The sequence below is a fragment of the Plecotus auritus genome (genome assembly GCF_963455305.1).
Source record: "Plecotus auritus genome assembly, chromosome: 3".
Classification (NCBI taxonomy): Eukaryota; Metazoa; Chordata; class Mammalia; order Chiroptera; family Vespertilionidae; genus Plecotus; species Plecotus auritus.
In genome coordinates this window covers 202197468-202321661 of record NC_137772.1, presented here as the reverse complement: position 1 = coordinate 202321661, position 124194 = coordinate 202197468, and the positions used below count along the sequence as shown (strand labels likewise).

General features: G+C 44.6%; 4 protein-coding genes across 5 annotated transcripts; all 4 read left to right on the top strand.

The window, feature by feature from the left end:
• Nucleotides 1-32691: 32691 nt before the first annotated feature.
• CDKN1B (cyclin dependent kinase inhibitor 1B) lies at nt 32692-38484 on the top strand. The gene is made up of 3 exons (XM_080661361.1): nt 32692-34104; nt 34660-34790; nt 37121-38484. Exons 1-2 carry the CDS (start codon nt 33630-33632, stop codon nt 34779-34781), a joined length of 597 nt encoding a protein of 198 aa, XP_080517487.1. The 5' UTR covers nt 32692-33629; the 3' UTR covers nt 34782-34790; nt 37121-38484.
• A 3429-nt stretch (nt 38485-41913) lies between these two features.
• On the top strand, nt 41914-115040 carry DDX47 (DEAD-box helicase 47). 2 transcript variants are annotated; one of them, XM_080661435.1, is made up of 14 exons: nt 41914-42013; nt 46404-46484; nt 99610-99845; nt 100437-100530; nt 103375-103563; nt 103806-103877; nt 104790-104908; nt 105504-105575; nt 105707-105823; nt 106797-106943; nt 109311-109448; nt 111380-111450; nt 112132-112261; nt 113637-115040. In XM_080661435.1, exons 2-14 carry the CDS (start codon nt 46463-46465, stop codon nt 113766-113768), a joined length of 1539 nt encoding a protein of 512 aa, XP_080517561.1. In that variant the 5' UTR covers nt 41914-42013; nt 46404-46462; the 3' UTR covers nt 113769-115040. The 2 variants fall into 2 exon arrangements, with proteins under 2 accessions (XP_080517561.1, XP_080517562.1); XM_080661436.1 differs by lacking the exon at nt 46404-46484 and having other exon boundaries at nt 41928-42013.
• On the top strand, nt 41971-87501 carry LOC308244978 (TERF1-interacting nuclear factor 2-like). Its single transcript, XM_080661437.1, is given in 4 exon segments — nt 41971-42013; nt 86107-87036; nt 87039-87180; nt 87182-87501. Coding segments are annotated over 3 exon segments (1299 nt in total). The 5' UTR covers nt 41971-42013; nt 86107-86195; the 3' UTR covers nt 87498-87501.
• On the top strand, nt 91517-98043 carry APOLD1 (apolipoprotein L domain containing 1). The gene is made up of 2 exons (XM_080661438.1): nt 91517-91540; nt 93046-98043. The coding sequence occupies exons 1-2, from the start codon at nt 91538-91540 to the stop codon at nt 93787-93789; spliced, it is 747 nt and encodes a 248-aa protein (XP_080517564.1). The 5' UTR covers nt 91517-91537; the 3' UTR covers nt 93790-98043.
• Nucleotides 115041-124194: the final 9154 nt, after the last annotated feature.

Below are 124194 nucleotides of genomic sequence, written 5' to 3'. Positions count from 1 at the left end.
AGGTCTTCAGACTGGGCCAAGTAAAAACTTCCAAGGGGTCCTAGAGCAGTGGTTCTCAACCTTTCTAATGCCGCGACCCTTTAATACAGTTCCTCATGTTGTGGTGACCCCCAACCATAAAATTATTTTCGTTGCTACTTCATAACTGGAATTTTGCTACTGTTATGAATCATAATGTAAATATCTGTGTTTTCCGATGGTCTTAGGCGACCCTGCTAGTGGTTCTCAACCTGTGGGTCGCGACAGGTTGAGAACCACTGCTGTAGAGCCTAAGACCATCGGAAAACACAGATATTTACATTACAATTCATTAACAGTAGCAAAATTCCAGTTATGAAGTAGCAACGAAAATAATTTTATGGTTGGGGGTCACCACAACATGAGGAACTGTATTAAAGGGTCGCGGCATTAGAAAGGTTGAGAACCACTGTCCTAGAGCATGCAGACAGTTTTATGGGAGCTAATTTCTTGATCCTCAACTTCCACAAGCAACTTACCTTCAAATACTTCAACAACAAATGCACACACACACACACACACACACACACACACACACACGGAAAGGAAATATGACAACACATTAACAAATAGTGAATCTAGGTAAAGAGCATATGAGTTTATTGTACTTTAATGTCTAAATGAAGATGAAAAAGTAAAAAATACTGCTCTCTGATGGAGCAGGACATGGAAAGCGTGTCTGTCCTCTGGCTTTCAGGTTTAGTGACAAAGAGAGAGAGAGATAAAGGAGAACCCAGACAAAGCAGTCTGTCACTGGGCCTGACTCTCTAGGCCAAAGTTGGATACGAGTGTATTCATTTTCTATTGTGGCTGGAACAAATTACCGCAAATGCAGTGGCTTAAAACAACATAAATGTACTACCTCACAGTTCTGCAGGTTTGAACTGTGTGTTACTGGGCTACAATGATGGTGACGGTAGGGCTGTGTTCATTTCTAGAGGCTATCGAGAGAAAATCTATTTCCTTGCCTTTCCAGCCACCCACTTTCCTTGGCTCATAGCCCCCTTACTCCATCCTCACGACCAACTCTGTGTCTCTCTAACCATTATTCCATAGTCACATCTCCCTTTGACTTGGACCGCAGAAAGCTTCTTTTAAGAACCCATGTCATTAGATTAGACCCACCCAGATAATCCAGGTTACTCTCCCTTCTCAAGGCCCTTAATTTAATCATATCTACAAAATCCCTTTTGCCCTGGAAGGTAACAAATTCACAAGTTCCAGAGACTAGGACTGGGTCGTTAGGGGGCTTACATACCATACTGAATTGCCCCCATGTTGAGAGGAGCACTCGGGGCAAGGGATCTCTGCCTCTGCTTTCCTTCTGAGACCACTGTCCAGGCCCCTCACCTCATTCTTTGCACCTGCCATGGCTGTTCTGGCCAGTGGTAAGTCCCCAACAGCACCATCAGGCAGAGATAGAGCAGTTAAGTATCCCAAGCCTTCCCTGTTCCCTTGAAGCATTGCTGAACTAACAGCCAGGGGGCCTGCCACGGCCAGGCAAGGTGACTCCATAGCAAGGGCCACGGGGAAGTTGAGTGTGCAAGGGGAGCTGACCAATACTCCCTAGGAGACTGAAGCCAAAAATGGGCCCTGACTTCACCAGCTGCAGGCTTTAGCATCACAGGATAACAGACTCCCCAGAGATCAGCTGACAAGAGATATCATGCTGGAAACCTGCCAGGTCCTGAACGAAGTCAGGAGATGCCCTTTCTCTCACTCATGCCACAAGGATGTGCACATTAGCCCTCCTATCCCCCAAACAAATGGATGTTATCTTCAGAGAGGACAGGACCTCCCTGGGAGGCATTACGAAAGATAAAACATTTTTATCTAAAGCAGCCTTGGGCAAACTACAGCCCGCGGGCCGGATCCGGCTGTTCTATCCGGTCCTCTTGCTCTCCCCTCCGTTCCTTTACTTTGAATTTATATTAGTTCACACAAACACTCCATCCATGCTTTTGTTCCGGCCCTCCGGTCCAGTTTAAGAACCCATTGTGGCCCTCGAGTCAAAAAGTTTGCCCACCCCTGATCTAAAGGAACCATTTATTTATTTTTATTTTTTTTTTAAGGAACCATTTAAATAATGAAATTAAATTGAACTATGTATATTTAAAATGGGATTGGGTGCTTTCCCCCCCAATTCCATGTAACCTAATAGTTGTGGTGGTTTCAAAATATGTCCACAAAGTATTTGATATGTGTCCCTTTAATAGCCCTCCCCTTGAATATGGGCCAGACATAGTAACCTGTTTCTGATAAAAAGAACGGGGCAGAAGTGGGTCTCTGTAACTTCTTTTTTTTTCCAAAAAATATATTTTTATTGATTTCAGAGAGGAAAGAAGAGGGAGAGAGAGACAGAAACACCAATGATGAGAGAGAATCATTTATCAGCTGCTTCCTGCATGCCCCACACTGGGGATCAAGCCCGCAACCGGGCCTGTGCCCTGACCGGGAATGAAACTGTGGTCTCCAGGTTCATAGGTCAATGCTCAACCACTGAGCCATGCCAGCTGGGCTCTGTAACTTCTGACACTAGATCCTAAGAAGGATTGTTTCTTCCTGTTGGATTACTCATTCTGGGAGAAGCCGGCCACCACATCGTAAGGACACTCAAGCCATCATCCTGTGAAGGGGCCCACGTGCGGAAAACTAAAGTCTCTCGCCAACCGGTACCAACTGGCCACCAAGGTGAGTGAGCCGCCCTGGCAGCAGATCCTCCAGCCCTAGGCTACTGACTGGCTACCATCCCAGAACTTCCCGGCTAAGCTGCTCCCAAATTCTTGACGCACAGAAATTATGAGATAATGTTTATTATTGTTTTAAGTGACTAAGTTTTTGGGCATTTTATTATGCAGTAATAGAAAACTAATACACAGGTGAAAGTCTAGAAAAAAATAAGAAACCTCCTTTTTCTGGGCTTATTTGAGCTGTAGTGTATTAAATAAGTGTCTCTGGTATATATGTGTGTGTTCCAGATGTGGAAGGTGTGTGGTTTTATTAAGCTGAGAATCTGAGGAAGGGGAGAAAAGAATTAAGCACGTTGATGGTTACCAGGGGTTTGGGGAGATACTGGTTAAAGAATACAAACTTTCAGTTATAAGTTGAATAAGGTCTGGAGACCTAATGTACAACATGGTGACTATCTACATATATAAAAGCCTAAGCGACCAGTATGAGGAAAAAAGGAAAGGAAGAAAGGATTTATTATAAAGACTCAGAAGAACTGCAGGGAACTCAAGAACAGGAAGTGGTAAGTGGACTGAAATAAGGAATCAGAAAGCTGTCAGCACCGAGATAGCCACTGACTCCCTCTCTTTCTCTCTGGCCTTCAAGGTCTATTGTCTCCCATTCTCTCTGCTTCTCTTAGACATCAGCTCATTCTGCTTTACACTGCATTGTTGCCCCCAAATGGAAGCCCCAAATGGCGACTTTGGCTCTGAAATTTACATGACCTTATAAGTTCAACACTTCTATCTAAATGAGTCAGTCTCAATTAAAAATAGAACTACCATATGATCCAGCAACCCCCTCTGGGTCTATATCCAAAGGAACTGAAATCTATCTCAAAGAGACATCTCACTCCCATGTTCATTGCAGCATCATTCATAGTAGCTAGGATATGGAAACAACCTAAGTTTCTGTCAATGGACAGATAGATAAAGAAAATGTGATACACACACACACACACACACACACACACACACACACACTGGAATATTATGCAGCTTTAACAAAGAAGGAAATCCTGCCATTTGTGACAACATGGATGAACCTGTAGGACATTATACTAAGTGAAATAAACCAGACACAGGAAGATAAATACTGCATGATCTCACCTACAAGTGGAATCTAAAAAAAAATCAAATTCATAGTAACATAGAATGGTGATTACCAAGGGCTTAGGGAAAAAATGGGGAGAAACTGGTTAAAGAATACGAACTTTCACTTATAAGTTGAATAAGGTCTGGAGACCTAATGTACAACATGGTGACTATCTACATATATATAAGCCTAAGCGACCAAAAAACCGAATGACCAGAACAACGGGAAGGACCAGAATGACCGGTCACTATGCACACTGACCACCAGGGGGAAGATGCTCAACGCAGGAGCTGCCCCCTGGTGGTCAGCGCTCCCACAGCGGGAGCGCTGCTCAGCTGACCAACCCGACCCGGTGGCCCACCAGCCCAGGTGCAGCCACTCACTCCCTCAGTAGTCTTGCAGGTCCAATCTCCAGAGAATGGGCCAGCACGATCCAACAGCCAGCCGCCAGCCTCCTGGAAGTCGGCCTCAAGCACCACAGCCGCTTCCCCTCCCTAGACGCTCTGGAAGGAAGAAACAATATAAGAGCAGCTGCCAGGTGGGTCCCGACAACCTATGCAAATGTCAGCAGGATGGATCCGAATCCTGGGCTGGCAAGGACATCCCACCACCTGGCCAGAGGGCCAATCACGTCCCGGCCCCCGCCCCCACGCCCTCGGGACCCCACCCATGCATGAACTCATGCACCAGGCCTCTAGTAGTTAATAATAATGTATTGTGTACTTGAATTTGCTAAGAGAGTAGATTTTAAGTGTTGTCCCCCCACAACACACAAGAAAATGGTAACTATGTGATACGACTATGATTATGGTAATCATTTCACAATGTATAGGTCTATCCAAACATAACATTGTATACCTTAAATATATATAATTTTTATTTGTTAATTATATTTCAATAAAGATGGGGGGGGCGGAATATGACCTAGTCTCTCCATGTTCTGAGCTAAATTCTTAGGAGGCAGATTGACTCAGCTTAAGTCAGAATAGAGCCAGATCCAATAAGCTGTGGGCGCTGAGTTAGAAGAGTTCATGTACTACCCTCTTAGCACTCCCTAACAAATTAGCAAATTTTATAAAAGGGAAGGGTAAGGAGTGGAAGGAAATGACTGATGGAGGAAATGACTGGTATTTGTGTGTGTGTGTGTGTTTAAAATTCCATTCCATTAACTTGGCCTGGCCGGTGTGGCTCAGTGGTTGGGCATCAGCCTAATAACCAGGAGGTCATGGTTGGTTCCCGGTCAGGCCATATGCCCTGGTTGTAGGCTTGATTCCCAGTGTGGGGTGTGCAGGAGGCAGCCAATCAATGATTCTCTCTAATCTTGTTTCTATCTCTCCCTCCCTCTCTGAAATCAATAAAAATATTTTTTAAAAAATAAAATAAAATTCTATTAACTTTCCACTGGTGTGACTGCCAACAGCCCCACTGGAACCGCCACAATACCTATGGCCTCCATTTCACCTCCATTTTAATCACCCACCTGGATATGCAGGCCCTTTCCACTGAAGGTTACCCACATATACACCATGCTGTTTCATGCCTCCACAGCTTAGATTTGACACATGGTTTCCTCTGCCTTGTCCACCTTGGGAACATCTATTTCTCTCTTAAAGCCAGGTGGGTTTCATCTTTTCTGTGGTTCTATGTCCCTCTTCACCCTACTGCCCTGGCTGGTGTGGCTCATTGGTTGGGCATCATCCCGTGTCCCAAAAGGTTGCCAGTTCGATTCCTGGGCAGGGTACATGCCTGGGTCATGGGCTGGATCCCCAGTGGGGTGTGCAGGAGGCAGCCGATCCATGTCCCACTCTCACATCGCTGTTTCTCAATCTCTCTCCTTCTCCCTTCCTCTATCTCTAAATATCAATTAAAAAAAACTTTTAAGAATCAACCAATGAATGCATTAATAAGTGGAACAAGTCGATGTTTCTCTCTCTCTCTCTTTCCTTTCTCTCTCTCAAAATCAATAAATAAAAATTTAAAGAAAGAGATGTAATTAAAATATTCAGTCCTGTATAGTAGTCAAAAGCTACCACCTGACTTAAAGTTAAGGCTTTTCTTCCTTCTCCTAGTTTGTGCCTGCTGTAGATAGGGAAGCTTAATTTAGGTAAAGAGTGTGGCCACTTCTCTCTTTCCCTGACTTATTTTCTAACATCGCTCCAATAACTCCATTCAAATGTCCTCTTCAAAACCCCTTCCCCAGTCATCACTTTGATACTTTATGCCCTGAATGTGAGTGAGAGTTTAAGAGTAGTCTAATCAGTTCTCACCCTCCTACATGTTGCAAAAGTCCTACAGAGTGGTCTGTCTCTGATTTCAGGCAGCACTCCTATTTTTTTTATTTATTTTTTTTTGCTAATCCTAACTGAGGATATTTCTCCATTGATTTTTAGAAAGAGTGAAAGGGAGGAGAGACAGAGAGAGAGAAAACCATCAATGTGAGAGAGACACATAGATTGGCTGCCTCCTGCATGTGCCTATAACCAAAGTATGTGCCCTTGACCGGCATCAAACCCAGGACCCTTCAGTCCACAGGCCGATGCTCTATCCACTGATCCAAACCAGCCAAGGCAGCGCTCCTATTTTAACATACTTTTATAACAGCTTAACTGAAGTGTCACCACTTGGGATTTTTCTATTTCTAACTTTCAGTTGCTTCCCTCCTCATCCCGAGTCTCCTATTCTTCTGCCTGACTCCATTCCTCATTTCTGCATGATCTAATATTCACCCACTTCATAACTTTAATTATTGACCCCACCACAGTCTCTGAATCCCTTGCCTCCTTACCAAGGAGACCATGTTTCGCCATTTAACCAATTCTCTTAATAAACAAACTAATGTGCTTCTCAGGAAGAGGAGTCCAAGTAAAGAAAAGTTACCCTATGTGGCAGATTTCCTGGCCATTACTGCCCCATATGGGTCTTGATATCCAATGACTGAAGGAGTAGGTGGTTTCAACTACTGAATCACTTATATTCCTAGAAACCAGAGTTGTTCTCCCAGAAAGTACCTTGTCCTTACAAGCTCAAACTCCATGCCATCCCTCTTACTCCAAATGATTCCCAATTCATTAAAAGGCTACAAAAACAGACTTGAACCTCACCTTTCTCGTGTTAGTACCAACAACACCACTTGGGTAGTTAGGGCAAGCTACATGAACCTGATAGGCTATGAGAAGGGGCTTCATCATCAATGGCCTGCTGCGCGTGCTTTCCCAAAGGCACGGACCCACTGGAGAAGAACATCCCCATGCATACACTTCAGTGATGCCTTGATGTTCCTCCCCAAACAATGGAGCAGAGCGAGCTGTAAAAGTTCACTCCACCCCTCCACTGCCTTTAGGCCTGCTGATAGCCCAAGATTCACCATGTGACAAAGCAATAAAGACATCATTACCTGTGTCGCCTGTGCTAGATCAAAGGACCAGCTTAGGAGGCTCAAATTCCCCAATTTTACAACAAATCCTATATATTCCTGGGACCTGTATTAATGACTTCATCACTGACCTTTCCAAAATTAGGATGCTCACCACATTCTTACCATAGTGGTCTGTTTTCTGAACATACTAGTAGCTTACTATTCGTCTGCCCATCTCAAACTCTAGCCTTTATTTCTCCAGAATTTTTCAAATACATAGCTATCCAGATCAGGTGGTCTTACAGCACAGGTCTAATTTCTTTCCTCCTTCTTCTAGAATCTAGAGGGAACTCTTAAAGCAGTGGTTTCTTAGTAGCAAAATGAAGAGCTTTAAGACATACTGATCAAAAACCAACCAAACAACAAACAAAAACCCATACTGATCTCTGGAATCCACTCCCAGAAATTCTTTTTTAATTGGTTTAGGGTGAAGCCTGGACATTAGGATTTTTAAAAGCTCTCCAGGTAATTCTAATATGCTAGCAAGGTCTAGAATTAACTTAAGGCTCTCTAAATATAGGTGGACCTCTGCTATATAAAGCATCCAATTTGATGGCATGCATAAATGTGGTGAGAGGCTCGGGGAAGAAACTCTCATTTGTTGATCATATACTATGTACCAAGTTCTATGCTACTAACTCACGTAGTCTTCTCAATAGCACCTCATTTCTTTTCAATCATCCTATGAGGTAGGCACTGTTATCTTTATTGTACAAAGAGGGAAACGGAGACTTCAGAGAGGTCACACAGAATGATTGGCAGACCCAAGAATCAAACCCCAGGTCTGATTCCCAATTCCACACACTTAATGTGACACCATACTGAGATGCCATGCCTCTTATAGCTGGATGATCCCACTCCCTAGAACAAGAAACGAAGTTAGCTTCAACCCCGAAATCCCATCCTATTGTATTCATGGATTTTTCCTGCAACATTTTCCCATGAACTCTACACAGATAGACCAGCTGCTAGGCTATACTGTAGGCTGCCAAAGTGAAATAAAGTGCTCCAGGGAGAACGTCTTGATAAGGGACTACCATGTCTGGGTCTTTACTGATGGATGTCCATGCTATACGTGCTACCTTAAGTCCTGAGGCTATAATGCTTACCTACAAGTCATTTATTTGCTGGTCTAGTAAAATGATATACTCCATCAGCATCCTCTGCCTTGTTCTCCAGACAGTACACAAAGAATCAAAATATACTGGCTAAACTGGCTAAGACTGCTGCCAATATCAACACGGACTAATAGCTAGTGACCTGGGAAGCTAGAGGCTAGAAGTACATACTTTTGTAATGTGCCAGTAGTACATCTAAGTAACTTGGTAGCCAAATTCCAACTATTTAACTCCCTATAATGCACATTTCATTCTGGGTGAGGTATGGGGTTTGTGGAAGGTGGTAGGGCCCAAGAGCCTCAGTGAGAGAGAACGCTCCAGGTGTTGGGTTGTACCTTTAAGATGTTGCAGGACAAAATCCAATGCTTGTGCAGCTGTCCCATGTTCCTGGGAGAGAAAGAGGTCAGATTAGTTAGTTCTCTCAAAACAGTTTCCAAGTTCCTGACTCCTGTTACCGTAACTCTTCTTCCTAATCTCAACCACAGAGCTGGCCCAAGACTATGGCTTCTAGAATCCTCTTTGCTTCACTCACTTAGGATTTCTCAATTTTCATTTTACACATCATGGGCTAAATGTGTGATAGGTTTACGCTGTTTTAAGAAAACCTCCTCTATGGCCAACAGTTTTATCTTTCTAGTCTCACCTCTTCGTTGTGCTGTATAGTTACTGCCTCTGAATTTTTCGCATCTCCTTCCCCCCTGCATTACATTAGTTCACACTGACATCCTTTCTTGTTCTCCAGAAAGAATATGTGTGTGTGTGTGTGTGTGTGTGTGTGTTGGTCCCTCAAATGTATTCCTTTGTCGCTTCCAGGTATCTTTCCAAGCACTCATACAACTCATCCCCCTTATTTTACAACCCTCTGATCGGCTCTGCCACTCCCACTCCTTTCCTGCCGGATCGCTGTAACTTCCTGCTCTCCCACCGCGTTCACGGCCAAATAAAAACGCGGAAAGCAGGGACGACCATACAGGCACGTAGAGTTGTGGCTGCAAAATCTCGGAGAATGTAGTGTTGTGTGCTTGCAGCCATCGGATCTACGTGACCCACCTTTCTCGAGGGCCAAATTTGGTTGGCCATAACCAAGCAGAAAGTTTTGAATTTTTTGGCGCCAAAGTGATTAGTCCAGCGCAGGCGCAAACGTACACTTAGGTGGGGTGGGATAATGCGCTGTTCGCGCTGGCAGATCTCGCGTGGTTTGGGGAAGCCGGAGAGTAGAAATGTTGTTTGGTGGCGTCGTGAGGCTTTTTTTTTTTTTTTTTTTTTTTTTAATGGAGCCGGGATGGATTAGTGCTGCAGTCATGTGTAAAAAAAAAAAAAAAAAAAGATCTAGAGTCGGCGGCGAGAACAAATGAGGGTAGTGTAACTAGCGGCAGTTTTCTGGGGCCGAGGACTTTCTCCGAGGCCCCCCGGGCCGCACAAGTTCTTCAGAGGCAAAAGCCAGGAGTATGCAAAAAAAAAAAAAAGCCAACCAGGCTATCACCTCAGGGCGCAGTGTTTTATTTTTGCACTTTTCACTACATGAAAAGTCCCGTTGGCTACCAACCAACCAGTTTAACCTGCTGCTGCCGTTGCGCCTGCGCAGGAGTTTGTTTACGAAACCGGCATTCGGCTCGGTCCGGCTCTCAGGGCTTCGGGCGTTCACTGTTCTGATGTGTAACTCGTGATGAAAATTATGTTTTCAGCCAAGAACACGTCTTGGAGGTTAAGAATAAGACAATTTCTGTGTAAAATCTGTAGCCAATGAAAATATGAACGGTAATGAAAGCTCAGAACTCTCAGAAATTGTTGCCCCGTCAGACCTGTCGTGCAAGATATTTGTAATGGATTTAACGAAGAGGATAGCACCACCCTCACCATTACGCAGAAGTGATAAGCAGCAAAGTAAACCCAGAAGCGGAGGCAGTATGTAGGGGCCTTCTTAAAACTTAGCCTCTGTGTTATGGAAAAGATGCAAATACGCCTCAACCTGAGGCCAACCTCGAGCAATAGCTGCCTGATTAAGACTGACTCTTGAAGGCACGTCAAAAAGGCAGCCATGCAAATTTTGAAACTAAAAAGAGATGACTCTAGAAACAATCGCCAGAAAAAGCATAAACCAAGAAGCAAATTTTTTAAAATGGTTTTAAGTTCCCTTCAAAGGCAGTTTCAGATGGCTTAGAAGGCTGTGATACAAAACAAGAAGATAGGTTGAAACTACCAGTATGTGTTACAGATATGACTGGATGCACTGGCAAATAAGAAAGGCAGGCAAGCTGGTTTTTAAAAAAGATCTTCATGGAAAAGTTTCTGATGGTTCATTTCAATGTTCTCAAAAAGAACCTTACGTAGGTTCAGCTAAACCTGGATCTTTATCTTAGAGTTAGGTGAACGTATAGATTTTAACAGTTTGGCAATTTTATCGGATTCTATTTGTCACGTTTTAAATGATGCATTTGAAGACTTTAATTTGCAACAGAAGGTGAGATGTTTAGGGAGCATGACGTTAAGTAGAGAAAATGTATAGTCCTGTGAGGTGGGGCCAAATTTCTTAGGCTCTGCACGCTTTCAGCATCATTCCCAGTGCACAGTGAGCTTTCATCTAAAAAAATATAGCCTCTGGATTTTTCTTACTATATTCAATAAGATAGTAAAATTTAGTAAATGTAGCAATTTGGATACTTACCTTTTAAGGCAAATTTGTACCAAAGTCAGAAGTGACTTTACTTGCTTCATTTTCTGGAGGTATATTCATTTGGTTGAGGTAAGGTGGTAACCAGTTTTCTAAGCCAAGGTTGAATTGACATTTTCTTTATGACTAGCCTTCTGGTCCATACATATTAAGCGCAATTAAGGTGAATTGACTCCTTGTTCACACTAATGATTAAGATTCACTCATAAAAAATGGCTCACTTTGTCAAGGCAATCAACAACTGAATACTTTTTTAACCCTCACCAGAGGACATACTGATTTTAGAGAGAGGGGAAGGGAAGGGAGGGTGTGGAGAGAGAAACATCAGCATCCTGATGGGATTGAACGGAAAACCTAAGTGTGTGACCTGACCAGGAACCGAACCCACAACCTTTCAGTGTATGGGAGGACTGGACAATGCCACAACCAACTGAGCCACACTGGCCAGAGCAACGGCTGAGTACTTTTAATGCATATGATGAGATGGCTCAATAAAAAATTAAGTAGGGGGATTGAATGATGAGTTGAGAGGATTGTGATGAGTGTGATGAAAATGATAATGTAAGACTGGTAAGTAGTCAAATAAAACTTCATCTTTGTTCACTGAAAAAAAAAGCAATTGTTTGATGAGTAAAACACTATTGTGTTGGTTTCCCATTGTTTGTCATATCACTCAGGAAATAATAGTTAGAAAAATGTCCACAATCAGTAGCTGAAAAAACTATCCATACCATTTCTTTAGCAGTGTTCCGGGCACGCTCTCTCATGATTACCCTGACATTGTAAAGCAATGAAAAACTGCTGCCATTTGTATCGACATATTTATGTCAGTCTGGGTTCTTGAGTTATTCTGAACCCAAGACAAATAACAATAAATCTGATATGTATTACCAACTACCTAAAAGTAGTTGAATCAACACAATATAATATTACTAAATAAATAATAGAAACCTTTTTTCATGACAGATAACTTTATTTCTAATAGATAATAGATCATTTTAATTTTAAAAAGTGTTAAACACATATATTAAGGCCAAATTGCTGCTTCTAGCTCTGCACTCTTTTAAGTGTTGGAAGTAACTCCAGCACTCTTGTTATGCCTTAAGAAGGAATGTTTCAATCAGATAGAAGGGAATCCTCAACAAGGGGTTGGGGGTGAGGGTAAGAGGAAAAAAAAAAGCATAGCCGAAACTGGTTTGGCTCAGTGGATAGAGCATCAGCCTGCGGACTGAAAGGTCCCAGACTCGATTCCGGTCAAGGGCATGTACCTTGGTTGCAGGCAAATCCCCAGTGGGGGTTGTGCAGGAGGCAGCTGATCGATGTTTCTCTCTCATCGATGTTTCTCTCTGTCCCTCTCTTTTCCTCTCTGTAAAATATCAATAAAATATATATTAAAAAAAAAAAGCATAAACTCTGGTTGTGAATGTTAATACCCACTGAGGGCATCTCTGCTGAAGCACTTTTCCTTGTGCTAACTCTGCCCCATCCCCACCCCTCCTCCCTCCCATCCCCACCTTTGTGTGGCTGGCTTTTCATTACAATTATATCTCTGACTAGAGGCCCGGTGCACAAAATTTGTGCCGGGGGAGGTGGGAGGGGGCGGCGGGGGAAGGTTCCCCTCAGCCCAGCCTGCATCCTCTCCAATCCAGGACCCCTCAAGGGATGTCCAACTGCCAGTTTAGGCCCGATCCCCGGGATCAGGCCTAAACCGGCTGTCAGACATTCCTCTCACAATCCTGGACCACTGGCTCCTAATGACTCACCTGCCTGATGGCCAGGTCACCCCCAACTGCCCCCTCCCTACCAGCCTGGTTGCTCCTAACTGACACCCCCCCCCCCCCGCTGGCCTGGTCACCCCTTACTGCCCACCCTGCTGGCCTGGTCACTCCCAACTCCCCCCCCCCCCCCTGCCGGCCTGGTTGCCCCAAAATGCCCCCTCTCCTGCCAGCCTGCTCACCTCTTCTGCCGCTCCTGCTGGCCTGGTCACCCCCAATTGTCCCCCTGCTGGCCTGGTCGCCCCTCATGGCCCCCCCCACCAGCCTGGTAGCCCCACACAGCCTGCTTGTTCAGTCGTTTGGTCGTCCCTTACTAACCCCCCTGCCAGCCTGGTTGTAGGCAGCCATCTTGTGAGGGTGAGGGTTAATTTGCATATTACCTCTTTATTATATAGGATAAGGAAAGGTGTGTTTTTGCTCTGCCATCCTCAGTGTATTGACGAGTCTTCTGTCATAGTCACGGGATGGCTGCCAAAGCTCCAAACATTATGTTCTCATATTAAATGTTCCAAACAGAAAGGAAGAAGAGGTATAGGTGAAGAGAAAGAAGAAAGCTTTTTCTTTGTGGCCTCTCTTATCATTCCATATAACATAACAGACTTCCCTTTACATCTCATTGTTCAAAACTATGTTGCTTGGCTACCCACAACTTTGAGGAAGTCTAGGAAAATATGTATAGGGAAAACAGATACATTCTTTAATGTGGTGCACTAAAAATAACAGGGATATGGGAAATACTGTATAGGGTTAGGAGCAGATCATTTGAAACCTATGCAACTTTGTTACTTGAGGACTATAAAAGTTACTATGCTAATTTAAAAACAAAACTACATAGTTAAATCTCCAAAGGCATTTTTACTCAACAACATCCTTTAGAGAGCCGTACTGTCTAATATGTTAGCCACTAGCTGTGTGTGGCTATTAAGCATTTAGATGTGCTAATCTAAATAGAGTGGTGCTGTAAGTATAAAACATACACTGGATTTCAAAGAGTTAGTGTGGTGCTGGCTGGGTGGCTCAGTTGGTTGGAGTGTTATTCTGTACACCAAAAAGATTTCGGGTTCAATTCCTGTCAGGGCACATACTTCGGTTAAGCGGATTGTGGCGCATAGGGAGGCAACTGATCGATGTTTCTCTCTCTCCCTTCCTCTCTCTCTAAAAGTCAATTTAAAAACAACATATCCTCCAGTGAGGATTAAAAAGAAAAGACTTAGTATGAAAAAGTAATGTAAAATATATATCATATATAGTTTTTATATTAATTACATCATTTCACCTGTTTCTTTTTTATTTTTTTAATGTGGCTACTAAAACACTTTAATTGGATATGGGTTTTATATTTCTGTTGGACAGTGCTGCTTTAGAACCTTTAATCCTGGAATATGTGCTTCCTCCTTGGACATATAGATCCTTGATAGCTTCTAATTAAAATCAGTTTCATCAAAATTGAAAATCTGGCAGAAACCGGTTTGGCTCAGTGGATAGAGCTTCGGCCTGCGGACTGAAGGGTCCCAGGTTCGATTCCGGTCAAGGGCATGTACCTTGGTTGCAGGCACATCCCCAGTGGGAGGTGTGCAGGAGGCAGCTGATCGATGTTTCTCTCTCATCGATGTTTCTAGCTCTCTATCCCTCTCTCTTCCTCTCTGTAAAATATCAATAAAATATATTTTTTTTAAAAAATTGAAAATCTGGCCCAGAATTTAGCCTCCTTTATCAGTTTCCTCCACCACACCAGGAAAATTATTTCACACTTTCATTTACATTGCAGCTTTACCATATAAGAAAAACTTAAAGGTTCTTGAAGCCACTAAACAAGACTTTATTTGCATTAAAGGAAAGCACTTCTAAAGAATTTATTTCCCCTCAAGGTCTTTATGTGCTAAACTGGAGGCCTGGTGCATGAAATTTGTGCACGGGGGTGTGTGTCCCTCAGCACAGCCTGCACTCTCTCCAATATGGGACCCTTGAGGGATGTCCGATTGCCTGTTTAGGCCCGATCCCAGTAGGATTGGGCCTAAACGGGCAGTCTGACATCCCTCTCACAATCCAGGACTGCTGGCTCCCAACTGCTTGCCTGCCTACCTTCCTGATTGCCCCTAACCACTTCTGCCTGCCAGCCTGATCAACCCCTAACCACTCCCCTGCCAGCCTGATTGCCCCTAACTGCCCTCCCCTGCAGGCCTGGTCACCCCTAACTGCCCTCACCTGCAGGCCTGGTCACCCCTAACTGCCCTCCCCTGCAGGCCTGGGTCCCCCCAACTGCTCTCCCCTGCAGGCCTGGGTCCCCCCTCAACTGCCCTTCCCTGCAGGCCTGGTCGCTCCCAACTTCCCTCCTCTGCAGGCCTAGTCGCCCCCAACTGCCCTCCCTTGCAGGCCTGGTCCCTCCCAACTGCCCTCCCCTGCTGGCCATCTTGTGGCGGCCATCTTGTGCCCACATGGGGGCAGGATCTTTGACCACATAGGGGCAGCCATCTTGTGTGTTGGAGTGATGGTCAATTTGCATATTACTCTTTTATTAGATAGTATAGAGGCCTGGTGCATGGGTGGGGGCCGGCTGGTTTGCCTGAGGGTGTCCCGGATCAGGGTGGGGGTTCCCTTGGGGCGTGGGGTGGCTTGGGCGAGGGGCCTGTGGTGGTTTGCAGGCCAGCCACACCCCCCGGCGACCCAAGTGGAGGCCCTGGGATCTGGTATTTATTTATCTTCTATAATTGAAACTTTTTAAGCCTTGAGCAGAGCCAAGCGTCCTGCTTGCTCCATGGCCACAGCCATTTTTGTTGGGATTTATTTATCTTCTATAATTGAAACTTTGTAGCCTTAAGCGGAGGCCAAGGCAGGCCAGAGCTGCGGAAAGCTTGGCTTCCTCCATCGCCGGGGGCAATTCAAGCCTTCTGCTCTCTCCAGCTCCATGGCTGCTGCCATTTTTGTTGGGATTTATTTATCTTCTATAATTGAAACTTTGTAGCCTTGAGTGGAGGCCTGGGCTGGCCAGAGTGTGCAGAAAGCTTGGTTTCCTCCATTGCCGGGGAAACCCAAGCCTCCTGCTCTTTCCGTGGCCACAGCCATCTTGGTTGGGTTAATTTGCATACTTGCTCCTGATTGGCTGGTAGGTGTGGCTTGTGAGTGTAGCAGAGTGATAGTTAATTTGCATATTACTCTTTTATTAGATAGGATTTTTCTATTTAATTGTGAGAAGGTTTGCCCCTGATTGCTCAAAATGTAAGTGTGCTGGGAAAAATAATGAGCAAATGTAATTTCTGAATTATTTTGACATATTTCTCCATTTCCCAATTACATATGAACTAATAATGACATTATCTGGCATAAAAAGCTTTTTATTATTGTGAGAGATAGGACTGCCAGTAGGCAAAAGGGAGAGAGAATTCCAATCCTATATTTTTAAAGGGTTTGAATATGATTTATGGCCTATGTTGGACATGGTCAGTGAATAATAACAGGGAAAAATATGCTTCTTTTAGTCACCACATTAACATTTAGTAATGTCTCATTGGATTAACTCAATCCCAGTTAAAATCTATTGAGCTCTTAAGACCCATTTCAAAAGCACCCTCTGTAGTCATGCCTTCTCTGATCTCTAGAACCTGCATAGCACTTTGATTATATTATCTTTTTATAGCACATATATTTGGCCTTGTATTAAAGTTATTGTCTCTGTTTAATTTGTATAAGTAGAATAAAGGTCCCTGCCCCATTGAAGACAGTGATTGCATTTTATTCATTTTACAAAATTCTTCTGGTGACTGGCCTTATGGTTCATACAAATTTGGCACACTTAAGTATTTGCCATATTTAATTGTGCTGAATGTATCCTAAAATGATTTAAGGTAAAAGTTGGTATTTGATTCAAATCTCTAGTGTAGGAGTGGAGAACCTTTTTTCTGCCTAGGGTGATTTTGGTATTTATAACATCTTTCTCCAGCCATACAAAATTATCAACTTAGGAGAAACCAAGATGGCGGCATAGGTAAACACCTAAACTGCTGCCTCGCACAACAATTTCAAAACTACAACTAAAAGACAGAACGGACACCATCCAGAACCAAAGGAAAGCTGACTGAGTGAAAATTCTACAACTAGAAGGAAAAAGAAAAGCTCACAGAGAATTGGAGGTACGGCAAAGGGGCTTTGTGCGCGCAGAGAGGAAGGGCGGCTGAGAGCCTGGCTGACTTTCTCTGGCGGAAGGGGGAAGGAAGCCTCCGACCGCACTGAACCCCAGTTCTGACTGCACTGAACCCCAGTTCTGGGCGAACCCCTGGGGACCCACGCTCTTACGGGGGGAGTCTGGACTCTCGGGCGGAGACTCGAGCTGGGAAAGGCAGAAGTCTGAAGGCGCGCGCGGGCCAGTGCGCACAAAGGCTGCGGAGGTTGCCACAGGCTTTCCCTAGTGGAAGGGAGTCAGAGGCTCCTGACGGCACTGAGCCCCAGTTCTGACTGCAGTGAACCCCAGTTCCAGGCGAGCCCCTGGGGACCCACGCTCTTGTGGGGGGAGTCTGGACTCTCAGGCGGAGACTCGAGCTGGGGAAGGCGGAGGACTGAAAGCGCACATGCGCGCAAGGGCAAGGCTGACAGGAAGCCAAGACTGAGACTCCACCCCATCCAAGCTGAGCACAGAGGCTATTGCAATTTGGCAAGTCTAATCCTGTAAGGCTGTCTCCAGCACCGAACTTCTCCCAGCATAGACACAGCTGATCCTTACAGCCAACTGGCCCGGAGGTCAATTCTTCCCAGTGATACCAACAACAATGAAGACTTAATTACAACAAGGCTGTACACACAGTCCACAAAGGGGTGCACCAAGAGTGTCCACCTCAGGTTAACTGGGGAAGCAGACCCACTGGGCCATATTGGAAACCTAGCACAAATATCTACCTTACCAACTCAGGGAATCAGTGAAAATGCGGGGTCAAAGAATCAGATCACAAACGAAAGAAATGGAGGAAAACAAACGATTGGATATAGAATTCAAAACCACCGTTATAAGACTTTTTAAGAATATCCTAGAAAAGGCCGATAAATATAACGAGACCCTCAAAGATATGAAAAAGGACCAACTAGAAATTAAACATACACTGACTGAAATAAAAAATATTATACAGAGACCCAAAAACAGACTAGAGGAACACAAGAATCAAGTCAAAGAATTGAAATACAAAGAAGCAAAAAACACTCAACCGAAAAAGCAAAAAGAAAAAAAAAAAATCCAAAAAGTTGAAGATAATGTAAGAAGACTCTGGGACAACTTCAAGCGTACCAACATCAGAATTATGGGGGTGCCAGAAGAAGAGAGAGAGCAAGATACTGAAAACCTATTTGAAGAAATAATGACCGAAAACTTCCCCCACCTGGTGAAAGAAATAGACTTACAAGTCCAGGAAGCCCACAGAACCCCAAACAAAAGGAATCCAAAGAGGACCACACCAAGACACATCATAATTAAAATGCCAAGAGCAAAAGACAAAGAGAGAATATTAAAAGCAGCAAGAGAAAAACAGTTAATTACCTACAAGGGAGCACCCATACGACTGTCAGCTGACTTCTCAACAGAAACTATGCAGGCCAGACGGGAGTGGCAAGAAATTTTCAATGTGATGAATAGCAAGAACCTACAACCAAGATTACTCTACCCAGCAAAGCTATCATTCAGAATTGAAGGGCAGATAAAGAGCTTCACAGATAAGAAAAAGCTGAAGGAGTTCATCACCACCAAACCAGTATTATATGAAATGCTGAAAGGTATTCTTAAAGAAGAGGAAGAAGAAAAAAGTAAAGAGAAAAATTATGAACAACAAATACATATCTATGAACAAGCGAACCTAAAAATCAAGTGAATTAAAAACCTGAGGAACAGAATAATCTGGTGAATATAATAGAATCAGGGGCATAGAAAGGGAGTGGACTGATAATTCTCAGGGGGAAAGGGGTATGGGGGGTTCATGAAGAGACTGGACAAAAATCATACACCTATGGATGAGGACAGTGGGGGGGAGGTAAGGGCAGAAGGTGGGGTGGGAAATGGGTGGAGGGGAGCTATGGGGGGAAAAAGAAATAATTGTAATAAACTGAATAAAGATTTATTTAAAAAAACAAAACAAAACAAACAAAAAAAAATTATCAACTTAAAAATTCCCCTGCCATATTTGGTCAGACATTTTTTTTTAACATACTTTATTGATTTTTCACAGAGAGGAAGGGATAGGGATAGAGAGTCAGAAACATTAATGAGAGAGAAACATGGATCAGCTGCCTCCTGCAGGCTCCCTACTGGGGATGTGCCCGCAACCAAGGTACATTCCCTTGACCGGAATCAAACCTGGGACCCTTCAGTCCATAGGCCGACATGGTATCCATTGAGCCATACTGGTTAGGGCTGGTCAGACATTTAATTAACTCACTCCTAATGCCTTGGCAGGATCAGACCAAATGATTTCAAGGGCCTTACGCTGGATGTTCCCCACCCCTGCTGTAGCACTTATAAAATGTATAACAGAACTCTCTGTGCAGAATAGTATTAGAAAATCTGTCTAAACATGTTAGAGTGTGTACTGGTGTTTTTTTTTTATTATTATTTTAAGTTACTATGACTAAATCCACAGTAAATACAGACCTATAATAAATCTGGATCCATATAATGATGACTCATGTTTTTTTGTTTTTTTTTTAAATATTTTATTGATTTTTTACAGAGAGGAAGGGAGAGGGATAGAGAGTTAGAAACATCAAAGAGAGAGAAACATCGATCAGCTGCCTCCTGAACACCCCCTAATGGGGATGTGCCCGCAACCAAGGTACATGCCCTTGACCGGAATCGAACCTGGGACCTTTCAGTCCGTAGGCCAACACTCTATCCACTGAGCCAAATCGGTCAGGGCAGATGACTCATGTTTTAAAAGACTCGTTTTCTGTGTCTCCCTCTTCTCCCTCCTTGCTCAGTGCCTTTCCCCTTTCCTCCTATGTTTTAAACTCCTTATGTTTTCTTTACTGCCCTGTTTTGATAATTGCTGAAAACAAGAGATCAGTAAGGGATGCCTAACTTTTAAAACATCGTAACCACATTTAAATCCTGGGAAGCCAGCATTCATGTTTAGTAATGTGATGAGCTTAGTAATTATTAACCCTGTCAATCTAATTATGTCATTCTTTGTCCCAATAAGCAAGGCACTCAAGAATGATTATTTAATTCTGTTCTGGTTTTTTCTCTTGGGTGTATAGTATACTGACACAAATCTCATGTTGACTGATAAACTGGACTTTGATGGAAGAACTCTGTTAGTATGGCAGAAGCAAAAGAGAACCTGCAATTTAGGCAATCAGTATACAGTTTTCCTAAATTTTCTATTATTTATTTCCATTCTCATATCATGTTTCTGTGCTTTTCTCACTGAGTTTGGAGATGGAGGCCCTCAAATACTTGTTTGTATGTACTTGACTCCAGCACAATGCCTGACACATTGTAGGGCGTCAACAGCTGCATGAGGGAGTGAAATGCAGATTTGATCGAACAATTACACATTGCATGTGATCTTGGTTGGGGTTAAATATGTGCTTATCCTATGTAATAAAAGAGTAATATGCAAATTAACAATCACACAAGCCACACCCACCAGCCAATCAGAAGCGAGTATGCAAATTAACCCAACCAAGATGTCTGCAGCCACGGAGCCAGCAGGAGGCTTGGGTTTCCCCAGCAATGGAGGAAGCCAAGCTTTCTGCACACCCTGGCAGGCCCAGGCCTCCACTCAAGGCTACAAAGTTTCAATTATAGAAGATAAATAAATCCCAACAAAAATGGCAGCAGCCATGGAGCTGGAGAGAGCAGAAGGCTTGGGTTGCCCCTGGCAATGGAGGAAGCCAAGCTCCCGCAGCCCTGGCCTGCTTTGGCCTGAGCTACAAAGTTTCAATTATAGAAGACAAATAAATCCCAGATACCAGAGCCTCTGCTTGAGTCGCCGGGGGGCGTGGCCAGCCTGAAAACCACCACAGGCCCCTCACCTAGGCCGCCCCATGCCCCAAGGGAACCCCGACCCTGATCCGGGACACCCTTGAGGGCAAACCCCCACCCGTGCACCAGGCCTCTATCCTATCTATAAAAGAGTAATATGCAAATTGACCATCACTCCAACACATAAGATGGCTGCCCCCATGTGGTCAAAGATGGCTGCCCCATGTGGACACAAGATGGCCACCACAAGATGGCCAGCAGGGAAGGGCAGTTGGGAGGGACCAGGCCTGCAGGGGAGGGCAGTTAGGGGTGACCAGGCCTGCAAGGGAGGGCAGTTGTGGGCAATCAGGCCAGCAGGGGAGGGCAGTTGGGAGGGACCAGGCCTGCAGGGGAGGGCAATTAAGGGCAAACAGGCTTGCAGGGGAGCAGATAGGCATCAATCAGGCTGGCAGGGGAGTGGTTAGGGGGTGATCAGGCTGGCAGGCAGAAGCGGTTAGGGGCAATCAGGAAGGCAGGCAGGCGAGCATTTGGGAGCCAGCAGTCCTGGATTGTGAGAGGGATGTCCGACTGCCCGTTTAGGCTGGATCCTACCAGGCTGGGCTGAGGGCCACCCCCCCCCCCATGCACAAATTTCGTGCACCAGGCCTCTAGTATTGGTTATAAAGTGTAGGTATTTCTCTCTTTCCGTGTCCAGTGCGGCTAGAGAGCGGGGCCACTTCCTGAGTAGGGGCGGCTGGGGATTGAGAAATAAAAGAAAGGAAGAGACAAGACACAAAATAGAAGGAAAAAGCTGGGAACCGGGTGGGACCACTGCCCTCTTCTGCTGGAGAGACAATGACCGAAAGCCCATGCAGCGTGTTTATTTTATACCCCCAAACACCAGGAAGTTTCACCAAAAGTCAAGACAAAGGAGGTTATTTGCATTCTTGAGTAGGCCCGAGCATTCCTGGTGCTTGACTGGATTTACATATCAAAAACACACTCCCTGACACCTGGGCAAAGGTAAGAGTCAGTGCTGATAACACATCTGCCTTTTTGGTAATGTGTATCCAAGACACGGCTTTGCCTGTCGCCTTGGGTTCAGCTGACAATAATTAAAGAAACGCCCATGTGCCTTCCCAGGGGCCCTCTACAATAGAGAGTATCTGTTACCTAATTTGAACCATTCTCTGATTGAGTGGTGGTTGAGGAAGATCTTTGGTTGTAAGAAACAATCTCATTGGTTACCTCAAGTAAGGTGTGAAATGTGTGCATGTTTGTGTTCAGATGTGTGACAGGAATCTTAGCCATACTGCCAAGTCCTCAGAAGATGGGAAACCAAACTACTGGGCCTTGAAAGGGTCTCATATAAATAGGAATCAAAAGTTCATTTGGCATGTTGGGAGTTCTAGCACCTTTGCCATGGAAGTCCATGGCCTATCATTCCAGCACATAGTGACTCTGACGGTCCCTACATGTCCTTTCTCGGCATCTGTCTATTCTCTTTTCACTATGACCCTCTGGTTCTTACTATACTTCCCAGTTTTAATTCTTGAGTGAGAATATAAGATTGAATTAGCTAATACCCATCTTCCTTCTTTTGGGCAGAGCTATCTGTATTGGGCCCCTCAGAAATCACAGCTCTTGGTCAAGAGCACATGCCATACATGGTATAGGGGTGGGGCACTTTCTCTTGAAAGGGTCTATAAATTTAGTGGTCCCCATGACTGTCATATCTAAGACCCCTAATAGAAAGCAGTGGCGGCTATCTCATTGATCTTCACTGAAAAGTGTGTATTTGCCAATATCTATTGGTCTCTACCTACTTTGCATTAATTTTGTTTAGAGGATTAAACTTGGCCTCATTGGATGGTACAAAAAAGGTTAAAGAATGTAGATTATTATCTGACGTGAAGGTGAACATGTCAAGAGGCAATATATGTATTTGTGTGTGGAAGGGTATCTTTCTGAAAGAGCTAGGTTTGGTAGAAAAGGATCATCAGGTTTAGGTTGTTATCTTGACTTTGCACCTACTTGTGAGTGACCATAGATAAGTCACCTTTTATCTCTATTTCTACTTCCTCACTTGTTAAGGGTTCTAACACTTTCCTTGACTGCACAGACGATTGTTAAAACACTCTGCTATGAATAGTACATGTTAAATTCAGATAATTATGTGAGTAATGTATGAAAATGATCTGAAATATTTAATAGGTAGAATTGATGCAAATTTAGAGTTTAATTACATTTGTTGGGGATTATAACTCCTGTGTATGCTTTTAGAAATGTAGTTTATAAATGTAGTTTGGAATATTTGCAGGATTAGGGCTGACAGCGCTGGCCTTGTGCTGCCCTCCTGTGCTGTTTACACAGCGCAGCAGGACAATTACATTTCTGCGGGGGAAATTCCACCTTCTGTTCTCAGGTGGTCACAGAGGGCCTAATTATTCTGAATGTTTCTGTGTTTCTTTAGTAAAGGAAGAGAAGGAAAACTGCTCTGGAACATTCTAGGTCAGAAGTATAAATCCAAATTAAGGAAAAAGGCAACAAATTGCAAATTGCATTTGACACTGTAGATATAATTGGCCCACTGATATGGGAAGATCCTAAGCAGATTAATGAGATTTGGAGAAGATACCATTACGATAGCATCAGGAAAGGCTTTGTGTCAAAAATACATAGAAATTTAACTGATTGCCCTTTTAATATGCAAGGATTTATAATGCAGTTTTACACTGTTTATTTGGTAAATAAGACAGTCTATTATGGTGGGAACAGAAGATGCTGTTCTACAATGATTTTCGAAGCAGACATTAGCCAGTCGAAATATGAGACTCACAAACAAAGCTAATTTTGTGCTAATTCTCAGCTCATTCTCCAAGTGATTCCTTTCAAAGAGGTTTGAGGTAAATTTGTTGACATGACAATTTTTAGAAATTTATTTTTGAAATGAGTTTAATAGTTTAAATTTATTATATATTTTGCAATTATTAAATTGTATAAATTTATGTTTAATCAGAGTAGGAATTAAGTAAATTGTTAAGAGAAGATACTGAAGGAAGCAGCATGAAACCACACAATAAAACAAGAAGAGAAGATAGTCATCTTTGTAGTGTGCTTACTCCTCCATCAGCGAATGCTCAGACTGCACCCTTGGCCTGCTTCCAGCCTGGTTTCCTGATATTAGGACCTAGATACTATCTTCTTAGATTCGTTGTTATGTGTGCACATTTTATTCTGTGGGTATACAGCATGCATATGCATGACTCTCTCTTTTAGTCCATCCCAGTCAAGCTTTCATATCCTCCACTCTTCCAAAACTATTTTTATCAAGATCACCAATGATCTCCATGGCCAAATCCAATGATTAGTTCTCAGTCTTCATCTTACTTAACTCTGTCAGCAGCATTTGAACCATGTGATCTCTCTCTCCTCCTTGAAACAATTTATTTTACTTGGTTTTTGAGTCACCTCTCTCTTGGCAATTCACTCCATTCATGGCTCCTTTCCAGTCTCCTTTGCCTGAATACTTCCCATCCTCTTGATGGGAAGCAGTAGTCCCCCAAGGCTTACTGCTCAGGGCTCTTCATTTCTCTGTCTCACTCCCTTAGAGATCTTATCCAGTCCTATCCTATATAATAAAAGCCTAATAGGCTAAGTGTCTGGTTCACCGGTCAGCCATTCAACCAATCAAAGTGTAATATGCTAATGATATGCTAAGGCTGCGCAACCGCTTGCTATGATATGCACTGACCACCAGGGGGCAGATGCTCCAACCAGAAGGTTAGCTTGCTGCTGGGGTCCGGCTGATCGGGAGTGAGTGAGACAGGCTGGACATGCCCTGGAGCCCTCCCGTGGTCCCTCCCTGGCCCCGATCATGCACCAGTGGGGTCCCTTAGCCTGGCCTATGCCCTCTCACAATCCGAGACCCCTCAGAGTATATCAGAGAGCCGGTTTTGGCTCAATCCCACAGGCCAGGTCGAGGGACCCCACAGGTGCATGAATTCGTGCACTGGACCTCTAGCCTATATAATAAAACTCTAAGCAACCGTTACAGAGGAATGACCAGAATGACTGGTCTCTATGATGCGCACTGACCATCAGGGGGCAGATGCTCAATGCAGGCGCTGCCCCCTGGTGGTCAGTGCGCCACTCAGCCAGAAGCCAGGCTCACAGCTGGCGAGCGCAGAGAGCACAGAGGGCATGGCAGGAGCCTCTCCCGACTCTGGGATCAGCACAAGCGGCACCTGGCCCCAATTCGGGCTCCTCCCTGGCCGCCTGCTGCTTGGCACACTGCTACATTCCCCGAGGGGTCCTGGACTGCGAGAGGGCGCAGGCTGGGCTGAGAGACACCCCCCGCCCAGTGCACGAATTTCGTGCACCGGGCCTCTGGTGTCTTTAATATCATCTAACTGCTGAAAATTTCCAAATTTGTATCTCCAACACAAACCTCTCTCTCCTGAATTCCAGACTCATATGTACAACTGTTTACTCAACATCTCCATTTCTATGTCCATGGATATCTCAAACTTAACACATTCAAAGCCAAATTTGTTCATCCCTCAGTCATCCCTATTTTAGTAAACAGCCATACCTTTCTTCAGTTGCTTAGGCCAAAAAGCCTTGGAGTCATTATAGACTCCTCTCTCTCTACACACACTCCATTTCCAACCCTTCAGCCAACCCTCTTGGCTGTATCTTTAAGAACACATCTATTAACTCTACCCTTCTTTCCACCTAAACTGCTACCACCCTGGTCTGAGCCAGCATGGCCTCTTTTGGGATTACTTCAGTGGTGTACTAACTGGTCTCCCTACTTCTTCTTGCCTCTTTGAATTACTTTCCATTCAGCAGTCAAAGTGATTAAAGTTAGTAAAAGTCAGATAAAAACTCTGCTCAAAGATGACTTACCTTACCCAGCCGGTGTGACTCCGTGGTTGAGTATTGAACCAGGAGGTCTAGGTTTGATTCCCAGTCAGGGCACATGCCCGGGTTCCAGGCTTGATTCCCAGTAGGGGGCATGCAGGAGGCAGCTGATCTATCTCTCTCTCCCTCTCCCTTCCTGTCTGAAATCAATAAAAATATATATCTTAAAGATGACTTGCCTTGATCAGAATAAAATTCAAAGTCTTTACTATGGCTTATAACATTTACATCATTTGGGCCCCTACTTCTTCTCTGATTTCATCTCCTAACTCTTCGTCCCTATTTATTCTATTTTTGGAACACAGAAAATTACATGGTCCATACCCTAATTTCATTCAGGTCTCTACTCAAATGTCCTTTATTAGAGAGTCGTTTCCTCTTAATTTAGCATTATTAAATTATTAATAATATAATAATGCCTTCATTATTCTCTGTACACTCAACTAGTTTATTTTTCTTTTTGGCACTTATAACAACATGACATACCACGGTTATTTATGTGTATGTGTGCCTTCCACACTGGAATGTAAGCTCTATTCCACAAAAGCAGGGACTTTGGCTATCTTTGTTTTCAACTGTGTCCCCAAAGATTTTGGCATCTGGTAAGGGCTCATTAAAAATTTAATGAATGAAAGAATTAACAAATATTCATGTGAACAATTATTCAGAGAGTGGTCAGGAGCAGAAAATGGGGGCAGTTTCTCGTTATTATTCTTTTAGGGGTAAGATTGCATAAACTGAAGGTTGAGATCAGAATCAGTGGAGGTTTTCTCCTTCATGTTTTTTTTCCAATGTAGAGAATAGAATGTAGTTTAAAATGGTGACTTGGTGGTGAATATGTTTATTGTTCCAAATTCCATATTCTAGTCACAGAAGTTATCCACTTATGTTTCAGTCATGGAAATTAAATCGTGTGTATGGGCATGAATCCAGGTTTTGCCACTTATTTCCTAACCTGCACATGCTTACTACATTTTACTTGAAAGTGAAGATTTTTCTCTAAGTGAAAATGCCTGAAACATTTTTTTTTCTTTACGCTCTGACCCCAGTAGATCCTTTGTAAACTGTTCTTGAATCCAGTTTCTTTCAAAGATGCTATTTTTGTTTCTAGGAAGTTGAATCTCATTTTCCCCGGAACATTCTTTTTATGAATAGTAGGTAAATTATACCAGTGAAGCCTCCAAATAATTTCCATCCCACCAAGTCATTGCATCTTCTACAAGAATCACCACAATGCGCTCTGGACTCAGCTTCCGAAGAGCAGGCACATGAATCCTAGTGCCTTTTCTAGTCTCTTTTGTGGCTTTGGAACACTCTGCCTTCTCTCTCCCAGGGCTTCCTAACAGCATTTGTCTCACAACTGAGGTCTTATGGGGATTAAAAGTGATGGCACCGGAAATGGTGCTTTCAAATATATAAAGTATTGTGTTCATCAGGGATGTCTTGGATTCAACTCACAGAAACAGAAACTCCATGGCTTGGAACAAAAGAGGGGGTAGATTGTTTTTTACGCACAGGGCTGTTCCATAGAACTTAAGTGCAGGGAATGAAACCTCCTGAGCTGCAAGATCCAGAAACTGGGCAGTCTTTGGTTGCTGAGTTATCTGTCTTTCTAAAACCCACGGTTTCTCTTCTCTGCCCCTCCTCGCATGTTCTTTCCTTTCTTCTGACCCTCTGCAGAGTCTTTATCCGCAATGCCAGCACATGACGGAAGATAGCTTTCTTAAAATGGCTCTTTCAGGCTCAAATCTGCTTACCTCATTCATCTCAAATTTACAGTTTACTAATTCAAGATTCTGAGACCTGGTTCCAAATTTTCAGCAGAGAGAATTTGGTTGGCCCAGTGTAGGTCTGATAAACACCTCTCTCCTCATCTTGTCCACTTCAGGAAGGGAATGGAAAGAGTGGCATATAGTCTGCTATTCTTGGCAGAAGAGGCAAAGGAAGCAGACTCTGAGAAGGGAGTATGGGACAGTGAAGACCTCAAGTATGATATAAAAGCACTAAGAACACCACATGCATTCTTATTCCCTTCCTTTTGTAATCTCTAATCTACTCAGCATCTGACCTGGCCATATGATAAATGGCACACTGTAAGTATGGATGGGCCTCAGAAGGCCACGCCAACCACAGCATCACTTCATGTTATGTGTCACATTCATGTCTTCAACATTGTCTCTGTTGTCCTCTTAAGGAACATAACCTCTTATTCATTCTTTTCTTGGGGACCCAATTAATTTCATTGCACATACTGGCTTAATGAAGCCAAATTCTTTAACTTTTCCTATTTCCTATCTCCCAAACTACCCTCTGTATTAGTTAAGATTGACTGTAAAATGCTATAACAAATAGACCGAAAATGTAATGGTTCAACAAAATAGTTTATTTTTTCTCAAATCAGTTCAGGGACCCCGGTTGAGGGTGGCTCTAATATCTTCAACATGTGGCTTCTGAGGTTGCACTAGCATTCCCCTTTACAGTCCACGGGAAAGGGGAAGAGAGGCAGAAGTGACAGGATCCTGTGACAGGTTTTCTGCATGGAAGACACAGACCTTATTATATTCTGTTGGAAAATACTTAATCACAAGGTCACATCTATCTGCAAAGGAAGCTGGAAAATTTAGTGTAGCTAGGCATCTGTATGCCCAGTTATAATTCTGATACCGGTCAAGAAGGTGAGAATGGGTTTGGGTGGACAGCTAGCAGTCTCTTACTCCTTCCCTCTGTGGTACTTCTCTAATTAATGGCATTATTCTGTAAAATAGTCAGGCTTGAGTCCTTACAATCATCCTCCAATCCTCCATCTCTCTCCTTATCTGTTATAACTACCTAAGCAATCCCATATTCATTCCTTGCTTTCTACTGCTTCCTCCACAGCACTGCTCAAGGCTGTTGTATCCCTTGGTTGAACAACTGTAATCAACCTCCAAAATTACCTCCCTGGGTCAGCCTTAGACTCATCTTTTACTCTGCTGTCAAGTGCTACTTCTTAACACAAAGATCCAACTGTCCAAGACAGTTTGAGCACCTTAACGCTTACATCTCTACTCACCATCAAGGCTGTGAGCACCACATACAGAGCACCTGCAGCTAGGCCTTTGTAGCTCAGGGGATCATTCCAGACTGCCTCCTACTCTCTGTTCCAAACCATCTCATCCCGGTCTCATGGCCCAAGCTTCTACCTTTTTGCCTCACACCAGGGCTCTGCCCAACTTTATCTTCCTTTGGATTAACACCATAATGGAACTGTCCACCCAGCTTTTCATTCAGCTATGTCCCAGAGATGGTCTCTCAGGACCCAGGCTTGCTCTTTGTTCAGCAGACAAGTTTGGACAGGGATCATGTTATTCTCTTCACCAAAAGCAACATGAGTTCCTATTGCTTATGAATAAACAGATTTTCTTTTAGCATGCCATCTATGGCCTGCCTCCATCTGATCCCATTCCACAATGACCACCCTTACCAATACACCCTTATAATCTTCTTGACATTTTTCTCATTCTTTAGTATCTGACTCATATATCACCCCCTCCAGAAAAGAAGCTTCCCTCTTCCTCCCTCTTTTGTACTCCATCTTTGTACCATGTTCTTCTATGTATTGCTTTCTACCTCTGTAGCTTTTGTGTACACAATGACCTCCCCATCGAGAGTGTATACACCCTAAAGATAGGGATTGTGACTTAGTCATCCTTTCAGTCCTCATGCTGCAGAGAATAAAGCCTCGGGGAATACTTTAGCTCATGGTATTCCACTGCTTAAGATCTCCTAATGCTCCAGTGGCTTCCTATATCACTCAGTCAATGACAGAAACCATACGTAGGACTACATGGTCTTATAATACGGAATGTTCCTGTTACCACTCTCCGCTTGCTCCTTGCTGTTCCTCGAACACATCAGACAAGATCCCACCTCAGAGCCTTTGCATTTGCTGTTCCTTTTATTGAGACACTCTTTCCCCAGATATCTGCATGGCTTGCTTTCTCAATTTCTCAGGGCTTCTCTCCAAGGCCACTTTCTCAATGAGGCCTTCCCCAATCACTGTATTCACACAGGGACTCTTGCAACACACTCTTTCCCTCTCCCCTGATTATTGTTTCTCCATAGCAGACATCACCTCCTTACATAATACATACTTGCCTCATTTATTGTGTTTCTCTCTCCCCTTGCTAGAAGGTAAGCTGCACCCTAGTTTAAATCTGTTTGTTTACTTCTGCACCCCCAGAACCTAGGATAATGCCTGGCATATGGAAGACACTCAATAGACATTTGTTGAAAGAAAGTAAGAATAATTATACTAATAGAAAGTGTTCAATAAATATTTGTTAAATTGAATGAAAAGTGTCAGGAACAGATGACTGAACTTTCCAAATTCTAAAAATATGTTGGCTTAGGAGAACTGTGAAATTGAGTGAAAGCTGCCTCATTATAAACATCCTTGAGAAAGAACAAATCGTGTCTTTGTGGTGGGAGGGGCAACCGAGCAAGGCAATGCAGACCTTGCGGACACATTAGGGGCTGCACCGCCCGCTAACCCCACAGCCTGCTTTACTTCCCCATTTGGACACGGTCTACCACGCAGGTGTTTCTCTTAAGTTGTCTCCTCAGCCTGTGAAGCACCCAGAAATCTTGAGTGGCTTACGTGTTACTTCTCAGGTGTAACTAGGAAAATACCAGGAGTGAAAATGACCAAAAAAAAAAAAACACACATCACCCACGACCAGATTTTGGGTCTTGGGGAAGCAAAGCCCATTGTAGAACCGTGCCGAGGGAAACTTTCTGTCTTCTCCCAAGGCTCCGCCTTGACGCTGTTTATCTGAAATCCTTGTCCGCCTCACTTTTGCAGCCGCCTACTTTCGCAGGAGGATGGCGCTCCTGATCTCTGCCTTCCCTCTCTCCTGGATCCATAGTATTTTTTTTTTTTTCTCACGCTTTGTTGCTGCTAGACGCCGGCCTTCTCTTTATTTGCTGTTCCGATTTCCGGTGCCTTGACTGTAAACAGAACACGTTAGCTCGTAGCAAGGTCGATGTAGGCACAGTTTTTCTGCTGCCAGCCAGACATCTTAAGGTTGTGTGATGGTGGCTCGTTTACTCCTCAAGATTAACAAAACAACAACATGGTGCTCCTACATATTAACTGAAGAAAGGTTCATTATATATAGAGGATAGAAGTATTACTTTTCTACTTTTATGTAGGATATTGAGTCCAAAAATAAAATGAAACTCTGTGGCAAGGGGTAATCCTCTCCATTTACATATTTGTGGTAGTTTGTGTATTAATGCATGTGAATGTATGCTGATATATCATGTAGAATTAATTCTTGGGTAGTCTAGCAATTATTTTAAAATTTCGACCACAATGATCTAATTTCAGGGATGGGGTATATGTTATGGCACTGAGGCCTACCCGAACTGGGCTGTCCCTCTCTTCCTCTTCTCCAGTCTAATAAAACTGGGGCCATTAAATGTAGACAAATGAAGATGAGGCCACCGACTTTGATCCCAGGTGAAATATTTTCTGTCTGGAAAGAAGTCTTGACTTGAAGCAAGTATTGGGCACTGCCTCCCTCACTGCTCCCTGAGTAGGGTATCACCCCTTTCCTTTGGGAATCAGCATTTTAGTTGAACTAGTGGATAGTGATACCAAAGGCCAGTGACAGCTACATTTAAATAGCAGTGACCACAGGCCACATCAAGGAAACATCCGCAGGCATCCCCTGGCATGTGAAGGAGCCATGTGAATTATTTGTAAGAGAGAAGGACCTGCAGATTACAGCACAGACAAGCACAAAAACACTGAACCAGTTGGGGCCAGCAGGTAGGAAAGAAACAAAATGAGCCAGCTTGAGAGAGGAGACCTCTGTCTAATCCTGTCTCTGCTGCCCACTGGACATGTGTCCCTGGACAGGAATCCTCCGAGTGTCATTCTTCTCAGTGGTAAAAAGATGGGGGTGAACCACAGGGCTGCGAAGGTCTCTCTGAGCTCTAACACTATGGTGTGTATGAGGTGAAGCAGGCACAGAGTCAACAAACAATAATGTGGTTAAGAAAAGTTAAAAATCAAACTCACCTGTAGCATAGATGCATAAGAAAACATTGCTGCTGTGGACTATTAGAATTGAAGGAGATTAGTTTCCAGTAAAATATATTAATTTGGGCTCAAACCAAGATTATATGTATGGGGGTTGGGGTGGCAGTTGAAGACCCAGTGAGATCCGAGATGTCACAGCTGTGCCCTGCTGTTTTACCTTCTACCTCCCTGCTCAAGACCACACTGACAGGGAAATTTCAGGTTGCCAAAGGGAGCGGAGAAATGCATGAACAATATCCGTTATAAAGACATGGTTGTGGTGGTTTTAGAAATCACTGCATAATCTGGACTTCCAGATTATGAAAAGTCCAAAAGCATTCACTTGGCACCTGCCTGTTGTTCTGGGTGGGAGAAGTGCATCTGGAGAGAAAGGTGGGAGAAGGAAGGGGCTGTTGTAGTTGGCGGCGGGACTCAGGTAGAGGAAACTACTACAACCGGGGAAAGAACTGAAAAATACAAAGAGACGAGTTCCTACACGCAGCCCACGTCCATCGCTTTAGTCGTGTTTGGGAGGCAAGAACCTGGGCCAGGGGTGTAACCTCGCTTTTGAACACTAAAGGTGTTTGAGACAGCTACAAAGTTCATGAGGGACTCAGGAGACCAGTTTGGGTTTTAGATCTTGAAATCTTATTGAGAGCTTGTGTTCAGAATATACACTATTATAAATGTCACGCCTACTCCAGGCTGCTTTGTAGAAAGACGTTCGCCTTGGCTTCTTCCCTAAGCCCCCTGTCTCCCCGAGAATAGCTGAGACTTACAGGTTAAGGGTGAGCTAACCACTGCTCACCCACAGCTAAGGCTCCCAGATCCTCAAGCCTAGTATTTGCCCGCCTCTCCCGCAGTGCTAGAAGTTGGGGCAGCAGGTAAAGCCCAGCCGCGGGCAGAGCCCCCAACGTCTGCCTCCCCCCTAGCTGCCCGCAGTGCGGGGAAAACAAGATCGCCGCCGAGGCGCACAAAGAGCAGCCAGCAGCCTTTGGGATCATCTGGTCCAGCCCTTCGCTTCCCCGCAGAGGAGCGGGAGACCCGGGCTCCGGGCGGGACGGCTGCGCGCCCGTCAGCGCAGCGCAAGGCCGCGCCGCCCCGGCCCCTCCCCACCTTCCCAGCCGTTTGGTTAGTTTGTTTGTCTCTTTTTTTTTTCATTTCTCCGAGGCCAGCCGGAGCAGGTTTGCTGGCAGCAGTACACCTCCAGCAATCACGGGACCAGCCAATCTCCGGGCGGCGCTTTCGGAGTCGGCGCGCTCGGGGAGGCGGGGAGGCGGCGGGATCGCTCCGGGGCCACCTTAAGGCCGCGCTCGCCAGCCTCGGCGGGGCGGCTCCCGGCGCCGCAACCAATGGATCTCCTCCTCTGTTTAAATAGACTTGCGGTGTCAATCATTTTCTTCTTCGTCAGCCTCCCTTCCACCGCCATATTGGGCAACTAAGAAAAGGGGGCTCGTCTTTTCGGGGTGTTCTTCTCCCCTTCCCCTGTTTCTCATCCCTCTGCGACTCTGACGCCGGCAAGGTTTGGAGAGCCGCTCGGTTCGCGGGACCCGCGGGCTTGCACCAGCCTGGACTCGGACGGGCTCTGCCGCCCCCGCCTCTCGCCTCTCCCCTCCCCTCCCCGCCCTCCCGCTCGCCCGTACACTTGATCGGCGGAGACTTTGGGCTGCCTGGCCGGGGCTTCCCCCTCACCCCTCCCTAGACCCAGCGCGCTCCTGACGTTCGCCAGTTACTTGTTGGGGTTTGTTTCTCTTGGCTCCCGGGGCAGTCGCAGGGCTTATAAGAGCAGTTCGGGCTGGGTCGGGGCGTTTTGTTTTGTTCGGTTTTGTTTTCCGAGAGCGCGCGCGCGAGAGGCGGTCGTAAAGACCTGGGAGGAAGATGTCAACCGTGAGAGTGTCTAACGGGAGCCCGAGCCTGGAGCGGATGGACGCCCGACAGGCCGAGTACCCCAAGCCCTCCGCCTGCAGGAACCTCTTCGGCCCCGTAGATCACGAAGAGTTAACCCGGGACTTGGAGAAGCACTGCCGAGACATGGAAGAGGCGAGCCAGCGCAAGTGGAATTTTGATTTTAAGAATCACAAGCCCCTGGAGGGCAGATATGAGTGGCAGGAGGTAGAAAAGGGCAGCTTGCCCGAGTTCTACTACCGAGCCCCACGGCCACCCAAAGGCGCCTGTAAGGTGCCAGCGCAGGAGAGCCAGGATGTCAGCGGGAGCCGCCCGGCGGTGCCTCTCGTCGGGTCCCAGGCAAACTCGGAGGACACACACTTGGTGGAGCAAAAGACTGATGCGTCGGACAGCCAGCCGGGCTTGGCGGAGCCGTGCGCCGGGATGAGGAAGCGACCTGCAGCAGATGGTAAGGACCCTCCCCAAGCCATAAAATGTCTCTGTCTGTCTGTCTGTCTGGGGCACCGCCTTGCCTGCTTTCGGGGCTTAACCCATCCCCTTTCTTTTCAGCCTACTCTGGTGTAGCTTCTTGGGAGGGAACTTTCGTCATCTTGGGCTGCGCGTGCTGTCTGACTGCTTGTCTGTGTTTATGATTTGTGAGTCAGGCGCCTGAGATTGTATTATCTGATAATTTTACTAACCGAAAGCATCGCAGGTCCTCCCGTCCAGCCGGCGGTGGGTAGGTGACAACGCTGGGGTGTTTATCAGCGGCCTCCCTCTGCACTTGGGAGAGAGCGTTTGGGGCGTAGCAAGCACTGTCTGTTCTGTGAAAACAACCTCAGTTTGTGCCCTGAAAGGCTCCTGGGTATGACGGGTGCAGGAATGGGGGGTGGGTGGAAGTGGTGGGTTTTTCATTCCCCGACTATTGAGCCAACTTCTGCCAGCCATTGTTTTTTCTAATAAAGATTGTGTGTGTTCTCTCTTTTTTTTTTTCTTTTTCTTTTAATCCCCTCTTTGTCCCTAGATGCCTCTTCTCAAAACAAAAGAACCAACAGAACAGATGAAAATGTTTCAGACGGTTCCCCGAACGCGGGCTCCGTGGAGCAGACGCCCAAGAAGCCGGGCCTCAGAAAACGTCAAACGTAAATTGCTCGGGTGGGTTAAAGACTAGGAGCAAGTAACTGACGCCCAAATCGGCCTGCACGAACTCTTTGAGCTTCCAAACCCCCAGATAACCTGATCTCAGTGATTGCCGGCAGATTTAGCTTGTGGGTTTTTCTTTTGTTTATATTTTGTTAAGTCCAAAAAGCAGGAATGGCGAAGGCTGGGGCATCACTGTGGGGATACTGTATTTCTTCTCAGTTTCCATGTCCTCGGGTCATTTTCCCTTGGAACACGAAATGACTAGAACAAGCGTCCCAGAGAAGTCCTTGTAATCAGGGCCTTGTGGGTAGCAACCCAAGTTCCCTGTGAGTCCCACCAAAACATGCTGGGAACAATAGGTTCTTTCCTCATCTGACCAAGACCAAGGGGTGTATGCCTCAGACCCACTTCAGGAGAATTCATTTTCTAGAGGTTCAAGTTCTGTGAATAACATATTCTGGGCCATACATGGAAAAATGCCCCCCCCCAAAAAAAAAAGATTAAATTTAAATTTTGAGGGAAATGTTAGGTACAAATGGCTCATATTTGGTTGATCAAACCGAAATGCAGAAAGAGAGGTGTGTTTATATCATTTATATAAACTGTCACTTTCCCTGTTTTCTGATAAGTTTGAGGTCAGAGAAGGAAGCTGCATATTTTTAAAAACCAAAATAGAAAGCTCAAACACCAGCAACACCGAAGGTTCCTACAGAAGTTCTGGTAACACTGAAGTTGCAAAGCAGAAGTTAAATTAACTCTGCCAGAGTAAGCAGTCCAGGAACACGTCAGCATGTGTATGCTAATCACGCTATAACAGGGTGATCTGGATATTTGTACGGGAAATAGATAGTAGATATCAGGGTTGTCGAGGGTGGGTCTACCCCCAAACAAGGGAAGTGGAGATTTTTCCATCTACTAAAATTGATCAACATAAATAATTTGAGTAGCTCACCTCCCCCAACTTTACATAGATTAGCTATTCATAATGATCAAAATATAGATATTAATAGTTTGTATACTTCTTACAGACAAGACTGTGACCTCTTCTCTTCCATCCCCCCCATACATGCTCATAGCCTAGCATATAAAGAGATCTTAATAGATGTTGGTACTAACTTTTAAAATCCTCATTTATAAAAATTTAAAAATAAGTTAACCGCCCCAACCGGTTTGGCTCAGTGGATAGAGCATTGGCCTGCAGACTCAAGGGTCCCAGGTTCGATTCCGGTCAAGGGCATGTACCCAGTAGGGAGTGTGCAGGAGGCAGCTGATGGATGTTTCTCTCTCATCGATGTTTCTAACTCTCTATCCCTCTCCCTCTCTGTAAAAAAATCAATAAAATATATTAAAAAAAAAATAAGTTAACCATAGGGATTGAGGTGGGATTCAAGAGTGTGGTGTTTTTAAATCATAATGTCATATATATGACTTCTTCAAATACATCTGATATTTTTCAGAGCTTATATAAAATGACACTATAGACCCTCTGTATTACAGCTGTATATGAAGGGGGAAAATTGGATGAAAAACTGTTCTGACACATCCTCATCACCTGCAGCTATTGTTGGTTTGTGACTTGTGGCCTACCTCATTAGATAAGCCACAGTAAAGCAGACCTACTGGATTTTGACCTGGTTCCATTCTGACATAGGCATTTGTTAGTAAATACTGCCCTTTCAGAGAATACTAGAAATAATAGTAAGGCCCTATTCAGGAGCATTCATAGGTATATCCTGTATATGACTAAGACACTAGGACATTTTGAAAAAAAAAGTTAATAGAATTTTCTTAGTAGACTAGAAGTTATATTTTCCATCATTTCTCAAATTTAGAAAATTTTGCAACTCTTAAGTGTTACAGTTTCTTAATTTTCCCCTCTCTGTTCTTTCTCACCATCTTTGACCCCGATTCTCTAGACCAGGGTTTCTCAACCTCTGCACTGTTGACATTTTGGGCCAAGTAAGTCTTTGTTGTGGGAGGTTGTCCTGTGCATTGTAGAATGTTTGGCAGCATCCCTGGTCTCTCCCACTAGATGCCAGTAGCACCCCCCCTTGTGACAACCAAAAATGTCTCCAAACATTGCCAAATGTCTCCTGGGGGACAAAATTGCCCACTGTTGAGAACTAGTGCTGTAGACAAAAGTACACAACACAGAGGAGAGCAAAAATTCAGTGAAGGGAAGAAACATTGGATAGAGATGACTATAGTCATTAACTTTTAGTACATACTTTCTTTTCCATCAGGTATTTCCCAACTAAGACAGTGACAAATAACTCCTGTACTTTATTGGTAATGTTATTCTAGTACTTTTCTACTAATTCTTCCCTCTGTTTCTCTTGCAGAATTGAGAGTATGTTTCCTTGTTTATCAGACACCTCACTGCTTGGCGAAGCAAGGAAGATATGAATTAAACATTTTAAATACATATCGCTGACTCCATGGAATGGATGTCCTGTATAAGCACTGAAAAAGAACAACACAATAACACTAAAATTTTAGGCACTCTTAAGTGATCTGCCTCTAAAAGCATTGGATGTAGCATCATGCAATTAGGTTTTTCCTTATTTGCTTCATTGTACTACCTGTGTATATAGTTTTTACCTTTTATGTAGCATATAAACTTTGGGGAAGGGAGGGGAGGGAGGGGAGGGTGGAGCTGGGGAATTGGCTTTGGGAGGTATGAAGAGCTTCCTTCGATTTAGAGCAAGGAGAAAATTATTTGACTTAACATGAAGAGAAGCAGTTTAAGGAAGGGGTTTGAATTGTTTTCTTTAAAGATGTAATGTCCCTTTCAGTGAAAACTGATACTTCGTTTTAAAAATCATCCAAATTTGAACACTGGCTACAAATAATTGCTATTCATTTTTTACATGAAGCTATTTTTTCATTTGGGAGCTCTGATGATTCCGTTATGTAGCAGTAAATGGCTTTTTTTTTTTTTAAACAACAACAAAAAACTGTCCTTCTCAGTGCTCCCCTTAAAATTGGAATTTACCAGTTAATTATTTAGCAGTTAGGTAATCACTCCAGGTAATTATAGGCAAAAAATTAAAAATAAATGGAGGGGGAGAGTCTGAATGCTCAGAATCAACCATCTAATTTTATCAGATTTGTTGAGAAAATTTCTGAATTTTCTTTTCACTTTGGGCTGTGTAGACACAGTCAAATAATTCTAAATCCTTGGATATTTTTAAAAGATCTGTAAGTAATTTCACATGAAAAATAATGAAATAATTTTAAATTTAAAGTTTCTTATTCTATTTGCTAATTTGCCCAAAGGAAAGTAGTGTTTTAAGAGGTAAGTGTGTATACAAAAAGCCCGTCTAGTAAAAGTGAAATGGATACTACATCTTTAAACAGTATTTTTCATTTCCTGTGTATGTGTATGAAACAAAACCATTTGAAGTGTACCTGTGTACATAACTCTGTAAAGACACTGAAAAATTATACTAACTTATTTATGTTAAAAAAGATTTTTTTTTTTAATCTAGACAGTATACAAGCCAAAGTGGCATGTTTTGTGCATTTGTAAATGCTGTATTGGGTAGAATAGATTTTTCCCCCTTCTGTTAAATAATATGGCTGTGCTTAAAAGGTTGCATACTGAGCCAAGTATAATTTTTTGTAATGTGTGAAAAGATGCCAATTATTGTTACATATCAAACAATCAATAAAGAAAGCTTCCATAGCTATTCATTGAGTTGAACTGTGTATATTGTGTTTTACTAAGCTTGAGGTAGTCAACCTGGCATTCTAGTCATATTTACACAAATATAGTAGGAAGTGGAAAATATCTAGACAATCCAGGCCCACAACTCATATGTTTATGTGGGTCCGAATGTAGTAGCAGCTATTTTCCACTTAGGTTCTACAAGGGTGGACAAAACTTTACAAGTAAAAAATGGAAAAGCCATATTTTCATATAAATAAGATTGTTAAATTTTCCATTAGTTCAAATATTTATGTCTTCTAGGATATGAATGTGTCAGAACTAAAAATTCTTACATAAGTGTACACTGATCACACATTTGCAGGATTGAAAATGAAAGTAACATTGGTGGCTTCTCTAAATTCTCTATTTACACATGCAAAGTGTTGTGGGGAATTAGGGCAATTGTTTAGACCGTCTAATCAACACCCCTTGTGCAAAATATTCAAATTTATAGGCCCTTTAGAAATTAGTGTGAATTCCACACTAATTTAGATAAAACCAGCATTCTTCAAATTTAACTGGTCATCATACACAAGTTCCTAAACTTACACATTTCCTGGTAATCACACAACCCAAAATCGGTTAAACACAAAAATCTGAGGGTTTTAGGTTCTCATATTCACAGCAGAGATAATTTTTACTTAAGAAAAAAAATTAAGACATTTTAAAGTCAGATTTACTAAAATAATTCCTGTAATTTTACATTCTCTTCAAAATGTAAAAGTAAATTATTTTTTTCTAGGAAACTGCGAATGGTTAAATTGCAAAAATCTGAATTTGAGTTAAATTGTTTTCCTCAAGTAGTTACATTTACATTGTTGCGCCCCCAAAGGGGGCTCTAAACAAGATAGTTTCAGCTTATTTTGACCCGAAGTTGTGTGTGTGTGTGTGTGTGTGTGTTAAAAATAGGATTGACTCTACAGCTGCGGGAAGGGAGAAGTAGGTCCTTTGCTGGCTGGGCTACATTTTCCAAGTAGGTATTATTTTAATGAAAGACTGAAAGGTATTTTTGTGATTCTATTCAAAACACGTATGGGTGTTTTTCAGGAAGACACTAAGAAAGCAAGAAAAACAATTCAAAATGGGGAGGAAGGAGTGGAGGGAGAATCAGGAAATAATGAAATAAAGTTTCTCTGAACCAAAAAGGGTACTTTAAAAATAAAAAGTGTTTCTAACATGAAAAAATTCATCTTAATGGTTGCATGTACCCCATTTTCCTTTCCTAAAGAGGCACCTTTAATGTGAATTTTTAGAGATTGCGTTTTAGGAGTGCTGGGCCAGGAGGCGGTGGATGCTCGCCGCGCTAGGCAGGTTCACATGAACGCAGTCCCCAGTCGTCGTGCTGATCCATTACACTTCTGTGTCAAGTCTCCAAATGCGTCCCCCGCGATTCGGAGCGTCCTCTCCCCAGGCCAGGACTGCGTCGCCCGCCGCGAGCGTCCCTCTGAGGGGACCGGGCCACCAGCACCAGCCACCTCCTGCCCGGCTACCCTGGCCACTGCGCCGTCGTCTCCCCGAACTGCCCCGCAGTTCCGCGTTCGCCCGCCGCGGTAGTTGCGGGGTCGGGCTGGCTGACGTTTTGGGACAAAAAGACCACGTCTAGTTCTGGGTCTTCAACTTGCCGCTCCCGCACCGCCGGGGTTCCTGCGCGCAGTACCCGCGCCCCGGGCGCCCGCAGGCCGCGAAGGGCGGCTGCGTCTCCGCCTGCGCAGCGGTGCTGAGCGGTTTCTCAGAAACTTGCCTCCCTCATCATCTCTCCTCTGGGCGAAGAGAGAAGCGAAAGCCCCCCATTCCGCTCGGCAAACAGACCCTCCCCATCATACTCTGCTAACTCCAGAGCGGTGGGGGGACCTGAGCGAAAGGGAGAACTTTTCCGAGTTCGTGTACCCTCCAGGGCAGTAGCACGCTCCCCCCCCCGCCCCACCACCCTGGGCTCCAATGACCCGCAGCCCCGCGCTTTTCGAAAGGCTTCCCGGCTCGCCGGCAGCCAGGAGGGCCGTAGTGGCGCACCGGAGGGCCGAGCGTCACCGCCGCTCGCGGGGGTCGCTTCCTCCCTTCCATCCGCTTGGCGAAGTCCTCTGTCGCATCCCCAGCTGCCTAGCAAGAGAGCTGGGGCAGGGAAGCACTAGCAGAGGTTACGATTGGGGGACGGAAGGGACCGAGGAAATAAAAAAGGGAGCGGGGCCGATGGCCTTTCTGGCCACGGTGCGCCCACCGCCCTGGCCGCGCGCAGCGACCTTTCCTGGCAGTCTTGGAACGCTGCCTTCGCCATTTCATCTTCATCATCATTAGCGTCGATACTTGCTCTTCATAAGCTTTTTTAGATTGAAAAGGATGTTTTAAAAGCTCGTCTAGGCTCTCCGATCTGTTTCTGAGTACTAACTTTTTAAAATTTGCCATCTCTTTCACCTGAGCCACACCCTACGCTCAGTCGCCCTTCCCTCCCGGGCAAATTGAAGGTAAAAATACTGCAAGCGAGGCGGGGGTGGGGGAGAAGAGTGCCCACGATCATGCTAGAACCACCACCCGGGGCGGGGGCAGAACTCGGGGACCTGGTCAACAACTGGGCTCTCGTGGGGGGGGGGGGGGTGTCAGCCTCAGAGCCCGCAGAACCGAAAGTGTATATTTACATGTAAACTCGTCTGTGTGTGTCCCCCACCCGCGTACCAGCTTCGTCTCGCGTGGGGGGGACACATCGTAGGGAGAAATCGGAAAGTAAAAGATACAAAAAGAACTCTGCGTGTTGGGCGCGAAACGTCGAGGCGCCTCGAAAGGAACGTGAAGGAAAAGCAGGGAGAAGGCGCGCAGCCGAGTCCGGTCCGGGGGATTGCATCACTGCAGCTCCCCCGCAAGAAAATGGGCTCCAAACCGCGGCCACCATCATGGCGCTCGGGCCGGGCCGCGCTTCCCGCGCGCATTCCCCGAGCGCTCGGGCCACGGGCACCGATCCTCCAGCCAGCTTTTTGCAAACATTTCCTCTCCCGCGCGCTCGCGCGCGCGCGCGCCTGTACCCCCACCCCCTCCTTCCTTTTGTGTGCTTGTGTGTGTGCTTGTGTGTGTGTGTATGTGTGTGCGTCGGTGTGACTGTGTGTGGACTGGAGAACTTGAAGATTGTTTTTTTCCTCTTTTTTTTCCCCCTCCCGTGCTGGTGGTTGTAAACTTGATTGGCATTGGCTGCGCCCACTGACCCCTGCGCGGAGTCCACTGAAGATTTAAGGTGGATCCGAGAGGCTGCAGCTACAGGCGGAGTCTCGCGCTCGAGCTGGTTTTGGAAGAAAAAAAAAAAAAACAACACAAAAAAAACCCAACCCCAAACCGGGCGCCCGCCGTGTTTTTACGCCTCCCCTGCGGTACCAGCCCCCGCGCGCCCCGCCCGCCTCGCGCTTCCTCCGCCCACCGCCCGCTTCTTCCCCATTGGCCACTGAGTGCAGTTTGAATTTTTTTTTTTTTTCTGGGATGCTTGTTTTCTTGTGAAAAATACAGGTCTCCAGATCGTGTGCCAAAACCGCTTCTGCGGCCCCAGGTGAGGTGTTTAGCTGGTTTTGTGGAGGCGGGAAGGAAGCGGATAGGTGGAGCTTCTGTTCCAAAAATTTCCCCCAAAGTGCGGTTGACAGTGTACAGACGGGTGGGGTGCGTGGGGCCGCGGTCAACAACCGGGAGACGCTTCGGCGGGGCCAGAGATGTAGTATAAACGTTAATGGATGTCCAGGGTGCGCCGTTTCGCTGGCCGCGGGCCAGAGGTACTAGGGAGGCGCCGGCAGGATCTCTGGCGAGGATGCACCTTCCCCTGCCCTGGAAAGGTAGAATTAGGGAAGGCGGGAGGGCGAAGGTGGCCCGGAAAAGACCACCTCACTACCAAGGGGAAAAAGAAAGAAAAGAAAAATAGAAGAAATGCAAATACAGGGGGAAAGTATTATTTCAGGAGCCGCCAAGTCAGGGATCACATAAGTCCGGCAGTCGGTGTCATTTTTACTGAATTTTTAAAAGAAAGTTGTCTGTCTCTTATTTCCAGAGTATTTTTATGGAAGGAGAAGACTAAAACCCAGAGAAGGGATGATTTTGAAAGTGCTTTGACTACTGGATCTGAAAGTTAATTCTTTAGGATAATGTTATTTGTAAAACAGGTCTACTACATATGATATTCTTCATTAATTATAAACCAACTATGTTTTACTTTATGGTGAAAAGTTTTAAAGTTTATCACAATTTAAATTATTCTCCAAATCAGTTTATCTCCAGATTAGTGAAGTTGGTATATAAGCATGAGTGTTTTATGTGTGTGTGTGTGTGTGTGTGTGTGTGTGTGTGTGTTTGGGGGCGGGGAGAGGGAATTTTATCCTTTACTCTAGTTACAGTGTAGTTGACAATTTGAACCAGAATTTCAGCCCAGCCTTTAGTCTAACAGTTCCTATTCAAACCACCCCATCTATTTTGTAGTTCTTAATTCCCCCAATACTTCCTAGCCCAATTAATCAACCCCTTAAGGTAGGCCCAACCCAACTAAGCTGCTCAGACCACCATATGCCAACCTGCCTGTGCCATTGGCAAGGAATTTTTAAGCTAAGATTGCCCCCCAATAGACTGGCTGGCCTCAGTGAATTCATCATCCCTGGAAGTGTGAGTCAAGCACTAGTCTGAGTGACTCCTCAATTAGGGACATTGTAGAAAAGATTCGACTATCAAATGAATGTTAAGATTTGTGATTTTTAAAGTCTATTCCAGACCCTTGAGATACTATATTTCCAACATTGGAGTTTCTGGGTTTCTACTAAATTAAGCAGTTTTCCTTGTTCATGACCATTTTCTAGAGTCGAGTTGTCCAATATGGTAGCCAGAAGCCATATGTGGCTATTGAGCACTTGAATGTAGTTAGTCCAAACTGAGATGTGCTGTAAGTGTGAAATATACACCAGGTTTCCAGAATTAGTATGAAAAACATGTTAAATATCTCAGTAATAATTTTTTTAAAATATTGATTTCAGAGAGGAAGGGAGAGGGAGAGAGATAGAAACATCAGTAGTGAGAAGGAATCATTGATCAGCTGCTGCCTACATGCCCCCACCCTGGGGATCAAGCCCGAAACCCATGCATGTGCCCAGACTGGAAATCGAACCTTGACCTCCTAGTTCATAGGTGGGCCCTCAACCATTGTGCCACACCAGCCGGACAATAATTTTTATATTGATTATATGTTGAAATGATCAAACTTTTGAATTACTAGGTTAAATAAAAAATATTTAATTTCATCTTTCTTTTTACTATTTTTTAGGGTGGTTACTAGACGATTTTAATTTACAGATGTGACTAGCATTATATTTGTTGGACATTGCTGTTCTAGACCAACACGAAGCCCCCATCTTTTGAGTTTGGTGGCTGGTAATACCAAGTAGGTGGTAACTTCCAGCTGCCATCCTAACTTCCCAAGTTAAATCAAGGCTTAAACTCAGCCATTGGAACCTTTAAAAAGAATGTTACCAACACCTAACACCTACCATTTAATCTTTAACACAGTATTGGGTTTGAGCCCAGACCATGGAAATATGGTATAGATATGTCTAATTAAGTCAGATTTGATCACAGCTTTCCACATTTTGTAAAGAGAGAAACTGAGAAGTCCAATATGTTAGGAATGACTCTGGAAAAAATGTAGACCCCAAACAAAACTTCCACAAGTAATTTTTCACTACCACTGTTCAGCAGACAGGATGGCAGTAAGAGAAGACTTTAACAAATGAAAAGGTGAGTCATATTTTTGGATAGGAATACTCAACATGATAAAGATGGCAGTAAATTAATACCTTTTCGATTAAATTTATACCTTTACACTAAATTCTGATAAGATCTAGTCATCCTATTTTGTTCCATTCTCTCAGTTTCAGCACTCAGAGCCAAATTATTTTGATTACTGTAAATTTAGAATATGTTTTAATTTCTGGTAGCACCAATCCTCCACACCCCAACTAGACCCTTTTCAGAAATTTCCTGGCTTCTTTTGCTGGCCTTGCTTCCCCATATGAATTTACAATGAATTTGTCTAGCTGCAAATATATCATAGTCCCTACTGGCATTAAAAAATAAAGTGAGATTCTTTATCTCACACTTTATACCAGGATAAATTCCTGAAGGATTTAAGTGAAGTGTAAAAAAATTAAAATTAAGCCCTAGCTGGTTTTGCTCAGTGAATAGAGCATCACCCTGTGGACTAAAGGGTCCCAGGTACAATTCTGGTCAAGGGCAGGCTCCTCCCTGGCCGGGGCCCTGGTCAGGGCTTGTGCAGGAGGCAACCAATTGATGTGTTTCTCTCACATCAATGTTTCTCTCTGTCTCTCGTCCTCTCTCCCTAAAAATCAATGGAAAAAATATCCTTGAGTGAGGATTAACAATAACAAAAAAAAAATTAAAATTAAAAAAAATGAAGCCATGTACATACCAGAAGAAACCTCATAGGATTAAAAAAACATATAATCTCAGAGTGGGGAAGGTCTAAGTATGACACAAAACATAAAATTCATAAAATGTAATATTGATAATTTGATGATATAAAAATAAAAATGTTTTGCATGACAAAACCTGCCATAGTAGAGTGAAAAAAAACGAGATGGGGGTTGTGTGAGTATACTTAGTGCCACTGAGCTGTATAGTTAAAAATATATATTTTTAAAATGTATTTTATTGATTTTTTTACAGAGAGAAGGGAGAGGAATAGAGAGTTAGAAACATCTATCAGCTGCCTCCTGCACACGCCCCCCCTGGGGATGTGCTGGCAACCAAGGTACATGCCCTTGACCAGAATCGAACCTGGGACCCTTCAGTCCGCAGGCCGACACTCTTATCCACTGAGCCAAACCAGTTAGGGCTAAAAATATTGAAAGTGGTAAATTTTATGTTATGTGTAATTAACTACAGTAGTAAGTAAGGGAATGAAACCGCTAAAATATTTTAAAGGTCATCCATGTTCTAGCTAAATGAATTTTACACAGTGTTCTGGTCCCATCCTCTGGGAGACAGACACTGGTGCAGTGGTTTGACTTCAGGCTCTGGGAGAGTCTGCTTGGGTTTGAGTCCCAGTTACCTGACCTATTGCCTGTGAAACTTGTTGCAAGTTACTCCAACTTTTAAAGTTTCTGTTTCTGTGGCTATGTAATGAGGCTGTTTACAGTTCTCTCATTGGGTTATTAAACTATTCAGTAAGATGATGTATGTGCAGTACTTAGCGTAGTACCTGGTATACATTTAATAAATAGCCATTATATGTTCATAAACAATACAATTAATGGATGTCCTGTTATTATTTTGGATTCTCAGTTAACCACACAACCAGCAGTATATTAACCTTGTAAATACGTTTTCTCATTTTTAAACACTGCTCTTATTACCCTTAAAAAGAATAAACGATTTTTTGGTGGCATTTAATGAACAGAATTAATGTATTGCAAAAAATGGTCAAAATGGTACATTTTGTGTCATATTTCACCACAATATTTTGAAAAGCTTAAAAAAAAAAAGGCATGTGTTGAGTTTAGGGTTATCTCTAATTATCTTAGAAAGAACCTGGTATGGATTTGTTTGTGGTAGTAATCAGTAACACACCCCATACACAGACAATGGAAGATGTTTGCAATCCATACATCAAAAGGCTAATTTCCCTGATAAATAGTGTCTATAAATAAATGAGAAAAAGCAAACAAACCAATAGAAAAACAAGCAAAGGCTATGAACATGGTTTTCAGAAAAGGAAATACAAAAGGTTTCTAAAATGTGAAAACATTTATAGTTTGAGACTGTTGGGACCTAAATTATTTAGAGAATACATAACTTTAAGTAAAGAGTTACAATGAGTGCCACTCAGATGCAAAGGTGACTTTTATCCTTCCTTGATAGTTTAACTTCGGCTTCCCTCCCTTCTATCCAAGGCTGCGTTTTCCCCAGCTCCATTGACCAGAGAAGCAAGGAGTTTGCGTGTGTGGAAGCCATGACCACCTTTCAAGCCCAGGGTAAAATCTCTCTCATTCAAACCGTGTAATCTTTGGCTTACTGGCATCGCCTTACTTTCCCTTAGAAATCCCCCGAATCAGCTTCTTAAAGCAAGTACAGTGACCTTTCTCGACACATTCGTCCATTCATGTTTTTAATGCCTGTATCTTAGCCAATAATCTGAATCTCTGAAATCATCAGTTGATTCTGGTTTTTCCTTCAAGTTCTCTCTTCTCTTAAAGCTTCAAGCAGAATTTATTATACGATTAATATGGAACGTCAGAGTATATGATGGAGTAAATGTGTTAGGTTAGATCCACACATACATAATGCCTTCTATATTGTGTACTGTGGGTTTACACTTTGTTTCAGTAGTTCCTTTCTACAAATTTACTTTTGGGAAATGGTCAGATATGTGACTAAAGATCTATTTACCAGCATGATCATTGTCAAGTTACATATTAAACTTTAAAAAGAAACAAAATAAATAACCAAACAACATCCCCTTAGATATAGGATTAAAGGATTGATTATGTGGTTGCAACCATTAAACATCCAGGTAGCTTTATTTATATTAATATGAAAAGTTGTCCATAATATTAAACCAGGTGTAGAACAATATTTATGGTATGACCCCATTTTTTGTAAAAAAATTTTTAAAAATTTAAAATTCACGTGTGTATGCTTCGATTCCTGAGAGTAGAATTATGAAGAGACTTTCATTTTGTTTATTTACGTATTGGTTATATATCTTAATAATGGATTTTAACAGGAAAAAGCCATAAAGATATTTCAAATTTAAAAATAATTATCCTTAAAATTCTTGAATGGAGACCAAGTTTCTCTTTGCAGTCTCTCTTCTCAGATATTAGCACAGAACAAAGCATTTTCATAATTAATTTCCCTTCCTAAACTAAATTTTTCTGTCTGCTTAGTTTTAGATATCATTAAATCCCTACATGAATTATGAGGAGAGTTGTGTGTTTGGGTATATGGTTTTGCTTCCAGGGCACATAAATTAAGGCATAAATATCATTCCATTAACTCAGGGCTATCTTAACAAACCATGGAAAATTGAGCCTATTCCATCTTTTTGCCACATGGGATCCTGGTGGTAACATTATCCCAAACCTCACATTCCTTGATCTTTGGCATTTGGCACACCAGGATTCTGCCTGGAATTCAACGGCTCAACTCCCTGCCCGTAGTTTAGTTACTTAGGGCATAGTGCTGGGGAGATTGTTTTAAATTTCAAGTTAGCAGGCCAGTCTGGAGCTGTCACTCTCCGTGGGCCGGGCCTGGGCAAACCTTAGAATCTCAGAATACCGAGAATGGGAGATCACTGCATCCACTTTCATTTTGCAAATGAGAAAATTCTAATCCTTGATTTCCTGTAAAGTGAGGAAGTTAAGCAAGATGATTTATAGGTTCCTTTTGGCTTCCAATCCTGTAATTTGTTTCCTAGTCAAGATCTCGCAGTCGATCCCTATGGATCAGGTTTTTGTTTTTCCCAGGGAAGCTAGATTACTGATTTTTGGCCGCAAATTACGTACTCACAGGAGTCGGAGGAAGATGACAGTACAATAGTGCCGGCTGAAGAGTGAACTTTTATGATCTCCCTAGGAAAAAAAGCATGTGAAAGTATAACTTCATGGTTGCTGAGTCGGACTTAGCACTGCTTCACTTTTGCATGAAGACTCATGGAGTCCCTGCTACGGGCCAGGCTCTCTGTCTTCAACATGACAAACAGGAGCCCTGCCCTCACGGAGCTCTGGCTGTTGGAGGAGATGGACAGGGGATCACAGCCATAGTTATTGAGTGGGATTTCGGTGAGGGTTCTGAAGGATAAGTGCTGTGAAGGGACCTCAGAGCTTCTGCTCTGAGCTCCTACAAAGGTGTCCAGCGGAGGGCGCCAGCCCGGGCTGGAATCCAAACTCTCCCCAGGCCAGCATGTTTATCCAAAAGAAACAAGTCTTTAAAAATCCACCCCGCGCGCAGTGCCTTCTGCAGTTTCCTGAAAGTCCCCTGTGTGGTAGTGGTTGCCCCGTAGTGGATGCTATAAGAGTTTGGAACAGGGGGCCTCATCTAGTGATGGGCAAGTCCCTCCTAAGGCGATGACCTTTGAGCTGAGACATGGAGGCTGAGCAGGAGTTAACCAGAGGAAGGCAGGAGGGGAAGAAGAGTGATCCAAGCAGAGCACCGTCCAAGGCTCCAAGTCAGGGAAGGACTTTGAGGAAGTGAAAGAAGGGGCTTATGGCTGGGATGCCATGAACCAAAGGCAGCAGGCACGGGTGATATGAATGGAGTGTTGGGAAAGCCCGGATGGTGATGGGCTCTTTAAGCCACTTTAGGAATTTTGGACTTGACTTCAAGAGCAGCGGGAAGCCATCGGATAACTGAAAAGAGTGACTTGAGCAGCTTCAATTAAACATGCTTATTTCCTCATTGCATCTTATTCTAGTCAAAACCCTCAGTACTGGCTTGCACCTTTATTCTTCCCAAACATACACAATATAAAAATGTTTTAAAGCTCTGGGTATATGGTTTTTCAGTGAGGGGGACATGAAGTCCTTGGACCATCAGAACAGATACTGGTCACAGCTGATACATTTCAGGTATTGAAGGAGGGCCCACGCAAGCACCATGGCTGGGTGTCAGTCTGCTGAACTGGTGGGCTGAACAAGCCATTCTCACCCCTTCTGCTCCACCCTGCCCTTGTGTAACTTGCATTCTATTTTCATTGCCATAATGAGGCCATTGCTTGTCATTTAGGAGCTCGCCCATGTTTTGTCCTTTGCCAGTACAATTGGTGTGCATCTTCTAAGCATGTGAACAGCTTAGGGGTGAATACTGAATCCTTTTCTTCAAAAATAGCTCAGCATTTTAATCTTCATTTTACTGAGCAACTGGATTCAGTGTTTACTGATACTTTGGCCAAAGGATTAACTGCTTACTTGGTTTTGGAAAGAGATGTCAGAAAGAGATAATAAAAAGGAACCCACAGGGACTTTAAAAAATAATTACTATTTAATTATTTATTTTTAAATACATATTTTTATTGAGTTCAGAGAGGAAGCGAGGGGGAGAGAGATAGAAACACCTGGGATGGAGTTTCAGGCATATGCCCTGACAGAATCAAACCGTGACCTCCTGGTTCATAGGTCAACACTCAACCACTGAGCCATGCTGGCTGGGCTTGTGGTTTTTTTTGTTTTTTTTTAAATTGAGGATTAGTAAAAGAGAGACCTCTGCTGGCTAAACTGGTATAATGACCTAGAGTTGGTCTGTCACCCAACAAGAAGCCGTCTTTGAAGATTTTACAGGTAGGTGTTAGAACATCCATGGCTCCCCGCCATTCATTTCCTCAGCTATCAACTCAGATTCTTTGAAGCTAATCCAAGTGACCTGTGATTCCAAGCCCCAATCACAGTTGTTTATGTCTTTAGGAAAAGTCTTTATATTTCTAAAAAATTATAGCGTTATTTTTTTAAAATATATTTTTTATTTCAGAGAGGAAGGGAGAGGGAGAGAGAGATAGAAACATCAATGATGAGAGAGAATCATTGACAGGCTGCCTCCTGCACGCCCCCTACTGGGGATAGAGTCTGGAAGCCATGCCCTGACAGGGAATTGAACTGTGACCTCCTGGTTTATAGGTCGACACTCAACCCCTGAGCCATGCCAGCTGGACTAAAAAATTATAGCTTCAAATATCAGCTCTGAGACAAACCCAGACCTGAAATAACTCCTGAATTTTATCTTCTTTGTTTCCTTTCTCTCTTCTGCCCTTCACCTCCTTTCCTCCCCTCCACCAGTAAAACAAAATAAAACTTCACTCAAAAGAGAGTACTGCTAAAGCTGTGGTACATCTACCCAATGGCATACTACGCTGCTGTAAAAAGGAAGGAACTCTGACCATTTGCAATAGCATGGATGGACCTGGAGAGCATTATGCTAAGCGAAGTCAGTCAGTCAGAGAAAGATAAATATCACATGATCTCACTCATTTGTGGAATATAATGAACAACATAAACCAGGCGTCCTCAAACTACAGCCCGCGGGCCACATGCGGCCTGCCGAGGACATTTATCTGGCCCGCTGGGTGCCACTGCCTGTCCTGCTTAGCAGCCGACTCGTCCCGGGCCCGCAGTGCGCATAGGAATTCGTTCATAGTTTTTTTTTTAAACTATAGTCCGGCCCTCCAACGGTCTGAGGGACAGTGAACTGGCTCCCTGTTTAAAAAGTTTGAGGACCCCTGACATAAACTGATGAACAAAAACAGATCCAAAGACAGAGAAGCATCGATCAGACTGTCAAACCTCAGAGGGAAGGCAGGGGGCGGGTGGGGGTAAGGGAGAGAGATCAACCAAAGGACTTGTATGCATGCATATAAGCCTAACCAATGGATGCAGGCACTAGGGGGGGGTGAGGGTATGAGCGGGGCATTAGGGGGGCAATGGGGGATAAAGATACATATGTAAAACCTTAATCAGTAAATAATTAAAAAAGAGAGAGAGACTACTGCTGATGGAAGGTGAGAAGGGGGGAACTTCCCTGCTTATCTCTAACATATCCTCAACTGAATAGCCAGGCTCAGGGCCCAGGGTTGGGGTTAGATAGCTGAGGCGAGCTGTCAATCCCATTAATGTCTTCTGCTGGAAGTGTTCAGCCATGGGAGTGAGGAGGCACAAAGTGAAGGAGATTGGGTGAATGGGAGACGCCACAAGTGAGAATGTGAAGGTGGCTATGTCGTGGTTGAAAGGGAAGGTCTCCTTGAGACCTTGCATTTGTTGACGACGGTGGTGAGTCCCTACTACCGGCCAGGCTGTGGGCCAAGCACTTTACGTACCTTTATCCTGTTTCTTGCTTTTCCTCTCGCTTCATAATCTTAAGAACATCTTTCTCTGGAAAGTATTTAATAAGTGTAAACATACTAGTTATGTGTATGTTCACTATTTCGTTACGTTTTTACTCTGGAATATGCTGCAACTCCTACTCACGAGAAGAGGCCTTCCCCAGGCTCCCTAGAGTAAGTCCTAAAGGTGCTTCTAAAATAACACTTCCTGCGCTCTGCGGTGGAGCAGCCGAGAGGCCACTTTGGCTTGGCAGGTTGTTTCCACACGATGGCTCCCACGCCCTGTCTTCCCACGTCTCACACCTCTGACACCTTAAATATCCGTTCTCCTCCTCTCAGCAGCCTCTCCCGGACTGGCTGATGAATGAGCTGTTGGTGTCGAGGGGTGATCATTTTAATGCTGTTAAGGGACCACCAACCTTGCCTTTAAGGAAGAGGAGGCCCAGGGAGGTCAGTTGCCCAAGGCTACCCATCCAGTGGGCAGCTCCCCGATTGTTGATGTAACACTTCCTGTACGACATCCACGCTGTCCTTGGTCTGCATTGTGCCAACAGATGGCTTTCCTTATACTGTCTGCTCCTCTTCTCCAGTTGCCTACCACTCCTTTTCTAAGCCTTCCACCCCCAATTGCGGCACACAGGCAACCGGGGCCCATTAGGGCGCCACCAGGAGCCTCTGTGACCAGTCCAGGCAGCTTTTCCTCCCTCTTCTGAACTTACTGATTCTGTTTGGGCCTTGTTAGGGCACTAACAAATCACTTGACTCACGCATTTACCAGAAGATGTCCATAGACTTTTATCTTCTGAACTGCCTATTAATCTTGACATTTCTATACTGCGATTGTGTTATTTTTCGTGTACACCTTGCATTTGTGTATGTTAGAAGTTGCCTTATACATATTGAACTCTTCCTGCTCCCCCAGCATAATACAGTGCCTTTTACTGAAAATACAGTACCTCTTACTTTCTTTTTTTTTTTAAAATATATTTTATTGATTTTTTTACAGAGAGGAAGAGAGAGGGATAGAGAGTTAGAAACATCAATGAGAGAGAGACATCGATCAGCTGCCTCCTGCACACCCCCTACTGGGGATGTGCTCACAACCAAGGTACATGCCCTTGACCGGAATCGAACCTGGGACCCTTCAGTCCGCAGGCTGACGCTCTATCCACTGAGCCAAACCGGTTAGGGCCTCTTTCTTAATTCCAAAGAATAAATCTTTAACTCTGGGGATTTGAAGCACTGTGGCAAGCCGATTATATAGATACTCGAGGCCCATTTGTCGGGCCTAAGCTGGCAGTCAGACATCCCTATCGGTATGTGGGTTGCCTGGGGAACTGCTGGCAAGGAGACACATTCCCCGCCACCCTCACGGGGGCTCTCGCAGTCTGGGACCCCTCGCTCCTTACCGCCCACCTGCAGTGGAGGCGGGAGAGGCTCCTGCCATCGCTGCACTCACCAGCCATGAGCCTGGCTTCTGGCTGAGCGGTACTCCCCCTGTGGGAGCGCACTGAACACCAGGGGCAGCTTCTGTGTTGAGCACCTTCCCCCTGGTGGTCAGTGTGTGTCATAGCAACCGATCGTTCGGCGGGTCATTCCCAGTTCAGTTGGTTTGCATATGAGGGTTTTATTATATAGGATTCTAAAACAGGATGTTCTTTTAAGAGTTTCCAATTATACCCTAGTTTCTAATGTGATGCCCTGAGTATACTGTTAAGATTTACTAAAGTTTCGTAAAGGATAAACTGCCCTGCCTCAGGATTAATTCATTCGTGGATCTGGCAATTATTAAGGAGTGCTCATGAAATTTGCTGGCCCATGTTAGGCCCTGAAGGCATTTGCTAACAAGTTTGACATCTGCCTATCTGTCCCCTTCTGGCTGCCTAGAAGGTGGATAAAATGGATGCAACTTGAGGAGGCATCCTTTGTTCCGAGGATAGAAGGTGCATTGTGGAGCAGAAAGATACAGGAACTATAGGCGATGCCACACCAGCTCTGCATCGCTTATCTCCAGAGTTCCTTTACAGAAAAGAAAAATAAACTTTTATCTTGTTCAAGCCACTATTATTTCTGGGCTCTGTTACTAGCTGCCAAATGCAAATCTTAACTGATAGAGAAGTCCTTGCGGATTTTTGAGCAAGGCACCGATTCTGATTGGTAGCTCTGCAAGAGACAGATTCCAGGTGGGTGTTCCGGGACAGACAAAGAGATGGAAGTTGGCTTGGCAGGTGGGGAGAGATAGGGCTGGAGACTCTGAATGAGGAGAATACACATCTTGCACAGGGTCATTGAGTTGGGGTTTTTTCCCAGGACACCTCTGCTAACCTCCTGTTATACAGTGGTTATTTAAAAATGTAGTTATTGAGTAATTTGCATTCTGCTATTGTCAGGTGGCCTGAAAGCTAGGGAGATTGAGGAGATGGATACTCTTTGTGTCTTAAAAAAGAAGCAGGCAAAAGCTGGAATACGGAGAGAGTATCAGTGTTACAGTAAAGTGGTTATTATGCGTTCTGAACTCCTGCAGGCATTTTCAAGGAAAGGAACTTTTGTTACGCGGATCGTCTAATCAAGATACATTTGAAATGTATCCTTTACTGGATAGCAACTGTAAATAATATTTTAAAAATGTATCTTGGGGGCAGAACGGGTGGGGAGTGCATTTGGCCTCGGCGCAAGAGTATTGTGTGCCCAGGGCTGCCAGGAAATTCCCTCCAACTTCGGAGGCTGCCCTTATTGACCTCGGGCTTACAGAGGGAGAAACTGAGGCGCACAGCAGATCCGAGTGTTTCCCAGAGGCGGGAGCAGCGGAATCCCAGGCCCCCCGCAGGGGAGAAACAGGACCCCTGAGCTGAATGTCGTTGCGTGGGGCGGGAGGTGGTCATTCACTTGTGCTTTAGTTCATTTATTTTCATTGATTCATTCATTCAGCTTATGTGGAACACCGACCTTGTGCTCGGTATGTGGGTTGCCTGGGGAACCGCTGGCAAGGAGACACGTTCCCCGCCACCCTTACTCCCCGCCACCCTCACGGGGGCTCAGTCCGCTGAGGCTGCGGGAATGTGCAGCTCCTTGGCTGTTTCTAATCATGGTGATTTAATGTAATAACCCCGATTAGGCCCCTACCGAGTGCCACACCCTATGCTAACCACTTTATCAAGACCACTCGAAAGGCAGAGCTGCCCCATTTTACAGATGAGAAACCCAGCCTCCACAGGGCAGATGTACCGCGGCTGGCTTGTGCTGGAGGCAGGATTCGAGGTCAGGCCTGGGAACATCCAGGCGCCAGTAAGTGCAGTGATTTCCATTTGTCCACCTAAGAAGGGAGTCCAGTGAGAGGACCCCTGCATGTGACTAGCTGGGGCCCCCAAGAGGTTGGGGGTGGGTCTTTCAAGACCTCTGTGGCCCAAGTCCCCTGGGCCACTGCCTCTGGCTTGGAAGGCAGGAGGGGGCAGGTGAAGCCCCTCATTCTGGGACCTGGGGGGCTTGTTGGCCGGAACTGTCTTGTCTCTCCCAGCCTCAAGCAGACCCTCTGGGAGGATGGAGGACCCAGCTCACAGGCCAGGGTGGCCAGGCTCTCCTTACTCCCTCCAGGGCAGCCTGGCTGCTTGGTCTGGTCCCTGCTCCAGATGCACTGCGTGTTTCCCATCTCGGGAACTTGGTCCCTGCTGTGCCCTCCAGCTAAACATTCTTCCACTTCCTCTTTCAGGTCTCAGCTTACCTGTCCTTCCTCAGGAGGGCCCTCCCTGATCTCCACCCAAGAGTGGTTCCCTTTGTTATCGCACCCCCCCAACCCCCGCACTGTGAAATTGCACATTTTGGTCTGTCTCTTCCCCAGGAGTAGGTCTGTTTCATTCATTGCCATGTCTGCAGAATATGCCTGGCACACAGGTGCTGAATACATGTACGCTGAATGAATGAATGAATGAATGAATGATGAGCCTGCAGAGCTGTAGGCCTGGCCCAGCTGCATCCTTGACCAGAGGCCCGGCCCAGGAGGTGAGCTGGCGGTTGAGCAGCAGTCGGGGACAGAGAGGCAGAGGGAGCCCGGCTGTAGGCCAGCTGCCCTGGAGGCCAGAGCCAAGCTCTCAAATGGCTCCTGCTCCTCAGCCTGTCCAGCGCTGCCCTCTAAGACTCCTGCCCCGTCAGCCATGCATGGGAGCCCAGAGCAGAAGGAAGGAAGCAGGTTCTTCCCCAGTTCCAGTGGCCTCTGTGGTCCCACCTGAAGTTGGCAAAGACCTCATGCGTGGTGAGGATGTGGGAGGGGCAGGCTGGGAGCCCCAGACCCAGCCAGGGCTGGCCAAGTGATGGAGGAGGTGGGGATACTTTTGGGGAAAAGATTCTGGGAGAAAAAAATGGTGAGGTGGAATGTAACATAGCATAGAAGTTGAGACAAAGAATGTATATATGTATACACACACACACACACATACTCCAACATATATAACTTGCAGGGTAAAGATAATATATGCAAAACATTTCTAAAAGGGGAAAAATCTATTTTATTAGTTTATGCTAAGCTTCATGTGATCACATTGAGTAATAGCTGTCTCTTCGTTGTGAATTTTTCGTCTTGACGTTGGGCAGGTAATTTCACCCCTCTTAAATTAGAAGATGTTTAATTATTGTTTATATGGATTATAAAAATATAACATAACATAGCTTTCCTCTGAACTAGATGTGCTAACTCAATATCCAACTGTCTGTTTCAAAAAAAAAAAAAAAATGGGTTGGCAATCCCAAAGTTCCTTCCAAATCTGCCTCAAACAGGTAATTAGAAGCTTTAACACAACTCCAGATTTCAAGGTCTGTTAAGGCATTGGCCTTCAGCCGTTCTCCCCTGCACGGGGAAGGGCAGATGTGCGCAGTGTGACCTGAAAATTCTCTCTTGTTAACTATATCTCTCCCACTTCCCCTCATTTGGGAAAAAATACACTAGAATGCAAGTGACTGAATATTAGGTTATAATCTGGGCTGTCTGTTGTAAATTTCCATACTGTTTCGATCAACTCCATTTTAATAGTCACCTATGACTGTCCCTCGTCTATAATGGGAAGAAATATTAAAATGATTCTAAATATTAGGTTTTTGATTTACACCTCCCTGAAGTGCCTGTTGTATTTTACTATAGTCTGCACACAGGAAACACACACACACACACACACACACACACACACACACACACACACACTAGTCTGGTAAGCAGATGTTCTCTCTCTCCATTTAAATAAATAATAACAGCCCTAACTGGTTTGGCTCAGTGGATAGAGCATCGGCCTCCGGACTGAAGGGTCCCAGGTTTGATTCCAGTCAAGGGCATGTACCTTGGTTGCGGGTACATCCCCAGTAGGAGGTGTGCAGGAGGCAGCTGATCGATGTTTCTCTCTCATCAATGTTTCTAACTTTCTATCCCTCTCCCTTCCTCTCTGTAAAAAATCAATAAAATATATTTTTAATAAATAAATAAATAATAACAATAGTCAGTATTCGTGGAGCAGTCAGTGTGTGCTGAGCCACTTACCTATGTTATTTCTTTTAATCCTGATGGAAATGGCGTATCGATGAGGAAACTGAGCCTTGGAACTCTTGCTCAAGGTCACATTAAACCACTGAACCGAGGCTGAGATTTAGGCCTTGCTGACTCTCAGTCTGGGTTTGGAGGCTGTCCTGTTACTCTTGTCAGTACTCTCAGTGAGAACACGGCCAACTGGCTCAGTTTGACACTTGATCCAAAATCATTCTCTTTCACTTTCTGCCAGATTGGAAGGCGGCATAGTGATTAAATATTTCTGGCTGGCAATACCTTGCCATTTATGGAAAAATGATACCCTCAAATCTTTAATAATTGTTTCATTAAGAACAAAAACAAAGCCCCTGCTAGACTTTGGAATGAGAACAGGAAAATCTCTTTACGTCTCTGCACCTCACTCTCCTCAGGCAAGATGCAAAGAATAGGATCACTTTCGAAGTAGCTTTGGGAAGAAGACAAAGAGTGGATGCTGCTTAGTTATAATTAGTAGATGTGTGTGTGTGTGTGTGTGTGTGTGTGTGTGTGTGACTACAAATAACATTTTAAGGTTAGAGAACCCCTTCTTTATGGTAAGAGGAACTTGTAAGGCCCAAGGAAGGAGTTTATAAAAATATGAGCTTACCTCTGAACCTCCTTTTGCTTTTAGCTCCATGCAGATTTAAGGAGTTTCTCAAAGGCTGCCTTCTTGCAAGGTAGGTGAGAAGGTCTGCTCAAAAGTTTTATATTTGCTAAATTTGTATTGGTTTCCTATTTCCTCCATTATTTGCCTGGGAGGGGTGACCCAGCGTACTTTGGGGAAGGTTGTAGGAAGATAGGAGCCAAGTGATGTTTGCTGATTTGTTTGTTTAGTGAGGGGCTTTCATTAAAAAGGTCATCTCCTTTGTGCAGTTAAAGAACTCACAGGCGAGTTTTCTCATTTATCTATTTTGATGTTTTGGAGGTAATTCTCTAAGGAACAGTTGAGCCCTAGGTCTTCTTTTCAGGCCCTGGAAAGTCTTGTTGCTCTTTGGGTGGGCACCCACAGCTGGGATGGGAGTGGAGTGGGTGGGAGGAAGGTGGATCTGACTAGTTGAAATCGAAGGCCATCTTCCCCATGTCTCCATCAGCTGAGCCAGAACAAACGTGAAGGCTGGGTCATTATTACAGTGTAGGATGCCTGGCTTAACCTCTCTAAGTTCCTGCCCTCAAGGAGCTCAGAGGTGTGTGTGTGTGTGACAGAGAGAAAGAGAGAGATAACTTCCTTCAGGTAGTTGTTATGATCAACTGCTTTATAAATATACTAGTGGCCTGGTGTACGAAATTTGTGCATGGGTATGGTCTCTAGGCCTGGCCGGCGATAAGGGCCAATCGGGGCCTTCCAGCTGCTGGCCGGAGCCTCCTTTCCCCAGCTGCCACCTGCTGGCCGGGTCCTCCCTTCCCCAGCTGTTAGCTGCTGGCTGGGGCCTTCCTTCATTCTGTGCTGCCCCCTGGTGGTCTTCGCACATCATAGCAAACGATCAGTCTCCTGGTTGAACTCCCGTGGGGATAATTTGCACATTGGGCTTTTATATATATAGATTATTATAATGTATGAAATGGTGGCTAATGGGAGTGCTACAAAATGTTAGCTATTATTAATAGGAGTGCAAGTTCAATATTATGCCTACCTGGAGGAAGCTGATTTATACACATGTGGCAACTTTTCAAAATATGTCCTTTCCCTCCCTGTTCACTGATATTTCTCAGCATCCATTCCCATCACTCCCAGTTCTCTCTCAGTTTGCATAGTGTATTCATATAAACACATTCTCCCATTCAGCTTTAGCAGATGGAACATTGTATTTGTTTTCCTTGGTGGTTCTGTTCTGTGTGGAGTGCACACTGACTACACATGAGTCTTTACTCCGAGAACACTGAGAGCAATTCAAAGCCAAGGGCATGTTGTAACCCTCTTTAATAATCTGATGTAACATGGCCCATGGTGGGAATAATAGGTATGTTTTCTTCAGGGCTGGTGTGTTAGACCTCTTTCTGAGGGCAGTGCCTCATTCCAGAGCACAATACATCTTAATTAATCGAATGAGAACCAGGCCATGTTGGGTATGGTGCGACTGCATTAGTGCTTGGCATAATCTGTGGCATAATTCTGTGGCCATCCGGCCGAGTCATTAAGATAGCTAAAGTAACTGTGAGAACGATGGCTCTCACACCTGGTGTGAGAAAGAATTGCCCAATGTAACTTTGAGGATGCACGTTTGCACAAACTTCAGGCAGATATCTACCCGGGGAGGAGTTCTGTATCATTCATTTTCCTTTTTTCCTTCCTTCCAATAAAAATGTATTGAGTGCCTGCTGTGTGCTAAGTATTAGATATGAAAACATTATTCCTGCCCTCAAGGAGCTCAGTGGTTTGTGTGTGTGTGTGTGTGTGTGTGTGTGTGTGTGTGTGTGTGTGACAGAGAGAAAGAGAGACAGAGAGATCAGTACAATGAGTTACGAACAATAAAATAGGTTTGAACAACCTTCTGTGAGAGTATACATGGGAAAGGACAATTCTGGGGAGGCTCTGCTGAGGAGAAGTGATTTTAAGCCTTGAAAGATAAATAGGAATTTGCCCGGCCCCCAACCAACCAAAAAAGTAGAAGGTGGGCCGTCCACGTGGTGGAACAGAGCCCCGGAAGGCGCTGGTTGAGGTCTGGAGGCACACGATTGAGAAATGTGGTGTATGGTTCATTGTTACCAGAGCCTGGATGCATGTTCCACAGAACTGAACATTTTGTGGATATGCTCCTGAGTTTTCTCAGTGGCTACGGTAACCATCTGCTAACATCTGCCTTTTGTAGGCCAAAGTTACTTTTGGTCTACTTTATAGTGTGGAATTTTGGAGGATCAGTAGAGCTGTTATGAGTCAATTCTCTGTTCATGAGAGAAATTCTGAACCCTTGAATCCACTACCCATTGCCTACTGCCACTAAATGGTAAATATGCAGAGAGTATACTCCAGGCAGAATCACTTTGTATCATTTGGGTTTCTTGTTCTGGTAACTAATGCGGGGTTTTAAGTGACACCAATTCCTTTAGCCTAGAGTCCCAGTGGTCGGCAAACTCATTAATCAACAGAGCAGCAAACCGCGGCTCGCGAGCTGCATGTGGCTCGCAAGCCGCAGTTTGCCGACCACTGGCCTAGACTAGTGTCTAGGACAGCCGTGGGCAAACTACGGCCCGCGGGCCGGATCCGGCTGTTCTATCTGGTTCTCTTGCTCTCCCCTCCGCTTCTTTACTTTGAATTTATATTAGTTCACACAAACACTCCATCCATGCTTTTGTTCCGGCCCTCCGGTCCAGTTTAAGAACCCATTGTGGCCCTCGAGTCAAAAAGTTTGCCCACCCCTCGTAGGAGATACTAAATGTCTCTCCCTGTCACTTTTCTCCTAAGTACTTTAGACTATTTCCTATTGCCTGCCTACCACAGAGCCCCCCAATCAATGAAAACAGCCCAGGCACCATCTTCTTATGGGTTTGAAAGGATGCACAGAAAGTCAGTGCAAGAAGTAAGAGGTCTAAGTTAGGAAAAGCCAAGATGGAGTGAGTCATGTGGAAAGAGCAGCCAAAGGATTTTCATGGCTCCCAGGTATCCTCTTACCTTGGTATCACCATTGCACTCAGTCATTGGTCAGGAGCAGCCTTGGGAGGCGTGGCTTTAACCCAAACTGGGTGATGGATTGCCGGTGACTTTGGTTTGAGGAGTCCCCAGTGGCCTTGCTGAGTTTTCTTTAGAACTGCACTGCAGCCAAAACCGGTTTGGCTCAGTGGATAGAGCGTCAGCCTGCGGACTCAAGGGTCCCAGGTTCGATTCTGGTCAAGGGTATGTACCTTGGTTGCGGGCACATCCCCAGTAGGGGTGTGCAAGAGGCAGCTGATCGATGTTTCTCTCTCATCGATGTTTCTAACTCTCTATCCCTCTTCCTTCCTCTCTGTAAAAAAATCAATAAATATATTTAAAAAAAATAAAAAAAAGAACTGCACTGCAGTCTAAGACAATTTCCCTGCCTCTCCCTCCCTTCTCATTCTCTTTCACTCAGCGTCAGACCTGCATGGTGGTCTGACAGTTCTCCCAATCTCTCCTCATTTCCTCTACATTTTCCCGAATAACTTTTCCCTAATAAATTTCTTATATATCTGATTTCATCTTGGTGGCTGTTTCTTGGAGGACCCGGAATAATATTGGATGGATACCATATGATTTCACTCATATGTGGAATCAAATGAACAAAATGAACTAACAAACAAAATAGAAACAGACTCCTGTAAAGAACAGGTTGACAGCTGTCAGAGGGGAGGAGGGTTGCAGGGCTGGGTGATAAAGATGCAGGGATTAAGCAAAAACAAAAAACAACTCATAGACACATAATACTATGGTGATTACCAGACAGAAAGGGGGTGGGGGGAGGTAGAAGAGGGTATAGGGGGGATAAATGGTGGTGAAAGGAGACTTGACTTTGGGTGGTGAATACACAAAACAATATACAGATGATGTATTATAGAATTGTACACCTGAAGCGTATATAATTTTATTGACCAATGTTACCCTAATAAATTCAATAAAACATGTTGGATGAAAGGGCAAATAAATGTGGTGGGTTTTTTGTTGTTGTTCTAAACCTTTTAATACATACTGAGATTCAAAGGTAAGAAAATGTAGTACTTGGGTCAAAAGAACAATTAAAAAAAGAAGAGAAAGGGAACAAAAAATGTACCAAGCAAATACATCATGAGAAAGCCTTTGAACAGTACTAAAGTTAGATAAAATAGGGATAATAGGGAATGAAGTACAAGAGGATAACAATTTTAAATACATGTTTGAAGAAATATGAGGGGGGGGGGGGCGTGAAATAATAAAAATGCAATTTTATGTGGTGTCACACCACCCCCTGAGGTCTATTCAGTGGGAGTAGCCTCACTTGTCAACCTGGTTGAATCTCCGTCTTGGGCTACTCCTTTAGCTTACTAATGCACACTTAAATGACAAAAATCCTTCCTCCCAGTGTCAATTTGATAATTAACACTCTCCAGTTTAGTGTTTCCCCAAAACTCCATCTTCGTTTAAGAGAAAAGCTTCTCCTTACCCACCAGCTGGGACAAGAACCATCCTGTGGCCTTTGCTTTATTCTATTGGTCAAAGCAAGTTGCATGACTGACTCCAAAGTTAATATTCAAGGAAGTGTACTTATTCCTGAGTGAGGAACACTGCAAAGGTACATGATGAAGGGTGTAGATAGAGGGAGGAGCAAAAGGCAGGGTCAGTAGTTCACTCTTCCCTAGTACCAAAGGAAAAGTCTAATTAGCTTTGCTTGATCATGTGTTCATCTCCTGACGATTCCTTGTGGGCAGGGTAGGGACATGGCAGTATGACTGGCAGCTATAATAGGATAATGTGCTTGAAAAGGGTCAGAATTGCTGCTCCCCCAAAGAAAGAGATGCTGATCCTGGAAGAAAGGAGGCATGCTGGACAAAACAAGCATATTCATACCACACCCTCCAGCCTATCTCCCCAGTCTCTGTAATCATTCTTTCACATAGGTACTACTAATACCCTCTTTTTACAGTTGAGAAAATTGAGGTTGTGTAACTTGCTCAAGGTAACATACCTTGAGTGATGGAGATTTTTGGATTAAAAAATATAGGGGCAAGATGTTTGCCAATAGTGTGGGTCAACTGCCTCCTCCCCCACACCCCCCTCCCCCACCAGAGGCGGATAGCAAAGATTTGCCTGAGAAAGGTGACCTCCCCAGCGTGAGGGAATGACTCAGCACAGGAAACTGGGGTATCTGCCTTTTGAGCTCTAACCTGAGAACCCCTAACCCTGGCTCTGCTCACATAGCTCCAGTCCACTCTGCCTTCTCTCTAGAGCCCAAGGTGAGTGGCTGCACATGAAGTTTTGTGCACTGGTCCTTTAAGAGGGTGCCTGCATTTCCAGCCATCTTTCCCTGGCAGACAGCAACCCTGCTGTTTTTTACAGCCAGGTGTTATGTGGGCACCTTTCTCAGTTCTCATGATCTCTGCTGGGGGGTGGGGAGGAGGGCAGCTTAGGGATTAGACCCCAGAGTTCTCAGTGGCAACCCCCCACAGCTGAGATATCTCTCCAGAATTTCATCTGCTGTCTGTGGGAGCCCAGCCAGTCCTTTCGTGCCTCCGCCCTGCCTACCAATCTCTACACCAGTGGTTCCCAATGTGGGGCACACACCCCACAAGGGGGCAATTTGATTTTTAAGGGGGGCAATTTGAGAATGAGTTATTACCAGTGAATTTTTTGCATTTCTTATGGTTCTAGGGGCCTCATATACAGTATCTATATATATGAAAGGCTAAGTGACGGGCCAATGGGCCGGTAGGTATGACACACACTGACCACCAGGGGGTAGATGCTCAACGCAGGAGCTGCCGAGCTGTAGTGACTTGGCAGCGGTGGTTCTCGGGTGACGCACCCCGGACCAGAGAGGAGGGGGCCCCATTCCTCCTGGGGCTGTGAGATTCCACCTTCAGCTGTGGGTTATGTTGTTGCTTGGGCACTATTGGCCCCTAATCTGGTTTACTGCACACTGCATTTGCATTCCACACCCTGAACAACAGCAACTTTGCAGAGTGCCTTCTTGCACTCCGGGACCACTTGGGGGATTTTGGAGAGCCAGTTTTGGCCCAATCCCCGCAGGCCAGGCCAAGGAACCCCACCTGCTGGAGGGACCCTGCTCACTTCGAGCCGAGGCACCACCCAGGCTGGGGAGGGACTGCAGGAGGTTGGCTCCAGGGCATGTCCGGCCCTTATCGCCCAGTCCCGCCCTGCTAGTCACCTTCTAATTAATTTCCTTTCAATGTGCATGAATCCGTGCACTGGGTCACTAGTGTAAATATATATTGTGACATATTTATGCATTTCAGTTCTCTATTATTTGTTTTGAAACTTTATTTGCTATTTTTTTCATATTACTTATTATTTTTTTAACAATTCGTTAGTGATTTTCTTCCTCAGTACTTCAACTGTCCTTTCCTTTTATTTTTCTCTTTCATGGATGACATGTTCTTTGGAAGCTTGTTTAGACCAAGGTAATGGCCTGTTAGGCTTCCTCCACGTGAATAGAAGTTCACTTTTTGAATAATAAGAATTATATGTCACAGGGAAGGCATCAGGATTTTAGAGATGCTTAGGTTGGGCATGGCCAACAAAAGGTTGGGAACCACTGCTCTACGCAGTCTCCACTTTCCATCCTTGGTTATCAGGGTTCTCTCCAGCTAGTCTTCAGTTGATTATTCAGAATTTTTTTGTGTGTGTTTTAGTTGTAATTCTAGTTTGGTCCTGGGCTCAACATCTGTGTAGCATCCCCTTACTCTGCTGCCATTTCTAATCTCCCCTCTTTTTTTATTTTTATTTTTAAAATCTTTATTGTTCAGATTATTACAGTTTCTCTTTTTTCCCCCCATAGCTCCCCTCCACCCAGTTCCCACCCCACCCCATGCCCTTACCCCCCCACACACACTGTCCTCATCCATAGGTGTATGATTTTTGTCCAATCTCTTCCCGCACCCCCCACACCCCTTTCCCCTCGAGGATTGTCAGTCCACTCCCTTTCTATAACCCTGATTCTATTATATTCACCAGATTATTCTGTTCATCAGATTTTTTATTCACTTGATTTTTAGATTCACTTGTTGACAGATATGTATTTGTTGTTCATAATTTTTATCTTTACCTTTTTCTTCTTCTTCCTCTTCTTAAAGAATACCTTTCAGCATGTCATATAATACTGTTTGACGGTGAAGAACTCCTTTATCTTTTTCTTATCTGTGAAGCTCTTTATCTGACCTTCAATTCTGAATGATAGCTTTGCTGGGTAGAGTAATCTTGATTGTAGGTTCTTGCTATTCATCACTTTGAATATTTCTTGCCACTCCCATCTTGCCTGCATAGTTTCTGTTGAGAAATCAGCTGACAGTCGTATGGGTGCTCCCTTGTAGGTAACTAACTGTTTTTCTCTTGCTAACTTTTAATATTCTCTCTTTGTCTTTTGCCCTTGGCATTTTAATTATGATGTGACTTGGTGTGGTCCTCTTCGGATTCCTTTTGTTTGGGGTTCTGTGCGCTTCCTGGACTTGTAAGTCTATTTCTTTCACCAGGTGGGGGAAGTTTTCTGTCATTATTTCTTCAAATAGGTTTTGAGTATCTTGCTCTCTCTCTTCTTCTGGCACCCCCATAATTCGGATGTTGGTACGCTTGAAGTTGTCACAGAGGCTCCTTACACTATCTTCATATTTTTGGATTCTTTTTGCTTTTCCGGTTGAGTGTTTTTTGCTTCTTTGTATTTCAAATCTTTGACTTGATTCTTGCGATCCTCTGGTCTGCTGTTGGATCTCTGTATATTATTTTTTATTTCAGTCAGTGTATGCTTATTTTCTAGTTGGTCCTTTTTCATATCCTTCAGGGTCTCACTAAATTTATCGGTGGTTTCTAGAAGATTCTTGAGTAACCTTATAACTGTGGTTTTGAACTCTATATCCAGTCGTTTGCTTTCCTCCATTTCTTTCATTTGTGACCTGTTTCTTTGTCTCCACATTTTGGCTGCTTCCCTGAGTTGATAGCGTGGCTTTGTGTGGTAGGTGTCCTGTAGGGCCCAGTGGCTCAGCCTCCCCAGTTACCTGAGGTGGACACTCTTGGTGCACCCCTTTGTGGGCTGTGTGCGCAGTCTTGTTGTAGTTAAGCCTTGAATGTTGTTGGTATCACTGGGAGGAATTGACCTCCAGGCCAGTTGGTTGTGAGGATCAAGCTGTGTCTACGCTGGGAGAACTTCTGTGCTGGAGACACCCTTATGAGGCAAGACTTGCTTCAGTGGGGCTTTGGTGCTCACTGAGTCTGCCCCCTGAGTGTGTCCCTTATGGATCTGAGGAGTTGTAATCTGGATGGTCCCACTCTGACCCCTGGGTACACTAGCTCCTGGATCTCCAAGGAGGTGCTAATTTAGCCTCTGCCTGCGGCCACCCAGCAGGAACTACGGAGAGATCTGCAGATTCCTCTTCTTTGTTTGGGTTTTGAAGGTGTCCAGATGAGGCCCAGCTGTGAAGCAATGCAAGCTGCTGTGGGGACTTGGGCCTTTTTTTGGATGTTTTGTGTCTTTCTGACTCAGCTGCAGTTTGTTAGGTAAGTTTAGTTTTCAAAGGACCAGGCCATTCATATGCAAAAGCCTCTGCGCACAGCTTGGATGGGGCGGAGTCTCAGGGCGGAGCAAACAGCAATGGCTTCCCGTCAGCCCTGCCCTAAGAGGCCCCCCAGGTCTCACTGTCCCTTGGTAATTGCTGCAAGCACCTCTGAGAGAAAGCCGCCCTCGAATTCCGCCCACTGCCAGACAGTCCAGTTTCTCCCCGTATGAGTCTGGGTCCCCAGAGTCTCACCCGGAACTGGAGTTCAGAGCAATCAGGAGCTTGTGTCTCCCTGTGTATTGAAAAAGCCAGCTGCATACTCAGTTGCCAGCCCTTTCCGCGCACACGCCTCTGTACCTCTGCCTTCCGCAGCTCCTCTGGGTCTCAGTGTGCTTTTCTCTTCCCTTCTAGTTGTAGAATTTCCATTCAGCCAGCCTTCCTGTGGTTCTGGATGATGTCCGTTTTGTCTTCTAGTTGTAGTTTTGAAGTGGTTGTGTGTGGCAGCAAGTTCAGGTGATTACCTATGCCGCCATCTTGGTTTTCCTCTAATCTCCCCTCTTGTGGGCATTCTGAGAACAGCATCCTAGTAAGGGATTAGTTGCAATAGTGCCCTTTTAAAATATATGTAGACTTACCAATTAACCAAAACTACTGTAATCAAGAGAGTTGTATTTATTGAAAGGATATGTGCCGTGCCAGCACAGCCAAGGGTTTGGCAAGCCTGAGGGAGGGTGGCGAAGGATGTAGATAAGACAGACAAAGAGAATAAGGTGGGTCTAGGTGGATCTCCTGTGCCTGGCTAAGGCCACAAAGAAAGATCCAGATGGCAAGCTGAGCCTTTATTTTATTTTATTTTTTAAATATATTTTATTGATTTTTTACAGAGAGGAAGGGAGAGGGATAGAGAGTTAGAAACATCGATGAGAGAGAAACATCGATCAGCTGCCTCCTGCACACCCCCTACTGGGGATGTGCCCACAACCAAGGTACATGCCCTTGACCGGAATCGAACCTGGGACCTTTCAGTCCGCAGGCTGACGCTCTATCCAGTGAGCCAAACCGGTTTCGGCTGAGCCTTTATTTTATAGCCAGAGGTAAACAAGGTAGTGGTCACCATAGTTATAATGTTCTTGTGAGTTTCAGGCAGCACTTGATGCACCTCCCACAGCCCATTAGCTACCCAGATAAGATCTAGGGCAGTGGTCGGCAAACTGCGGCTCACGATCCACATGTGGCTCGCGAGCCGCCGTTTGCCACTCTGTTGACTAATGAGTTTGCCGACCACTGATCTAGGGAGCGTCATAAGGTGAAGCTTAATTATGCTAAGAGGGCTGTGCCCTCTAAGCTGGGACTTGTTTGTGGCTTTGCCAACAGGTCAGTCCGAGGCTTAACCCTATAGCCGCTCCCTACAAGGATAGGCACAAAGATCAATGGAACAGAATACAGAGTCCAGAAGTAGATCCACTCATGTATTGTCAATGAAGTTTTGACAAAAGTGCAAAACCAATTCAATGTAGGAACGATAGTCCTTTCAATAAGTGGTGCTGGAACCAAAACAAAAAGAAAGAAAGAAAGAAAAATAACCTTAGCCTATACCAGTGGTCGGCAAACTGTGGCTCTGTTGACTAATGAGTTTGCCAACCACTGGCCTGTATCTTTCATCTTATGCAACAATCACCTCAAAATGGATCAGAGAACTAAGTGCAAAGTGTAAAACTAGAAGCTTCTAGGAAAAATTCTTTGTGACTTTGAATGAGGGCATTTTTAGATAAGACACTGAAAGCATTATACATGAAAGAAAACAAGCATAAATTGTATTTCATCAAAATTTAAAACTTTTTCTGTTAAGAGAATGAAAAGACAAGACACAGAGTAAGAGAAATATTTTCAAATAACATAACTGATAGAGGACTTACATGCAAAATTTATAAGAGCTTTCAAAACTTATTAGTAAGAAAACAAACAACCTAATTAAAAATGGGCAAAAGATTTTGAACAGATACTTCATGAAAGAAGATATATGGATGACACATATGCCCATAAAAATACGTTTAACATCATTAGTAATTGGGGAATTGCAAATTCAAATGACAATGAGATAATACCACATACCTATTAGAACGGCTAAAAACCCAACCCAAGTCAAACTAAAACAAAACATAAAACTGACATTAAATGCTGACAAGGAATCCTGTAGAGCAACTGAAACTCTCATACATTGCTGGTAGGAATGCAAAATGGTACAGCCATTTTGGAAAAGAGTTTAGCAGTTTTTCATAAAGATAAACATGCACTTATCATATGATGTAATAATCCTTTATGTTTGCCCAAAAGAAATGTAAACTTAAATTCACACACACACAAAAACGGTACATGAATGTTTATTGCAGCTTTATTCATAATCACTGAGACCTGGAAACATAAATATCCATCAACAATAGAATGGATAAGCTATGGTATATCCATACAATGAAGTACTACTTGGCAATAAAAAGGGAAAAACTATTGATACACCCAACAGTTGGGTGAATTTCAAGTGCATTTTGATCAATCAAAGAAACCAAACCCAAAAGGCTACAAATCATATGATTCCATTTATATGTCGTTCTCAGAAAGGCAAAAGTAAGGGGATGGAGACCAGATCAGTGGTTGCCAGGGGCTTGGGATGAAGAGATGTGTTAATTACACACAGGCAACACCAGGGCATTATTTAAGCTGATGTAACTCCCTTGTATCTTGATGGTGCTGGTGGCACCATACTGCTGCTTCACTTCCTAGTCAAGAAAAGAGAAAAGATGCCCTAACCGGTTTGGCTCAGTGGATAGAGCGTCAGCCTGCGGACTGAGGGGTCCCAGGTTCGATTCCGGTGAAGGGCATGTACCTTGGTTGTGGGCACATCTCCGGTGGGAGGTGTGCAGGAGGCAGCTGATTGATGTTTCTCTCTCATCGATGTTTCTAACTCTCTCTCCCTCTCCCTTCCTCTCTGTAAAAAATCAATAAAGTATTTTTTAAAAAAAAAAAAAAAGAAAAGAGAAAAGATGCACACATTTTTTTCCAGTCTAGGGAGCTAATAGTGAAATACCGTAACTTCTGCATTCTTAAATTGAAATAATCACATCTACAAGTTGGTTTCTCTATAAGGGCTTTTGACAAGGCACCCGTTGGAAGTTTCAGAGTCATTGACAAGCTTAGATGCCTGAAAAAGTTTCATCATAGATAAAATGTGGCATGCAGAATAATGGCTCCCAAAGATGTCTACATCCTAATTACTGGTACCTGTGTTGCCTTAAGTGGCTTTTTACATATGTGATTTTATGAACCTTGAGGTGGGGAGAATATTTTGAATTATGCACGTGGGCTCAATCTAATCAAATGAATCCTTAAAAGCAAAAACAGAGAACCTTTCCTGCTGTGGTCAGGGGGAGACATGAGTATGGAAGGATGGTCCCTTCCTCTCCCCAACCCCTGATTTGTCTTTCTCTATAGTACTTGCATCACCGTGTCGTAGGCAGAATGCTGGCTCCTCAAAGATGTAAACATCCTAATCCCCGAATCTGTGAAGATGTTATGCTACATGGCAAAGGGGAGTTCAGGCTGCAGGTGGAATTAAGTTTGCTCATTTGCTCCCCTTCAAATAGGAAGGTTATGTTTTAGATTATCCCAGTGGATTCAAGGTAATCACAAGGGAACTGAAAAGTGGAAGAAAGCAGAAGAGGTCAGTGAAGTGATGAGAGGCTCACCCTCCTCTTTCTGGCTGTGAAGACGGAGGCAGGGGGCATGAGCCAAGGAGTGCAGACGGCCTCTAGAAATTGGAAAAAGGAAAAGGACTCTCCTCTCAAGCCTCCAGCAAGGAAGCAGCCTGGTCAACACTCTGACGTCAGTCCAGTCATACCCATGTTGGACTTCTAGCCCACAGGTATTGAGTTTGTATTGTTTCATGCCACTGAGTTTGTGGTAATTCGTTACAGCAGCAATAGAAAACTAATACAGAAGTAGAATGTATTATTCTTAAGCGTGAGGAGAAAATACTAGGATTAGGGAACTGATGGTTTGCTGGGTCCTCAATCCTGGACTGTAGGCAGGTGACCTATTTATCCAGTTTTCATAATCAGTCTCATTGCCACAGGGATCAGTTCTGATCCTGGCAGGAAACTTGTGGGGGTATTTATTAAGTATAATATTTACTGAGTTTTAAACCGCATTCCTGTTGCCTGTGCCCAGTATTCCTGAAAACCCTTTTCCCGCTCCTGGCCTCCTCTTGCACAGGCAATGTGGCCTCATTTGAACCCAGTTTTATGTTGCATCTGCCCCTCCCTTGAGATCCATGTTCCCCACATGCTTTCCCTTCGCCAGATGCCACGATAAAATGTGCTTTTCTAGATCCCATATTTGCTTCACCCTGACATAGCTTTTTCTTCCCTCCACTTCTTGCCTGCTTGAGATTTTGTTTTATGTCTGTGTGACAGAGGGAAAACGTATTAAAATGATGTACTGGCAATACTCCCTTCTTGCCTACCAGGAAGAATGAATGCTTTGTGCACTCAACTCACTGGAGGGCCTTTGTTGAATTAAGCAGGGTATTGGCAGCGAGGAGAATAAAAATGCCGAGAGGAGACCAAATTACTCTACCCACCACAGAATGAGGGCGATACTTGGAAGGACATTTTATAAGAAGATTGGAGAAAAGAGGAAGTGGAGATGGGTGAGCTCTGAGCTGTAGAACCTTTGAGGAAAGAGAAAGAAACTCAAAGAATATTTAAAAGGAAGGCTTTCTATAGAATGTGCAATGTAAGAAACACTCAGTAAATGTTACATTTGCGGGAGATTGGATGCATTAATCGCTGAGGTTGGCCATAGGGCAAGAGTAGGATGACTCCAGCCCAAATAGTTTCAGGTGGTAATGATGAGGCAAAAGGGAAGGGGAAGGATGCAAAGTGGTCTTTCCAATAGCAGGTCTTTCAGCAGGCATGCTTGCTCAGTACTCGGTAAGAATTCTTCAGAAAGGTTGCAGGAAGAAGCTACACCTCATAATAGTCCAAGAAAGAGAGAAAGAGGGCATTTACCTGCCTGCTCCCTCCTGTCTCCTTTCCCTTGGCCAAGGTTTATTCTGCAGAGCCAAATCCCCTGAACTCCCAGGCGCTGCCACTTGGCTGCTGTGTAGCCACTCAGGAAATTAATGTCACACCTCATGGTGTGGCCATTTCATTCAAGTCTGGAAGTGGGATGTGGCTCAAATGGGTGAGGCACTGACGAAAAGAAAGAACAGAAGGAGCAATAGAAGGAATCTGAGAAGGCTGTAAATGTTTGTCTCTGTGATGAAGAAAAACTTTTATTTAAATCTTGCTTTGCCCAGCCAGTGTGACTCAGTGGTTGAGCACAGTCCTATGAACCAGGAGGTCACCAGTTCCATTCCCTGCCGAGGTTGTGGGCTCGCTCGCTCCCCAACAGGGGCGTGCAGGAGGCAGCCCATCAATGATTCTCTCTCATCCTTGATGTTTCCATATCTCTCTCCCTTTCCCTTTTCTGAAATCAATAAAAATAAATAAATCTTGCTTCAAATTGTAAATCATGTTTTTAAGTGATGGCTAATATAGGTATGAACTTAAGTGTTTTCATAAAGACATATGAAAAACTGTTTAAAAGAGTGGGAAGCCATCCACTAATGCTAATAGGTTATGCCCAAGAAGTCTTATCATTAGACTTCCAAATTGTAATCATAGGACCCCAGTCCCACCAACTAGCAGCTTCTATTATCTTGGTTTTTAAAAAATCAAGTTATTTAATTATTCAAGTAATACATACATATGTTTTACTAGTTAAAAAAAAAAAAAAAAGGCCCTACCCAGTTTGGCTCAGTGAATAGAGCGTAGGCCTGTGGATTGAAGGGTCCCAGGTTCGATTCCGGTCAGGAGCACGTGCTGGGGTTGTGGGCTCAATCCCCAGCAGGGGGCGTACAAAAGGCAAGCCAATCAGTGATTCTCTGTCGTCATTGATGTTTCTATCTCTCTCTCCCCTCTCCCTTCCTCTCTGAAATCAATAAAAATATATTTTAAAAAAATAATAAAATAAAAAAAATTTAAAAAAGAAACAAACACTGAACTTCTAGGTGAAGGGAATTACGTTAGTGTAATACCTGGCTTTTCTCTGCCCTTTTTTTAAAAAATATATATTTCATTGATTTTTTACAGAGAGGAAGGGAGAGAGAGAGTGAGAAACATCGATCAGCTGCCTCTTGCACACCCCTTATTGGGGATGTGCTCTCAACCAAGGTACATGCCCTTGACTGGAATCGAACCTGGGACCCTTCAGTCTGCAGGCCGATGCTCTATCGACTGAGCCAAACCCGTCAGGGCTCTGCCCTTTCTTAACTCTGAACTGAGGAGGGCATGATTTCATTGGCAAATGTGGGGAAAATATAGTGGGCATGCGCAGCTTGTTCCTGTCCCCTTTCCTCTCTGGACTCCAGCCAGCACAGGTCTGCTCTGGGGGGCCCTGTGAGGCAAGCTGACTTTGGACCTTAACTGTGGCATCTTATTCTGCAGCTTAGTGCTGGGAAACTCTTCTGACTCTCCTATTAAGCTGCATCCTGCAACCCAGCTTTATCAGAAATTAATGAATAATTTGCCCTTCTTCCATTACTTTATCTTACTAATTTGTTTTGCACCCAGAAAAGGAGGAAGGGTACTTTTTATTGGGTGTCCCTTCGAAGTTCCAACATTTGATGCATTTGGCCAGAATATTAATATGTAAGCAGTCAGGAACACACTTAGGGAGAAGCAATGAATACACATGGAGTGATTGAGGCTTCTGGAGAGGCAAGGGATTGGCCTTGGCCCTGGGCCTTGATCTGTGTGCAGGACCTGGCAGTTTGTAAAGGCTTATATTGGGCCAGGTAGGTTTTTATGGTGGTGCACTTGGCTTTTGAAGCGGTGGCCTGGGGGAAAAGACCTTGGAAAAGCCACTCAGAGGCAGTAAGAGGGCCTTGGCATGGGCACAGGGACCAAGAGAGGGTCTTAGAGGCCAGCAGGCTGAAGAGGACTTAACAAACAGTTAAAGCTGAGGCAAGGATTCAATTATAGGGAGAAAGAAACAGTCTTTTCATACACTTTCCCTTCAGATATTAAAGGAGTGCAAAAATATTTGCGGCTCTTAAATTGTGGGGCAGCTGGGTTCTCTCTGGGCCACAGAACATTGGTGAGAGATTAGCCTTTAATGTACTAGTGCGAGGTCTAGGTGGTAATGTAAACAGACAGCTGATTTTAATTTCTCTTTTATGTTATTTTGAACTACCTTTAAGGGCAAAAGAGGACAGGGTGGATAAACTAAGTTTGCTTTCATGTAGCTCAAGAGTCATTCTTTCCCTGTCCTTAAGGCTGTTAGAAAGTGGTTATTTAAATATGATGGAACCCTAGCCAGTTTGGCTCAGTGGATAGAGCATCAGCTAGCAGACCAAAGGGTCCTGGGTTCAATTTCGGTCAAGGGTACCTTGGTTGCAGGCTCTTCCCCGTCCAACAACCAATGGATGTGTTTCTCTCACATCGATATATCTCTCTGTCTTTCCTTCTCTCTTCCACTCTCTCTAAAAATCAATGGAAAAATATCCTTGGGTGAGGAATAAAAAAATAATAAATGAATAAATAAATAAATAAGATGGAGAAATCTTTCCCAGGTGATGGTTTTCTTAGGTCTGAGGAAGAGGCAGTGGGAAAAGCCATTGCAGCTCAGGAGTAGACATGCTCAGTATTATTGTGGGAGCTCTGTTAGTAGGAATTCACCTTCATTGCAACACCACAGTGCAGGCACCTAAAGTTCAAAGGGGACAGGAAGTAAAAGGTTTTGAATATCTGGGTGGGAAAGAACAGCTCCTCAAATCAGGTCGATTTGATGCCTATCCATACTGTCCACATACCGATGACTGAAGATGTTGCCAGTGCGCATTTCTGAACTGTGTAAGAAGGCAGCACCTCCCTCAAATGCTTTGCCTGAGAGAGGAGACAGCACCCAGAGGCAGCGCTTCCTGGAAATGGTGAGGGCAAGGTGCCATAGTGAGGAAATTAACCTGCAGCTAGGAGATTTCTCCTCACTGGGTGTTAATCCACAGGCCACAGGTTCGGACTCTGGTATCCATCAGCTGGCATCTGAGTGAGGCTGCAGTCTCTACAATAGTCTTTGGCCACTGAGAGTCCTGATTTTGAATGTGTATTTTACTTGAGATGCCTACTAGGAACTGGCTTGTTTTCTGAATGTGGTGGCTGTAGGGCTAGCGCTGTGATCATTTTGCATCTTCTACTAAATCTATAGACTCTTAAGGAAAAGAAGGTACATTACAGACATGTTGTTATTATTTTCTAGCTGAGAGGCTCTGTAGGAACTGTGCCCATTCCAGTGGGATATAACTTAGGCTGCCATTGTTAAAAGACCCCTGACTCTACCCAGGCATGGAAATCCTCTCCAGCTGATACAGAGCAGAATAAGAAGTTGGGGAAGATGAAATTTGGATTTTAATTTCTTTGAATTTTAACCCACACAAGCAAGAGAATTTTAGCCCTGCCAGCATGGCTTCGTAGTTGAGCATCAGCCTATGAACCAGGAGGTCACGGTTCTATTCCCGGTCAGGACATATGCCCGGGTTGCAGGCTCAAGGCAGTAGGGGCTGCGCAGGAGGCAGCCAATCAAAGATTCTTATCATTGATGTTTCTGTCTCTCTCCCTCTCCCGTCCTCTCTGAAATCAATAAACATTTTTAAAACGATAATTTTATTTCAAACTTTACTTTCTTGGAAATGTAATGTCTCATGACTTTGTTTTTATTTCTTTGACATTAATTTCTCCCTAGATATTTGATAAAGGGAAGAGGATTCTGTTAAAACATTTTCCCCTCAACATTATTGGTATTTTGTTGTGCCTGTTATTATTGGAAGAGTGTACTTTAGTCATTTAATCTCATTGCTGATCTTCTGATACGGTATGTGGACAGTATGGATAGGCATCATATAAATGGATAATAGAAAGATGAGTAACACTTCAGCCTTGGATATAGATTGGCATGTAACAGTTTAATGCATATGAAAGCACTTGATGAGTGTATCTCCTTTGTTCTTGGAGGTGGCGATATATCTGATTGGTAAATTTGAAATAATACACTGAGCATAATGGGCTTGGTTTCATTCTTCTTCCTCTTTGGGAGCCAGTCACCAGAGAAAGCACAAGTTCTAATTCTTGGGGGGCAAGATGCTACCCATGTGATGAGACCTGCCCCAGTCAGTGCTGCGGGGCCTGGCTGGTTAGGTTCTTTGGTTCAGTGTTAGTAAGCTCATTGGGCTTTCATGCTAAGCGAATTCTCTAGTGGCTTTTATCAGAATGAGTTGGTATTTTGGCCGAAACCGGTTTGGCTCAGTGGATAGAGCGTCAGCCTGCGGACTGAAGGGTCCCGGGTTCGATTCCGGTCAAGGGCATGTACCTTGGCTGCGGGCATATCCCCAGTGGGGGGTGTGCAGGAGGCAGCTGATCGATGTTTCTCTCTCATCGATGTTTCTAGCTTTCTATCCCTCTCCCTTCCTCTCTGTAAAAATATCAATAAAATATATTTAAAAAAAAAAAAAAAAAAGAATGAGTTGGTATTTTGGCCTCCACAGACCACTTCTTTGTCCTATGTCCCTCTTTGTACATAACTCAAGCGTGGCAAGAGAGTGCATTTGAAGATACAGTAGTTTCCCTTATCTGGAGTTTTGCTTTTATGGTTTCAGTTACTTGTGGTCAACCATGATTTGAAAAATATTAAGTGGAAAATTCCAGAATAAACAATTCTTTTTTATATATGTTTTTACTGACTTCAGAGAGAGGAAGGGAGAGGAAGAGAGGGATGGAAACGTCAATGATGAGAGAGAATCATTGATTGGCTGCCTCCTGCATGCCCCACCCTGGAGGTTGAGCCCACAACCCGGGCATATGCCCTGATGGGGAATCAAACCATGACCTCCTGGTTCCTAGGTTGATACTCAGCTACTGAGCCACACCAGCCAGGCACTCTCCCACAACTCTTCATGAAGGCTGGCAGCGATAACTCTAGAACTTCTTAATTTCTTAATATGGCTAATCTTTCCAAAAATTTAAATTTTACTTCAATTGGTTTGTTAAGTCATATAGTGAGCAACCTCTCCTTCCTCTACAGTTGCTTTCTATACAGTTTTTTTTTTTTTGTATAACATAAAATTTAGAATTTTAATCTTTAAAAAATATATATATTTTTATTGATTTCAGAGAAGAAAGGAAAGGGAGAGAGAGAGAGATAGAAATATCAATGTTGAGAGAGAATCATTGATTGGCTGCCTCCTGCACACCCCCCACTGGGGATTGAGCCTGCAACCTGGGCATGTGCCCTTGACTGGAATTGAAAATGGGACCCTTCAGTCTGCAGGCCAATGCTCTATTCATTGAGCCATACTGGCTAGGGCATTAACCATTTTTAAGTGAACAGTTCAGTAGCATTAACTATATTCCCAAAGTTGACAATATTTTATTAACCTGGCTTACCTTTGATACCAACAAGGATAAAGACAGCATAAGAGAAGAAACAAGAAAATTTGTAGAGCGGGCTGGCAGGCCAGAAATTCAGGAAAGAGTCGATGTTGCAATTTTCAGTGTGAAATCTGCAGGCTGGAAACTCAGTCAGGAGTGGACACTGAAATCTTGAGGAAGATTTGCCTCTTGAAAACTTTAGTGTTTGCTTTTAAGAGATGAGGCCCACTTACATTATGGAGAATAATCTGCTTTACTCAGTCTATTGATTGAAATGTAAATCACATTTATCCATTTTCATAACTTTTTCATCATCCCTAACAGGAGCTCTGGACCCATTAAACAAAAGCTCCCCATTTCCCCTACCCTGAACCCCTGGTAACCACTATTCTAGTTTCTTTCTCTATGAATTTGCCTAGGTACCTCATATAAGTGGAATCATAACATTTATCCTTTCTACAGTTGCTTTATAACTGAGTAAAAGCTTTTCCAAAACAAACAAGAGAACTACAAAAAAAATCTAGTAATTATTGCCTGCACTATTATCTTGAATGAAATTTAAAGAGATTGGAATGTGGGTTCATGTTTTCAGGCCCTTGTAAACTTCTCCAGGAGACCCCTGGAACTCAGTTCTGAGGCTGTCCCCAGCCCCTTCCTGGAGCCCATGTCCACCACAGATGGACTCTGGTGGCCATGGGCCCACTGAGCCACAGCACACTTGCTAGAACACTCCACAACATTTGACCGATGCCACCCCGCACTGCCGTCTTGGACAGCCTGTCACTGGCCTGGCCTAGGGCTCAGAGCAGTGCACTGAACTAGCCCTGTGCTCCCTCTTCTCATCCACGCCTTCAACGTTAATAATTTCCTTTTACTGAAAAATTAAAACACAGGTTAGAAAACTGCACAAAATAAATTGTCATAACGAAAACATGTTTGTAACGCCCACCCAGGCCAAGAAATAGGACCTTGTCAGCCACTCCAGAAACCCTTGTATGTCCCACCTGCATTTCAGCCCCTTTCTTCCCCAAAAGTAACTACCCTCTTATTTTTTAACCACTTTGTTGAGATATAATTCCCATACCACTCACCTCCTTAAAGGGTATCATTCAGTGGTTTTAGAATAATCACAGAGTTGCACAAACATCTGACTTGTATAGCTCTCCCTTGCACCCAGTGGTATAGTTCATGTAGGAAAGGCAGGATAAATGCTTGCTCTGTGCTTTCATTTACCAGTTTTCAGGATATTGAATTAATTTCTTTGCATCCTCCAGAGGTGACCAGTTAGTTGGGAGTTTTTGTTTTCTAGATCCTTTTAAACCAATATGAATGCATATTTTTAAATATGTTTGATGGGTTTCAATTCATTACAATTATTGTCCTTAGTGAAGCTCAAATTGTTCCATTTTGGCCAACATTATTTCCTGGGTCCCTTTGACACATTGGTAGTTGTCTTTGATAGCTTCCTTGCTATCTGGTGTGATGAGCTGCTATAAAGCATATCACAGACTTTGGTGATGTAAACAATGTGATAGTGATGTGGAAATGGACAAGTAAATTAATAAAAATATGGGACTTAGTAAGTCATAAGGTTATGTAGTGGACATCTGTTTATTTTTTCTTTCAGCATTATTGCATTTTCTACTTGGAATAGTTTCCCAAAATTTCTTTTGGCCATCACTCCTGATTTCATTCATCCTTATTAAAGTGTGTTGAGAAGAACTGATCCCATCTTAAGCTCCAGTTGCTGCCTTGATTGACTTAAGCCAATCAGCATATCCAGTTACCCTGCCCACAGGGACTAATGATAGGCATGACCAGAATTCATGAAAGCCAAGAAGAATCAGCTTCTAGGAAAGATGTTGGGATCATTGGCCTCCCATTTGGAGGCAGATATTAAATTTCTACATCTTACCATCCTATCTAATAAAAGAGTAATATGCTAATTGACCGTACCTCCGCTACACCCACAAGCCACACCCACCAGTCAGGAGCAAGTATGCAAATTAACCCAACCAAGATGGCTGCGGCCACGGAGCGAGCAGGAGGCTTGGGTTTCCCCGGCAATGGAGGAAGCCAAGCTTTCCACACACCCTGGCCCACTTTGGACTCCACTCAAGGCATAGAAGATAAATAAATCCCAACAAAAATGGCAGCAGCCATGGAGCTGGAGAGAGCAGGAGGCTTGAGTTGCCCCTGGCGATGGAGGAAGCCAAGCTTTCTGCACACTCTGGCTGGCTTTGGACTCCACTCAAGGTTACAAAGTTTCAATTATAGAAGATAAATAAATCCCAACAAAAATGGCTGCCACCACGGAGCAAGCAGGAAGCTTGGCTCTGCTCAAGGCTACAAAGTTTCAATTATAGAAGATAAATAAATCCCAGATCCCAGGGCCTCCACTTGGGTCGCCGGGGGGCGTGGCTGGCTTGCAAACCACCACAGGCCCCTCGCCCAGGCCACCCCATGTCCCAAGGGAACCCCCACCCTGATCCGGGACACCCTTGAGGGCAAACCAGCTGGCCCCCACCCCTGCACCAGGCCTCTATACTATCTAATAAAAGAGTAATATGCAAATTGACCATCACTCCAACACACAAGATGGCTGCCCCCATGTGGTCAAAGATCCTGCCCCCATGTGGACACAAGATGGCCACCACAAGATGGCCAGCAGGGGAGGGCAGTTGGGAGGGACCAGGCCTGCAAGGGAGGGCAGTTGTGGGTAATCAGGCCAGCATGGAGGGCAGTTGGGAGGGACCAGGCCTGCAAGGGAGGGCAGTTGGGGGTGATCAAGCCTGCAGGGGAGGGCAGTTAGGGGTGACCAGGCCTGCAGGGGAGGGCAGTTAGGGGCAAACAGGCTGGCAGGGGAGCAGTTAGGCATCAATCAGGCTGGCAGGGGAGTGGTTAGGGCAGGGGTGGGCAAACTTTTTGACTTGAGGGCCACAGTGGGTTCTTAAACTGGACCGGAGGGCCGGAACAAAAGCATGGATGGAGTGTTTGTGTGAACTAATATAAATTCAAAGTAAAGGAGCGGAGGGGAGAGCAAGAGAACCCTCCGCTCTTTCGGCTCCGCGGGCTGGATAGAACAGCCGAACGGGCTGGATCTGGCCCGCGGGCCATAGTTTGCCCACGGCTGGGTTAGGGGGTGATCAGGCTGGCAGGCAGAAGTGGTTAGGGGCAATCAGGAAGGCAGGCAGGTGAGCATTTGGGAGCCAGCAGTCCTGGATTGTGAGAGGGATGTCCAACTGCCTGGGCAGTTGGACATCCCTCGAGGGGTCCCAGATTGGAGAGGGTGCAGGCTGGGCTGAGGGACACTCCCCCTCAGTGCACAAATTTCGTGCACCAGGCCTCTAGTTCAATAAATATTCATTGAAGTGGTATTAAGAACGTGAAGAGTCTATTATTAGAAGACACAGAAAGACAAAAAGCCATATTGATTAATAATTTGGTTACATGATGTTAGGACTACAAAACAGCATGAGTAAGATAAAGCAAATTGTAATGGAAAGAAATATTTGCTATATCTATATATATAAAAAGCCAGCAACTGTAATGCCGTAACAACCATAATGAATGGTTACTATGATGCCCACTATGGCCAGCAAACCTGCCCGATCAGGGGGTGAGGCCAGCCAGCCAACCTCCCGCGGCCCCTCCCCCCAGCTGGCCTGCCCCTGATCAGACTCTCTCACCCCATCAAGGGTGGGGTGGGCTGGCCAAATGCCCGTCCTGCCCTTCCCTCCCTGCCCTTTCCCCCCATCCTCCCACCCCCCCCACCAGCCCCACCCTCGATCAGCCTGCCCCACACCATAGGCCAGCACTCCCTCCCCCTGGCCGGCCCCACCCCTGATTGCACCCACACTCCAAAAGGGGGTGGGGCTGGTCAGCCAACCTCCTGCAGCCCCACCCCCTGGCTGCCCTGCCCCCTGATTGCACCCCCACCCCCGTAGGGGGCGGGGCCAGCTGGTCAACCTCCTGCAGCCCCTCCGCCACCCTGATCAGGGGCAGGGCCGGCCAGCCAACCACCCATGGCTCCTCCCTCAGGCCGCTGGCCACTGATAAGCACCCCCCACCCCATTCGGAGGTGGGGCTGGCTGGCCCACCAACACAGCCCCTCCCCATGGCCAGACCCACCCCCAACCAGCCCCCCAACCCAATCAGGGGCGGGGCCCACCGGACCCTCCCCCCAGCCAGCCTGGCCCCAATCTGCCCCAATTGGGGCCAGACCGGCCAGACCCCACCCATGCATGAATTCGTGCACTGGGCCTCTAGTATATAAAAAATAAGAGCATCCATATCATAGTAAACCTTCTATATGTGGATAAGAAAAAAGGCAACACAATAGAAATATAGGCAAATGGTTGACTCTCTGCCCAGGAGGGAAAGAAAATATTCACATACATACACATACCCACACACAAGATATAAGCAGAAAATTCACATAGGAGGATATGGGCAAAAAGGGGCAATTCCCCCCTCTCCTGCCCCCAAAACCCCACTATAAACATATGAAAAGTGTTCAACTTCACTCATAATCAAGGAAGTGCATTTTAAAACTGCTCAATAGTATTTCATAGTATGGATATACTAAAGTTTAACTTACCATTTCCTTACTGATGGAAATTTAGACGATTCATTTATTACACACAGTGCTCAATGAACATCTCTGTCTTGCTTCCTTGCACCTCTCTCTGTTTTTGCGATATTAAGCCTTATAAACTTAAATCTAGAATGTGGTAGCAAACACCTTGGTATCTGGACCCCAAATAGATGTTGTATATTATGTAAATGTGCTCTGAAACAGGCCATCAGAATGTTCTTTGGATTTTATTCTTAATCATGTGCTTAATCTAATACACTTAAGATCTATTGGAACTTTTTCTGGTCAGATTAGTTCAAACAGTCAGAAGTTGTTCTCTTTTCTTGAAATAAAGCTGATTGAAGGATTATGTTGTCTGAATAGCTGTAGGATTCAGAAGCTCCTTTCTAAAGAGTTTATTTTTAGGTTAAAAATATTCACAACTTCTTTTGGATTAATGGTCTAACATGAATGTTTTACCATAGCCTTACTTTTTCATTTATCATAGCTATAGCTTGTTTGTTGCTCATTAGCTATAACTATATTCCAGGAAGAGGAAATAGTTGACTCGCTGCCCAGGAGGGAGAGAAAATACTAATCAAATTCAAAATATGTATGACTTTTGTTCCAGCAATTCCAATTTTAGGACTCTCCTACGGAAATACTCACCAAAAGTATTCACACACAAGGATGTTCACTATACCATTGTAATAAACAATTAATTGAAAATATGGTAAATGCCCATGAATAACGGAATGGATAAGTAAATCATGACAGGGCAATATGTTGAGTGACAGCTATGAGTATCACCTTGGAAAAAGAACTCATTCCAGGTGTTTCAAGTAAAGAGATTTTTAAGGAAAAGTTTAATTACAAGAAGTTGATTAGTGTGTTCAGCCAGCCAAGAAAAGATGGTGAAGTACCTATAGATCAGCAATAGAGGAAAATCATTACCATTCTTAGGGCTTAAAGCACAAGGGAGAGGACATCCTATATAATAAATCGCTAATATGCAAATCAACTGAACGGTGGAACGACCGGTTGCTATGACACGCACTGACCACCAGGGGGTAGACGCTCAACGCAGGCGCTGCCCCCTGGTGGTCAGTGTGCTCCCACAGAGGGAGTGCCGCTCAGCCAGAAGCCCTGAGCCGGGCTCACAGCTGACGAGGGCAGCGGCGTTGGCAGGAGCCTCTTCCCGCCTCCGTGGCAGTGCTAAGGATGTCTGACTGCCAGCTTAGGCCAGTTCCCTGTGAGGAGTAGGCCTAAGCTGGCAGTTGGATATCCCCTGAGGGCTCGTGGACTGCGAGAGAGTGCAAGCCGGGCTGAGGGACCCCCCTGAGTGCATGAATTTCATGCACCAGGCCTCTAGTATATAATAGGAGCCCAGGGAAATTTGGAACCATAGAGGCAGGGCCACCCAGGGAAACAATAGCTAAACAGGGACACAGCTACTGCAAAGGACAGCTGAAGGGAGGGAGAACAGGGAAGGAGTCCTCTGACTTCTCTCCTCTTAGACTCTGCTCTCTTGCTGGTGCCTCCCATTGACTGAACCCAGTGCTGGGTCGGGAGAACTCAGGCCGCACCCCCCGCCCAGTGGGGCTTGACGGGGGACCTGAGGCTGTGCCCCCCTGCCGTGGGGCTTGATGGGGGACCTGAGGCTGTGCCCCCCCCATCTGGCAGGGCTTGATGGGGGACCTCAGGCCATGCCCCCCACCCAGAGGGTCTTGATGGGGGACCTCAAGGCATGCCCCCCAGCCCTGGTCTGGGCTGGGGGACCTCAGGTCATGCCCCCCATCCTGGCACTGGGCCAGGGGACCTGAGGCTACACCCCCTGCCTGGCAGGGCATGACAAGGGTGGGACTGGCCGGGTCTGGATCTAGCCCAATGGGGGGAGGGGGCGGCTGGGTCTGGGTCTCACGCGATTTTGAGGTGCATGTGGGTGGGCAGGGACTTGACTCTGGGTCCCGTGGTGCGCCCCAGACTCTGACAGGAGGGAGGTTTTCATATACATTTTACTAATTTTCTTTCATCTCTGACACTTCTATTATAAAGAAAGGGCAAGTAGATATATTAAATTATTTCCTCTAAGTAATCCCCTTTTAATGTGCACGAGTTTCGTGCATTGGGCCACTAGTATATATATGTTTAGACTAGTCTCCTCTTAGACTCTGTGGGGTCCCTCAGCCTGGCCTGTGTCCTCTCACAATCTGGGACCCTCTTGGGGGATGTTGAAGAGCTGGTTTCGCCCGGTCTTGCTTCACTGTAATGTTTACTGTGAAATGACTGAATTATTTTATTAAAAATAGGCTATAAGCAAAGTTAAAAGAGAACCAATAGTCAACATTCTCTTGCCACTAGAGACACACTAAAAATGAAACTGTTCAAGTTGTCTAAAAGTCGAGGGAGAGCTTCAGATTTATTATGGCTCTGTATGCACAAGACAAGCAGATGTCATAATTCAGGTTGCAGTGATTGTTATGTATATCTAAGAACTTGAGAGAGAATGACTAGGCCTGGGAAAGAGAGAGACCCAGGTAATAGTTGTCCTGTGCCCTGGTAGATAAAAGAATCTTTATGGCTACCGGAGGGGTGTGGACCCAGCTGCAATCTTTCTGGCACCAGAGGCAAAAGCATGTGGTAAAGAAGATATGCTGGAGAAACCAAGATGGCGGCATAGGTAAACACCTAAACTGCTGCCTCGCACAACAATTTCAAAACTACAACTAAAAGACAGAACGGACACCATCCAGAACCGCAGGAAAGCTGACTGAGTGAAAATTCTACAACTAGAAGGAAGGAGAAAAGCTCACAGAGAATTGGAGTGAACCCCAGTTCCAGGCGAGCCCCCGGGGACCCACGCTCTTGTGGGGGGAGTCTGGACTCTCGGGCGGAGACTCGGGAGCCGGGGAAGGCGGAAGACTGAAAGTCCGCTCGCGCCAGTGCGCACAAAGGCTGCGGGGGCTGCCACAGGCTTTCCCTAACAGAAGGGAGTCAGAGGCTTCTGACGGCACTGAACACCAGTTCTGACTGAAGTGAGCCCCAGTTCTGACTGCAGTGAACCCCAGTTCCAGGCGAGCCCCCGGAGACCCACGCTCTTGTGGGGGGAGTCTGGACTCTCGGGCGGAGAATCGGGAGCCGGGAAGGCAGAGGACTGAAGGCACACACGTGCTAGCAAGGGCAAGGCTGATGGGAAGCCAAGACTGAGACTCCACCCCATCCAAGCTGAGCACAGAGGCTATTGCAATTTGGCAAGTCTAATCCTATAAGGCTGTCTCCAGCACCGGACTTCTCCCAGCATAGACACAGCTGATCCTTACAGCCAACTGGCCTGGAGGTCAATTCTTCCCAGTGATACCAACAACAATCAAGACTTAATTACAACAAGGCTGTACACACAGTCCACAAAGGTGTGAACCAAGAGTGTCCACCTCAGGTTAACTGGGGAGGCAGACCCACTGGGCCAAATTGGAAACCTAGCACACAAATCTACCAACTCAGGGAAGCAGTGAAAATGCGGCGTCTAAGAATCAGATCACAAACGAAAGAAATGGAGGAAAACAAACGACTGGATATAGAATTCAAAACCACGGTTATAAGGCTTTTTAAGAATATCCTAGAAAAGGCCGATAAATATAACGAGACCCTCGAAGAGATGAAAAAGGACCAACTAGAAATTAAACATACACTGACTGAAATAAAAAATATTATACAGAGACCCAAAAACAGACAAGAAGAACACAAAAATCAAGTCAAAGAATTGAAATACAAAGAAGCAAAAAACACTCAACCGAAAAAGCAAAAAGCAAAAAAAAAAAATCCAAAAAGTTGAAGATAATGTAAGAAGACTCTGGGACAACTTCAAGCGTACCAACATCAGAATTATGGGGGTGCCAGAAGAAGAGAGAGAGCAAAATACTGAAAACCTATTTGAAGAAATAATGACCGAAAACTTCCCCCACCTGGTGAAAGAAATGGACTTACAAGTCCAGGAAGCCCACAGAACCCCAAACAAAAGGAATCCAAAGAGGACTACACCAAGACACATCATAATTAAAATGCCAAGAGCAAAAGACAAAGAGAGAATATTAAAAGCAGCAAGAGAAAAACAGTTAGTTACCTACAAGGGAGCACCCATACGACTGTCAGCTGACTTTTCAACAGAAACTATGCAGGCCAGACGGGAGTGGCAAGAAATTTTCAATGTGATGAATAGCAAGAACCTACAACCAAGATTACTCTACCCAGCAAAGCTATCATTCAGAATTGAAGGGCAGATAAAGAGTTTCACAGACAAGAAAAAGCTAAAGGAGTTCATCACCACCAAACCAGTATTATATGAAATGCTGAAAGGTATTCTTAAAGAAGAGGAAGAAGAAAAAAGGAAAGATAAAAATTGTGAACAACAAATACATATCTATCAACAAGTGAACCTAAAAATCAAGTGAATTAAAAACCTGAGGAACAGAATAATCTGGTGAATACAGTAGAATCGGGGGCATAGAAGGGGAGTGGACTGATAATTCTCAGGGGGAAAGGGGTATGGGGGGGTTCATGAAGAGACTGGACAAAAATCATACACCTATGGATGAGGACAGTGGGGGGTAGATAAGGGCAGAAGGTGGGGTGGGAAATGGCTGGAGGGGAGCTATGGGGGAAAAAAGGAGAAATAATTGTAATAATCTGAATAAAGATTTATTTAAAAAAAAAAAAAAAAAAAAAAAAAGAAAAACTTAAAAAAAAAAAAAAAAAAAAAAAAAAAAAAAAAAGAAGATATGCTGTAGGGCCCCTGGGGCAAACGTTGCTATGTTAATGACGTGATGTATGTTTCACCCACATGATCCCATGTATTCTGTGCAGGTGTGCACACCTGTGGGGGCGGACATAGAATAAACCTAAACTGGCCTCAGTTGATCACAGCAGGTGATTGAAGAGCTTCCAGTGTCATCTTTGTCCAAAAGAATAAGCAAGTAAGAGTATACTTTTTTTTTTTTTTTTCCAGCAAAGGGCAATGATGGTCGAGTCTCCCTTTAAAAATAAAAATCTTGGGAAAGAACCGAAGTCCTGCCCCCGCGGCGAAGCGCCCCTGCCATGGCTGAGCCCCTGGGTGCCGGCTCCGCTGCCCTGCGCTTAGCTGCCGCTGCCAGCTGGAGAGTCGTGCGCGGACGCTACGTGGAATATTTTCCGCGAGTATTGGAGTTTCTGCGATCCCTGCGCGCTGCTGCTCCTGGCTTGGTTCGCTACCGCCACCACGAGCGCCTGTGTATGGGCCTCAAGGCCAAGGTGGTGGTGGAGCTGATCCTCCAGGGCCGGCGTTGGGCCCACGTTCTGAATGCCTTGTATCTCCACTTTCCAGTGTCTGGACCTACTGTAGTGCGGGACCCCAAAGCCACAGAGCAGGATCTGAGGATCATCTCAGAGGCACAGGAAGCCTTTCGCCAGCAGGTGAAGCTGCTGGCAGCGGCCCCTGAGGATTTGGATTGGAAGTTGCTGGAACTTGAACAAGAGTATGGGGAGCCCTTCCTAGCTGCTATGGAAAAACTATTTTTTGAATACTTGTGTCGGTTGGAAAAAGCACTGCCTACCCCCCAGACACAGCAGCTTCAGGATGTGCTGAGCCGGATGCAGCCTGGGATGTCTGTCACGTCTTCTTTTGCTTTGAGCCAATATGGTGTGGACATGGGGTGGCCGCTTCCAGAATGCTCTGTTACTAATTCAGTGAACGTGTCAGCGCCCATGGAGCCCAGTCCTCCTCAGCAACCAAGACCAGCACTCCATCAGCCTGTGCCAAAAACCAACCCTGGCCCACGCCTTCCTCAGGGACCAGCCTCAAGAAAGCACCCAGAACCTTTGGCTGGCCACCACTTCAATTTGGCCCCGCTAGGCCAGCGAAACACCCAGGCCCAGTGGGCATCCACGAGGAACAGAAAAGAACAAGGACACACATAGCAGTTCCAGCAGGTGATGGAGGCACGAAAGCAGCCTCCACTGGAAAGTCTAGGAGTCCATCCCGGACCCTGGGTGGAAGGACTGTGAAGGAGAACCCAGGTGACTTGTCCGCCTCGGAGCAGAAGGATGTGTCCTCCAGCTCTGTGCAACCCTGTCATTACCAGAGGGGACTTGGTTTTGGACTCTGATGAGGAAGAAAATGGCCAGAGTGGAGGAATGGAGTCTCTGGAAAACTATGAGAAGACAAAGTTTGACACCCCAATCCCCACCTTCTGTGGATACCTCCCCTCTTCTAGTCCCAGTGCTGTGTCTGCCCCTTCCCATGACCATATAGACTCCTCTGAAAGGACCAGAATGCCATGTCATCTTGCCTGTCTCCTTCCTCCTCACCTCTACAGGCCATTTAGTGGGGATAAAGTGGAAGCCCAGCCTTGGGTTGCTTGACTCTATGGCCCAAATTACTTTGTAATGCTTGATCATTAAACTTGGGATTTGTCAAAATAAATAAATAAATAAAAATAAAAATCTTGCCCAGCTGGCGTTGACCTTTGAACCAGGAGGTCACGGTTTGATTCCCAGTCAGGGCACATACCAGGTTGCAGTCTCGATCCCCAGTGTTGGGCGTGCAGGAGACAGCCAGTCAATGATTCTCTCTCATCATTGATGTTTCTATCTCTCTCTCTCTCTCTCCCTCTCCCTCTCTGAAATCAATAAAAATATATTAAAAAAAATAAAAATCTTATGATGAAGCAGTGATTATAGCAACGTGGAACAAAAGCCATGAAAATGTTCGTTCTCACCCTGGCCCGTGTAGCTCAGTTGGTTGGAGCACACCCCAAAAGGTGGCAGTTTGATTCCCAGTTAAGGGCACATACCCAGGTTTTGGGTTCGATCCTGGGTTGGGGCCTGTTCGGGAGGCAGCAGATCCATGTTTCTCACCTCTCTCTCTCTCTTTCTCTCTCTCTCCCCCTCTAAAACAAAACAAAAAAGTTCACTCTCCTTCACCTGGTATTTTTTCCATATGTGAATATTCCCCAAAGAAAAATCCAAAGGGGGAGGAATTTACACAGATGTTCCTGGCACCTCTAGTTATAGTAGTGAAAAAAATTGGAAGCAATCCAAGTGTCAAATAGGGAAGTGACTAAACAAACAATGGGATTATTACATAGCTATTAAAAATGACAAGAGGTGAGGACTATGTCAACAGAGAAGTGTGTATCCGCAGGAACGTTAAGTGGAAAAAAGAACACAGAGCAGTATTTAAACACTAGTGGTTAAGGATGTGTGTGTACATTACCAAAGGTCAGAGGCCAAGAAAAGAAAAGAAGATAGCTGTAGTTCAGTGTTCACTGGGTCTTTTCTTTAAATCTGCGTAGTGCCATGGATTTATGACAATAATAGTTGAGATGTCATGCAACGTAGATATCCTGGAAACCCCTTGCAGAATAAGAGCTCTAACTTACTACCAGGCTGTATATTCCAAGAGATAATTTCATGCCAAATCCTCATCAAATTATTATGAAAACAGTGCCATTTCTTTAAGAGAACAAAATACCTTTCTTTAGTTTTATTCAACAAGCAATTCTGAGAGCTTAATGAGGTGCTAGGCAGCCTTGGGCAAACTACGGCCCGAGGGCCGGATCCGGCTGTTCTATCCGGTTCTCTTGCTCTCCCCTCCGCTCCTTTACTTTGAATTTATATTAGTTCACACAAACACTCCATCCATGCTTTTGTTCCGGCCCTCCGGTCCAGTTTAAGAACCCATTGTGGCCCTCGAGTCAAAAAGTTTGCCCACCCCTGTGCTAGAGCATTTACAGTCTCATGGAATTTTCAAAAAACATGAGACATCCTCAGGTGGATATGTGCTATTGTTTTTATTTTTATTTATTTGAGTGCCTGTATGTATTAGGATCTATTACAAGGGAAAGTCTGGAAGATGTGAATGAAACATCACATTTACAAATTGTCTTGATTTTATACTTTTGAAGTTGTCTCCAAAAGGAATCCTATGTATAGTCACTGAAATTATACTGATAAAGATTAAAAGGAGCCCTAACAGGTTTGGCTTAGTGGACAGAGCGTTGGCCTGCAGACTGAAAGGTCCCAGGTTCAATTCTGGTCAAGGGCATGTACCTTGGTTGCGGGCACATCCCCGGTAGGGAGTGTTCAGGAGGCAGCTAATTGATGTTTCTCTCTCATCGATGTTTCTAACTCTCTATCCCTCTTCCTTCCTCTCTGTAAGAAATCAATAAAATATATTTTTTTAAAAAAAGATTAAAAGGAAAAGGTCATCATCATACTCTAAACTTGTGTAAGATTACCATTGTAGTGCACTACGGATTAATGTTTTATAAATCCTGTGATTATCTGGTGAGTAGCAAAATATTGACATTGCAAAATGTATTATGTTGTAATTAAAAGATATAAACCACACATTTTTGTACCTTGTCTTAGAATTTTTTTTTTAAATTTATTCACCAAGAGCCTCAACAAATAGACATGGCCTAGGCTTCTCTGCATCTCTGGGAGGCCCTGATCATGATTTTCACTTTGTCTTTAACATGTGGTCGTTTTAACTAGGGCCCAAAATGAATAAACACCTACCTAACAAACTGCTCTCTACTAGCCATACTGTTTCTGCTGCCGTGTCACTAGTGGTCAGAAAATTCTAGAGCCGTGAGTGGTTCACAACCCTGGCTGCAGGTGAGAATCCCCTACACTTGCCCAGACACCACTCCAGATCTGCTGATTCAGACTCTCCAGGGCTGGAGTTTGGAGATCCCTGTGTTTAACGAGCTCTCTCCCTCTTCTTTCTTGCACTAGGGAAGCTGGAGAAGCACATGGGAAGTGAAATATCAGGGTACTCTCCTTTCTTGCCCACCGCCTCCCCACCCTTGATCAGACCTGGCTTACATTCCATTTGGAGTGTTAATGCCTATGGGGACACATTTTCCACCTCTTAATTCAAAAGCTCAGGCAGCCCTGACTGGTTTGGCTCAGTGGATGGAGTGTTGGCCTAAGGACTCAAGGGTCCCGGGTTCGATTCCGGTCAAGGGCATGTACCTTGGTTGCGGGCACATACCCAGTGGGGAGTGTGCAGGAGGCAGCTGATGGATGTTTCTCTCTCATCGATGTTTCTAGTTCTCTATCCCTCTCCCTTCCTCTCTGTAAAAAATCAATAAAATATATTAAAAAAAAAACACAACAAAACAAAAAAAAGCTCAGGCAGATACTGAAGGCATCTTGACTAAGGTTATATTTACCCTTTGAGGAACTATAACCAGAATATTTGCATCTGGACCAATAATTCAAAAAAGTCAAGTTCAAAAGGACCATGGTTGTGAGTAGTAACAAATGGCGTTGTGTTGATAAAGACAAAGTATATTTATAAAGGTGGCGAAGTTCATTGCGTTCCAGAAAGATATGGCTGTTAAGACTTTCCAGATGAACCAGAGAGTTGAGACGATAATCATTTAAGGGAGAAACCAATTTGGCCTTCCTTATTTTAAGGTGCGAGTGTTAGAAGAAGGATTAATACATTGGGGTCCTGTGGTCAGAGGCTGCCAGGCTGAGCTCCAACCAGCAGAAAGCACCCACAGATGCTGTACTCCCCTTTTCCTCCGAAATTATTCGGACAGCTGCCCTTCGAGTCATGCTTCACTAACCTGGAGATAGAACCCATTCATTTAACTATTGCGTGGACTACGATTGTTACTTCAAATGAAAACCCAGGAAGCTGAATCCCTGCTGCTGTTGAGAGTATATAATTAGCTCCTTGTGCAGCCTGACCCCACAGATTTTTTCTGACGCATTTGGCCTGCAGCGTGACCTTCCTGAGACCCAGTATCTTCTCCGCAGCTGGAGATGCCCAAAACTGCACGCAGCACTTCCTTCGGGTGTGGCCTTGTGGCTGCTTTTTTTTTTTTTTTTTTAAGGCTTCATGCTTATTGGATCACATTTTTCAACCACTCTTAGATTCACATACCTTTTTAAAATACAGGAGTGGACTATAAGTGGCTATCTCAAACATAACAGTTCCTGCCCTCCCCCCTTTTTTAAAAAAATGATTATGGAATTATGGCCTCTCAAGAAACACTATAATTGGTCAGCCTGGGGTGTGTTTGATGTCCTCCCAGATAACGTCATTAGCTATTCTCAGGAGAGGAAAAGCAGTGTATACCCTCCTGGGAGAATGACACACTCGTTTCAAGTTGGGGAAGAGCCTGCTGTTCTTTTCCTGCGTTTGGGGGAAAGCGAACACACAATGTTCACTTCCTAAATACGGGATGTGCTGTGAGGCTGGCAGGTCATTTTCCACCATGTCACATCCTTCTGGGTGAAGGCAGCAGGGGCCAGGACAGGAAAAGGCAATTCTCAGGGTGAGACAAGGCTTTCCCAGGGCAGCCATTGGCTCTCGGGAACTATAAAGCATGCTCATCCAGAAACAGCCTCTGATTTCTCTTCCCGGAGGTAGCCAGAGGTGAATGGTAAGTGGGGAGCCTAGCGGGACATTACCTGAAAAATTGCCATTGGACTTGTAATACTGGGCTTACATCTCTGGTCCATTATATATTTTGAGTGACTTTTCCCCACTTTGCTAAGAGATGTCTTTCCTTGGAAATTTATCCTTGGTGGGTGGAATTATGGAGGCATACAAGTGAAATTCAGACCTTGCAAGAGTCAGGAGACCAAGATTCTAGACCTCTGCGAAGGACTGGCTGGATCTAGAATCTGTCTGTTTCAATTTCCTCATCTTTCAGATGAGAAAAACATCTCTGCCCTGTTTATCTCACAGGATCGGAACACTCCATTTCTGTGTCTTATTTGCCACTTTAAAGAAGTTCCTGATAATGATGAGTACAGCGGATATGAAGGGGGGATTTTTGGCAACTAGCAAGGATGTACTTTTACCCCAAAGTGTACAGTTCTGTCTCTTTGTTAGTCATCTGTAATTGGCTTCAATTCAATTTGGTGCAAGGTTTGCCCTCAGTGAGTTGTTTAAAATTTTGAGTTGGGTGACTATTTTATTCAACCGTAATTCATTTAAAAATATTTTTATTGATTTCAGAGAGGAAGGGAGAATGAGAGAGATGGAAACATCAATGATGATCAATGAAAATCATTGATCTACTGCCTCCTGCACTCCCCTCACGGGATTGAGCCCGAAACGGGCAGAATCTAACTGTGACCTCCTGGTTCATAGGTTGACGCTCAACCATTGAGCAACACAAGCCAGACCAACCGCTATTCATTTTTAAAAGGAAGCTTTTATAATAGAGATATAGTGGTATTAATTTAATTTAGTTTTAACTAAGCACCTACCAAAGAATGAGATCTGATGAGCTCTCCCTAGAATAAACAGCAAAAACCACATCTGAGGCTTAATTCTAAGATAAGAGCCTGGAAGAATAACAAGCAGAACCGTTGCTCCAGGCAACCATCTAACTTAGATTAGTTTCTTACACTTGATAGATAATATGATTTTTGAGTTTTTGGTGACTTGTTGGGGCGGGGGGCGGGGGGGGGGGGAGACTGTATTACAACTCTTATGATCCAAGTCTTCATGTGACAAAAGGACTTTGTAAGCAGGTACAACCTCTTGCTTGTAAGGTATTGTCTTCCCAACAGAGCAGAGGCCCGAGTATTGCAGGTGTTAGAAGGCTCCTCCTCTCCTCACGGCATTTGCATCTTACATAACAAATAGGGAAGTCCATCCTTAGCGTCCCCTGGGAGAAAAAGCAGAGGACAGCATTAGTCCTAGTTGCAAATGCGGATTCAAGGTCCTGAGAACTTGGGCGACCTGTCCCAGATCACAGCACTGATCTTTGGGGACTGGGCACGTGACTCTCTGGAAAGTGACCCCTTTGCCCTTGCGTGGCAGTAGCTGCTGTGTTTAACTTTTGCCGACTGCCCCCTAGCGTGTGGAGACCGCGATCGCGGGCCGCTGTCGGTCACGGAGACTCTGGAATAATGCGTGTCTGTGTCCCCGCAGGACATGGAGAGGCCGGCGGCCGGGGAGCTGCAGGGCACCGAGGCGTTGCGGCGCTTCCAGGGGCTGCTGCTCGACCGCCGCGGCCGGCTGCACGGCCAGCTGCTGCGCCTGCGCGAGGCGGCCCGGCGCCTCCAGCGCCTGCGCAGACGCTCCCAGGCGGCCCGCGTGGCGGGCAGCTCGCTGAGCGCCGCGGGCGCTGTCACCGCGCTCGTGGGGCTCTCGCTCAGCCCGGTCACCCTGGGGGCCTCGCTCCTGGCGTCGGCCGTGGGGCTGGGGGTGGCCACCGCCGGAGGGGCCGTCACCATCACGTCCGATCTCTCCCTGATCTTCTGCAACTCCCGGGAGGTGCGCAGGGTGCAGGAGATCGCGGCCGCCTGCCAGGACCAGATGCGCGAGCTGCTGAGCTGCCTCGAGTTCTTCTGCCGCTGGCAGGGCCGCGGGGACCGCCAGCTGCTGCAGAGCGGGAGGAACGCCTCCATGGCCCTGTACAACTCCGTCTACTTCATCGTCTTCTTCGGCTCACGCGGCTTCCTCATCCCCAGGCGGGCCGAGGGGGCCACCAAGGTTAGCCAGGCCGTGCTGAAGGCCAAGATTCAGAAGCTGGCGGAGAGCCTGGAGTCCTGCACGGGGGCTCTGGACGAACTCAGTGAGCAGCTGGAGTCCACAGTCCAGCTCCGCACCAAGTCCAGACGTGGCCACGACCTCAAGATCTCTGCTGACCAGCCCTCGGCGCTGTTTTTCTGAGAACATCCTTTCTCATAAGGACTGAGGCCAGAAACCGCCCCTGTGGGATGCTCCCGCAGGAAACACCAAGCTGCGTTAGGAGCTGAGTGCAAAGGATGAGAAGAAACTGTGCTTGAGGTGAAGGGTCCTCGCAGCCCTTCTTTTCCCATCACTGTGACATTATGCTGAGGACTGTTTTATTGCGTGATCCTAGTGGAAAATGTGACCTGAAAACTATTTTTCCTTGATCAGAACCGTCCAGTCTTCACATTACTGGGCACTCGGGTTTTAAGTTGTTGGGTGGTCCCTGCCCCTTCCCTGGTGGTTTGAGCTGAGGCTGGAGAGGGTGCAGACATGGCCATCCTTTGGGTCCTTTCTAAGCTCTACTTGGCTTGGAGGTCCTCAGAAGGCCTTAGTGGGGAGACACAAGCTTTAAAGCCTCTCTTCCAGAGTTTCTGAGTACAAAGACCTCCAGAATCCAGAGCAAAGTGACCTCCTCTGAACAGTGTTGGAGGGTTAAGGATCCAAGAGAGGCCCCTCCCTCTGACATGCCTTCCCCTCCCCTCTCAGCTTATCCACTCAAAGATCCAGCCTGGAGATGGAGTGGACCTTCCTGGGTGGCTTCGTATTCAGGCTCTGAGAGGGGAAACCAACCCATTTCTAGTGCTGTCCCTGTCAGGAAGAGGCTGAGGCCAAGGAAGATGAAGTGACTTGCAGCTTCATTTACTGACTTCTCTTGTATAGAAGAGAGCAGTGGCTTTGAGTTAGATAGCCCTGGGTTTTTTATGTACCCTGTCACTACTGTGTGATCTTGGCCACTTAGTCTCTCTGAGACTTGGCTTCCTGGTCAAAGAGAGATGCTAAACCAGTGGTCGGCGAACTGCGGCTCGCGAGCCGCGGTTTGCCGCTCTGTTGACTAATGAGTTTGCCGACCACTGACCTAGACTCTTGATTCCAATAATTACAGGCTGTTGTTGTTCCTTGTGATTAAGCCCCTATCCCAGTGGTCAGCAAGCTCATTAGTCAACAGAGCCGCAGTTTGCCTACCACTGTGCTAAACCCTTATTCTGTTGTGAGTCTTATGCGAGATAAAGTGCCTAGCACGATGTCTGGCTCATTAAGAGGAGCCCCGGACTGGCAGTATCAGCATCACCGGGGAACTTGTCAGAAAGGCAAGTTCTTGGACTCAACCCCTGACTTACGGATTCAGAAACTCTGGAGGTGCATTTAAACAAGCGCTCAGGGTGATTCTGATTTGAAAACCACTGCAACAGATGTTTGTTTCTGATCCCCTCAATGAGCTTTCACCCACTCTCAGGGCCTCTCTAGGAGCTCCATGGTCTTCAGAGTCATTCCCTGAAGGTCAAGGACAGACTGTGTCCCAGAAGTCAAAGAATGTGTGTGCATCGATCAATGCATCTTGGGGCACCTTGCCATGGTGTTAGCTAAGGGATGTAACATAATAAGCCCTTTAGAGGGCAGTGTTGCCCACTCATTGTAGAAACTGGTACAGAAAGGAATGTGAATTTATTGGAAATTGATCTTTATTACCTTCTCTGAAAACTGCTAGACCATGTATTTTTTAATTTATTTTACGTTTTTTATTTATTTACTTTTTATTATTTGCATTTAATTTTATTTAATCATCACATTTAGAAAATAATAGGAATAGCAAGTGATTGAATGGAAGACTACTGAGGCTCTTTTCAGGAGATGAGGTTGAGTTTGACTTTCTGAGGCCGGTCGTGAGTTCTCCTTGAATAAGTCTCTCTTCCCACGTGAAGTAAATGTGGGAAGTTCTGATTAGACAGACCCAGAGCTGAGTTTAAGCTTATAAATGGAGGCTTGACTTGCAGGAGGTAGAAATGATGCAGGCATATTTAACCTGAAGGTACTTTGCCAGCAGATAACACTTGACCTGAAAGGAGAATCTATTTAGCCCTGGGTTCTGAACTACTTTCCAGGGGAAAAAGAACAATTAAAGGCATGTGAAGGAAGCACTTAGACCTTGGAAGCCTGATGTCCTGTAACGTTGTCTTATGGGTTATAAACAAAATAGCTTTGTGTTATGGTGGTGATGTGTCATATTTTCACATTGGGGGCTGTAAACAGTCTGTAAGCTGTCTCTACGAAAATATCATTTCTTCACTTTCCACTCCTACAACTGTAATGTTGAAAAATATGTTGAAAAGTCTTTGAGACTACATACACAAAAACTTGGCTGTATTAGTTAATGATTTAGCACGCTTTAAATTGGTTCCGTTTTCTCCCACGGCTCCCAATGATGGCAGTGTGTCTGAGGAAGTACAATGTCAGTGCTGGGGTGAGGTGGTTGGTGGTTCTAAATTTTAATTTTTCCTATAAATTTCAATCGATGTGTATCCTGGTTTGTTTTCAAGTTGGTACTGGTTTCTTTTTAAACTGGTGTCATTTCCTAGACTACCCTGCACAGATGCTAGCATTTTGGGTCACCAGAATGTACTTCATGTTGTCATTTGTGCTATGTCATAAAGGTACAGCCACTCCCTAACTCCATCTTCTATTTATGCTTAAGTTTGAATTATATTCTTCCAATGCCTGAGCTGTTCCCTATATGGGGCACTTTTGGCAGCAGCAGCAAACATTTCCTATTATTAGGGTATTTTGACTATATCAAAATCCTAGGTTCTTGAAGTATCATTTCAGTGGCCCACTTTACATCTAAGGAAGAGTGTCTACTTTGGAACAACACTTTGAATAATAATTATTCAAATGCATTTGAATAATTTAATGAATTGCTTAGCTATTTTAATAGGAATTTATTGATAATAAAAGACCATCCATCCTCTACATGCCTGTTATAAAGACTGGAGCCTCTATCAGGATTTAGTCAAGTTCAGTTCAATGGATCCTAGAGACAAATATTTATTTCTTTGGTGGGAATGTGAATAAGGCTTTTCCTTATGGCCTACATTCTACAAACAAACAGATTGAAATGGTATGTTGTAACGAGGAGGGAAAGGATTATTTAGATCACAAGCATACTCCAGAAAAAGTCCCGAGTTTGAAAAATAAATGTTTGTACTGAAGGCTTAAGTGCTTCTAGTAGTTTCTGGGGTTTACAATCATTTGAATGGTTCTCTTTCACAATAAAGGGGATTCAACGAAACTAAATTCTGCTCTATTGAAAAACAATCCTTAGCAAACATGCTGATCCTAATTGCTTTGATGCGCTTACCCTAAGGCATCTGTCATTTCCAATATGGCAAATGTCAAAGTCAAAAGTGTGTACTGGGAGAAAAAAGAGAGAGAGAGAGTGGTGTAGAAGCCACTTTAAATCAGATATGTCAAACAATCAGTCAACTTGATATAGTTCTCATTCAATGCCTTGGTGTGAAAAGAAAGAGGGAATTGAGACATGGAGATAAAGACACTACAGAGATAAAGAGGGATTCAATTAAATGCAGCAATTTTTGAATTCAGTGTGTTTTTTTTCACTGTAGCAAAATTAGTTCTTTCCCCTATTGAAATAAACTGTCCATTCCTCAAATGTTTTGATCTCTGTAATTAATCACCTGATCTCATGTTTGCCTGGGTACGAATTAATAACTGAAAAAGGGCAGATATTTAATCACTTTCATTTAGAATATTCAGTATCAAACTGTGTAAATCAACTTTTAAAAAGCAGTTAACTCACGTACAGGAATATTCTTATTGCCTAGAAATCAGACTTCCAGCAGTTTTTCCCAGGAGGCAAAATTTTCCCATAAACCTCCAGAGAACTTCACCTTGCAAGTCACCGATCTTGACCGTGCAAGGGAAATGTAATAATTTTTAGCTAAGAATTGGTGGATCCCAATATACCTAGATTCTGTTAGAAAGGAAGGTGGACATAGGACAGGGGGTCCAGCAATCCATTCAGATAGCCTGCAGTGGTTGCTAGAGTCAGTCAAGAGCTCCTACTGTGGAGGTGATCTCCCTATATGAGTGCCAGCCAGCCTGAGTCTCCCCACCTTGGAAACACGCCTGGGTCCAGATGCTGTACTGTTAGTGGGTGTGCAACCAAAAAAAAAAAAAAAAAGGCTGTGTTGGCAAGACCCTGACTGTTTGCAAAGCCAGCCACAGGCCGGGATCCTGTTTTTGCTGTAGCAATGTGTTCCTGTCTTAACAAGTGTCCATTTAGTTAATTGCAAGAAATCTCGCCTTGTTGAGTTGACAGAAGGTGGGGATGTTAACTTTTTGCTCCAGGCAAACCCTGGGGAATTCTGCTGTGGTCTGGAATAAAACAAAGAGTGATGTCAGATCTTAGATTTTACTGTTGTGTTTTTTTTCTGTCTCTTCACAATTTTTTGCTACATTCTTTAGGTTCTATATGGTAGGCTTTGACAGCTTCAGGCTCATCAGCATACCAAATCCAGCATGAGAGAGAAGAGAAGCACATTTAACCGATAGTTCAAACAGAAGTCCCAGAATTAAGTCTTGCTGGCCTTGATTAGCCTTACTAGGACATTGTGCACACTGTTGAATCAATCATTGTAATAGAGAGGATGGGAGACATGCACTAGTTGGCTTATTCTAGGTCATGTGCTCCACCCCTGGATCCCAGGAGGGATGGTGCGGGGGGGGATCTGAAGTAGTGGGCTGGTTTTACAGTTGTCCCACCGGTATATCACACTCTTTCCTAGGGTGATGTCTTCTAAGAGTATCATTTGAGCGCCTGGGGTGTTTCTTGGACTCCTTTCTTCTTGGCGTCTAGATGTTGAACTCACTGCCAGGCATCCTCAAACTACGGCCCACGGGCCACATGCGGCCCGCCGAGGACTTTTATCCGGCCCGCCGGGTGCCACTGCCTGTCCTGCTTAGCAGCCAACTCATCCCAGGCCCCCAGTGCGTGTAGGAATTTGTTCATAGTTTTTTTTTAAAACTATAGTCCGGCCCTCCAACGGTCTGAGGGACAGTGAACCTGCCCCCTGTTTAAAAAGTTTGAGGACCCCTGCTAGACCTTGCTCCTTCAGATTACCACTTGTTCCGAGTGATGGCGCATGCACTGTCTGAGCAGCACTTCAAAACGTACGAAGAAGTGGAAAATTGGGTCTCTTAATGGTTTGCCTCAAAACAAGAAAAGTTCTATTGGGACGGTATCCACAAATTACCTGAAGATGGGGGAAATGTGTCGCTAGCGATGGACATTACTTTGAATAAAGCACTTTTGATGTTTCTCTTGAAATTACCGTGTTTTCTTTGGATTACAAAATCTGCATTATTAACTGGTAATGGCCAATCTGAATTATTAACCAGTTAATAGTTAATCCACAATTTGAAAGAATCTGTGATCACTTATTTTTAAAAAATATATTTTTATTGATTTCAGAGAAGAAGGGAGAGGGAGAGAGAGATAGAAACATCAATGATGAGAGAGAATCATTGATCCCTGCCTCCTGCACACCCCCTACTGGGGATCGAGCCTGCAACCCGGGGCATGTGCCCTTGACTGAAATTGAACCCAGGACCCTTTAGTCCACAGGCTGACGCTCTATCCACTGAGTCAAACCGGCCAGGGCTGTGGTCACTTATTTATTATCTGTCTTCTCCACGAGGGTGGAGGACGCTGCCCTTGTCACTAAGCATATAACATAGCCCTAGCATATGGTAGGCACTCAACAAATGTTTTAAAAAATAAATGAAATAATTACAATAAACAGTACTCTGATATCAACCTGTTTAAAACTTTATGGTTAGAAAAGTAAGGAGCATAATGGGTGGGATCTGAAGGGCATATTGGAGGCCCTGGTCATCGGCCCCTTCTGTAGTCGGTTCAGATCCCAAGTCCACACTCATGCCCATTCCGAACTTTTTCACTAGGTTTCCGCGAAGCCACACCCCTCAGGTCCGTGGGTGCAAAACCCGGCAAGGCCGCAGGGGGGCGCCCAGAACACGCAGTCGGGGGAACTACAACTACATTAACCAGCATCCGGTGCGCCGCCGCCCCACTTCCGGAGTCGCCGGACAGCATGGCGGCGCCCGAGGAACCCGGTTCCCCTGCAGAAGCGCCCCAGCCTGCCGTGGAGGAGGAGGAAACGAAAACATTTAAAGACCTGGTGAGGGTAGTTTCTGTACTGCTGGCGCCGGGCGCAGGCAGAGACCAGTTGCCTTAGATTCCGGCTGGTGGTGAACAAAAAGCAGCTGGGGCCTAGCTTAGGTGTCCCCCCGAATTTCTGAAGCTCGGGTTCCGGACACGCTCCCTTACCGTCTGAGTTTGGTCGTCAGGGGCGGGGGTGGCTGCCGGCCGGGCTGTGAGAGCCCCGTTGGCGCTTTTCTCCATTTTGAAATGTGGCGACGTTTGGGCTTTGGAGTAAGATGAACCAGGTTCGAATTCTGACCCAGCCTCTCCCCAGAGCAAGTTGTTACGCCTCTGTGCTTCCTCTCGACATCAGTAAGTTGGGGAAGTACCTCGTAGCTCTATGAGGATTAAATGAAATAATACGTGTCAAGAACTTGGCTTTGTCCCTGGTGAGCAGTGGCACTTAGAAGGAGCGGGCCGAGCGGGCACGATGGGTGCCCTTTGAATCGAAGTGTAAGGGATGCGTGCACGCGTCGCCAGCCCGTGGCTCTGACAGCCATTTAATGAGGGGGTGGGGTGTCTGTGCTGCTCTTTGCTGAAGTGTGTGGTGTTTTTTTTTAATTCCGAGGGCGTGACCGATGTTTTGTGTGAAGCTTGCGACCAGTTGGGATGGACGAAGCCCACCAAAATCCAGGTGGAAGCTATTCCTTTGGCCTTACAAGGTAGGTTGACATTAAACATGTGGCCTGGGACAGGTTCAGTATGAACGTAAGAGAGTATCAGAGAACTGCTCCTTGCGTACTTGAAGTGAAATAAAAATATGCTCACTGACGATACGAAGTTTTGGTGGCGTGTTGGCTTTTGTAAAAGTTCTCCAGTTTTACTTTCTTTTTTTCCTTATAATATGATTTGTGAATCACTTATTCTGTGAAACTTCATATCGTCACCTGTTATGTTTTCTGTTGAGAGAGAGAGAGAGAGAGAGAGAGAGCGTGCGAGCACGCGGGAGGGAGAGAGAGGGGGAGAGAAACATCGAAGGGTATCGAACCTACAGCATGGGTATGTGCCCTGACGAGAACTGAACCCACAACCCTTCGGTGCTGGGATGACAGCCCAAATGCCTGAGCCACCCTGAGCTTACTTTGTATAAGGAGCTTTAGTGTCTGCAGTGGATGCTGACCCAAGGAAGCACTGGATTAAAATGTACTAACAAGAGACTTGTTAGAAATCATGACTTGCTTCTCGGCCTTTTGGCTAAGATCAAGTGTAGTATCTGTTCTTATCAGTTTAGTATCTGATACATCCTCTATCTGATGATATTATATTAAACTAGAGGCCCGATGCACGAAATTCGTGCACGGGTAGGGTCCCTAGGCCTGGCCTGCAATCAGGGCCAATCAGGTTCCCTACCTCCCCGCCTCCTCCTCTCACCACCCGTGTGCCGCCTCACCACGTGGTTCCCCTTGCCTCCCCCTTTCCTGGCTCCCTCAGCGCCCCTCCACCACTGCTGATTGCCTGCCATGTTCTGCGCCACCCCCTGGTGGTCAGTGCATGTCATAGCGAGTGATCAAACTCCTGGTCGAACTCCCAAGGGGACACTTTGCATATTAGCCTTTTATATGTATAGATGTATTTTTGGAATAGGAAGATGAAATAGGAGCTTGCTCCGTCCACTCCACGCATCGACCCAGTATTGCAGTACCTCTGGGAATGGTGCACCGAAATACCCCCAAAAACACAAAACCCTAAAAACAACAAAAAAAAAGAAATCATGAATAATAAGTGCAGATTTACATAAGGGTCCCTGGAATCCTTGATAGTATCTGGAGGTGTTGAGAGTTCGTGCTGTAAGACATGCTTACCAGATTTGCAGAAGAGTGGCTGATGACTAGTGGGACTGGAACTAACACGGTGAACTTTAATAAGAGGAGAAGTGAAATCCTGTTCCTAGATTCCCAAAACTTAACTTTACAGGATTAGGGTGTGTGGTAAAAGACACCCAGAAGTGTTAACTGAAATTCATTAAGATCCTCAGAGAAAGTGAGGTACATTACCATAAGACAGTGGTCGGCAAACTCATTCATTAGTCAACAGAGTGGCAAACCGCAGCTCACGAGCCGCATGTGGCTCACGAGCCTCAGTTTGCCGTCTACTGCCATAAGAGAAGGGTGACATTCTTGGGGTTTCTTACCCCTTTGAGAATCAAATAAAAATTAGAGAGTTTCTCCCTGGAGAAAACACATAAATATATCCACACATAAAATTTATCCCTTGCTCTGAATTTATTCCTCTCCCACAAGTCCCAGGTTAAGAACTGAACTAGCTCTAGAGAGAGAATAGTACTTTGAACTGTATTTCTAACCCCCACTTTTCTTCTGAGCCCCACACAAGTATGCCCAGCTGGTTTTTAGCTATTTTTCTGAGCTTATTGTAGGAACCTCTGGTTCCCTATGTCTAAACCAGAGTCATTGTTTTCCTCACCGGAACTAATTTTTCTGGAGTTCCTATCTCAATTTATGGCCTTTGAGTTTCCCATGCTAGAAACCCGAGTGTCAAATACATTTCCTTTTGGAACTTTCTAAATTTCACTGGTTTCCATTCTCAATGCCTTGTAACTCCCTTGGTATCCTAATTGAGCTCTCATTTTCCTGTGTGTTCCTCATTCTGGGAGTTTGGTTCATTTTAGATTGTAAAGAGCAGAGTCATGTTCAGGTTACTTCAGGGAGTTAATGTCTAGGTAAGGAAACCTCAGCAGTCACGCAGTCAGGAACAGTGGGAACAACCGTGGAGGTCATTGCTCAGGAGGAAGCCATTCCATTGGGCACCGTTCTGGTGGTTTGGCTTGGCAGGTATTTTCTAAATCTTACCTGTAATGTCTTAAGGAATTACTTATGACATTCTTGCCTCTGGAGAAGGGACCTGGACTGTTAGCTCCTTGACTCCTCCCTGTGTCATCAGGCAGGCCTAGTTTATCTTCCTAATGAATAACATTGGTCATGATATTCCCTGCTTCAGATCCTTCAGATCCTCTCACTTATCGGAAGATATCAAAACTCTTTAGCAGGGCTTATGAGTTTCCTTTCTAGCCTCATTCTTCTCCCCTTTCCCCTTAAGATGTCTGCTCCAGCACATTGTACAGCTCACTCTTCCTACTATGTCTGCTATGTTTTTTAAAGCTTTCAGCCTCTCTGTCTCCATCATATGGGAATGCCCTTCCTTTCCTTTTGTGCTTACTTCCAGATTTAATTTACCCATCACTTCTTTTAGCTTTCCCTGACGCTTTAGGGCAGTAAGTCACTCCTTCCTTTGTGTTCTCACTGTATTTTGCAGGGGCTTATATTAAAGCCCTTATCATACTATACTGTATTTGTGTATTGTGTCCCTGGATTTTGAGCTTATCTAGAGCAGAGACCATGTCTTCTGTCTATTCAACCTTCTTCTGCCCCCAGTTCCTCAAATATTTATTCAGTGTTTACTTTGTGCCCACCGTTGTGTCATTGTAGAAAATGTGGAAACATGCAGAGAAAATTTCTATGTGATGTTTTCTTTCTTTTTCCACCCCCTAGGTCGTGATATCATTGGGCTGGCGGAAACTGGCTCTGGAAAAACAGGGGCTTTTGCTTTGCCCATTCTGAATGCGCTGCTGGAGACGCCCCAGCGTTTGTTTGCTTTAGTTCTCACCCCCACCCGAGAGCTGGCTTTTCAGATTTCAGAGCAGTTTGAAGCCCTAGGGTCTTCTATTGGAGTACAGACTGGTAAGTTCTAAGAGGAAAGGAGTCTTAGGGCTCCTTCACTAGTTGAGAATGAGTGTGAAAGGAGAATGGAAGGAAGTATAATTAGCATACGTTTATTGACCAAAAAGCTGATATGGTATTTTAGCTTTGGGGAAAGTTGTATATTTAAGTAGAAATCTAGCATTGGCTTTTAAAAGGTGATCAGTGAACTATGGAAAAAATTAAGGGTCTCTTTCCTATGTTTTTTTTTTTTTTTCCTGTAGCCGTGATTGTAGGTGGAATTGATTCAATGTCCCAGTCTCTGACCCTGGCAAAAAAACCACATGTAGTAATAGGTGAGTAGTTGCCAAAGGTAAAAGATGCTGGCAGTGATGAATTGGAGAAAATCTACCAATGTTGGGTGTTACTTACTCGTGTGTAAATGTTAGCAGCGAATGTGGACCTCAGGTTTTGTGTTCGGCTAGAAAAGAATTCAGAGCCAAGAACTCTAGCTCAGGAGGCAGTTTATTTAGCAAGCAAAGCGAAAGTACACTCCAAGGGAGAGTCGCATGGGCTGCTCAGAGAGCTGCCCTGGGTATTGGCAAGGGCTCCTTTTTAAAAATATATATATTTATTGATTTCATAGAGGAAGGGAGAGGGAGAGATAGAAACATCAAGGATAAGAGAGAATCATCAATTGGCTGCCTCCTGCACACCCCCTACTGGGGATCCAGCCCTCAGCCTGGGCATGTGCCCTGACCAGAATCGAACCAGAAATCGAACCGTGACCTCCTGGTTCATAGGTTGATGCTCAACCACTGAGCCACGCTGGCTGGGCTTAGCTCCTTCTTTAAGCTGACCTATCAGGGCCTTTCCCATTCTCGTCTCCTGTTCTTGTACAGGAGTCATAGGAGGTTATTCTCCAGCCCCTTGTTCCTCCTCTAAGGGGGTCTAAACCACACGACCAATGACATACTAGGAGGGGAAAGGTCACCCTGGGGCAAGGTGCCAGCCTATAATAGTTGGCTCTTTAGTTTTGCCCCTTGCTAGGCACCTGGAACTTTCCGCCCTGGTATCATTCCATACATTGCTGCTCTGTTCGTGCCTAACTGCTTACTCTAACAGACTTTGAAGAACAGATTTTTGTAAACCTATTTAATTTTTAATTTCTGAAATTGAGGGGGGTGGTGATGAAGGAGGGGCTTAGTAACTTTCTTTTTGTCCTTGTTCTTAAACATTGCTCTTTCTCCTCAACCTTTCTTTGTTAGCAACTCCTGGTCGACTGATTGACCACTTGGAAAATACAAAAGGTTTCAATTTAAGAGCTCTCAAATACTTGGTCATGGATGAAGCAGACCGAATATTGAATATGGATTTTGAGACAGAGGTGAGCTCCCAATTTCTTTCCTCCTCTTAGAGCATCTCAAGTGCCCTGTTTCAAAATTTGATTCATTGCACACCTGCCTTATGGGGAGTGCTGCATCATCATCAGCTAATTTAAACATCTGCTTCCTTTTTCATTCGTGGTGCTCTTCCCATTGTTAGTGCCTCAGCATCTGAATATGGTTGGACTCCGATTTCAGAGATGGGGAATATCAAAACCAGATTTTCTTTTTCCATTTCATTTGATATAGACCTTTTCCATACACTTTGAAAAGCTGTGCTTTTTTTTTGATGACCTACTCATCATAGCTTATTTATTTGATTAATACCTATTCTCGACTTTTCTCTTAGATTAGTTCTAATATACTAATTTAAATTGCTCTTTTTCGCTGAATCACATTTTTTTTTATAGCATTTGGTATGGTATCAAATAGTAAATATTTTGTAAAATTTAGCTGGATTGAATTGATTTTTTGAATCCCCAAATCCCCACAGTGTTGTATTTAGTTTGTTACTCTATTCTCTGTCTCCTTCACAAAGAAATTTGCAGATGTCTAGTCTAAATATTGTATTGATACCCTTTCCTCTTTGTGCCTTAGGTTGACAAGATTCTCAAAGTGATTCCCCGAGATCGGAAAACATTTCTCTTCTCTGCTACCATGACCAAGAAGGTGAAATTTTCTAGGACTTCTTATTTCTTCTTTATAAGACTTGATTAATGCAAACAAAAATAATAGTAAAACTGGAAAGAGCATTTGGGAATCAGTGTACTATTCCAGATTTATTTTTTTTCTTTCTTTAGGTACAAAAACTTCAGCGAGCAGCACTGAAGAATCCTGTGAAATGTGCTGTTTCCTCTAAATACCAGACGGTTGAGAAATTACAGCAATATTATGTTTTTATTCCCTCTAAATTCAAGGTAAAGTGTTCCCTCTCTTTCCTTACCAAAACATCTGAAAATGAGTCAACTCTTGATTAGTTAAGAGCTGTGCTACAGATTGGAGTTCTTTCTGTTTGCTTTAGAGAGCAGGCTGTGGTTCTGTTTATCGCTGATAAAGTCAAACATTCCACAAATTCACAACATACTAAGTAAACCACAGTAACGAAATTATGATATAATTCCTTCCCAACCCCATCCTTGAGGTAGTTTTTCTTTTGTGTGCTTATTATGTGGCTTTTTTTGTAGTCAAGGGACCCTGTGTTTTGTCTTGATGTAAGGACTTTTTCTGGTTGCTGAGTACAGATCTCCTTGTGCTTGGCTCAGGCTGTATGTGAAATTCAGAGTTCATTGAGATGATAATGCTGGTTAAGGAGTGCAAAGTTGACCTGTGTGGCTAGATCAATTCCCAGTCAGGGCACATGCCTGAGTCTCCCTCAGCCCCCACCACCAGTAGGGGGGCATGCAGGAGGCAGTAGATCAGTGGTTCTCATTACTGATATTTCTCTCTGTCTCTCCCTCTCCCTTCCTCTTGGAAATCAGTAAAAATATATTTTTTAGCCCTTGCCAGTTTGGCTCAGTGGATAGAGCGTTAGCCTGAGGACTGAAGAGTCCCAGGTTCAATTCCAGTCAAGGTCATGTACCTTGGTTGCAGGTTCCATCCCAGCCCTGGTTGGGGCGCATGCAAGAGGCAACCAATTGATGTGTCTCTCTCACATCGATGTTTCTCTCCCTCTGTCTTCCCCTCCTTTCCACTCTCTTGAAAAATCAATGGAGAAATATTCTCGGGTTAGAATTAACAAAAAATGAAATAAAGAGTGCAAAGCTGGCAGCTAGGGGTTTGTATAATTGAGAAGGAAGTATAAGTTTAGACTTTTATGGAAGTTATATGCCCAGGACCCCAACCTTTTCTTCCAGGTTCATTTACATGTATTATCTTTTGTTTGTAATTTAGGATACCTACCTGGTTTATATTCTAAATGAATTGGCTGGAAACTCCTTTATGATATTCTGCAGCACCTGTAACAATACTCAGAGAACAGCTTTGCTACTCCGAAATCTTGGATTCACTGCCATCCCCCTCCACGGACAGATGAGTCAGGTAAAGATTCCTTGGTGTCATTGGAGGTGAACAGGTGGCATGAGAAAGATAAACCGTATAGCAATAGATTTGTACAGTAAAACACATGGCTTTACTGCATCTTCCCATGATTGATTTTATGCACTTAGAGTGTTGCTCTGGATGCTTACTTCCTCCTTTCAGGATAAGCAAGAGATTCCAGTTAATTCCTTAGGTAGTTTCCGATATGGATGCTATTAAGTTGATTTATTCAGCCCTAGTGGTAATAGTGATTCTCTGATCTCTAAGGATTTTTAGTATATTATTTCCCAATTATCTATTATGTTAAACAATTCTTAAGTCATGCTAGTATTTTCTAGCCTTAGTCTTAAATACTAGTGGCCTGGTGCATGAAATTCGTGCATGGGTGGGGGGTTTCCCTCAGCCCAGCCTGGACCCTCTCCATTCGGGGACCCCATGGGGGATGTCCGACTGCCGGTTTAGGGGATCAGGCCTAAACCAGCAGTCAGACATCCCTCTCGCAATCTGGGACCGCTGTCTCCTAACCGCTCACCTGCCTGCCTGCCTCATCACCCCTAATTGCCTCTGCCTGATTTCCCTTAACTCCTCTGCCTGATCGTCCCTAACTGCCCTCCCCTGCCGGCCTGATTGCCCCTAACTGCCTCTGCCTGCCTGATCGTCCCTAACTACCCTCCCCTGCCGGCCTGATCTCGCCCCCAACGGCCTTCCCCTGCTGGCCTGATCTTGCCCCCAACTGCCCTCCCCTGCTGGCCTGATCTCGCCCCCAACTGCCCTCCCCTACTGGCCTGATCTCGCCCCCAACTGCCCTCCCCTGCCAGCCTGATCTCGCCCTCAACTGCCCTCCCCTGCTGGCCTGATCTCGCCCCCAACTGCCCTCCCCTGCCAGCCTGTTTGCCCCAACTGCCCTCCCCTGCCAGCCTGATCTCGCCCCCAACTGCCCTCCTCTGCCGGCCTGCTCACGCCTAACTGCCTCTCCCTCAGCCCCCACCACCATGGCTTTGTCCAGAAGGAAGTCAGACGTCCAGAAGATGGCTGTTCGATCTGGTCTTATTAGCATATTACCCTTTTATTAGTATAGATAGATTATATAGGATAGGATTGCTTAAATGGGCGGCGGGGGGGGGAGCCTTTTTCAGCAGGAGGAGATGCTCTTGGCGGACAAAAATACATAATCTCTATATCTGGACTGATAGCCAGCCACATGCACTATACTGCCAAACTGGTCATTAAAAAATTGAACCGGCCCTAGCCAGTTTGACTTAGTGGATAGAGCGTCGGCCTGGGGACTCAAGGGTCCCAGGTTCGATTCTGGTCGAGGGCATGTACCTTGGTTGCGGGCACATCCCCAGTGGGGGGTGTGCGGGAGGCAGCTGATTGATGTTTCTCTCTCATCAATGTTTCTAGCTCTCTCCCTTCCTCTCTATAAAAAAATCAATAAAATATATTAAAAAAAAAAATATTGAACTGCTTTCTTATACCTTACACCAAATAGCTGTTGCCCTTAAAACCCCTCCTCAGCCCCCACCTTAGGTTCTACCTTCACAGTTCACCTAGATTAGGTTCTGATTGGTCGGTTTCTATGCCAGTCAGTGTCCAAAACTCTGCCTCCTATGCAGCCATTGGCTCCTCGCAGTTCCCCCAGATTTGGTTCTGATTGGTCAGTTTCTATGCCAGTCAGCGTCTCCGGGCCTATCTCTGGGCCTGATCAGAGAGGCGGGGCTGATCAGCAGCCCCCCGGCTGCTGGCGAGGCCCGGAGATAAAGAGAGGCAAGGGCTGATCATCAGCTGCCATGGAGGCTGCGGATTAGACCCTGCCTCTCTCTCTGGGCTTCTCTCTGGGCCTGATCCACAGCCCCCTTGGCAGTCAGTGCTGGGTCACCGCGGTGACCCAGCACTGACTGCAATACTGACTTCCGGTATTTGGTCGTTTTGGACCCTGGCTCTTTATATATACGGATTTTTTTTGTTGCTTTCATGTTTCTTTTTGACCCGTGAAGTCCAATCTGGACTTGGGGGGGAATATTCTTTTTTTTTTTTTTTTTAAATATATTTTATTGATATTTTACAGAGAGGAAGGGAGAGGGATAGAGGAGAGCTAGAAACATCGATGAGAGAGAAACATCGATCAGCTGCCTCCTGCACACCTCCCACTGGGGATGTGCCCGCAACCAAGGTACATGCCCTTGACCGGAATCGAACCCGGGATCCTTCAGTCCGCAGGCCGACGCTCTATCCACTGAGCCAAACCGGTTTCGGCAGGGAAATATTCTTTAAAAAATTTATCTCTTGTATTTAATATGTCTAATTGGTATGTCTTAGATTCCAAGAGTCCTTAAATTATTTTCATGTCTTTTTTCATCATTTCAGAGCAAGCGCCTGGGATCCCTTAATAAGTTTAAAGCAAAGGCTCGTTCCATTCTTCTAGCAACTGATGTTGCAAGCCGAGGTTTGGACATACCTCATGTGGATGTAGTTGTCAACTTTGACATTCCTACCCATTCCAAGGTGAGTCCTTTTCTGACCTGACTTTCTAGTCCCAAAGTGAAATTTAGGTATAATGCACATGTAACATTATATTTGTTTCTGGTATACAGGGAAAGTTTGATATTTGTATATATTGTAAATGATCATTATAATAAGCCAAGTTAATATCCGTCACCACACATAATCATCATTTTTTTTTCTTGTGATGAGAACTTTTAAGATCTATTCTCTTAGCAACTTTCAAATATGCATTACAGTATTACAGACTATAATGTTACATTCCCATGACTTTTTATTTCATAGCTGGAAATTTATACCTTTTAATACTGTGCCCCATCTCCTTACCCATTTCACTCCCTAACCCCTCCTCAACCTCTGGCAACACCACATGTGTTCTCTGTGTCTATGAGCTCAGTTTTTTTGTTTCTGTTTTAGATTTCATATATAGGTTAGGATCATATAGTATTTGTTTTTCTCTGAACTATTTCACTCAGCATAATGCCCTCAGGATTCATCCATGTTATCACAAATGGCAAGATTTAATTATTGTTTTTTATGGCTGAATAATATTCCATTGTATTGAGAGTGTATTTTTTTATAAATTTTTATTGATTTCAGAGAGGAAGGGAGTGGGAGAGAGAGATAGAAACATCCATCGGTTGCCTCCTGCACACCCCACACTGGGGATCGAGCCTGCAACCCGGGCATGTGCCCTGACCAGGAATTGAACCGTGACCTCCTGGTTCATAGGTTGACGTTCAACCACTGAACCACAGCTGGGCCAGAGTATATTTCTTAATGAAATATTTACTGTATTTTCTTTTTCTTTTTTTGGTCCATGGTTAAGTGTCAAAAACTAGGAAAGCTCCTGATTTATTCATTCTTACCATTTTGCACATGCCTGTAGATATACTATTAATAAAGGTGAATGAAGGTAGCCAGAGAGAAGTGTTAAATAATGATCACAGTCAGAGGGGCAGATGCAGCGTGCTGATCTTTGTCAGTCTCATTTCTTTAGAAGTGACAGCTTGTGGTCCTTAGTGTATCTTGGGTTTCTCAATCTGGACACTTAACATTTGGGGCCAGTGAATTCTTTGTTGAGGGGGCTGTCCTTTGTAGTGTAGGATGCTTAGCATTCCTGGTCTCTACCCACAGGTGACACTATGACAAACATATGTTTTCAGATTTTTCCAAATACTCCCTGGGGAGGACAAAATCACCCCTGGTTGAGACTAACCCATATCCCTTGGCTATATATTTAACTGCTGTAGACAAGGTGCTGTCTCATTTGATTTTCACAATAACTCTTGAGTTTGGGCATGTCTTCTATCTCTGTTTTATAGGTAAGAAACCAAGGTTCAGACAGGTTATGTGATTTACAGTCAGTTGTGTAGCTGGTAGGTGGTAAAACCAGAGCTGTGACCCAGGTCTGCCTCTAGATCAGCCGTGGGCAAACTACGGCCCGCGGGCCGGATCCGGCCCGTTCGGCTGTTCTATCCGCCCGCGGAGCCGAAAGAGCGGAGGGTTTTCTTGCTCTCCCCTCCGCTCCTTTACTTTGAATTTATATTAGTTCACACAAACACTCCATCCATGCTTTTGTTCCGGCCCTCCGGTCCAGTTTAAGAACCCATTGTGGCCCTCCAGTCAAAAAGTTTGCCCACCCCTGCTCTAGATCCAGTGCTGTTTTTCTCTACACCATGTTAATATGCTTAGTGACCATGTAAATATGCTTTGTAGATTTGTCTTTCTATAAAAGAAAGGAAAAATAGGGTCAGTTTGTGTTGCGAGAATGAAATAGGTGATGCAGATTTATCTCAACAGAATTTTAAGTCCATTTTTCCATGTTCCAGTACAGATTTGTTTTCTTTCAGAGATTTGCAGTAAGACTTTATATGCATAGTGTTTTATTTATACTACATGTAACTCAAATTCATTTATCCTTTTTGTTTCAGGATTACATCCATCGAGTAGGTCGAACAGCTCGAGCTGGCCGCTCCGGAAAGTCCATTACCTTTGTCACACAGTAAGTGAATCGGTGTCGGGGGCAGAGCCGTTGAGAAAAGAGCAGAGCTTGGTAGTAGACCGACTTGGAACCTGACTCTACCAGTTTCTAGAATGATTACTTAACCTCCCGATCCCATTTTCATCATTCGTGAAATGGAAATAATGCCTACCTTTGGAAAAGTCTGAAAACATATGTTTGTCACAGTGCCACCTGGTAGAGGCCAGGAGTGCTGCTAAGCATCCTGCACTACAAAGGAAGCCCCCACAACAAAGAATTCACTGGCCCCTAATGTTAATAGTGCAGGGTTTTAATGAGATTGGAGATGTTGTCTACAAGGTCTAGTACAGTATTTGGTATATAGAAGGACAAAAACCACCCTATTATTTCTTTAACTGCTAGAGCCAGAGAGCAGTGACCTTCCCCTTAACTCACAGAATTAGAATAACTATTTCTGATTTTCTTTTTAAAGGAAAAATTTTATATACCTAGTGCTTTTCTGGGAGTAAAGACTGTGTTGGGGGATTTTCTAGTGGGCTATGCACAGAATATTGCATTTAGTTAGTATTCTGAAAAGGAACAATAGATTCAGTATTGTTTAACACTGGCTCCTGTTGCATCGTATAATATAATACCTATTTTGGAATGGGCTGACATTTGCATTGTCAGTCCACCAAAGCCATGCCAATGTTTCTTCCTCAGATATGATGTGGAACTCTTCCAGCGCATAGAACACTTAATTGGGAAGAAACTGCCTGTCTTTCCAACACAGGATGACGAGGTTATGATGCTGACAGAACGTGTGACTGAAGCCCAAAGATTCGCCCGAATGGTATGCAACTTATTTTTTTTACCAACTTCCTTGCAAATGATATTATGTATGTGCAAGATATTGTATTAGTCCTCCTAATAAATTGCAGGAGCTGGGTAATAATTTATTCTGAATTTAAGAATAAATGCATTTCTAAGCATGCTGAAGCTTCGAGATGGTAGGTTCATCATTAGACCATACAACTAGGTGGTTGAATTAGGATTCATACTCAGTCTGACCACAGTGACCACGTTCTCGGCCACTGTTCATGTTTCACATGTGGCAGGAAAACCTTTGGACTTGAGATCAGATGTCCCAGTTGTGACTGATTTCTCAGAAACAGTTCCTCACCAAGCAGTTCCTATCCTAATTTAGGGAGTAATACTTACCTTGAATACCTTACGGGGTTCTATGAACACCAGATGAGCTAATATAAACTGCATAGTTGCTAATAGTAGCAGTAACAGTAGCAGTGGAGATGAGAAGATTTTAAAGGAGAATCCTTGCAAGTGTTGTCTGCTCCCTGGAATTCTAGTCTGAGGGACAGAGGAACTTCGCCCATGGGGTGCCTCGGAGTAGCTGAAGTGTGGACTTGGTTTTGTTTTTCTTCCAAAATAGAATTCTTTGTTTGATATTTTTGTTTACATGTGCATTGAGGGGAGGGGTGAGAGGAGGGAGAGAATTCAGAAAATACAGAAAGGTTTCAAATAGTAAATAGAACGTATAAACCAACCCCCACAGAGAACCATAGGTAACCATTAGCTATTTTTCTTTTTTTTTTTTAACCATAATTAGACTTTATCTAATTGTATATGATTAATATTTTTTGATTTCAGCAAATTAGATCCATGTGATCATTTCTTCATTGCTACAAGGAATTGTTAGGAACATGTAACATGATTTACATTGATATGTATTTAGGCTTTTTGTAACTTCTTGTATTTTAACTAGCACAGTTGAACATCCTAGTAAGTACAGTTTTGCATACTTGTCTTGTTTCCTTAGAATAATCCTTAGAACTGTTGGGCTGAGGAGTATACAGTTAAAATTTAAATTCACATGGAATAATGCATTACCCTGTAGAAAAGCTGTAGCAGTTGACACTGTCAGTGAAAGTATATATGAATGTCCTCACATTTTGGTCAATACTAGATATTACCATTCTCTTAAATCTTTGCTAGTCTGCCATGTGAAAATAATAGCTTATTGTTTTAATTTGTATCTTTGATTGTTAATAAGGTTAACATTTTTGTATATTGGAATTTTGGTCTTATTCCCTTTCTAATGTGAAGCTTTAGGAAGGTACTCATTGTTTGATTTTATGGAGGGGAGACCAGGATGTGTTAACCCTCAGTGGCAGTGGTTCATTTTCAGACCTATCCTTTCTGTTTTGCAGGAGCTAAGGGAGCATGGAGAAAAGAAGAAACGTACACGGGGGGATGCTGGCGACAATGATGATACGGAGGGCGCTATGGGTGTCAGGAACAAGGTGGCAGGAGGGAAAATGAAGAAACGGAAAGGCCATTAGTCTCTTTTATAAAGACTTGATTTCTGCTTTCTGTTGTGTGAAAGGGGATTGAAAAAGAGAAAGAAACCTCCTCCAGTAGAGTTCTTCAGACTGAAATCTCTCAGAATTATGTCCAGAGTCTGCTCAGCTGCTTCAGTACTTACTCTCCTTTCCTTGTTGGAGTGTCATGACTGCAGAATATTTTGTACAGGTTTTACTGTTCTTCCACTTTGGTTCCTGCTCATGACATGAGTAGGATGTGCCCGTCTGTCACTTCACACAGACCTGTTGCTTTCTCAGCTGCAAGTCAAGGACTAGGTTGATGCAACACTTGACCTGGAACTGTAAAGAAGCGTCTGCATCGATAAAATGGGGATACCTAGGGTACCTAAGCAATCTCAGCTTGTGCTTCGTTAGACCTAATGTGAAATAATAAATTTAAATATTATTTTTAAAAGATTGGAACTTCTTGAAGACTTTTATAAGTTAAAGGACTTAAAGATTTAAGAAGATCTTGCTCATAGGTAAGAAACTAACAGTGGCAGTTACATGGCAAATTCATTGGTTCTTAATTTAAGTTCAACGTGACATTTAAAATTAATCAGCAAAGGAACAAGATGAAAAATGGCTTGGAAAGAAAGTTCTACTTAAAAGGAGGTTGGTCTATGTAAAAGGGGATGACGCAAAGTCCTTAAGTAAGACTGCAGTGATTCTTAGATCCCTAAATAGATTCACTTCCCTGGCTTCTTGGACTAAGCAAGTGGTTAGGAAGACTGGTTTTTATGTAGATTCTTAACCCCAGGTGACTAGATTGAAATCAGAAAGCATCATAAACATGGGGCATCCAAGACCCAATTTCATCCACTTGTCATTGGTGACCATTGAACACTATTTCCTTTCTTTTAGCCTCATCTGTTGATTATTTAATTCAGGAGATATAAAGCTGGGCATCAGCTGCTCGGGGGAAGTAGACACTGGCACTGTAGGGGCTGGGTGGGGCACGGAGAGGTGATGGAAATCAGAAACAACTGAGCAGTCGTGAAGCCATGTGCTCCGACGGCTTTTACACATAAAGATGTCTAATCAGTCCTAGCCGGTTTGGCTCAGTGGATAGAGCGTCGGCCTGCGGACTGAAAGGTCCCAGGTTCGATTCCGGTCAAGGACACATGCCGGGGTTGTGGGCTCGATCCCCAGTAGGGGGCGTGCAGGAGGCAGCCAATCAATGATTCACTCTCATCATTGATGTTTCTATCTCTCCCTCTTCCTTCCTCTCTGAAATCAATAAAAATATATTAAAAAAAAAAAAAAGATGTCTAATCATTTTTGTCGAATGTAAGTTTTATTAGAAGAGGATGTCTGGAGTGGCCGAACCAGGATGAAGCCATTCCAGTAAGATTGAGAATGAGTTTTGGCAGAAGAGAAATGTTCTGCATTCATATTAATGCAAAGTGCATGTTTCAAAATTGTGTTTCTTAGATTCAAAGTGTCTGGTGAGAAGTAAAAAGATGTCGGTAAAATTCTGTGTGGTAGTCAGGTGTGAACTGTTGACTGCAGGAAGGTCTTTTGTAAATACAGCAGGTAGGGTGCTTTCTGCCACAGATGTACCCTGAGATGGGTGCCTGTGGATAAGGCATTTAAAGTTAATTGGAATCTAACACATGGCTTGTTTTGTTTAGTTTGCCTCAAATTTCATGGCTGCTCATGGTACATTAGAGTGAAGGATAAGTTAGAGGAGTCCGGAGGCAATAAAAAAGGAAAGGGGAAAATGGTAGAAGGAAAGGAGAGGCAAATAGCTGAGTGGGGCCATCCTTGTGACTATTTGTTATGAGTTGTGTCTACTACTGGAGGCTAATTCTCCATTAATGTATTTTCCTAATGGGAATCTCCAGGATGGCTTAGGACAGTGGTCGGCAAACCGCGGCTCGCGAGCCACATGCAGCTCTTTGGCCCCTTGAGTGTGGCTCTTCCACAAAATACCACGTGCGGGCGCGCAAGTACAGTGCGATTGAAACTTCGTGGCCCATGCGCAGAAGTCGGTTTTCGGCTTGGGTGAGTCTATTTTGAAGAAGTGGCGTTAGAACAATCAAGGGGCCAAAGAGCCGCATGTGGCTCGCGACCTACGGTTTGCCGACCACTGGCTTAGGATAATGGCCTCTCTCTTTTTGTCTCAGCCAATCGGTAAAAGTAAATAGATGGTTGCTGTTTCAACTCAGTGGATGATTGCAGAAGCAAGATGAAATTGAATCTGGGTATGGGTGGTGGGTAAGGAGGAGAGATTGGAAGTAGTCTGAATAGGCAGGGGTCTCTAACCTAGGGTCTATGGACAGCTGAGGTATAGGCATATTTCTGGGGAGACTAAAAAGGTTAAAAACTACCACTCTAAAAGTTAGCTATTGTCTCTAAAGTAAATTCTTAATTATGCTTTGCTAGGATGGGAAGATGGACACTAAGAGAAGAAATGTGGACTGTGTGTCTTCAGGCATATTGGTGGTCCAGACCATAGTAGAGTCCCAAACAGAACAAGTAAAGATGTCATTGTGAAGGGCAGGAGGCACACAAATGAGTGTGATGCATTAGTAAATGAGACATGGCTGTGGGTTTATGCTGTTATTCAGGGCTATGCTCTCTTGTCCTCTAAGACAAGATTTCTAAGTCTTGCTGCTGAAACCCCTATTGAGGTGTGTATTAGTTCCTTAGGGCTGCTGTAACAAAGTATCACACACTGGGTGGCTTAAAACAAAAATCCATTGCCTCACAGTTCTGGAGGCTAGAAGTCTGAGATCAAGGTATGGCAGGGCCATGCTTCATCTGAAACCTCAGGAGAAGAACCCTGCCTCTCCCCTTCCTAGCTTCTGGTGGTTGTTGGTAATTGGTGTTCTTTGGCTTGTGGCAGCATAACTCCAGTCTCTGCCACTATCTTCACATACTGGTAGCCTTCTAGTGTTCGTGTCTTCACCAGGCCTTCTTATAAGCATACCAGTCATTGGATTTGGGGTGCACCCTAACCCAATATGACCTCATCTTAACTAATTAAAGTGGACCCTTGAACAACATGGGTTTGAACTGCAAGGATCAACTAATACACAGATTTTTTTGCAGTACATTAACAGTTGGACCTTCATATCCCTGGGTTTCGCTTCCACTGATTCAACAAACTGTGGATCAAAAACAGTATTTTCTGTCTGTGGTTGGGAATCTGCAGATGTGGAGAACCAACTGTGTGCATTGTTTTATGCTACTCTGTGTAAGGGATCTGAGTATCTGCAGATTTTGGTATCTGCAGGGGGCCCTGGAATTAATCCCTCATGGATACTTAGGGGCAACTTTAGTAAATTTTGGGGGAGTCAAAAATTATATGCAGCCCTGGCTGGTTTGGCTCAGTGGATAGAGCATCGGCCTGTGGACTGAAGGGTCCCGGGTTTGATTCAGGTCAAGGGCACATGCTCAGGTTGCGGGCTCGATCCCCAGTAGGGGGCGTGCAGGAGACAGCCAATCAATGATTCTCATCATTGATGTTTCTATTTCTCCCTCTCCCTTTCTGAAATCAATTAAGATATATTTAAAAAATTATATGCAGATTTTCCACTGCATGGGACAGGGGAAGGATTGTTGAATCACTAACTCTTGTGTTCAAGGATCAACTTTTTACCTGCAAAGACCCTCTTTCCAAATAAGGTCACATGTTCTGGGGTTCCAGGTAGACATGAATTTTTGGGGGTACACTAGTCAACCATTACAAACTCTGGACTGCTATGTTCCTTGTGGTTTAAGATTGCATTGTGGAATAGAAGTGGTTAAGAGTTGATTAGAAGAGACAGAAGATAGGTCTTCAGAAATGGTGGGATGGGTAGAAGTTTAGGGGTTTAAAATTACTTTCTTTAAATGAAATGTAAATTGTCTTTACAGTCAAGGTACCAATGGCTCTAGTTAAGGAATGAGGAAGGAGGTCTCTGGCCTTTGTTCTGTTCCTTCTTGGTGTAATTCCTTAGTTCTGTTTTCCTGACTTAAGAAAGAGCTTCAACCAACTGACCAACCTCTCCCCCTCTCCCAACTGCAAACAAACACACCTCACCTGACTTTTAAGACCTTGTAAAGGGCATATGTCAATAGTCATGTAATGCTGGCCCAGAGAAAAAGTTTTCTTTATTTCTCAGCTGAATCATAAAATCACTTTTTATAGCTTTATGGTGTCATGACTTCATGATCCTAGTTAGCCTGGTTTTACCTCTTCTGTACAGAGCTAATGTGAGATGAGGAAAATACCTCTATCTTATGAAGGGGTCATTTGGAGATGCTATTCCAAGCTTCAAGCAGGCTCAGAATTCCAGGCACTCTGCAATTTCAGGCACTCTGAGGGCATTCTGGTGGTTACCAGAAGGGGTCTCGACTCATAGATCATGATTCTTTCTTAGTCCTTAACGTAATGAATATCCTAGAACTTAGCTGGCTATCGAGACATCCAGCTTACAGCCAGTGTTTTCCAGTTAGCTCCTCACCTGCAAATATGTCAAAAAATGTAAATCAGGTACTCTAATCTTCCCCAGGTCCCTCAAAGGCCTGGGAAATGGGACCAGAAAGAACCACAGGCTGTGATATTGGTTACAGAAAATGAAGGCATTCCAAGTTATCAAACGCAGGTAACAAAGTAACACAAGAAAGTATGTTCCAAAGAGCAAACACACACACACAAAGACTTGAATACAAAGTTAGAGAACATACAGGAAGTCTTAATCCACATAGTTCTTAAGGTGAAACCTAGCGTTAGTGCAGATAATAAATCAGGGTGTGAGTCAACCCTCTTCGGCTGGAATGACAAGAGACCCAGACCCTAGCACTAGAGATTCAAGGGTTACCCACACCCACATTCCTTTTCATGCCTCACCTGTCCCAGGTATGCAGTAAAATTCCAGCTAAAAATAACTGTAGAAACTTGAACTCTGGGAAATAGCCCTAAACAGTCTCACCTAGAGTAAAGAGCTGATTTGTGCCAAGTGGAAGAGAGACAGGGAAAAAAATGGGCCAATTAGAGACCATGTAATCTCTATGATGTGGTCCCTGATGTCTGCTCATATTGAAGTTTTTATCTGCTTATAGCCATCCACCCACCTGATACCCTCAGAAGGTATTACCTTCATTAACCTCTGGATGCCAGCCGGGGGCCTGGAAGAAAGCAGAGGGATGGGGGGATGCAGTGAAAATATTAGTTGCTCCAGTTTGCTCTTGCTATGAGATCTGGTGATAGGTACTGAACCTCGATCTCTCATTTGCTAATATGGAAATTAAGAGCATCTCTCCTGTCTGACTCAGAGTCTTGAACCTAATTTTTTAAAATATATTTTATTGATTTTTTACAGAGAGGAAGGGAGAGTGATAGAGAGTTAGAAACATCGATGAGAGAGAAACATCAATCAGCTGCCTCCTGTACAACCCCTACTGGGGATGTGACCGCAACCAAGGTACATGCCCTTGACTGGAATCGAACCTGGGACCCTTGAGTCCGCAGGCCGACGCTCTATCCACTGAGCCAAACCGGTTAGGGCTGAACCTAATTTTATTTTATTTTTAAAATTCTGTTTCTTCCCTCCCAGTGCCTGCTATCTCCTAGCCACTGTGCCAGGTACCAGGAAGACTATGTCGAAGAAAGTTAAAAAAAAAAAAAAAAAAAAGTCAGATGCTGTCTTTGCTGAACTGTCTTAGCTGAACACGGTCAAGGCACTGCATTGTAATTGTGCTTGCCTAGAGGGCAGGGACCATGGCTTATTCATGGATGTGGCTGCAACTTTATGATCTTGCAGGGCCCAACCCCCAGTGAATGATCAGTAGCTGTTGTTTTTAAAACACACTGTGTGTCAGCAGCTTTACATGTGTTGCATCTAAGTCCTTGAAAAATCCTGAAAGGTGGTTATCTTTGTTCCTATTATGACTATGTGGGGAGTCAGACTGTCAGGTCTGCTTCTTATGAGCTGTGAGACCTTGGGCTAGTTTTTCACCCTTCCCAGGTTCCAGTCTCCTTATCTGAAGAGCCATAGATCTTACATAATATGCCTACCTTACAGGGTTGTGAGGTTTAAATGAACTATACTGTGGCTCATCATAATGATTAATAAGTGTTAGCCACTATATTTATCACTATTATTACTATCACTACAGATGAAGACTGGCTAAGTAGCTTGCCTAGGTTGTATAACTGATAAGGAGATAAGTAAAAATTTGAAGCCTCTATATTATATACACTGTGTTTATGTGTGTATAATTTCATATTATGTCATTCATTAAATGCTTATTGGATGAAGGAAAGATTGAAACATCATTTATAATATATATTTTTTCCTTTGGAAAAATGTCTTTCACATGATAAGTATTACACAAATGAGCTTTTGGACTCCAACCTATTTGCAAATCAGGAACAGCCAGGTGAGGGAATATATTTTCATTTCCACCAGTAGATGGCAGAAGGGAGAACAGATAGCCCTGAATGGGAAGGAGTTTTCATTCTGAGCAGTGACTGCAATGCAGGGACTCATTAAAAGGACTCTTTGTGCAGTGTTTGGCCCACAGTGACAAAGGGGTGGAAGTCAGGGTGTGTATGGGAGCTACCTAGAGGTATTTGAAGGGTGTCAGCCTTCAAGAAGATCTGCTAGGTTGGCCCAGAAGATGGAGACTGGGAAACTGAAGTTCAGATGTAGTAAGAAGAACAAGCTGCATTCCACTACTATCTCTTCTTCACAGCCCCAGTCTGCGTTTCCTCCCTTTCTGCTTACAAGCAGCTTTTTCTTTCTGAAAGTCTGCCTTTTCCTTCTGGAATTCTGATTAAGTCATTCCCTCTGTTCATGTCCTCCCCCAGCCTCCCCCCCTTCCACACACACACACCTGTAACCTAGGAGTACTGTTACTGCTTATCCCAGTACATGTTGTTTGTGTTTATGAATGTAAATTCTCTGGGCCATTAATTCCCTTTCGGTGTATCTCTCTTACTCCATGGAGTAAGCTTTTCCCATTGCCCTCCGTCAAATAAGCTGGTGAGCCACTTGTTTGTTCATCCTGTCCTAGGCATGTCTTTCAGCAGCAAGTGATGGGGAGTTGTCCCTCTGGTTCCAAAAGAGTACGAATAGCAGCAATCATATGGGATGGTCAGAAATATTGGACCAGACAGCGCCTAACTCCACTCTGATTTCTGTGTTGGCTCTTTTCTCCCAACATTCCTTTTGGAGGAGGAGTCTACTCCTGCTCAATTCCTGACCTCTTGGACACTCTAACCCAAACTGTTAAATTCAGTGCCGACTTCCAACCACCATTGTTGTGTTTTCTGGGTGGTCAACAGAGTAGGGACCATGAGAAGGTTTCTTATTTTATATACTAGTGGCCTGCTGCATGAAATTCATGCACGGGGGCGGGTGGGGGTTTGTGTCCCTCAGCGCGGCCTGCACCCTCTCCAATCTGGGACCCCTCAGGGGATGTCCTACTCTCGCCCCAACTGCCCCCCCTTGACAGCCTGATCCCTGTGGGACTGGGCCTAAACTGGCAATCCGGGACCACTGGCTCCTAACTTCTCGCCTGCCTAATTGACCCTAACCACTCTGCCTGCTGGCCTGCTCGCCCCCAACTGCCACCCCCTGCCGGCCTCCTCGCCCCCAACTGCCCCCCCACCGCCGGCCTGCTCTCCCCCAACTGGCCTCCCCTGCTGGCCTGCTTGCCTCCAACTGCCCCCCTGCCAGCCTGATCATCCCCAACTGCCCTCCCCTCCTGGCCTGATCACCCCTAACTGCCTCTGCCTTGGCCCCGCCACCATGGCTTTGTCCGGAAGGACGTCCAGGAAGGTCTCCCAGTCTAATTAGCATATTACCTTTTATTACTATAGATTTCTGTTTGCACATTTGTGATGGTTTGTTTGCGATTTTTTACAAGGAGGCTCTGGAGAGCTTGCTGTGCAGGAGGCATTTGCTAGGTGCTTGCCCTATAGTTTTAAGTTTCCTGGAGGCAATGAGTCATTTCTTGAGGAAACATTGGAAAGCTTGTTTGTGATATTTTAAAACCACAACTTGGTCATTCCTTATTCAGTATCTTCTGTGATTTCCTACATTCACCCAAGGGTATTTAGGAACTCTACAGGGTGAACTCATGCCAACAAAGTGCATAGAGATTTGGTCACATAGTTAATCCATGGCTTCTGTTTTCATGTCATTGGTTTTGGTGGAATTCAGAGGCCTGGGTGAGAGGGAAGGATTCCCTGCTTCCCTGTAGTTCTATGTTTTCACCAAGTCTCTGGGAAATGTGTAAGTCTGACATTTGGACTCTGCCATCTCTGCCATAATATTCATGTGGAACCTCTATACGTATGTTTATCTGTATGTGCTTTGCAATGCATAGACTTGTGTATGTTTTATAATGTGTTTCAATGGTTATAGCTACTTAAAGAGATACACTAAAGTAGACTTCTCCTATTCTTCAAAAAAGTTCTGGTGGAATTTTGTTTATAATACCTGCCCAAGGAAAAGATGTTTGCTTTTCAGAACTGACATCTTAGAAACTGAAGTCTCCTTTCTGAGAATAGTGGTGGAAGATTTGGGGGGACAAAAATGTGTTTTAGGTAACCCTGGTTAGCCTAACTAATTTCCCTAGCCAATGCTGGTGTTGTCCTTAACCAGGTTCTTTCTTGGAAGGAGGATGGGAAAGTCACATTTCATGCCTCACCTCTTTAGCATCTTTGTCCAGGTGACCTCCAGTTCGCGTGTGATCACCAGGAGGAGCCTGGCAGGAGGCAGCAAGCCCCACAAGGAAGGGCTCAGGCTAAGAAGTTGCTGTGGGAATGAGAGAAGAGGAACCCACCTCTGGGTTGATCACCTGGGGAGGGTGCAGGGACAGAAGAGAAGAGGGAGAGAGGGAAGGAGAAGAGAAGTGTGTCATGTAAAGTGTATAGCCTGTACATAAACTTCAGAATTTTCTGGAACTCAGCAGCATACAGTCATTTCCTGCCCCTTTTCCACTCTCTAGACTCCCTGAGTCACTCCCTGGCCAGGGGCTTGCTGCTGTTCCCTGTGGCCTGGTGGGGTGGTTTCCACAGTGGGACCAAGCATCCAGGGAGAACATGACAGTTTGTTGGGGCGTGGGAAGAAGATACAGAACTTTTATTTATATTTTTGAATTCCTATTTTTGTATGTGTTTTATAACATACACAAGTATTATAACAATCCTAGCTAATAAAGAGGGAATATGCTAATTGACCCTCATGCCATTGCAAAGATGACAGCCCCACAACCAATAAGGAGGGAATATGCTAATTGACTTCCCTGCCCTTAAAGATGGCAGCGCCCAAAGCCACAAGATGGCGGCGCCCAGTCCCCTCAGTCCCGCCAGGGTGGCAGGTGCGTGGCAGGTGCCTGGGGGTGGGCCCAGCTGCTCCGCACGCGCCTGTTTCTGGAATCCCCCAGTCCCCTCAGCCCCCCAGCCGCCCAGGGCCGGCCCGAAGCATAGGCAAGCCTCAAGTGATGGCTGCCCAGCCGCCCAGGGCTGCCTGAGGCTCAAGTAACCAGGGCCGGCCGAGGCTTGCCGTGCTGGCAGTGGCAGCAGCAGAGGTGTGATGGGGTGTTACCTTCCCCTGATTGCCAGGTCACCTCACTCCCCTGAGGGCTCCCGGACTGTGAGAGGGGGAGGCCGGGCTGAAGGGCTCCCCGCCCCCCCCCCCCCCCCCGCCTCTAGTGCATGAATTTTCATGCACCAGGCCTCTAGTTTAAAAATATACAAACATGCCCTGACCGGTTTGGCTCAGTGGATAGAGCGTGGGCCTGTGGACTGAAGGGTCCTGGGTTCGATTCCAGTCAAGGACATGTACATTGGTTGTGGGCACATCCCCAATAGGGGGTGTGCAGGAGGCAGTTGATCAATGTTTCTCTCTCTTCGATGTTTCTAACTCTCTATCCCTCTCCCTTCCTCTCTGTAAAAAATCAATAAAATATATTTAAAAATATATATATATACAACATGAAAGTATGTTAAAAAATTGTTTGTTAAATAGGGGCACAGTGTGAGACAGTTGGAGACTGAAGCCCTGGGAAATTATTCTGACGGCAGTTCTGTAAAAGAATTGTTTTGTTTCATTCTGAAATTAATTTTCAGACAAAACTCTGATACAGACTTTCTAAGAAAATACTTTAGAGCAGTTTTAGGTTCACAGCAAAACTGAGAGGAAGGTACAGATATCACCCCTGACCCCACACATGCATAGTTTCCCCATTAGCGACATCTCCCCCCAGAGTGGTACCTTTGTTACAATCCATGAACCTACATTGTAATCACCCAAAGTCCGCAGTCTGTAATTTACGTTAAGGTTCATTCTTTATTTATTTTTTAAATCCTCACCCAAGGATATTTTTCCATTGTTTTTAGGTAGAATAGAAGAGAGAGGGTGTGGGGGGAGGAGAGGGAGAGACTGAGAGAGAGAAACATTGA

What these genes read in the sequence shown, in the direction of transcription:
- DDX47 (XM_080661435.1), top strand. Translation starts at nt 46,463, where the DNA reads ATGACCACCTTTCAAGCCCAGG. An exon ending in TATTCCTTTGGCCTTACAAG is followed by an intron (nt 100,531 to 103,374) that starts GTAGGTTGACAT and finishes TCCACCCCCTAG; the next exon opens with GTCGTGATATCATTGGGCTG. An exon ending in ATATGGATTTTGAGACAGAG is followed by an intron (nt 104,909 to 105,503) that starts GTGAGCTCCCAA and finishes TTTGTGCCTTAG; the next exon opens with GTTGACAAGATTCTCAAAGT.
- CDKN1B (XM_080661361.1), top strand. Translation starts at nt 33,630, where the DNA reads ATGTCAACCGTGAGAGTGTCTAACGGGAGCCCGAGCCTGGAGCGGATG. An exon ending in GAAGCGACCTGCAGCAGATG is followed by an intron (nt 34,105 to 34,659) that starts GTAAGGACCCTC and finishes CTTTGTCCCTAG; the next exon opens with ATGCCTCTTCTCAAAACAAA.